General features: G+C 38.0%; 1 protein-coding gene across 1 annotated transcript; it reads left to right on the forward strand.

Annotated features, from left to right (window-relative positions):
* The first annotated feature begins 21,644 nt into the window (after positions 1-21,644).
* On the forward strand, positions 21,645-116,190 carry FRK (fyn related Src family tyrosine kinase). Its single transcript, XM_082633751.1, has 8 exons — positions 21,645-22,410; positions 77,123-77,244; positions 99,033-99,196; positions 100,886-101,054; positions 103,603-103,761; positions 112,494-112,675; positions 113,749-113,914; positions 114,300-116,190. Exons 1-8 carry the CDS (start codon positions 22,040-22,042, stop codon positions 114,506-114,508), a joined length of 1,542 nt encoding a protein of 513 aa, XP_082489877.1. The 5' UTR covers positions 21,645-22,039; the 3' UTR covers positions 114,509-116,190.
* Positions 116,191-144,179: the final 27,989 nt, after the last annotated feature.

Consider the following 144,179-nt stretch of genomic DNA (forward strand, 5'->3'; position numbering starts at 1 on the left):
GTGTAATATCAATATGCTGTGAAGTTTTAGGGTTTCTTTAGTACTCCTTGTACGTATACATTTTTTCTTATAATTAGGAAGTTATAAAATAATTTTGAAAAGCTCAGAAATAAGAAGTTATGATTTTTATTGCTGATTTTCTAGAATTGAATTTCATCATTATAACTGACCTATCTTTTGATAGGTTCCTATAATATAGGAACTTTAACCTTAGGTTTGGCTTTTACTTAATTTGTTATTTACCTAAATAATAACTTTGTGATCAGCTAGCTTAAGTTTTAGACACTAAAATAACTCACTAAGTGATATTTTGTGGATTTATAATACTGTATTTTAACATCTACCTTGTAAATGTTATTTACCAAACATTTGGGGTGGGGGGGAATGGCCTGATTCTTTAATCTTTCATTAGTTTAAAATGTGCTTTTCTAAATACCCCAAAGTAAACATAATGTTCAACCTTTTATACAATATAAGCCAATCTACACGTCTTCTTTGGGTCATATAATTTGTTTAAGGGGGAATAATAAAGACTATTTAGTACTTTGAAAAAATGATAAAATGTACAAATGCCTAAAAATTAATCTCTCTAAGCCATTTAGCTAAATAGAACCGAAAGCTGATTTATAATACTGGGCTGTGGCCTTAAGATGGCAGTAGTTCTGCGTTAGGAATATATTTCATTTAATTTCTTTAGTAACCTTACAATTTTTTAATAAGAAAATACATCATTTTCTACTCTCCATTTCTGCTCTTGCCACAAGAAGAGAAGCCTATTTAGAAATTTTAGTGTGAGGTTTTTTTGTGTCTATTTATTTTTGATGGTGGAGAGGGAAAATGTGATGGGATAAGGTCCTTTGGTAGAAAACTTCTTATAAAGGTGTGTGTGAATAAAAAACCAAAATGTTTAAAATGTGAAATGAGCTCCTCTTGGAGAGAGAGCTAAAATACCAAATGGCAAAATTGTGATTCAAAAAGATCTCAAACAATGTAGCAATGGATTGAAATTTAATTGGGACAAATGTTGAGTTTTGGGTTAGGGTCAAGTAATTAACTTTATCAGTATATTATGGAGCACCTTGATTTATCAGAAGTTAAGTCAGAAAAAAATATGGATAAATTCAAGATGAACTCAGCTAGTTATGATTTGAACTCATTTTCTCTTTAATTGGCTGTCACTTCACAATACTTCCCTTTGCCTTGGCTGTCCTTCTGGGGTGTGAAGGTTCTACATTGCAGAAGGGCTAACATGTTGTCAAGGAGTCTGGGAAGAGACTTTAGGTCCTTGGTTAATAGCATCCATACAACTGCTTTTCCTCAGCTAGACCATCCCTGTCAGTCTTTGGTTGCCTCTGGTCACATTGGCCACACCATCAGCAACCATCCCTGCTGCATAAACTCTGAAACACCTCTAGTTACAGTGCCATCAGGAAAATGTTTAGTTTCACCCAAACCATGAAACCATTCCACACTCAGCCAACATCTGTTCTTCTCTTGAGCAGTTCCAGGAAACTTTCACAGGAGACTTTTGATTCCATTATGGTGGAGTCTGGCTACCTCAGACCCTTTTTCTACCTAGTTGTGACCCACCATTCCTATTCTAGTGATTGTCCTGTACTGTCATAGGACATTCTGCAAAGCTTTTTTTCTCTTAGAATTTCAAATGAGAATTAAGACTCGATTCTCTCTTTGGGACTCTCAAGCTCATGTGGAAGGTTCTGTTGCCTTCCATACAGGGGATTTAACCTTGCAGTGGGACAGAATGTAGGGTCCCTTTCTCAGAGACCCATACAAATGGCTCGCTCCCATGCTCTCCATCCTGTGGACTCACATTTTCAGATAAAATACAGAATGCCTTTCAAGTACTTAGGTGAGTAAAAGTTTCGATTCTTCACAGGCATCCAAATATGAACATATCTCAGAAACCCCTTATGAAGTGTGGTCCAGTCAATGTGGAGTTCCCTCAGGCATGAATCCATAATTTCTTTGTCTCCAAACCTCTCAAGCAGGATGTTTACTTTCATGACAAATACTGAATGCATCTTATCTGTATATTTTCATTTTTGACCTTTTATCTCCTTCCAATCATGCATTTTTTATGATGTACAAAAAGTTTCATTAAATGAGTAACAACACCTCTCATAACTTAATATAGTTTGATTCTTTACTTTGCCCCAGTAGAATCAGGTATTTGAAAGTTTTTTTTAAATAATGGTATCTATTTATTATTTTTTTAAAAAAGGCCTTCAAAATTGATTATTTTATTGCTCATCCACCCTTCTCTATCAATGTTTTTTCGTAAACACCTCGTAACAAAAATATTCCACACCAACCCTTTTGAAAAGCAACATACAAATGAGTATCACGAGTCTTAGAAATGGTTTATATGTGTTGACATCTTTAATCCAATTCTAGACATCCATCCTAAGATCTCTATCCCAGAAAAACATCAGGTAACAGGGTAACTGGGTAATGGTACTGATATACTTTTCCATAATATGACCCACTCTTGTGTTTCAGCTAAACATTCCAACCACTATTCCTCTAAAATGGATTCTTAAAAAGCATTCAATTAATACAAAAGAAGGCAGACAAAGAGAAAAAAATGAAAGGAATGCTTAACAGTTGGGAGCAATAGAAAGCACGTAACAATATGGTAGATTTAAACACAGGCATAATGATAATTATATTAAATGTAAATTATCTAAAGACTGCAATTAAAAGTCAGAGGTTATCAGGTTTGTTCAAAAAGCAAGATCTGAGTACGGCATCTAAAGAAACCAACTTTACACATGAAGCTATAAATACCATTTGAAAATATTGGAGATGCACCATGAGGTATCTGCCATCATGAAAGACTTTAATATAGTAATCTGCTTTATTAGTTTTCTCTAACATATTTCTATATAAATTGACTTGTTATAAACAAAAATAAAAGATATAAACAAAGAAGGACTGTTGCTTAGATTTCTAAATTTCTGGATCTTAAAGCAAAATCAGTTTAGTAGTCAAAAGACTTGTTAGGCAGGAAGCAAAAAGTAAATCATGTATTATCTCCCCTATCTTTGTTTTTGAGTTGCTTTTAACCTCTTTTCTCTATTCTTCATACCTACCCACCCACAGAAACTAGTATTGGGATTTGTGGAAACACAATCACAAACATATCTGGTTGGCTAAGGTGGGTTTCCAGGCCACACCTGCCCCCTTCTCCATCACCACAATTCCCACTCACAAGTGGCTTACAGTCCTTTAAAAACGTGGCTGGGCTTGTCAGGATCGGGGATGGGAAGTACAATGAGCAATTCTGTGGTCGTTCTGTGGTTGTGCTTCTTAATCCTTTCACCATTTTTGTTAGCATAAAGAAAAGCTCCACTCATTTTGACCACATTAGCTAGTTCTGCCTCATAACAGGAGCACTAGTTAGAAATGGAGTTGAGTAATTGGAAATCCTCCCACTTCTGTAAGGTACACGTTCCCCATTACTGTTAAGTGCATTAAGTATGTTTTCTTTACGGTTGTTTTATTATTACTTGTTTTTGTGTCAGGCTTCTCTACCAGCTGTAAGTTATTTCAGACTGGGACCTGTGTCTTGTGCATCTTTGTATCTCAGTTCGTAGCACACAGCCTGGCACATAATGCCCATTGAATGAATGTGTGAATTTCCATTTCCTAATTTCCATCTTCATCCATTGTGAATTTTTGAATGGGTTCAAGGAAGCTTTTACCTGGAGGCAGGAGACACTATATTTCACTGACACTCTAAATCCATGTTCTCAGTAATCAATAAATCAGGATTTCACAGATTTACAATAAAGATTTTAATCTCTTGGAGCCACGGTTTCAGGCAGTGTTCTGACAACCATTAATTTTTAGTCCTGTCAAATACTAGTATAAGTGTCTCAGGCACTAATTTTTCATTTGACCTTTGGTGGACTCTTCACTGTCTACATAAGAGCTCTCATGCAGGCTGTATAAATTATCACAGGGTAAAAATAGCCTATGCTAACATTTTGGGAACCTAAGAATTAACTTCCCCAGTCACACTTACTTTTTAACGGTGCATCGTGTAGAAAAATACTCATTTTAAAAACTTTGGTTTATATATTTTATTGTGAGGTTCACAGAATTTTTCTAGTTTCTATTAATAGATGCTGCCTATATTAAGATAATACTACCTATTAAACTCTTCATTAGAACTGTTGACCCTTGGAAAATAGCATTTTTTTATACACTGTAATTTATTCTTGTTCTTAAAGCTGTATTTTAAAAATGTCATTTGGACATGCAAACAGTTCTTAATGAGAACGGTTGAATAAATTCTGCTTTTGGCTTGCAGTGGAAGTGTCAATATATGCATAATTTATTATTATTAGTTTATTCTGGAAATTAGCCAGGTAAGCAATATAAACAATATGCCCATTTTTTCATTTTTTTTTTTTTGCCCCCAAATATGACAGTACTCCAAGGAGAGTACACAAGTGCTACAGAGTCTCTGGGTGCACACATGACCTCTGTCCTCTCTCTCTCTCTGTGGTGTATGGGTGTGCACACACTCACACAACACACTTGCACGTGGGTAGGGGGGCTTGTCGATGAGTGGAGGAATAGCAAACAACACTGAGCTTCTTCCATGCTCCAGTCATTGTGTTAAGAACATTAAGTAATGACCTCACTTGATCATCACAACATAGAGGTAGGTAAGAGCGTACTCATTTTACAGATGAAATTCGAATCCAGATCTGTGTGACAAGAAGGCAGCCACTTCTTTTTTTAAAGCTCTACTTCACTATAGTTATTTATGCATAATACATGTGTGTTGTAAATAACAATGAAGCAAATAGAATGAAAGTGAAAATTGTCTTTCACCATTACTCAACAAGTTAGAATTTATCTTCCTAGAAATAACTGCTGTAAATTGAATAAATGTCCTTACAGACCTATTCCAACATACAAAAATGTAAATATTATATATTTTTAATGTTTAAATATATATATATATTTATCAACCTACCTCAGTCCCTGCCTTCATATTTCCCATTCCTGAAGATTTTAGTTCTTAGCTCATTGTAATTTTTTCCATCTCCACTTCTCTCTTAATTTTGAATGTTTCCAATACCCTAGCCTCTCAATTCCTTTAACTTCTCTTCTACAATGATCTTGTCACTCACACCACTTCAGTGGCCCACTCCCACCTTCTTTATAATCTCAAAAACAAGCATCCCACTCTCTTGCTACCCGCTTCTGTTTTCCAGCTCCAACAATACTTGAGTCCACTGATATCTACAATCCAATGATTCCCATCTCCTCTTCACTGTCCTTCACTGCCATTATGTCCTCGCTTCTTTTTGCCAAGCTGAATATTCGTGGAGAATCATTATAATCACTTAGTTGATACATCCTTAATTCCTATATTGTTTTTTCACCTCTTAAAAAAACATCACAACACTGGTTGTGGTAGATTTCAAAAACAACCATAATTCTTCTCTTCCTTGTATCTATGCCCCTTGCAATATGACTCTGCAAACCCTCCCACATGGAATAGGGTCTGCTTCTCTACTCCATGAATTTGGTCTAGGCCTGTGACTTGCTTCAGCCAACAGCATGCAGTGGAAGACATTTTTTCAGTTCTGTGCCTGAGTCACAAGAGGCCTTGAGGGATTCCATACTCTTTGGGAACCCTGCTACTGCCATTTCAATAAGTCTGGGCTACCCTGCTGGATGATGAGACATTATCTTAGTCACTCCAGCCATCCCAGCCTATAGTCAGTGAACTACAAGACAAGCGAGGAAGACCATCTCAGTAGGGGTTACATAAGTGTTATTTTCCAACAATTCATTAAACTGCAAGTTTAAGTTTTATGCACTTTTCTGTATGTTTGCTGTACATCACAGTTTTGGAAGTTTAACTAAATAGCGCATTTATTTCACATGGGGTGTTGTGTGTATTAAAATGCATAACACAGGGCATTCCCTGGTGGTCCAGTGGTTAGGGCTTCCACTGCAGTGGGCATGGGTTTGATCCCACAAGCCACGCGCATGGCTAAAAGAAAAAAAAGAGAAAGCAGGGGAGACTACAGCATATCAGACAAAATAAATTAAGGACCCAACCCAAACTAACTCAAGAGACAAAATACATTAAAAAAAAAAAAAAAAACCTAATACAAAGCCTGGAACCATAAAAATTCCTCACCAACATTTGTTTTTAGGAGTCTGTGTGTCCATCCCAAACTCTTTATGAGTCCTCCTGTATCTAATAACTGGATTCCAGCCTGGTTAGACTCATTTTTCCAGATTGGTCAAGAGGCATTAGAAGCAGAACCAGACTGTCCCTATGGGAGTGTTCTATTGTCTTTGACCTTGGGAATAAACAATAATGGTAGCCCACAAGTTAAATACCTCTGTGTAATAAACCCTTGGATGCCATGCTCATAACTGTTGGAAGATATTGAGGGTGTCCAGAAGATGTGATAATCTACTCCTGGGTCAAAAAGCCATCTCCTCCAGTTTTCATTCTCCAATGTACACTGTCTTGTAAGACATGTCAGTGTCCAGCTTTGTGCTGCTGTAAGAGCGTGAGTTGATCTGGCAGGGTCAGAACAAATGAAGGAATCTGGTCATAGGCAGGATTTGCATCAAGATCTATGACCAAGTGAAGGTGATTGTCCATCTTCTTTGAAAGAAAGAAGCACAGGCTTTCTCCAGTGCCAGCACAGTCCCTGGCATATAGGAAGCAGTCAAAAAATGTTTGTTTAATGAGTAAGGGTATGTAAAAATAAATACAATAATCAGGAAAGAAGTTAAGGGGTAATTACAGTTTAAATCAGAGGAGAGGAGACCATAACTTACAGAAAGATCATATTGAAATAGCACTGTGAACCTACTACAAGGATCAAATTACAAACCTGAATGAGGTAAGAGGTGAGAAGAAAAGCGTTACTAGCTTCATAATTCTAAAGCTTGGATTTAAATAATCAAAGAAGATAAATAATATTATTAACTATCTTTTATTGAGGGCTTACCTTGTGTCAAAAATTTTATAAGCATTTTACATCTATTATCTCATTTAATCTTCACAATGATCCATATGGTGTAGATACTATAATTATCCTCATTTTTACAGATGAGGAACTGGGCATCACAAGATTAAAAAAAAAAAAACCTCAAACTTGCTTATAGTCACATAGATAGTACGTAGCCATAGAAGCGACAAAAACCTCGTGACCTAGCAGTCTATTCCATCCATAGCAGAGAAATGAATGGATGATGATGTAAGAGCCGGTTTTTCTCCCAGAAGGAGAGAAGAGTTCAGCAAGCAGGTGGAAGAAGAGAAGCAGAGGGGCCTTGGTGAGAGCAGAGACCCCCGCGGGTGGTTGAAATGAGCCTAATCTCTGCGCCTCCCCTTCTGGCTGAGCACTCACGAGGGAGAGGATGATGGGGCACCCCACTGCAGTGAGTGTTCCTTGCTTCCTAGGCTGTAACCAGAGAAGACCTCACCTAGCAAGTCACGGCAGGGAGGAGCCACTGAAGATAAAACAGGGCAGCAGCTCAGATTCTCTTGTATCCTGGAGAAGAGTAGGAACTTTCCTTTGTCCCTGAATAGAGCTCTGAGGTAAGATTGCGGAGAGCTACAGATGAGAAGAGGCCTTGGGATGGGACAAGGGGACTTAGACCTCTCCAGTCTGACTCTTATACAAGGAAAGAATCTTTTTTTTTTTTTTTACGGTACGCAGGCCTCTCACTGTTGTGGCCTCTCCCGTTGCGGAGCACAGGCTCCGGATGCGCAGGCTCAGCAGCCATGGCTCACGGGCCCAGCCGCTCCGCGGCATATGGGATCTTCCCAGCCAGGGGGAAGGAACCCGTGTCCCCTGCATCGGCAGGCGGACTCTCAACCACTGCGCCACCAGGGAAGCCCAAGGAAAGAATCTTAAGACAAGTTTTTAATATGGCTTTTTATGCCTACTGATGGTCCCCATGGCAATTTGAATACTGTATATGAAGTTTTGCTATCTATGAAAATTTGACCATAATGCAATAAAAAAGTATTTTACAAAGTACTTAAAAATTTTTCCTCAAATTTAATTTTGCCCCTTATATATCTGATTACTTGCAGAAATAAAGCAACTGGTTAAATTCATTTCGTCACATAAAATAAGCAAAGAAGAACCAGCATATTTCATTACCGAGAGGTAAGCTCATTAACTATATGGATTTGCCTGAGACCTCCCCAGTTTTAACACAGATAGTATTTTGTGCCGGGAGATCCTCAGTCCTTGGTAAACCAGGACCGTTGGTCAGCAGCAGCTGCATACAAACCACATCTCCCTAACATTAAAGGAATTCAGATGAGTCAGTCCCAGTATGACTGGTTGTAGGTCTGCACAATATTCCTTCTTAAGCTCTAAGTAGACTTTCCTCATTCGGACTCATTGAGGATTTCTTGAGTCGTCAGCAGGCCTCTGAATTGTGGATTTAAAAAATTTTTAAATATTTTCTAGGGAGATGTGAGATACCTAACTCTATGAAACACTAAGAACTAGGCTAGAAGAAGCATCTGTGATAGCTTTGCTGACCAGGCAGGGGTAATGTGGGAGCAGGTGCTTTTGACTTCTGTGTCACTGGAAGATAGGAGTCAGGACAGGACAAGAAATTCTCTGACAGTCTTCTTTGCCCTAGCAACAGTCAGGATCCAGGATTCTGGACTTTGTTGTCAGCTCTTTTATTAATTCCCTCAGCAGTCCTTGGCATGTTGTCAGCTCTTTTATTAATTCCCTCAGCAGTCCTTGGCATCATAGCCAAACATCATTTTAAGCTCTCAGTCCGTCAACTCTGGATAATTCTTAGCTATCTCACAGTGTTGTTGTGGGAACTGATTAATATTTATGAACACATTTAAATGGAAAAGTACAGTAGAAATATTATTGAATGAATTGAAAAATTGTTTCCTATATAATATTATGCACAAAGGAAAATAAGCCATGGACTGTAGTGTCTTCTCGGAACAGTTTTAAAATAATGATCAGTTATCTGCCACTTTCCCTTTCATCTTTAATAAGCTTAGTGTTTTGTTATTTAATGTTCTCAGCTGTGATTTCTGCTAAATTTATTTTTATTATTATTGTATTGATACATTTTGTTTCCTGTTAAATTCAGTACATCTCTTTATTTCCAGTTAAGATTTTCTAAATCATTGACTTTGATTTTCCTCCACTGAAATTTGTCCAGTATACAAGGGACATTTGTCATTACTTAAGAATAACTATTGAAACCCACTGCTTAAAAGAATAGATATTTCTCTAGCCAAGATCATTGCGTCACATTTCTGTTACATGAATTCTTGCCCCATCCTTACATTCTTCTGAATAAAATTAAAAGTATATTTAACTGGAAGAAAATGGGATTTTCAGCATATAAAATTATACTTAAGGATTTGGTTAAGCTCATGAACTATGTAAAATAGAGAAATAATACCTTTCTCATAAAACACGTATTAGTAACAATTCTCAAAATATTTGTTTTGATAGTATTTTACAAATGGTAAAAAATAAATACATTAAATGTGAAAAGATAGTCCAGTTCAGAAAGATTATTTTTAAAAATTCTGCCTCACGTGTTGTGACAGCAGGGAAGTAGCAGTCATTTTAACAATTTAGCATTTAACAATTTAACTTCTGTATCATGTTTAAGACCAAAGTTATTATTGTAAATGTTTCTCTCATTTCTCATAACTTCAACCTACATAACTCTTTCCAGCCACAGCTGCTATTTAGTTAAGACACTGACAATGTTGTCTCCAATCACCAGATGTTGGATGTTACCAAGCAGATGAGAACTTCACTCTAATATGTCTTAGAATGGGAGCCTTTCTCATTCTTACCAAAATTCTATAATTATAACCAGTAACTAAAAGCAGAGTACATACAGTAGAGACATATTGAAATATTCTTTTTGTCTACTCTTCTCTTTCAATATTTCTTATTGGTAACATACACAGAAAATCCTTCATAATTACATAACGAATTTCCTCATGACAAACATATTACGTTTACTAGGATCTATTTCAAAGGGATACTTCCTTTTTCAGGGAGTACCCTAAGGCTTTTGCTGAGATTTGAGAATCGCTCTAATCTTATCAGCAGTTTATTTAATGTTCTTCTAGATGTCTTTCCACTGCCCAACCCCCAATCCCTGGCACTCTTTCTGCAGAAGTCTAACTTTTATCAGTCAGTTTAGCGTTAGGTTAAGCTCTATGACAAACAATACTTAAAAACTCTGAAGCCTAAAACAACCAAGGTTATTTCTTCATTAGTTTATATGTACCTGGCTGGTAGTGAGGCTCTGCTCCATGCTTTGCTCAGCCAGGGATGCAGGCTAATAAATCACCTTCCGTCTGGAACATTGTTGTCATGGTAGGGAAAGGAAATGTAGTTAATTGCACACTTCCTCTTAAGTGTGCAATTAACTACATTCTTCCTACTTGGAAGTGATACATACTAGTTCTAGTAACGTTTTGTTGGTCAAAGCAAGTCATATGGTCATGCTTATCATCAAGAGGATAGGAAAGTACAGTTTTACCGTGTGCTTGGAGGAGGAGGACTAGAAATGTCCTTGAACAGTAATAATAAATACCACATCTAGTTATTCTGATTAATATTTCCATTTTTAAGGAGTGCTGTTTTCTGACCTGGTTCTCAAATTAAGGGCTCAGTCACTCAACAAATACTTAAGTGTCAACTTTTTCAGTCTACTTTGCCAAGCTCTGTGGAAGATACAAAGATGAAACAAGTATAGATCTAAAGACTGGAATATAATAGAGTACAACAGTCTTTTTAATAGCACTTGGTACTTCTGCTTCATAGTCCTTAGCAAGTGGCGATTAATTGTTTCTATAGCTATTTGTGTAATGCTGTCTCCTCCACTAGATTATAAATTCTATATAGGATATGGGCTGTATCTCTTTTCCTGTCTATATTCTAAAGAGCAAGCACCACCATGCCTGATACCCAGTAGGTGATGTTTCAATGATTATGTACTGAATATATTATAAAAGAGGAAAATTCTTGTGGAAGTCAAAGAGGGAGACATTACTTCCAAACAAACTTAGTCCTTATGTAGATCTGTATCTCCCTTTGTACTGACAGTATTGATCTGGTCACATTTTTGATTTGCAATAACGTCCTTACACAGGACAGACTATGCTTTTTTTTAACTTAATGTTATAACCCCAAGCACTAGCCCAGTGCCTGACACATGATAGGAGCTCAGTAAATATTTGTTGACTCAGTGAAGCAAAGGAGCTAAGCCCTGAGGATGACTGAAATAAATAATTGCCAATACGCAAGCCACAGTTTTATAGCAGTCACTAGAGTGTACTTCCTTCAACCAGTCCATTAGTAACATATGGTTTAATCTTCTAAAGTGTGAGTGTTACACACAATTGCTTCTGATAATTTAGCAGATGAGTGTTTTTGTAATTGAGCAAAATTCTGATTGCATCGAACACTAACTGGGCAATGGAGCTTTAGCAGATGACCTCCAGTGGCTGGAGACAGACCCTCTGCTGGAGGCCAGAGTGAAGAGTGATAAGAGGGAGGTTTGTCACATTCTATACATTTGAGGCTAGGTTTGTAACATGGATTTGTCACTCAATTCATATGTACTCTTTTAAGTTTTGATATTCTGTAATTTCTCTTAACTGAGGAGATGTAAAAATGTGTACAGTCAACCATACTGTAATGAATACTTTCTGAAGATGAGCATAGCACACAGATTATAGGCTTTTCATGCTAACGTGAAACAAATGCATATATCACTCTGTACATGGGGGTCAAGATGTTACTTATGGTTTAAATTTAATTGAGGAAATGCAAACTACCTTCTCATAGGCTTTTATAATATGTTGAACATATTTACCTTGATGATTCTCCAAGGAGCATTAATCCTCTGAGCCCTGGTTACATTTCCAAGATGATCAACCATTTTTCAAGGTCCAGGACAACAATTACACCAAGTACAAGTCTGTAAATTGTTGTGCCATAAAAGCCTCTGCATATTACCTGGTTTAACAAGAGATTTTCAAAATAAATATTTCTCAAACATCATTATTATGAGCTTAGTTATTAAAATTCCAAGAGCTTGAAAAAAATCTAACCATCTAAAGTCTTTTATTATTTTTGAAAATTTATTAGAGATATTTATCTGGAGTCAACCAAAATATTTTTTTAACCTTGACTTTAAATAGTAGGAATTTATGAAGATAATAGGATTGGTTTTTCTTTTAAATCAAGGAACAAATGAAAAGAAATGCTTAAAAACATGAGACAATTAGACAATAACCGTTTATATGAGCAGTGGAAACCTGAATGTGCTTACTTAGGAATAGTTCAATATCAAAATAAAGAATGCCAAATATACTACTTACTTATCGAGACACAAAAAAAGGCCTAGCTGAACAGGAAATTCTTGAAGCTCTGCCCAATTACTTGGCATGGACATTGGAAAATTCTAAATCTGGGAAGTTTTGTATAATAATTTTTTTCTTTGTTTTTATATAAAATCATGTATGTATAAGTAAGAACCAGCACATTTGCTATTGTTGCTAATGACTAACAGAAATAAATCTATTACAATCGCTTTCAATTGGAGAATGCCTGTTAGACGTATGGCAATATTCTTTTCACCCCTCGGGTTAGGATTCTGTAAATACTCTTGGAATTTTGCAAATACTAAAAAATACTAAGAATGCTAAAAAACTTACTACTGGGATTTATTGTATCATAAATGCAGCATTATAAGAAAGGGAAGCCTGGGTTCAGGCTACATGATTCATGGACATCATAATTAGAAGGATACAAAATAAGCTGTCCAGACTGAAAATCAGGAGATAGGAGTCCTACCCCAAAGCTCACATAATCCTCTTCTGGGATCTTGGATAGGGTCACATCAAAATGATCCTTGGTCCTTTCATCTTCTACTCCTTAAGTCCTCTTTCCCCCAACTATGACAACCACAGATTGTATGGAATCCCCTTTTTTTTTTTTTGCGGTACACGGGCCTCTCACTGCTGCGGCCTCTCCCGCTGCGGAGCACAGGCTCCGGACGCACAGGCTCAGCGGCCATGGCTCACGGGCCCAGCCGCTCCGCGGCATGTGGGATTTTCCCGGACTGGGGCACGAACCCGTGTCCCCTGCATTGGCAGGTGGACTCTCAACCACTGCGCCACCAGGGAAGCCCTGGAATCCTCTTTTGACTGGACTTCTTGAAGAGGACTGCCGTGTGGTGGAGAGGAAGGATCCTCCGGGGCAGGAGTGCTGGGTATTCCTTTATCATCAATATAGTAGCTCAGTGACCTGAAGCAAGTCACTTCCTCATTTCTGAGCAATTTCCTTCATTCTAAAACGAGGTAATTGGACTAAATGGTCTTTAAAATCTCTTTCAGGATAGAAAGAGACTAGACGATAGCATTACTTTCAAAGGTAAATGATTGTCAGCTGAGCATTTGCTGATGTCCCACTCAGAGAAGCAAGCTGTCACTAAATTCTGCTACACAAACTGTGGTCTAGAAATCAGCAGCATGGGCATCCTCTGGGACTTCGTTGGAAATGCAGACTCCCAGGCCTCACCCCAGATCTATGGAATCAGAATTTACGTTTTTACACGATCCTCAGATGGTTCACAAGCACATTCAAGTTTGAGGAGCAGCTGGGCTAGATCAGGTTTGTGAATGTTGATGCCTGCTCAGCTCTGCTTTGTGTCAAAGGTGAGAGAGACAGAAGGTAGCCCAAAGCCCCAGCCAGTTTCCCTTAACCATCTGCAGGTCTCCCAGCCTGAATCCTTTCTTGTTTGCTGTGACAAATTAAGCAGAGTTGAGTCTGCTCTGTACCTGGATAAGACCTCCTGGAAATGTCAGGTGAGGGTGGCCTTTAGTTCTCAAAAGACACCAGCTCTTGTGTTTCCTCTGGATCTTTACACTTGCTTTCCCTCTACCTGGGGCACTTTCTTTCACTCCCCTTTTCACTTGGGTAACTCATATTCTTTCTTCTCAAGTCTCAGTTTAGATGTCATTTCTTATTTCTAACTGCCCTCTTTTCCAACATGCCTATCTGGGATAGATTTCTCTTCTGTATGTTCCAACCTATCTCATTAACAGAGAAGTTGGGGTGCCTGCGTGTATGCGTGCACACACACAAACACACAATCTATTTACCAATGACGCTGTTAACTTACATGGCTCATACAGACCTATTCTCAGACTTTTCAGAGGTCCTTCCATGCTGAAAGCAAGAGCAAGAAAGAGACTCCTCCACCCCATCCATGGGGCTAGGACATAATAGATTGAACAAAAGCATCCTAGTGTTCTATAACATTATTTTATCATTTAAAATTTTATAATAAATGTTGGTATTTTGGAATCTTTTAATGCCAAATCTTAACATAAAATATAAGATTGAAACATACTTTAGTTGATCTACTGGGGGCGATGCAGGTGTAATTTTATTTTATTTTATTTTATTTATTATTATTTTTTTTGGCTGTGTTGGGTCTTCACTGTTGCACGTGGGCTTTCTCTAGTTGTGGTCAGCAGGGGCTACTCTTCATTGCAGTGCGCAGGCCTCTCATTGCGGTGGCTTCTCTTGTTGCGGAGCACAGGCTCTAGGCGTGCAGGCTTCAATAGTTGCAGCACGCGGGCTCAGTAGTTGTGCCATGTGGGCCCTAGAGCGTGCAGGCTTCAGTAGTTGTGGCACGTGGGCTCAGTTGTTGTGGCTCGTGGGCTCTAGAACTCAGGTTCAGTAGTTGTGGCTAACGGGCTTAGCTGCTCCGTGGCACGTGGGATCTTCCCAGACCAGGGATCACACCCATGTCCCCTGCATTGGCAGGCAGATTCTCAACCACTGTGCCACCAGGGAAGTCCTGTAATTTTAATTTTAGTTCATACAAACTTATAAGTTGATATTTTCCTGAAAGAAATATGCAAATGAACGGATGATGAGAGATGGGGAGAGGGATACAGCTGCAGAGGGTGAGAACTAAGAAATGATGGGTGGGATAGCAGTCATATGGAGAGAATTTCTGGGGAAAACCAGAGATTTTAAAAGAGGTTTTAAAAGGATGTTTTCCCATGCAGTGTGACTGTCTCCTTCACATCCTCACAGATCCATAGTTTTAGCTATGTATGTAGCAGTGCTTTTGGAATTGGATATCTTGCCTGCATTTTGCTTTTGTTTGAAGTGGGAGTGAGCTGTGAATGTGATGATTTCCTACAACTGTTTTTAGTAGTACAAGGAGAGGGCACAGGTACCCCAGGGGTGGCCCAGTTACATATTTTCATAATAACGGCTAATATTTATTGGGCAGCTACCATGTCCTGGACCGTGGGCTAAATATTTTAATGCATTTTCTCATTTAGTTCTTATAACTCTACGAGGTAAATGTTAGTGTCTAGGAATTGTCAGCATTTTACAGATGAAGAAACTGAGGCTAGGCGATCAATAATTTATCCAAGACCACAGAGCCAAAGAGTGCCAAGGGAACAGGAATTCTCACCCCCAAGCCATGCTGCCTCCTTGTGATAGTGCCCCAGAGACCTCCACTCAAACGGCATCAGTTAAACAAGCTATGCTATTTGGGTTCATTTCTTCAGCCAGGTGTGATTCTATCTAACTTTCCTGTTATCTCATGTACATTAGAAAAGCCTTTTCCATAGCAATATTGAGTAAGGGTTAATCTTTTGAGAGGAGTCAAACCCCAGCAGAGTCATGGCTCTACTAATCTTATTTTGCACATGGAGTTTGGAATTAGCCAAGAAACTTAAAAGATTAACCCTAGGAATCATACTTTAACACTATATATGCTCATGCTCTGTCTACCCAGCCACAAATTTTCTATCGCAGGTTCGTCAAAATATCAGAAGGGCTTAAGGAAAACAAACAAACAAACAGACTTCTAGGTGTTTGCATTTTCTATCATTTGGGGGAATTGTGATGGTCTTTAACAGACTAGAGAGAGTCCTCAAGATTACTAAAATAATTTTGCTGCTGGATAGATGAGAACCTTGATTAATGAAGTATTTGTTTAACAGGCAAGGACAAACCACCTGGGTAAAACATGTTTACTTCTTTCCATTTTAGAAAAGGCTTATCAGCTGCTTCTAGGAGATTGTATACATGAGAATATTCAGTCCTTTTTGAAAGCAAGTGGGACTTCCCTGGTGGTCCAGTGGTTAAGACTGCGCTTCCACTGCAGTAGGCACAGGTTTGATCCCTGGTCGGGGAACTAAGACTCTGCATGACGTGCAGTGTGGCCCAAGATAAAAAATAATAAATAATAAAAAGAAAGCAAGTTCGGGCTTCCCTGGTGGCGCAGTGGTTGAGAGTCCGCCTGCCGATGCAGGGGACACGGGTTCGTGCCCCGGTCCGGGAAGATCCCACATGCCGTGGAGCGGCTGGGCCCGTGAGCCATGGCCGCTGAGCCTGCGCGTCCGGAGCCTGTGCTCTGCAACGGGAGAGGCCACAACAGTGAGAGGCCCGCATACCGCAAAAAAAAAAAAAAAAAAGAAAAGAAAGCAAGTTCTTTATCCCTTTACAGATATCTCTAGAATATTTTTTTCAGTATCATGCTGAAATCTAGACATACTATGCCTATTTCATGTCTTTGATAGCCAAAGAAAGAAGCAAAGAGCTTTAAAGAGGTTCTACCATTTTTGAATTAAAAACTTTTTAAATTTTTTCTTCCAAGCTGAACTGATTTACTTGCAAGCAAGAGAACTCCTATCAGTAAAGAAATTCACTGCATAGCTCACTGAGGGGAAATGTCATGGTTTCTGAAGTGTTAGAAATGGAGTTTCCTGGTTATACTCTTTAAGTATTGAAAACATACCCTTCGGCTAGGACAGAATGAGTCCCGTGTTGGCTGATGTTTAAAGTAGTCCATTGTCGTTGGTCAGGAGAAATACTTCAGTTACGTACAGTAAGGATCTAACGTGCAACGGCTCCTCCGAGTTCATATCCTTCAACAGTTTTAGCTTGTTCCAACTAATGCTGAACAGCATTTGGCTTTGATATTCCCTAAGTGCTGCTGTAAGTGAAAAATGTCCCCTTTATAATAGCAATTCCTATGATAAAAGAAAATTGAGGTTAATTTGGCATCTTTTTTTCTTTTTTCATTTTTGGGTCCATGTTGGCTTCTAATAATTAAGATGTCTGCTGGAGGTCCAGCCATCTCAACTGAGCTTCAGGCAAGAGGAAAAAGAAGAGAGGGAAGGGAAAGAGAGTAGATCCTCCAGCTGAGTCTGCCTTTTTTTTTTTTTTTTTTTTTTTTTTTTGCGGTACAGGGGCCTCTCACTGCTGTGGCCTCTCCCGTTGCGGAGCACAGGCTCCGGACGCGCAGGCTCAGCGGCCATGGCTCACGGGCCCAGACGCTCCGCGGCATGTGGGATCCTCCCGGACCGGGGTACGAACCCGCGTCCCCTGCATCGGCAGGTGGACTCGCAACCACTGCGCCACCAGGGAAGCCCTGAGTCTGCCTTTTTTAAGGGACTTTCCTGAAGCCCCACCCAATGACTTCTGCTTACTTTCTCCTTGGCCACTTCTAGTTGTAAGAAGTCTGCAGCCTTTCACTTCTATAAAAGTAAGGTTCTGTTAGTAGGAAGAACCAACTGGACATTGGATAGGCAAGTAGATGTTTTTGTCTCAGGGAGAGAAAGTGCAAGGATTTGCAGATGTAGATACATTTTTTGATGCAAGGAAAGGACATTGAATCGGTTAATATTGAACAGATTTGGAATTTCTGTGAGAAGTTCATCATTAGAGAAAAAGGATATCTGCAGAGAGTCTAAGAAGAATGGTGGACGATGTGGAAGAGTGCTAGTAGAAAATCAGGAGAACCGCATCTAAGTGGACTGGCATGTAAAGGAATGTTGAGCAGAGCTAAGGGCTTAGCAGGAGTTGAGATCATTAATTTGTCCCGGTATAAAACTGAGTAGCTGTGGGATTTTTTCTGTTGCAGTGCTCAGCAGATCAGATACAGGAGCATGGCTAAATTCATTTAACGCTGTGTGTATGTTGGATGTGGGGTTGCAGGAGCTAGTAAAACTCAAGGGAACGAAAAATTATTTTGGCAGAAATGGACAAGGAGGTTCTAAAGGAGGTATGGGATTTTTATTCAGACCTCAAAATGCAGGCAGAAGTCTGTTGGGAGGAGAAGGAATACCAAGAAAAAGCATGGCAAAGGAGACAGGATCAGAGGTGGGAATGAACAAGACCTATTGGAGACACAGTACACCTATTTGGCTGAGTGGGAGGGTTAACATAAGGCAGTAATGGAAGGAGGATGTTGAAAGGGTACGTCTGATAAAGATCGGATAAAGTACAAATTCTTTCGTCTTGAATTCCAAGCCGTATCTTCCAGGCAGTGAGGATCCCTTGAAGGTTATTGTGCAGGAGAGTGATTTAAGATTAATGTGGTGCCAGTGTGCGGTAAGGATGGGAAGGAGAGTGGCTGTAGGCAGGAAAACCAGTTTAGGAGGCTGGCAAAGGAATCTAACATTTGGGAAACAATGCGTGGAAAAAAGGGGACTAAGAGACAATAGACAGAAAGTCACTATCCTTTGTGGTCCCAGCTCTTTTCACGCTCTTTGCTCTCATTCGTGAATACTTGTAAATGTGTTTATCTTACCCCAGTGGCTCCTTCCCGTCCCTTCCTTCCCCTTCCTTCCTTCCATCCTTCCCTCCTTCAACAAATACTTATTGAGCATTTACTGCTTACATACTGGACATTGTACAAGGCACTTAAGATTCCAAGAAGGAAATTTTATTCTCCTGGGAAAAGCAAACAAGTAAGGGTATCAAGTGGAATTTAATAGGAGACCAAGTAGAAGTGTGTGTGCCAGGTTTTAGGGGCACACAGAGTAGAGGCCCCTAATCTATTATGGCAGAGAAGGTGCTACTTGAACCTGCCTGGAAAAATCACAAGGAAGTCACCAGGGGAGCAGGTAGAGAAAGGAGCAAAGGTGCAGCAGGAAAGAGGGCCTTGGGCTTCAGGGGCAGCTGGTGGCTTGGTGAGCCTGCATCACAGTGTGTAGATGTAGGAGTAAAGGGCCGTGAGGTTCGAGAAGTTACCAGAGCCTTGTGTGTCCTGATAAAGACAGCAGGTTCTATTCCAAACATGTTGGAGATCCCTGAAGGATTTTACACTGAAGAATATTAGCCTTTTTTTAGAGTCACTGAAACACAGGAGTTAAAATCTCAGACTCTGGAGGCAGACTGAGACCAGGGTGTTACTCATGGTTCAGCCACATGGGGGCTGTGTGACCTTGGGCAAGTTACTTAACCTCTCTGCTTCAGTTTCTTCTTCACTAAAATAAAAAAAAAAAATACTACCTTCCTCACAGGTATTGTTGTTTTTTATTTTCTGAGAGTTAAATGATGTATCATTTGTAACATTCTTAGCACAGTGCCTGGCACATAGAAAGCCCTCAAAACTGATAGCTACTTTTACTAGTACTCATATCACCTCTGGCATTGTTACTATTATAAGAACTGCTCTGGGAGTGGTGTGCAAGATGAGTCAGAAATACGAGATAAGCTGGAGGAAAGGGGATTAGTTACGAGCCCTCTGGAATAATCTAGGGAAGAATATTTGTTTTGTCCAACACCCTGCTGTCATTCAGAAGGAATAAAAAAAATGTAGAATAAATGAAGACAGACAAATGGAATTTAGTGATTGATTAGCTCAAAGAAACCAGGGAAAGAGTAAAAGATGACTGCAAGGCTTCAAGCTTGGGTGACTGTAGAATTCTGGTGCTATCGACACAAGGAAACCCTTTCTCTCCCCACCCCTTGCCTCAGGTTTCTCAGGCCATTGCTTACCTGATGTCTTTGGATGGCTGGTTTCTTTTTTCAATTTCATTCACTAGCTCAGTGACTGTGCTGTGCAGGTCTGCCACTCTGTCTTTTTCTGGAATGCCTTGTCATAACCATAATGGAGGCATATTTGAATTTCGAAACTTCAAATTTCTTAAGTCTTAAACTCCACTTACAAATTGGTTTTGAATACATCTCTCTAGTGGCTTCCAAATCTTATTTCATATTCTAGATCATGTAGTTATCTCTGGAAGGACTTTAGCATCTATACCTCTGTTTAGGGGCATTAATAGGATCCTACACTTTTTTACAATTAATATTGTGTTTGGAACAAAATATTCTTGTGGCTTCTCAATATTATATAATCATTATTTTCTCTTCTGTTTTATATTGGAATTCTATTTTTGGTCCCATATCACAAACAAACACACAAACAAACCTGGCTTGGCTTTTGGCTTTTCTCTTCCTGCCCAATTAGTACTTTCTACTCTGACTCTGAAGACAATTGGAGAAACCTAGAACATGAGATCTTGTTTTAACCAAATGATCTGTCCGCCATGAATGCCTGACTTTAGTACAAGGAAATAGCAGGAGGGGCTAAGGCCACGGTCCTCTGGTTGTCTTTCTTTTCTTCTTTTTTTCTTTTTCTTGAGTTCAGTTATTCTGATTACCAAAAGTGCCTTGCTATTTGACAAAGAACAGGAATTTTGAGTTTGTACTGGGGTTAGGTTAGCCAGGTTCAAGGCTCCAGCAACACTTAGAGAAATTGTTTTTAAGAGAGGAACTTGGTAATAAAGGCCTTATACAAAAAGAAGTGACACATCATAAACACGTCTGCAGTGTTCTCTACTAGTGAAAATGGCCTTGTGTTGACCCATCTAAACTTACTGCCTAGGTGTTCTTGGGATCCAGGGCACCCATTTGTGAGACAGCTGCCCTGAACTAGGGGAAGTAGAGCAAAACTCACTGCCTATCGCGATGGCTGCCCTGATGTCGGCTTCATTAGTCCCTGAGCTCCTGCCAGCGAAGTTAGCAAGAGCTAGTGCAGACCTGAAGTCAAAGTTGAATAGAAGGAGCTTCCACAGCAGCTCACATGCAGCCTTCCTACTCTTTCTCTCCGCTGGTCACCTAGTCTGTGTGTGTGTGTGTGTGTGTGTGTGTGTGTGTGTGTGTGATTCTGAAATAGTACATGAAGGATGGGAAATTACATGTCTTTGCGGGAAAATGCAGTGTTTCGGTTTCTCACCGTTTTAGTCAGCTGCTCTTACATTTTTCCAGACTGTAAATGTATTTTGAGGCTATTAAAATCTATTCACAGTGATTAAAAAAAAAAAAAAGGTAGGAACTCAATGGCTCTTTCCCAATTGCCCTTTTGTCCAGTAACAAATACCCAAACACTTTAATTTTCCATTTTATTCCCCTTAGTGGTGGCAAAACTATCCTACTCGTCCTTATGGAAGAAAAATATCTCTGCCTTTTAATTTCTGTGCTGGTAGCATAGCAGGACAAAATGCTCCCTGGGCTAGCCTGTCTGTCCAGGAGCATGGATTTTGACAGCTGCTTTTAAGAGTTTGGCTCCCTGGTGAGGGTGCTAGTCTCTCGGGTGTGGGAGAAGGGAGAGGTAGAGAGGACGGGAATCCCGTTTAGATCACAGGCACAAAAGAACCAGGAAGTAAGAAGAAATTATTACAGTCTGTTCCTAGCTCAGGATGTTAAAGGCAGAAGCCTGGGCCGGTTGGTTATTCATTGACCAAAAAAAAAAGAGCAGTGGGAGTCAGGACTGGTCAAACCACAGAGACAGACCTGATGCGGGAGAGAGCTGCTGGCAAAGGTAAGACGTGGAGATCTTACCTGGAGTTCACCTCTTTCGCTTGGTAACTTTTCCTTGGGACAAGAGGCAAGAGGACTCTTCTGTTCTCAGACGTTTGTCTAAATAAAGCCCTCTCAACCCAGCTCCCACCCGGTTTTGCTCTGGGGCAGCAGCTACGGCCACAGAAAGCAAGCCGGTGAGTCTCTCCAAGCAGGTCCGCGGGACTGCTGGGAACCAGGGCTTGGTACACGCTCCCCAAACCTGGAGGACTGGTGCTGATTTCAAAGTTTCCAGGTGGAGGAAGAGAAAGTGGATCTGCAGAGAGTAAGGGGAGAGGGAGAAGCCCCTCTCCCCCACTGCCCACGGGGGCGCCATGGGTAACATCTGCCTGAGGCTCCGGACGTACCTGGAGCCCTGTCTTCCCTGTTTGTCTCAGGAGGCAGACAAGTCGGTGGTGATTCAGAACCCATGGACTGTCTACCCCCCCGATCCTCCCCGGCCGCCGAGTCCGGAACCCGAGAGAAGCCAGGGCCAGTACTTTGTGGCTCTGTTTGATTACCAGGCTCGGACCCCAGAGGACCTGAGCTTCCACGCGGGCGACAAGCTCCAAGTCTTGGACACGTCCCACGAGGGTTGGTGGTTCGCCAGGCACTTGGAAAAAAGGGCAGACGGCTCCGGCCAGCCGCTGCAGGGCTATATTCCTTCTAACTATGTGGCTGAGGACAGGAGCCTCCAGGCAGAGCCGTGAGTAGTACACACATTTTATTTCTCAGCTCTCTGAGGGCGGGTAATGAGGTTTCCTTCTTACCTACCTGCAAACCCACTAATTTTCAAAGAGCTGCCAGGAAAGTATAAGGAAGTACTGGCAAGATTCTTCTAATTGAAACACACCTCCCCTGCTAGGTGAGAGTGAAACTGGAAGGTAACTGTTGAAATGACTTCTATTAACAGTTTGTATACCCACAGGCCCTGGGTGCGTTTTCATCAACATAAACGAATGGTGCATTTAATGCTCTGTCTTTTCTTTGGCTGTAAAATAAGTCATGCCTCACTTTAACACAGAACTGCATTTCATTTGCAGGTATATCATAGATCTTCCTTAAACTACACTTGCAAATCTAAAGTCCAGCTCTCTCTTGTTTTAAACTTTTGGAAGCATCAACTCCTGTTCTGATAGGCACACACAGGGGTAACTAATGTAGAAGGTCACATTTAGAAGATGCTACATTTTCCCAGTGAAATCATGACCGGATATTTTTCTTTGAGTCCCAGATATGGAGTTATGCTACCCAAATTATGATATCTTTTGGGTTTTATTATGATTAGAAACTAGCCAGCTACAGATGTTTAGGAAACTTTAACAAGAAAAATAATGACATTATTTCTCCAGAGAAGGAGATTAAGACTTTACCCTGATATTTGAATAAATCCTATGAGTTATAGTGGAACCAAGGAAACGTTAGGAAATGTCTTATTTTACACCTAGATAGAAATGAACTGAAATCTAGAATTTTGACAAATGGAATTGATCAGTTCTCAAATGAGAAAATCACCTGTATGAACATTTATTTCTGTGATAATCTATACGAAATATCCTTACTTATTCATTGAATGCTTAGTTATGTGCATTTATGATATGATTTTCACTACTACATGATTTCCATGTAAGGTATGGTATTATGTATGTTTTATATTCAGTGTAACATATACTATTAAATTAATGCTGTAATATTAATACTAGTGCATTGAATTCATAATCTACTAGTCTTGGATATTTTCAATTCATTTAACTGCTTAGGACCTCCGTTTCCTCATCTGTAAGGTCTCTGGGGTCTCCTAGCCCTCTCCTAGCCCTCTAGATTCCTTGATTATCTGGGAACATGACTTCTTATGTTTCAAGTGTAGTGGTTCAGCTACATTCATACCTGACAGAACAGCAAATGCTGAAGAGAGCAAGTAAATTGAAACAAGACAAGCAATTCAAAAGAGATAATGTTTTGGGTAACAGGATCAAGCACAACACCCTCACTTATTTGGATTCTTTTTGCCTATCAAAGACAAAATAAGACAACTAAAGTATTGTGGATATTTTTTCATTCTCAGGGGCTGTCTGTAGCCAAGAATACTCTTTTCCCTCTGTATATAACTCCTGACCTTTCCTCTTGGAATTTGTTCTCAGCAGTGTTCCCCTGTGTCACTACCATCTGGTGTCTCTGTGGTGGGCTTTTCTTGGGATCTTCGCATCCACTGGGATAAAAACTTGTTGCCCAGGTGCTGCTGTTATGCCTCCTGGTCAGCTTGAGCAACTTGTTTCCTTTTAAGTGTACACCATGGCTTTCACCTGTGAACCCAGGTTGCTAATGAGGGTTCTTGCCACCAAACGGCAAAATTGCTTCAATACTTTTAGTGCAGGTGGCTGTAGCCTCTAGAATTTCACCCCATTTCAAGTAGAAGCAATTTTAACTTAGTCTTCTAAGTGAGGGTGTCCAAGTGACCCACAGTGCCTTAATGCCCAGGGAATTATTAAAAAAAAAACTTCTTTTAATAACTTTCTTATATGAGTTTTCAAACTTGTACTTCATTTTTTTCCTTATGAATACTATGAAAGTTAACGTTTATTTTACGAGCTCAGTATACAGTATTAAGTAAAGATTATTGTTTATCTTCACATGTGTGAGATGAGAGGCAATGGGAAACCAATGAAAGTTGAGTCATCTAGTTCCTTATTAGACTAGTTTAGTGAATGCATTTTTGTGTTCATCTGTTAATGTCTTTATTCTTGACTTGCATTAATAAGAAGACTGTGCAAACACTTTTGGAGTTATTAGTGGCAGGGCAAATCAGGTAAGTTTCAGTGTTTGGTTTGTTTCTTTGTTTCTTTTAACACTAGGAAGTAAAGATGTTAAAAAAAAGAACTAGACTATTATTAAAAGATAAAGCAATTTTATAATTGACTATTAAATTCCACCTAGAAATTCTTTACCTTTTCTGAATATTTTACATTAAGTGATATAACAAACCCATTCTTTTTTTTTTTTTTTTTTGCGGTACGCGGGCTTCTCACTGTTGTGGCCTCTCCCGTTGCGGCGCACAGGCTCCGGACGCGCAGGCTCAGCGGCCATGGCTCACGGGCGCAGCCGCTCCGCGGCATGTGGGATCCTCCCAGACTGGGGCACGAACCCGTGTCCCCTGCATCGGCAGGCGGACTCTCAACCACTTGCGCCACCAGGGAAGCCCCAAACCCATTCTTAATGATTTATTTTGTTTCTAGGAAGAATCATTGTTTTATCTTATCTTCAATTTGAATTCCTAGATCCCTTCATAGGGAGTGTTTTCCTTCCACATCTTCAACATGGAATCCCTCAAAAATCTTGCTCTTAGGCTCTGATTACTCAGTACTCTCTGTATACTTTTAAAATTCATAGTGTTTTTAGAGATGTAGTTAAAGTTTACCCAAAAAATAATGGTATGGAAATTACATACGAATCATGGAGCCAAGAGCAATGGCTTTAAATTGCATTGTTTTTATTATTAAAAAAATTCAAGTAATGCAATATGTTGATGAAAAGCAAAATGATCAGCAACTGTATAATTTACACAAAGCGTCATTCATTTACAAAGAGTTTAAAAGTTGTCTGCCTAATTGTTTAAGTGTGCTTTATGCTAAATTGCTCTAGGCTCAGAATCACTTTGTGGAAAAATTTTCCTACTCCTCTTACTGCCTTGTAAAGGTAGATTATTTCCAATTCCTCTCCTATTCACCATTTTATGGGCTGCCTTGAAAAAGATCTCAAGAATAAATATTTGTTTAGGGAATATTTTCCTAATCATGGTCCTCTTTAATGTGTCAGACTAGAGTGCTGTCAAGATTTTATCTAATTTAAAGTCATTGCCATTGTCTGGATTGAAGAGAGTTGCATGGAGAAATAAAGTAGTATATGCTCACAAAAAGAATTCTCTTATACCACCATCTAAAAATACAATTGCAACTTTACTATTTGGTGATTTGAATACTGTTGAATTTAATAATTATCTAATACAAGTTGTACACAGTGTTCCTAGTCATCTTCAGTCTAGATGTCAGTGGATTTCTTTCTCTGCTGGGATATAAAGCCTGCTTTTGAATCTTAAAGATAGAGGAACAAGGTGGTTTAAAAATTAAAATTATTAATAATAAATAAATAAAGAAAAAGGCATCAGAATATTCACAAACCAGTCTGACATATCTACTTGAGTAGATATGAGTAGTTTAAATCACTAGAAAATAGTAGTTTAAATCACTAGAAAATCACCTATCAGCAAGCAGTCCCATAAATATTCTTTTTTTTTTTAAGATTTTTTTTGATGTGGACCATTTTTAAAGTCTTTATTGATTTGTTACAATATTGCTTCTGTTTTATGTTTTGGTTTTTTGGCTGCGAGGCATGTGGGATCTTAGCTCCCCGACCAGGAATCAAACCCGCACCCCCTGCATTGGAAGGCGAAGTCTTAACCACTGGACCCGGGAAGTCCCTCCTATAAATATTCTTAATCCAGATCATTTATTTCTTTTTCTTTGTGCTAGGTTTCAGGGAAGACTAAATGCATATATGTAGAAATTGAAAACAATACATTTTTAGTTTCTTTCCTCTAAGACAAAATATACTTAGATCTATAGTTTAAGAAACTAAAAAAGACGTTTATGTATATAAGTTAAATGCATTAAAAAAATACATATGGCTGTTTATCAAATTAAATGTTTTGGATAATCCCAAGATAAGAATTTTAAGACAAATAATTTAAATCAACGAAAGCATATTTATATGCCGAGATTGATTAGAAAACTCTATTATTAAATGACTGCATTATAGAATTACAGATGAATTATGAATTCATCTATAGAATTATGATGTAGTCTTCTTTCTTTATCCTTTGATATAAAATAACAATATGACAAATAGATTGCTAAAATAATTTGTAAAAAATTACATTTCAGGTATAATGTTATATGATTTTTTATATTAATATAACTGTATTACATTTATGTTTATATAACTGTTTATCTCAGTTATTTAATGCATTTTTATATACATTGTCACCATTTTTAAGAAAAATGATAATTAACTGCTAAATTATATGCATTTTATAAGAACTGGCAAAATCACAGAAGTGAGGGAAAGAGGAACAACTGAACTTCATTAAAGTCACAGTTAAAGTATAAGTGTAATTAATAACAGTTTAAAATAGTTGGTTAATAGAAGTAAAACTTGATCACATGCATTTCAAAATACCTTTGAGAAGCAATGAAGTGCCATAGTATGGAGTCATTAAAATAAGTCAGGAGTCATTCTTAATCTTTTCTAGGAAAATTGATAATACTCTGGAAGTTTCAACTGCAATATGCCCTTCAGAACCACACTCTCTTAATAAAAGCATTGATTATATTTTTCTTTTCAGGTTTTTAACAAATTACTAGTAGTGGAAAAAATTTTATGTGAGTGAAATAAACTCACATAAACTACTTTGCTTCAGTCCTAAAGATTAGAACCTAAATTCCAACTTGATTGAATTCATTCTTTGAAAAAAAAAAGAAAGATTCTATTGGTTTGTTTTTTCAAATTGGTTTGTTTTTGTTCAAGTGAATTTATTGAAATGTTTTGTTTGTCTCTGTAGATATATCCTAGTGTTACTTTTTCAAGCATTTCACCAAACTGACATCTAAGTAGACACAACCTTCTATATAGTAAAGTAGGACTGTTGTTAAGCAACTAGTATGTCCTGTGTACTAGGTCTTGAGGGTCCCCAAAGAAAAACAAACAAGACTTTGCCTCAGTTAACTGTCTGGTTTTCAGCTCAGAAAACTCTCTTTGTATTTTCCAACTGCCAATACCACAGTGAGAATCTATATGGTAAATAAAAATCAGATAAATTTTTGGGTTTTTCTGGTGGATATTTTAACTAGGTCCAAGCGTTAGTGGTACAGAGGTATAATGCTGGTCGCCCTTTTTGATCTGCCCTGTGGTGTGCTTAAAAACATAGGCTATGGGCCCCAAAGATCTGAATTTGAATCTGGCTCTGTCATAACTTAGCTGTGTGACCTTGAGCAATTTATATTAAATAGGAACAAAAATGACCCCTATCTCATAGGATCGATATGTGACATAAATGTGGTTATTTGTGCAGAAAGCATGTACCACAGAGAACCTGACCATAGTAAGGGTTTGAGAAATGTTATCTGTTATTTAGCTGGGCAGTTCTTCCTTCACCTCTGCCTAAATATATAATATTTTGCACACCTCCACTCCAGCCTCAGCTCACAATATTTTCTCCCTATAACAGCACTCACATGCAGAGTGTCTTTACATCTTTCTTCCATACTGTCCTTCACCTGCGGTCTTGGGCTTCTTATAAGAGTGGGCTCTTCTCCTGCTTGCCAACTCTCCCGCCTCTTCTTTTTCTGACCAACTCTCATTCATCCTTCAGGTCTTAGTGTTTATTCCTCTTTCCCTGAAGCCTTTCCTGACATTCTAGACTACATTAGGTCTTCCTGCTCAGAGCCTTTAGCATCATTTGTCATTATTCTCATTTATTTTCTGTAAGACTTGTAAGCTCTGGATGGGGAGGGGCGAAGAGGCGCTATTGCCTTGGGCTCTGGAGCTTAGTGTGGTGCCTGTGCCTAATAAACACTCATAAATGTTGGTTGAGTAAATGAATAATTAAATGATGATCGCTTATCTACCAATCTCAGGTCTTTTAAAAAGCAGCTGTCAGAGCCACCTCATTTCTTCAACTTTTCCTCTCTGAGTTGCTTTTTTACTTACCAGGAAAATCTACTGAGTTTCCTTGTTAAAGGCATTAGGCCATTTTGCATTCTTTTCTCAGTGAGTTGTTCATGCCTCAATTTCTGGTTGGACTCATAGTCATAATAGTATAATTTACAGGCTCCTAGAAATTAGTGGCTTTACTCTGTCCCTAGGGGAGAAATACTAAGGGTGTCACAGACTGATTTGTGTATTCTTTGAAGTGTAGAATGAATATCAAGCCAGGAACTGATTGTGAATCTCACTGAAGTGATATCTAAAAATGACATATATACACGGTAAACTATACTGTGGTTAAGTTAAAGTAAAGGAATCACTGGCCTGAGCTTTTCGTGGACAGAAAACCAAAACCCAGTTTGCAAAATTAATGTTGTGGGGCCAGAGTTGTAATTTCAGTTTTTATGGTGAACAGACATAATTTCAAACTATTATGTATATGAAATATTTTTCAGTTTGTGCATGCTGAAAGTTTGACTCTTTTACTGAATATTAGTAGATTTTCACTGTTACATTCTAAAACATTACCAAACAGAATAGTTACATGTTCTTTTCACTAGTTTTCTTACTGATCAGCTGCTAATTTCTCTGCAGCATTCTCTGACTCCCATTTTTAATGGGAGTTCTTAGCACTGGAAAGATTGGGCCAGTTTTTCTGGGGAAGGTAGTTATGCAGATTAATAGCAGCTTGAATAACATTTCAGACCTCCTGATGGCTATTTTCTTGGGACTGCAACTTTAGCAGTTAGTTTATGTGAATGTTTCTTTGAAGATTAACAGAAGAATTTTGCTAAAATGCATAGATGCAAACATAGAACATGTGATCTGTATTACCCAACTTCTTGCTTGTTTGGCTAATTCCAGGTACTGCACTTAGACTACCGCTTCTGTAATATCATTTTTTTCTACAAAGTTTTTCAGTTAGATTTTTTTTCCTATTTAAAAATTGAATTGATTTTAGTGTTAGCTTCTTTAATTGTTTTATTCATGCTTTCTTTTTTATTGATAGGACATCTTTTATACTGCCTTTAAATCCAGACTAAATTTCTCAATTAGAGGTTTTTTCCCATTAATTTTGTGCCTTCTTAAGGGTAAAATGAGAATGCAATTCAAGAAATAGTATTACTGAGAACTTCTGAACTTTTTATTAGGTTGCTAATTTGAAAGGCATTTAGAATCTTATTTCAAAATAAATATTGCCACGAACACAAATGTTTCATAGCACATTGGCAGCATGATTTGGATGATTCAGAAGAATCCTATATAGTTCCAATGAAAGGCCAGTAATTCAATAGATTTAAGTCACTCTAATGCTGTTCCAATATCACATATACTTTTAGCCGTTTCTGAAAATCAGTTGTGACATACCAAGATTCCCATTACAGGAAGGACATTATTGCAATCCCCAGAATTGTGCTGCTTGCAAAGTCACTGCCAGGAAGTCATCTTGGAAGGGTGCCTGTGTCATTTCTGTGAAGTAGGACTCAGGACACTTTCTCTAAAATCTTTTCAGCATTTGTAGTCATTGAAGAAGATACAGTCTATGGGATCCATTCCATAAACTTTTTGTGTATATTTGCTATGTTAAAGGCACTGTTTTTGAGCAATAGGAGACCTCAAATGAATAAGACAATTCTTTTCCTCCAGAGAATTTTGTAATTTCTGGAGGTAAGACTATTAAACCAAGAATGTATGTCAATGCCTATTAGACAAAGACCACCACAAACACACCTGTAGTAGTTTACTGTTCATTTCAGGGGAGGAGAACACACACCACGGACAACAGTGGAGCATCTCAGTAAGAGTGTGTTAGAAAGGACACATTACAGGATTTGGGGTTGTGACTCTGGGGAGAGTTTAAGGAAGCAAGACTTTGCTCTGGATTGATTGCTGTCAGGAAGTGAGGGTAACTGTATGATTGTGTATTTTAATTAATCTTACTGAGAAAGAAGGAAGACTAGATCAAGATTAAAGCTATAATTGGTAAAGAAACAGCAGTCACTTATACTAGTCAAGATAGGTGGATGCTTGGTTATTTTTGCTGTTGGACAATGTCCAGGCTTTTGTGAGTGTTCAGATATGATTAAGAGTGATCCGATCTTGATCGACCTTCAAGATGGCAGAGGAGTAAGACGTGGAGATCACCTTCCTCCCCACAAATACATCAAAAATACATCTACATGTGGAACAACTCCTACAGAACACTTACAGAACGCTGGCAGAAGACCTCAGACCTCCCAAAAGGCAAGAAACTCCCCCACGTACCTGGGTAGGGGAAAACAAAAAAAGGAAAAACAGAGACAAAGAATAGGGATGGGACCTGCACCAGTGGGAGGGAGCTGTGAAGGAGGAAAGGTTTCCACACACTAGAAGCCCCTTCACTGGCAGAGACGGGGGGGTGGGGGGGGGAGAAGCTTCGGAGTCACGGAGGAGAGCACAGCAACAGGGGTGCAGAGGGCAAAGCGGAGAGATTCCCGCACAGAGGATCGGTGCTGACCGGCACTCACCAGCCCGAGAGGCTTATCTGCTCACCCGCCGGGGCGGGCGGGGGCTGGGAGCTGAGGCTCGGGCTTCGGAGGTTGGATCCCAGGGAGAGGACTGGGGTTGGCTGCGTGAACACAGTCTGAAGGGGCTAGTGCACCACAGCTAGCTGGGAGGGAGTCCGGGGAAAAGGTCTGGAGCTGCCAAAGAGGCAAGAGACCATTGATTCAGGGTGTGCGAGGAGAGGAGATTAAGACCACCTAAACGAGCTTCAGAGAGCAGCGCAAGCCTCGGCTATCAGGGCAGACACCAGAGACGGGCATGAGACGCTAAGGCTGCTGCTGCAGCCACCAAGAAGCCTGTGTGCAAGCACAGGTCACTATCCACACCTCCTCTCCTGGGAGCCTGTGCAGCCTGCCACTGCCAGTGTCCTGAGATCCAGGGACAACTTCCCCAGGAGAACACACGGGGTGCCTCAGGCTGGTGCAATGTCACACTGGCCTCTGCCGCCGCAGGCTTGCCTCGCAGCCGTACCCCTCCCTCCCCCCGGCCTGAGTGAGCCAGAGTCCCCGAATCAGCTGCTCCTTTAACCCCGTCCTGTCTGAGCAAAGAACAGATGCCCTCAGGTGACGTACACGCAGAAGGGGTGCCAAATCCAAAGCTGAACCCCGGGAGATGTGCAAACAAAGAAGAGAAAGGGAAATTTCTCCCAGCAGCCTCAGGAGCAGCGGATTAAATCTCCACAATCAACTTGATGTACCCTGCATCTGTGGAATACCTGAATAGACAACGAATCATCCCAAAATTGAGGCGGTGGACTTTGGGAGCAACTGTAGACTTGGGGTTTGCTGTATGTGACTAACTAGTTTCTGATTTTTATGTTTACCTTAGTATAGTTTTTAGTGCTTCTTATCGTTGGTGGATTTGTTTATTGGTTTGGTTGCTCTCTTTTTTTTCCTTTAAAATTTTTTTTATTTTAACAATTAAAAATTTTTTTTATTTTAATAACTTTATTTTATTTATTTTATTATTTTTTCTTAGTTTCTTTTTTTTCTCCCTTTTCTTCTGAGCCATGTGGCTGACAGGGTCTTGGTGCTCTGGTTGGTTGTCAGGCTTGAGCCTCTGAGGTGGGAAAGCTGAGTTCAGGACATTGGTCCACCAGAGACCTCCTGGCCCCACGTAATATCAGTTGGCGAGAGCTCTCCCAGAGATCTCTGTCTCAGTGCTAAGACCCAGCTCCACTCAACGACCGGCAAGCTCCGGTGCTGGACGCCCCATGCCAAACAGCTAGCAAGATAGGAGCACAACACAACCCATTAGCAGAGAGGCTGCCTAAAATCATACTAAGTTCACAAACACCCCAAAACACACCACCGGATGCAGCCCTGCCCACAAGAAAGACAAGATCCAGCCCCACCCACCAGAACACAGGCACCAGTCCCCTCCACCAGGAAACCTACATAAGCCACTGAACCAACCTTACCCACTGGCAGCAGACACCAAAAACAATGGGAACTACGAACCTGCCTGTGAAAAGGAGACCCCAAACACAGTAAGTTAAGCAAAATGAGAAGACAGAGAAATACACAGCATATGAAGGAGCAAAGTAAAAACCCACAGACCAAACAAATGAAGAGGAAATAGGCAGTCTACCTGAAAAAGAATTCAGAGTAATGATAGTAAAGATGATCCAAAATTTAGGAAAAAGAATGGAGAAAATACAAGAAATGTTTAATAAGGACCTAGAAGAACTAAAGAACAAATAAACAATGATGAACAACATAATAAATGAAATTAAAAATTCTCTAGAAGGAATCAATAAAAGAATAACTGAGGCAGAAGAACAGATAACTGACCTGGAAGATAAGATAGTGGAAATAACTACTGCAGAGCAGACTAAAGAAAAAAGAATGAAAACAATTGAGGACAGTCTCAGAGACCATTGGGATAACATTAAACACACCAACATTCTAATTATAGGGGTCCCAGAAGAAGAAGAGATAAAGAAAGTGACTGAGAAAATATTTGAGGAGATTATAGTGGTAAACTTCCCTAATATGGGAAAGAAAATAGTCAATCAAGTCCAGGAAGCACAGAGAGTCCCATACAGGATAAATCCAAGGAGAGACACGCCAAGACACATATTAATCAAACTATCAAAAGTTAAATACAAAGAAAAAATATTAAAAGCAGCAAGGAAAAAGCAACAAATAACATACAAGGGAATCCCTATAAGGTTAACAGCTGATCTTTCAGGAGAAACTCAGCAAGCCAGAAGGGAGTGGCAGGACATGTTTAAAGTGATGAAAGGGAAAAACCTGCAACCAACATTACTCTACCCAGCAAGGATCTCATTCAGATTCAACAGAGAAATTAAAACCTTTACAGACAAGCAAAAGCTAAGAGAATTCAGTACCACCAAACCAGGTTTACAACAAATGCTAAAGGAACTTCTCTAGGCAGGAAACACAAGAGAAGGAAAAGACCTAAAAACAAACCCAAAACAATTAAGAAAATGGTAATAAAAATATACATATCGATAACTACCTTCAATGTAAATGGATTAAATGATCGAACCAAAAGACATAGACTGGGTAAATGGATACAAAAACAAGACCCATACATATGCTGTCTACAAGAGACCCAGTTCAGACCTAGGGACGCATACAGACTGAAAGTGAGGGGATGGAAAAAGATATCGCATACAAATGGAAATTAAAAGAAAGCTGGAGTAGCAAATCTCATATCAGACAAAATCAACTTTAAAATAAAGACTATTACAAGAGACAAAAAGAGACACAGCATAATGATCAAGGGATCAATCCAAGAAGAAGATACAACAATTGTAAATACTTATGCACCCAACCTAGGAGTACCTGAATACATAAGGCAAATGATAACAGCCATAAAAGGGAAATCAACAATAACTTAATAATAGTAGGGGACTTTAACACCCCACTTTCACCAATGGACAGATCATCTAAACTGAAAATAAATAAGGAAACACAAGCTTTAAATGACACATTAAACTAGATGGACTTAATTGATATTTATAGGACATTCCATCCAAAAACAACAGAATACACATTCTTCCTAAGTGACCATGGAACATTCTCCAGAATAGATCATATCTTGCGTCACAAATCAAGCCTTGGCAAATTTAAGAAAATTAAAATTGTATCAAGGATTTTTTCGACCACAGTGCTATGAGACCAGATATCAATTACAGGAAAAAAACTGTAAAAAATACAAACACATGGGGGCTAAACAATATGCTACTAAATAACCAAGAGATCACTGAAGAAATCAAACAGGAAATCAAAAAATACCTAGAAACAAATGACATTGAAAACACAGCAACCCAAAACCTATGGGATACAGCAAAAGCAGTTCTAAGAGGGAAGTTTATAGCAATACAATCCTACCTCAAGAAACAAGAAAAAATCTGAAATAAACAACCTAACCTCACACCTAAAGCATTTAGAGAAAGAAGACCAAAAAAAAAAAAAATTTGGAAGTTACCAGAAGGAAAGAAATCATAAAGATCAGATCAGAAATAAATGAAAAAGAAATGAAGGAAATGATAGCAAAGATCAATAAAACTAAAAGCTGGTTCTCTGAGAAGATAAACAAAATTAATAAACCATTAGCCAGACTCATCAAGAAAAAAAGGGAGAAGACTCAAATCAATAGAATTAGAAATGAAAAAGGAGAAGTAACAACTGACACTGCAGAAATACAAAGGATCATGAGAGATAACTACAAGCAAATATATGCCAATAAGATGGACAACCTGGAAGAAATGGACAAATTCTTAGAAAAGCACACTTCTGAGACTGAACCAGGAAGAAATGGAAAATATAAACAGACCAATCACAAGCACTGAAATTGAAACTGTGATTAAAAATCTTCCAACAAACAAAAGCCCAGGACCAGATGGCTTCACAGGCTAATTCTATCAAACATTGAAAGAAGAGCTAACACCTATCCTTCTCAAACTCTTCCAAAATGTTGCAGAGGGAGGAACACACCCAAACTCATTCTATGAGGCCACCATCACCCTGATAACGAAACCAGACAAAGGTGTCACAAAAAAAAAAGAAAACTACAGGCCAATATCACTGATGAACATACATGCAAAAATCCTCAACAAAATACTAGCAAACAGAATCCAACAGCACATTAAAAGGATCATACACCATGATCAAGTGGGCTTTATCCCAGGAATGCAAGGATTCTTCTATATACGCAAATCAATCAATGTGATACACCATACTAACAAATTGAAGGATAAAAACCATATGATAATCTCAATAGATGCAGAAAAAGCTTTCGACAAAATTCAACACACATTTGTAAGAAAAAAACCTCCTGAAAGTAGGCATAGAGGGAACTTTCCTCAACATAATAAAGGCCATATATGACAAACCTATAGCCAACATCATTCTCAATGGTGAAAAACTGAAACCATTTCCACTAAGATCAGGAACAAGACAAGGTTGCCCACTCTCACTGCTATTATTCAACATAGTTTTGGAAGTTTTAGCCACAGCAATCAGAGAAGAAAAAGAAATAAAAGGAATCCAAATCAGAAAAGAAGAAGTAAAACTGTCTCTGTTTGCAGATGACATTATACTATACATAGGGAATCCTAAAGATGCTACCAGAAAACTACTAGAGCTAATCAATGAATTTGGTAAAGTATCAGGATAAAAAATTAATGCACAGAAATCTCTTCCATTCCTATATACTAACAATGAAAAATCTGAAAGAGAAATTAAGGAAACACTCCCGTTTACCATTGCAACAAAAAGAATAAAATACCTAGGAATAAACCTACCCAAGGAAACAAAAGACCTGTATGCAGAAAACTATAAGACACAGATGAAAGCAATTAAAGATGATACCAACAGATGGAGAGATATACCATGTTCTTGGATTGGAAGAATCAATATTGTGAAAATGACTATACTACCCAAAGCATCTACAGGTTCAATGCAATCCCTATCAAACTACCAATGACATTTTTCACAGAATAGAACAAAAAATTTCACAATTTCTATGGAAACACAAAAGACCTCGAATAGCCAAAGCAATCTTGAGAAAGAAAAATGGAGCTGGTGGAATCAGGCTCCCTGACCTCAGACTATACTATAAAGCTACAGTAATCAAGACAGTATGGTACTGGCACAAAAACAGAAATATAGGTTAAAGGAACAGGATAGACAGCCCAGAGATAAACCCACACACATATGGTCATCTTATCTTTGATAAAGGAGGCAAGGATATACAATGGAGAAAAGACAGTCTCTTCAGTAAGTGGTGCAGGGAAAACTGGACAGCTACATGTAAAAGAACGAAATTAGAACACTGCCTAACACCATACACAGAAATAAACTCAAAATAGATTAAAGACCTAAATGTAAGGCAAGACGCTATAAAACTCTTAGAGGAAAACATAGGCACAAAACTCTTGACATAAATCACAGCAAGATCCTTTTTGACCCACCTCCTAGAGAAATGGAAATAAAAACAAAAATAAACAAATGGGACCTAAGGAAACTTAAAAGCTTTTGCACAACAAAGGAAAACATAAAGAAGATGAAAAGAGAACCCTCAGAATGGGAGAAAATATTTGCAAATGAAGCAACTGACAAAGGATTAACCTCCAAAATTTACAAGCAGCTCTTGCAAGTCAATATCAAAATAAACAACCCAATCCAAAAATGGGCAGAAGACCTAAATAGACATTTCTCCAAAGAAGATATACAGATTGCCAACAAACACATGAAAGGATGCTCAACATCACTAACCATTAGAGAAATGCAAATCAAAAGTACAGTGAGACATCACCTCACACCAGTCAGAATGGCCATCATCAAAAAATCTACAAACAATAAATGCTCGAGAGTGTGGAGAAAAGGGAACCCTCTTGCACTGTTGGTGGGAATGTAAAATGATACAGCCACTATGGAGAACAGTATGGAGTTTCCTTAAAAAACTAAAAATAGAACTAGCATACTACCCAGCAATCCCACTACTGGGCATATACCCTGAGAAAACCATAATTCAAAAAGAGTCATGTACCAGAATGTTCATTGCAGCTCTATTTACAATAGCCAGGACATGGAAGCAACCTAAGTGTCCATCAACAGATGAATGGATAAAGAAGATGTGGCACATATATACAATGGAATATACTCAGCCATAAAAAGAAACGAAATTGAGTTATTTGTAGTGAGGTGGATGGACCTAGAGTCTGTCATACAGAGTGAAATAAGTCAGAAAGAGTAAAACAAATAACATATCCTAACACATATATATGGAATCTAAAAAAAAAAAAAGGTTCTGAAGAACCTAGGGTCAGGACAGGAATAAAGAGGCAGATGTAGAGAGTGGACTTGAGGACACAGGGAGCGGGAAAGGTAAGCTGGGATGAAGTGAGAGAGTGACATTGACATATATACACTACCAAATGTAAAATAGATAGCTAGTGGGAAGCCGCCGCATAGCACAGGGAGATCAGCTCCGTGCTTTGTGACCACCTAGAGGGGTGGGATAGGGAGGGTGGGAGGGAGACACAAGAGGGAGGGGATATGGGGATACATGTATATGTATAGCTGATTCACTTTGTTATACAGCAGAAACTAACATAACATTGTAAAGCAATTATACTCCAGTAAAGATGTTAAAAAAAAAAAAAAAGAGAGAATCCGATCTTGTTTTTGTCCTGATCCGTCATGGTCACAGAGTGGCCTTTTCTGATGTTGGTATTCTGTGACATTTTTTGTGTTCAAGAGGAGAACACCCAGGCCTAGTCATAAGTGCCAGGCAAACTCCTGGACGCTAGGGTCTGATTTCTCTTTTTCAGCCAGCATAATACAGATGCTGCTAAATGCTGTAGAGTCACACAACTGTCTGTCATATAGCATGCACTTAAAAATAATATCTTAATGGATGAATGAGGAAACAAATACATGGCTGAATGTATGCAGACATAGAAGAGACAAGTCCTGGTTTGGGGGAGAATCACACCTTTCTTTCAGGGTTCAGCTCTCATGACCCCCTTCTAAGAAGCTTTTTCTAACCTTCATAAAAAGAATTCATATTTTTCCCCCATGATTTTATATATCTTGTTAGTAGAGCAGTAATAAATAATAACTGATGTTTATTGAGAGTTTACAATTATGCTACTGATCACACAAAATAACTGCACTTGTAGTACCTTATATGTTACAACCTGCTGAGGTAGATACTTTTATTACCTGCATTTACAGATGAGGAGACTGACGCTGAAAGAGCTTTAAGTAAAGTGCTCGAAGATTTGCCTGCTTCCAGCCTGCCTCTGGAGCTTGTACTTTTATCGTATAATGGCTAGTTGTACAACTTCTCTCTTTCATATAAGACTGTGAAGTCTTTGAGGGCAGGATACTTGTGTTTCCTGTATCATGCCTGGAAAACTATTTAAGACAGTGCTTGTGCTCCAGCGAATTTATAATCTCAGGAGGTGAGACTCTCTATCTCCTCTTGAAGTTGTAGATTCTGTGTAGTAGAAGCACTGTCCCATTCAGTTTTACTCAATGCTTATTGACGGGACAGTTCAGTACAAATTGTTGAACATGGCAGAAGGGAAATAAAAAAGTATATTCAGGGGGCTTCCCTGGTGGCGCAGTGGTTGAGAGTCCGCCTGCCGATGCAGGGGACACGGGTTCGTGCCCCGGTGCGGGAAGATCCCACATGCCTCAGAGTGGCTGGGCCCGTGAGCCATGGCTGCTGAGCCTGCGCGTCCGGAGCCTGCGCGTCCAGAGCCTGTGCTCCGCAACGGGAGAGGCCACAACAGTGAGAGGCCCACGTACCGCAAAAAAAAAAAAAAAAAAAAAAAAAGTATATTCAGGGAATGGGAAGTTGTACAGTTTGGTTGCAGCGTTTATGGAGAGAGCAATGAGAAATCTGGAAAAAGAGGTTGGGGCGAGGTTTTGGAAAAGACCATGTGTACCACATTAAAGAGTTTGAGTTTTGTCTGATAGGAAATAGATGGAAATCAGAACTTTGAAAAGGCAGTGATGATGTGAGAATGGAATGGAGAAGAGAGAGGCTAGGCAGGAGTAGGGAAGTTGTACCAAATGTCTCCAGCATGAGGTTGTCAGGGTTTAATTTCTAATTGTGGTACGGTTAAAAAAAAAAGAAGAGTAGGAATATGAACAATCTCAGGAATGAAAAATTGAGAGGACTTAGGGGAAGGGAAATAATTAGCATTTTTAAGTACCTTTGATGTGCTGAGCACACAAAACCATATATATGAGCTAATTTAATCTTTATAATAGCCTTGCAAGGCAGGTTTTCTTATCACTGTTTTTAGGATGAGAAAATTGAAACTCAAATTTAAATAAATCCAAGAGCATTCTTATCTGGTAAATAGTAGAGGCAAAACTACAAATTAGATGTAGAAGAGAAAGAGAGAGAATTAAAAATGTTATTTGGGACCACGTGAAATAGTAAGAGAAATATACATTTCATAAAGTACTTCTCATTAGGGGGTGTGGTTGAAACAAAAGCTGACAACACATTCGCTTTTAGGTATGTTGAATATGAAGTACTAATAAGTCATCTCAATGACAGTATCCAGGAGAAATGTAGCAATACAAAACTTTGGGCAAAAAGAAATGTCTATTTTGTGAAGATAGATTTTTGAAGGCATTCACACTGAGGTGTTATAGATATTACAGGAATATAAGAACTGCAGGGCATTGTAGGCTTTGCAAGGATTATGAGAACCATAGTGTGAGACTCTAAGACACAGGAGAAGGGGCCAAAGATTAACTCTATAGAAATGCCCGTAATTTATGTGAGTAGATGCAGTGAGTAGATTGTAGTAACGGCCCTGTGTTTTATACCTCCTTACTACACACTCTCGGGTAGTCTCCTCCCACACAAAATCTTCGTTGACCACGGAACGTGCTTTGGCCAATGGGACGATAGTAAACGTGACAAAAAGAGAGATTGAAAAGGGCTTGCATGTTGGGGCTTGCTTCCTTATTGCTCTTGGAGTTCTGTAACTACTATGAAAAAACTCAAGTAAACCTCCTGGAGGAGGGAAGACCATGTGAAGAGAAGCCCTATTTTGTCCCAGCTGACTTACCAGCTGAGTGGAGACTCATGAACCCAGCTAAGGTCAGTGGAGCCCATCCCAAATTGCTCACCTTTAGATTCCTGAGTTAACCAAACACAGTCAGCTCTTCATATCTATAGGTTTTGTATCTGTGTATTCAGCTAAATGTGATAAAAACTAGTTGGAAAAAAAAATCCAGAAAGTTCCAAAAAATGAAACTTGAATTTGCCACATGTTGGCAACGGTTTACATAGCATTTATGTTGTATTAGGTATTATAAGTAATCCAGAGATGATTTAAAGTATCTTTAAGGGATGTACGTAGGTTATATGCAAATAGTACACCATTTTATATAGGGGCCTTGAACCTCCACAGATATCAGTATCCTGGAACCAATCCCCCTCAGATAAGGAGGGAAGACTGTAGTTGTTATGAAGCAAAACCTAACTCATACAGGGAAGAAGAGCCCCTGAAGGAAACAATGAGCATCTTACTCAAAATAAGAAGATAAAATGTCAAGAAGGAGGTTTTGGGTCAAATGCTAAACAAAGGTCAGAGTGATGAGGAAGAGGTAAAGACCATTAGATTTGCTGGAAGATTACTGGTGACACTAAAAAGCAGTTTTATAATGTAAATACAGATGATGTCATTCAGTAAAGAGAGTGAGCGAGTTATAACAAGGAACTTCATGCTCTGTCTGGGACCCTGCATTGGGAGGTTTTGGCTGGGTTGAGCCATAGAAAAAGTATTGTATGATAGGGCTCTACACGTGGGACTTGGGTCCATCCTGAGAACCTGAGCCGAGGAAAAGCAAAATTAAAAGAGGCAGTGGAACTTAGCTGCCTCTGTCTCTGAGCAGAGTATGCAGGGTCCTAAGGACTATGTCTGTTTGGTTGGGATTTACCAAAAAATTTACCTTCTCTAGGGCATCAAAGTTGTAGCTTTTAAACATCCTCTGGTAAGTTTAGATATTTAGATTTAGAAGTTGGTGCAGAGTGAGGATAAGTCAAAGTTTACCTTTAGTGCAGTTTGGCCTTCCCAAAATTGTTGGCAAAGTTAAAGAATTTTTCTCTTGAGTGCTATTCTCCGAGTTTTGGGGTCATGTGGAAAGACTGAGCTTAGTTCAAGGTCTTAAAGTACAGGCAGCAAATATATGTAACTTTTAAAGAAGTTTGTCTGTGAAGGTAAGCCCTGTTGTCTTCTATGACATACTATAGTTGTAAGATATTCCTCGGTTTAACTTCAGGCTATTATCATGCAGAGAATACAATGATGTTTCAGATAAAAACAATAGAAAAGTGACTCAGTATCTTGTATCTGTGTTAGGCAGTAGTTTATAGGAATCAGGCACATATTGAGGTTGATGCTGAATCACTCTGAACTCTGTACTACCTCTTATTAAAAGCCTCACTTTAAAAAGCAGTAGTTTAGGAAAATGGAAAGTCATGCCATTAATTTCGCAGGTCCTGGTAAAATGGTAGAAAGCAAAATAGTTACATGATAATTAATGGAGATCAAAGGATCCCAATAGGTGATTTTTCTCTTATGATAATTTTGGTGCTTACTGAAACCCCTGATATCTTTTAAAGCATAATTGTCCATTTTCTGAAAATGTTAATATTAGAAAATATTCTAGTTTACTGATGGTTTTTAAAAAAACAACAACTTTATTTTTTTAAAAAAACATGTTTGATAAATAGAAAATAATATGTGCAACTTTAAGGTAAGATTTAAAGCATGATGATTAATGAACATCCATTTAACCAGCTAGCCTATGACCTAGACTATTACTAACAATGAGTCTATGAGTTCTTCCCCTCCCCCATCTCTATAGTAAAACCTTTTCCTAGGCAATGTTGATAGCAACTCAATTTCTAATAGTGAAAGACTGGAATCAATCCAAATGTCCATTAATAGGAGAGGGATAAATTGTGGTTTATTTATTCAATGAAATATTATACAATAGTGAAAACGATGAAGTGAGTGGCATGCAACAGGTTGGGTATGTTTTTTTTTGTTTTTTTGTTTTTGTTTTTTTGTGGTACGCGGGCGTCTCACCGTTGTGGCCTCTCCCGCTGGGGAGCAGAGGCTCCGGACGTGCAGGCCCAGCGGCCATGGCTCACGGGCCCAGCCGCTCTGCAGCATGTGGGATCCTCCCGGACCGGGGCACGCACTCGTGTCCCCTGCATCGGCAGGCGGACTCTCAACCACTGTGCCACCAGGGAAGCCCCATAGGTATGCTTTTGAAATATGTTGAGTGGAAAGTAAATTTCAAGAGATGGCATATAATATGATTCTAGTTTATGAAGTCTGCAAATAAAACCAAATCATATATTGTTTGGGCATGTATATTAGTAAACTATAAAATAAAGTAGGGGAATGATAAACAGCTATTTGATTTACTTATCTGAGTATTGTAGATTCTATGCTTCTGTTGAACATTTAAAGAAACGATTAAAAGAATGATTTTCATGATTCAATCATGAAAAGTAAAGGTAACAAATATTCTGGCCAAAAGTTCAAATGTAGATATTGTGATTGATCAGATATTGTTTATGACTCTGCCCTCCTCACAATACTATTTTCACTGAATTATCCTTTAATATTACCCTCCTAATATAAGAAAGGCATAAAAAGTTATAGCTTTGGGGACTTCCCTGGTGGTGCATTGGTTAAGAATCCACCTGCCAATGCAGGGGACATGAGTTCGAGCCCTGGTCCGGGAAGATCCCACATGCCGCAGAGCAACTAAGCCCGTGAGCAACTACTGAGCCTGCGCTCTAGAGCCCGTGCTTTGCAACGAGAAGCCACGGCAATGAGAAGCCCGCACACCTCAAAGAAGAGCAGCCCCCAGCTCGCCACAACTAGAAAAAAGCCCGTGCACAGCAACAAAGACCCAACGCAGCCAAAAATAAATTAAAAAATAAATTTATTAAAAAAAAAAAACTTATAGCTTTTGCAATTACTGTTGTCATTATCCACTCTGACTTTTAAGATACTCCTTCCCCGAATTCCAGTGACAAGAATTCTTAACCTTAGACCATGGACTCCTAAAGTTTCCAGAGAGGGGCTTGAGACAGTCTATGAACCCTCTGAAATTGCATATAAAATTTGTGTGATGTATATTTGTGCATTTTTTAGGATAAGGGGTTATAGGTTTTATGATATTCTAAAAGGAATGGTGTTTAAAAAGTGTAAGAACCTGTTGTAAAGTTAGCACAGGCAAAGTTTTGTTTGTTTCTCTTGAAAAATTTATTTACTTCTTTATAGCAAATAATAAATTCTTAATTTATTATACATCACATTTTTATTCTTAGCTACGAGGAAGCTCAGAATCCAGTTAAATGCTTGTTCACAATAACTGTATTTGACCTTAATTCTGGCTTATTTTCTTCCTTCTCTTTCTTTTTTTGAATTCTTTTTTATTTCTACTTTCTAGAACATAATATTGAGTTTTGTAGGGGTCTGTTGTTATAACCTACTTTAATACGTAAATACTGATGATCAGTCTAGACATGTTTTATGTTTTAGGATCTTAAATTATAAATAAAAATAATTTTATATCTTTATATACTAATTAAAGAGTACTTTAAAAAATTGTCTTTCTGAGCTTTGTTGAGCGGCTGGTTCTAAGCCAAACTGACAGGTAGTTTGATAGAATACAATTAAAGACTGCTGGCCAAAAACCTACTTCGCTACTCCCTTACTTTGCTCCCACTTTGCTTTTCTGGCTCTAACACTGGTTGGTGCTGTCTCCCCTGCCTCTTACTTGTTTGTTTCATTGCTTTTCAATTTCAACCAAGGGCACACATCTTTGTCTGCTGGAGAATTTGATACAGCCTCCCCACCATTTCTCCTTGTTTCCTGGATTGCAGTCAGCTTGTGTTTGTGCACATGTGTAGGATTCATTCTGGTTATCTCTTGATCTGCAGAGTGAGGCAGAAAAGTGCCCTCACTAGAGGCTTCAGCCCTGTGTAAGACCCACATGCATTAGAGGAGAAACACACAAGGAGCCAAGAAAAAAAAAATAGAGACAACGGGAAGGAAGGGACATAGTAGTTTAAAATGTCGGTAAAAAAGGCAGATGAATTTTTAATAAACATCAGAAAAGGAGATGTAAGGAACAAACCAAAGATCCCATAAGCTAAAATAAAATAAAATAAAATAAAATAAAATAAAATAAAATAAAATAAAATAAAATGAAGCTAATGTTTAAGGAATACAAAGTGAGAGTATGTGAGAAGTTAGAATAGGAAAGAGGATTGAGGAGCAGACAGACAATATGGCTTGGTTTGTAGTTGAGGGAAGACTAGGTAAGGATACTTAGCATTTCCATGCTAAGAATGGAAGTATGTCAGACAAATGTGTTCTGTAGGGAAGTTCATGATTCTAGGCTTATCGTATTTAACTGTATTAAAATAAATATTCCTGGAGCTTTTGCTTTTGTGTTACATAAACGTTTATACTAAGGAGACTATAGGCAACGTAACTTTTCAAAGGCAGGCTTTCTGTTGGGTCCATAGTGAAGAAAATAAAATGCTAATCATTGTCACTGAAAGTGAGTTAAACCCTTTTCTTCCCTCATTCTATGCCCTCTTTCTACCACCCAAAAGATCTGTTATATTTTAGGGTTCATCATCTTTCACAATGTAAAAAGAAAAGAACCCACAAAAATATGCGTATTCATCATACAGAGAATGAAACCAAGTGACTTCAGGGACCTAACAATGAATTGGCCTCCTGCCTGGACTGTGGGCAATTTGGATTAAAGCAAATTGATAGTGATATAAGAAGTCTTTTACATTCACTAATGGAAAATTGGCTGTATAGGCAAAGCGGTAAAACAGAAGACTTCTGTAGGGAATTAGAGGAAATTAACAGCCTTGCTTGCTCCCACTGGTTGAGAAGGTCTCACAAAGAAAGTACTCCATTAGGGCAAACAAGGATTTATTATTTGCTGATTTAATTGTTAGGGAAATACTATGTTCATAATAGTAAAACCAACTTTTGTTCTGCTGACATGTTCACATGTAGACTATGAAATCTCTTTTTGAGGAAATAAAAGAATAGATAGCTGAACATTTATCAGGGAAGGTTTACATAAGCTTCTGCACAGTTCCAATGATGACTTTTCCTAGGACAGAGGTCACTTACTTTGCTTACCTTATCTATACATTTACATTTGCAGTTAAGAAGACTAATATTTTTCTTGTAAAGCTATTTCATTTATTTAATGCACAAAATACTATTTTTTTCCTTTTCAAAGGAACATTTTCAGTTTGACTTTGAAATTAACTTAATAGAAGCTAATCTTCAAATGCAAAGAAAGAACATCTCCCAGGAATCTTTGCTTAACAGTTCTAGGAAGATAAAATATTGCAAAAAGCGTTTCGTTTTAACATTCTAACTGCATTGTTGCAGCTGACAGAGATCACTGAACATGCTTAGTGTTTTAGTTTTGTACAGGGGTTGTTATGAGAAAAATGATCCCAACTTGTTTTTCAAACCTATGTTCTTATCCATTCGACATATTTTAGTAACTTTTGGTTATTATAATTTTGTGCCATTGTAAAGAAATAGGAGTATAAATAATATACAGTTTAGTTTGATCCAGCAGAAAGTAAGTATATTTGCTAAGGGTAACCCAAGTAATTGGCAAGGTTACTGCATTCCTGGAGCTTAACCCATCTGATGGATCTCAGTCCCTGCTGAAAGAGGGGAGCAAACTATCCTTATCACTGGAGGTTTTGTCATGGAGAGAGGCTTTGTCCAAGCAAAGAAGGTAACTTTGTCATTTCTTCTTAAATTGCTTTTCTATTTTTAGAAACCAAGTATTTGGTCTGACAAACTTATTAAAAAAGAGCAGACAGGGCTTCCCTGATGGCGCAGTGGTTGAGAGTCCGCCTGCCGATGCAGGGGACACAGGTTTGTGCCCCGGTCCGAGAAGATCCCACATGCCGCGGAGCGGCTGGGCCCGTGAGCCATGGCCACTGAGCCTGCGCGTCCGGAGCCTGTGCTCCGCAACGGGAGAGGCCACAACAGTGAGAGGCCCGCATACCTCAAAAAAAAAAAAAAAAAAAAGAGCAGACAGATCTACTGCATGTCCTTCTTCTGTCCAGACACTTTTCCTAAAATGGAAAATTGAAATGAAATCATGTTTAATGGAACTTAGAGGTAATGGTCATTGAGAAAGCCAGATGAAGAGAAAGAAAATAGATGGAATGAAGACAAGACAGAGGAGATGAAGGAGAGCATAAGGAAGGAGAAGGCAATTTCTATTACAAAGGAAAGTAGCAAGTGTCAAACAATCACTGAGCATGTTCTTCTGTACTGTTAATAGAAACCACAGAAACAGACATTCACCCTGCTCACTATTTATTTGTGAGAATTTGTTGCAACACAAAAATTCATCACCTGTTAGCTTAGCCACTAACATTGAAAAAAGAAAATCAGTACAGTGGAGTATTAAGTAAAACCTTTAATAATAGCTCGATTAAGAGGTCAATGAGTTGGAAAGCTTGATTTTAACGAGTGGCTACACAATTTATATGACAGTTTCTCTTCTACCTTTTTTGATTCAGTCATTTTGTTACATTTAGTTCAAATGTATTGACTATAATGCACAATACTTTGCTAATCAAATATGTTAGCAGATTATAACTTTGAAACAGAATTTTTCAATCAATGTTATTAGGTGAAAAGTTTCTGGTAGTATGTTTTTGGTGGGTGCATAGGAGTGAATAACGGCTGAGGGGGCATATTGAAAAAGAATTAGCAAGTTTAGAATGGGCCTGAACCTTAAGCGTTCTGTAGCTTCAACTGAAATTGAATCTATGGATATTCATTTCTTATAAAAATTCTTGACCTCTCTTAAGGTCACCACTATAATTTAAATTCCAGTTAGTAAAGAATTAAATTATTTTTCAGAACTCATTTCCTCTTGGAAAGCTATGCAGCAGCAAGCAAATAAAATCAACAGTCTTAACTCTTAAAAACAACCCTTAACTCCTCTCCCCCTCTGGCTATTGCACATAATCTCTTCTCTACAGCAAACCTTTGAAAAAGTTGCCTTTACTTGGGGTCTTTTTCATTTTTTTTTCCTCTATCTCTCTCTCAACCACACTCCTTCCTTAAATGTTTTTACTATATAAATTTTCGAACATTTACAAAACTGTAGAAAACAGTACCCCGTGTCTCTTCACTCAACTTCAACAAATATCCTTATACTCCTTTTTCCCACCTCTACTCCCACCCCACCATGGGTTAGTTTGAAGCAAATCCTAGACATCATATAATTCTATCTGTAAATTCATTTGTAAGTATCTCTAAAATACATGAAATACTCTTAAACAAACAAACAAACAAACATAATTAGAGTATAATGATCACTCCTAAAAATATAAAATAACCCTAATATCATCAAATATCTGGTCAGTGTGAAACTTCCCATAGTTTTATAAACCTTTTCTTAATATTTGGTTTGAGTCTAAATTTTTGTGGATTTATTTTGTGATTTGTTTGTGAATCCAAATAAAGCCCATACATTACAATTGGTTTATTTGTACCTTTTAATCTCTCTTAACTTGGATTCCTCTTCTATGTTCATTCTTGGTTCATTCCTTGAAATGTATTTCCTTTGCTTCCCAAGCTGGATTTTGCTGACTGATTCTCTCTTGAATTGACTGTAATTAGACTTTATCACTCCAGGAAGCTGCTCTTATTAAAGCTCACCAAGAAACTCCACATTGCAAAATCCATTGCTCAGTTCTTAGTCTTCATCTTAGTTATCTTACCAATACTATAATATTTAACACACTTGATAACTCCACCATCCTTAATACACTTCTTTTAATTGATCTCCAGGATACCCAGTCACCTGGTTTTCTCCTGCATAACTGACTGAGACATTTGGGCTGGCACCCTCTCTTCTCGCAGACCATTAAATATCGGAGTGCCCAGTCCTCTGACCTTGATCCTCTTCTCTATCTGGCCTCATTTTCTTGGTCATCTCGTTCAACTTGAGACATGTATACTTGACATCACTATATCCTAATGGAAGTTTCCAAATTCCAGTCATTTCCAACACTTCCAAAACTGAGCTCCTACATTCCTCCTATGAACCTGTCCCACTGTCTTCCCCAGCTCTGTCAATAGCAACTATGTGTCCATTTGCTCAGGCCAAATATCTTGGAATCACCAACTGCCATTTCCCTTTCAGACCTCACTTCTCATCAGTCAGAACATCATTTTGCCTCTATCCTCAATAAATATCCACAAATCAGTACCTTACCAGCCCCTGCCATTGTCTGGTCCAACTCATCTTGATCTTTCAATCTGGCTTAGTGTGATAGCATCCTAACTGGCCTCTCTGATTTGACTGTTGCCTTAAAATATAATCTATGCCCAACCCAGCAGGCAGAGTGACCCTTAAAATGCCAAAAAATTAAAATTACTTCTCTGCTTGAAACTCTCCAGCAGCTTCCTGTCTCACTCAGAGCTAACTCCCAAGTCTCCTTGCAGTGACCCACCACCCCATTTCTACCATTACCTCTCTGACTTCACTCCTCATTTCTTTCCCTCTGGCTTCTACCTCTGCCACATGACTTTTTTGGGGGGAGGGGGAGTGTGGATCTAGCTGAAAATGATTTTGTAAAATTTTGTTTAGAGTCTGGAATTTGAATTTTTATTGCTCATTAAACTTGTAAGACATAGGGAGAAATAAAGAACTTTCTAGGTGTTCTCGTAGATGCAATAACTTGCTCTACCCTGAACCATTGATATACAAGGTGTGGCCAAATTACTCCTAAATCATTAATTTTGATATTAAGGAGAGGAAGTCTTTCTTGGTCCATGAATATGTATATTCATCCTAAGAATATTGGAGAACATAACCAGTTTCAGGTCTATTGATCAGGTACGAAAGACTATTATTTTCACTTAGATTTTGGAATTGAAGAGTGGCCTTTTAATTAGCTTGTGCTGATGTTTCATCTGTGTTTGGCATTTCAAACTGATTTTCTTTAATAAGGGACAGCCTATGTGCCATTGTGTAGTTTTGAGAACACAGTCTTTCTTGCTCATTGATGCTGAGGGCAAAAGGGGAAAATCTGGGAGTTGAACAAATTGGCCTCTTGTACTAACATCAGCAAAAGGCTGTGTTATTACTAAACAGGTATTTAGATTTCAGTCCCAGGCATTTTAAGATCCTTGACATTGCATTTGCTTTTCTCTTATTTATGTCTTTATAGGAGTATTTTTCTTAATGAATTCAATGCAATGTATGCACATCTAAAAATAGCTACAAAAATTATGAGTAATTATGTGTTGTCATCATGTAAAATTACCTTCTGCATCTCAAATATGTTTCTCCTTCCCCTAAGAAATTAAACACAAACATGAAAATATAAATAAATACGTTCTTGCTGTAATGCTACTTGACATTTTAGCTGTAATTAAAAGGACTTCGAATATTAACAACATTAATTAACAATGTAAAGTGCCTTAAGCATGAAGTGTAATAACAATGCTGAGTAGACTAGGCACATTCATCAATACACTTCATGCTTATTAAAGATTTGTTTTTGAATGCTGCATTATTAAACAGGTTTATTATGCCTACTATATGAATCTTGAGTTTCTGCTGTATTTGTTCTGTAGATATTACTCCTTCCTGAGGCTGTTGTGGTGTTGAGGACAGGTTCCATGGTCTGAGTATACAGGGTGAGAGGCTGATTGGAGGTGTGGTTCTGGGAGAAGCAAAGCTGACTTCTGTTTTTGATTTTGGTTATGCTAGTATTTTATTTTTCTTAAGTCCCAAAGTGCACCGGGGAGTTGAGGGGGGAAGCAGAAAGGAGGGAGAATAATACCTCAGGAGTCCCACAAAATGCTATTTCTTTTGGTGTGGTATGCCTGGCACTCTATGATATTGCTAACTTACTTCCAATGAATCCAAGAACTCAGCAAAAAAGCATTCCCCAGGTGGTGCTATTTGTGGATTCTGTTCACTTATAATGTCTATGCCGGTAGTTTTCATTCAAGCAGCTTGTGGCTAGAATGGCTTTGTGCCTTAGCTGCTCATCCTCTCATGACATTATGTTGCACAGTCCCCACCTTGGACATTTTTTATGAATATTATAATGATTTTCAGTTTTCCTTTCTTGTAGATACTGGCTGGCTTCTCCCTCGACCCCTGATCCTACCTCTGAATAGTTCTTTTTGACCAGTGTCTCTAACTACCCTGACCTACTCCTGTACATTAGCATTAAACGAAAAAAAAAAACCCTTAAAAGTTCTTGTTTCACTTTGAAGTTTTCTTCTAATTTTAAGAAATCTTAATCTTTTTAATCATATTTTTTCTTCTTTAAGCCATTAACATTTTTTTGTTTACTGAATCTGTTGTAGACCTATAATACTGGATTAAAAATCTTCTGTTTTCCCTTTTAATTGCAAGTACTTCTTGCTTTATGTTATTTTGATTTATACTATTTTATATATATTAGCATATTTTAATTTTTAATTATGATTATCAATTACAGTGACCTTTTTATTCTGATGCTTTAAAAAACCTCCAAAGTCTACTTCTTCTAAATTAATATTGTTTTTTCAAGATTAAAAAAATTAAGTGGATAAGCATCTATCTAACATTCTGCTGTTATTATTTCTGTATCTTTTTACCTTTGGTGCCCCAAATAGTAAAACATGCAGTTATATTTGGTCTTTTAAACCAGTCTTAAATTCTATGACTTGATGGACCATTTAGGCTGCTTATATCCATTATTCATTATATAATATTCATTTGCTTACATAATATTTATTGTTATAAGTATTGTCATTTATCATCCTATTTGACACTTTAAAAATTATAGCTCCTTGTCTCTTTTCTATCGAGGGTCTTTCTTTGGGACTGTTTTTATTTTGCTCTACTAATATGACAGATAGAAGTTATTTCATCTTAAAGAGTAGAAGTGTTTAAACACTGCTAGATGATTTAAATATGTTTTCTCATTAGTCCTTTCATCATGTAATTAGTAATTATTATCTTCGACACATCAGTCAGTTTAGGGTGGTCCATGGCCAACTCTTTAAGGCCTGATCCTAACCCTGTGGGAGCACATCACTCTGCATAAAGCAAACATGATGGCCGTGTCCAATACTTTTTGAGATTTATTATGAACTCCTTATCATCTCTTCCCTACTCCATACCCTTATTTCTTGCCCCATATTGACACCTTTCTCTGTTTCTCCAGGTCCCAAGTCATGGCATCCTTTACTTACAGGCTGCATTTTCCTTCTTCTGGTAAATCATTTGTGAGGATTATCTCTTTAATAACTCACCTTTTGTCTTCTCAAGATGTTTCCTTTTCTGATTATTCTTGTGGGAAGAGTAGCCAGTTTTCTCTAACTTGAATCCCTAAGAACTTGGCTCCTTGAAGGACCCATTATTCACATACCTTACACTTTTACATCAGTGAAACAAATCTTTATCTATCTATCTATCATTGGTTATTTTCTTATGGTAACTGATGTTTGATCTACTCTGGCCCCTTTATTGTCCCTATTATGCTTTGGCCATGAATATGGGAACTACTTAAACGACAACAGCAGCAACATCAAATTTCTGGTCACTGTTACTCAAGAATTACTCTAGGTGCATCTCTTCTTCAGTCACTTAGAATTTCCTTACTTATCAGTATATCTTGTTTGTCATCTCACTGACTTCAAACATTTTACTGGAAAACTGGGGCACAGGAATTGGTGCCCTGTGGGTTTTTCTATGTCATCTTTCTAGAAATGGATGTTTATCTCCTCCTTGTTCTTTTTCTTTACCTTTTTTTTTTTTTTTACTTTATCAATATATGTTATTTTAGCTTGCTGTTCAAATTTGGTTCCTTGAAAAGTGTAGCAACTCAATTTCAACTAATAATTTGGATACCTTTAAATATATCACACAGTTGATATTTTGACATCTTGTGCCACAGTAATTTATAATTGCTACAACCATTAATGCCTGCAGCATATATAAAATAAACCTCAGTTTCTTCTTTCTAGGTCTTTTATTTATTAAACAAGAAGGCATATTAAATTATAAGCAAGTGGGATAACTGATTCCACTCTGAGCTTTAAGAGACTGGGCAATTTGTAAACATCAGTTTTATTTATTTATTGTATTTTATTTTATTTTTTAACATCTTTATTGGAGTATAATTGCTTTACAGTGGTGTGTTAGTTTCTGCTTTATAACAAAGTGAATCAGTTATACATATACATAAGTTCCCATATCTCTTCCCTCTTGCGTCTCCCTCCCTCCCACCCTCCCTATCCCACCCCTCTAGGTGGTCACAAAGCACCAAGCTGATCTCCCTGTGCTATGCAGCTGCTTCCCACTAGCTATCTATTTTACGTTTGGTAGTGTATAATCAGTTTTATTTTAATTGAAGTAGAGTTGATTTACAATGCTGTGCCAATCTCTGCTGTACAGCAAAGTGACTCAGTTATACACACAGAGACATTTTTTAAAAATATTCTTTTCCATTATGGTTTCTCCCAGAAGATTGTATGTAGTTCCCTGTGCCGTATAGTAGGACCTTGTTGTTTATCCATTGTAAATGTAATAGTTGTAAACATCAGTTTTTTAAGTTAAACATTTTATTTTAAGATAATGGTAGGTTCACATGGAGTTGACAGAAATAATACAGAGAGATTCAGTATATCTTTTCCCCTCTTTTCCCTAATGGTAACATCCTTGAAAACTATACTGCAATATCAGAACCAAAATATTGATGTCGCTGTAGTCAAGATTCAGGCAGTTCCATCACCACAAGAATCCCTCTTCTTACTCTTTCATAGTCAGCCACTTCCCTGCTTCTCACCACCCCAGTCCTGGTCCCTCCAGCCCCTGGCCCCGTCCCCTGAAAACTACTAATCTCCATTTCTTTAGTTTTATTTCAAGAATGTTACATACATGGAATTATACATTTTGAGATTGAATTTTTTTCCCACCCAGTGTAGTGCCCTGGCAATTCATGTAGGTTGTTGTGGGTATCAGTAGTTTGTTCCTTTTCATTGCTGAATAGTATTCCATGATGTGGATGCACACAGTTTGTTTAACCATTCACCCACTGAAGGGCATTTGAGTTATTTACATGTTTTGGGTATTATAAGTAAAGCTTCTATAAACATTCTTACTCAGGTTTTTGTGTGAACATAAGTTTTCATTCCTCTAGGATGAATGCCCAAGAGTACAATTGCTAAGCATATGGTAGTTGCATTTCAGTTTTATAAAAATTAGCCAAACTGTTATCCAGAGTGGCCGCAGCATTTTATATTCCCGCCAGCAATGTATGAGTGATCCAGCTGCTCTGCATCCTTACCAACATTTAGTATTGTCATTTTTTATTTTAGCCATTCTGATAAGTGGTAATGATATCTTTTGATTTTAATTTGCATTTCCCTAGTGGCTAATGATGTTGAAGATCTTTTTATGTGTTTATTTGCCCTTTGTATATCCTCTTCCATGAAGTGTCTCTTTATGTCTTTTGCTCATTTTTTTAAAGGATTTTTTTTCTACTGTTGAGTTTTAAGAATTCTTTATATATTCTAGACACTAACCCTTTGTCATATATGTGGTTTGCATATAATATACATATTTTCTTTCAGTCTGTAGGTTGTCTTTTTATCTCCTTAATGGGATCTTTCCCAGAGCAAAAGTTTTTAATTTTGCTGAGGTTCATTTTATCATGTTTGCCTATTATGTATCATACTTTTGGTGAAAAGTTTAAGATCTCTTTGCATAGCCCTAGATTCTGAAGATTTTTTTTAAAATTTTACATTAGTGCATTTTAATTGGAGACTTACTTGCTGCACTCCTCTGAAGTGAAATCAGTAGTCTTGATTCCAAAGTCAAAAACTATGTAAATGAATAAATGTATGAATTAGCCATAGTCTATGTCGCTGGAGTCTTTAAAAAATATTTTTGATGGTTTTAGCATTGTGAAGAAACACAAAGTGCCTCTACTGTAGGTACTGTCATGAAGGAAGAAGATCATGGATTGATAGGACTCCTGCTCTCTGTGCCTTATAGAGTTATTGGTAGATTACCAGAATAAGAGGCATCCAATAGAAATGTCGAGAAGGAAGCTGAGGTCAGAGGTCATGCAGCATGTAAAACATATTCATTTCCAGAGAGTAAATGGCAGACTTTGGACTCAAGCATAAACTGAGAACTTTTAGCTTGTTCTCCTAAGTGTGTTTACTGTCCTGTATTACAGAATCACAGAATCAATGTAACATGACTCCTAACAACAAAGGATTATAACCCATGAAAGGTTAGTAATAGGTAAGAACATTGCTGAAAAATAGACTATCAGAGAAAGATATAATCACATACCTTGGGTGTTTGGGCCTTCTAATAAGCCTGGTCTTTTAAAAAGGTCAAAATTATAAAGGTGTGGCTTCAAGCTTTATTATTTCTGAAAAGGGCTTGATTACTTTGAAAATATGTTCAAGGTTCAGGCATAAGTTCACAATGCCTTCATCAGTAGTGGTAATTTCCTTTTAGAACTGAAAATTAAAATAATTTTTTACAGTTAAATAAGCATAGAGTTCATATATAGATTTTAAGATGAAGTTTATAGTCATTTTTCAAATAAAAGTGAAAGCAAACAATGTATTTTTGTTTACTTCTTGGTCTTAATATTTCCTTTCTAAAAAAACTAGCTAACCAGAAGCATAGCTTTGTATGACATATTGAAGATTAGATATTTACTTTCTTGACTTCAGGCTTTGAGCACCAGTTAGTCTCCTGAAAATGTGAATATGTCTATACTGTCATAATCAAAGAAGCAGTGGCAGCCTATGTGGTATCATTTGACAGATGTTATGAGGCTGCACTAATCCCAGCTTCTCCTTTTCATGGAGCCTGGAATTTTTGCTGTCCTTTGAGTTAAAGCCTTCTATGCAGAAGATCTTTATTAAAAAGGTAAATATCTTACCAGGGAAGTAGATATTAATATCCTCAAGAGACTCACATTTCCATACCCATCCCTTACCTGAGAATAGAATCCTAAAGAAGCAGAGCCAGGACAGTTATATTCATATGGGGCATCTAAAAAGGGTGGACATTTGTAGGTGCACAAGGCAGCACAGATACATTTTATTAAAGGGAGATTTCTGAGGAGGTCAAACTTTCCAAGTGAATCTTTTTTGCAAATGCCAGCCTACTTATTTTCAAGTATAACTAAGGAAATATTGGCATTATAAAAACTACATAGTATGGTTTTTTTTTAAAAGTAAGTTTTATGAAGTACAGGTTACACACAGCAAAATGCATGGATCCTAAACTTACATTTCAAAGAAGTTTGATAAATGTATACATACGCCCATATAAACAACACAACAATTAAGATGTAGAACATTCCCATTACCTCAGAAAGTTCCCTCATAGTCCTTTCCCAGACACTCCCTCTTCCCTTGCCCCTAGACAAACACTATTGTGATTTCTTAGTTTTGCCTATTCTGGCACTTCACATAAGTGCAGTTCTACATTTATTTTTTTGTGTCTTGCTTCTTTTGCTCAGTATAATGGTTTTGGGACTCAACCATGTTGTTGTATTACCATTAGTTTGATTTTTAGTGTTAAGTCCTAGTTCATTGTATGCTGTACCACAATTTGCCTTTTCATTTTCTCTTTGATGGATATTTGGGCTGTTTCCCATTTTTGCCCATCATGAGTAAACCTGCTATCAGTATTTTGTGCAAGTCTATTTGTGGACATGATTTCATTTTTCTTAAGTAAATACCCAAGAGTGGAATGGCTGCATCATAGGGTCAATGTATGTGTAACTTTATAAGATATTGCCAAATAGTTCTTCAAAGTGTTGTACTATTTTACACTCTTACAACAACATATGAGGGATGCTTTGTATCCTGCCAGTGTTTGATATTCTTGGTCTTTTTAATATTAGCCCTTCTACTGGGTATAAATATCTCACTGTGGTTTAAATTTGCACTTCCTTAATGACTAATGATGTTGAACACTGTCTCCTTTGGATGTTGGCCAGTCTTATACCTCCTTTTGTGAAGTGCCTGTCCAAGTCTTTTGCCCATTTTTAAACCCAATATCTGGGCCTACTTGGAGTTAATTTCTATTGACTGCATTTTTTTCTTGAGTGTGGATCACACTTTCCTGTTTCTTTGCAATACTGCTAATTTTTGGTTGAATACAGGACATTCTTGCAGCTACTCTAGATTCTGTCACATTCTTCTGAGAATTAGTGGCATTCTATCTTAGTAGATAGTTAAACTTACTGGGCTTTAGCTGCACACTTTGCCTCTTACAAGGTATATAACTACTTGTATCTCTATCCTGTTCTTATTTCACCATTGACTGTGATGTTAGGTTAGGTTATGTAGTTTTTATTTTTAGTCCATTAACATGGTCAGTTACATTGAATTTTAAATATAAATCAACTGTCTTTATCCCCGAGTGGGGATAAGCCCCACTTGATTTGTTATATATATATATATATATATATATATATATATATATATATATATATATTTGGATCTAATTTACTAATATATTTTAAAGGTTTTGCATCTGGGCTAATGAGAAATATTTATCTGTAGTTTTCTTTTCTTAAAATGTCTGACTTTGATATCACAGTAATTCTGGCCTTATAAAATAAATTGGAAAATATCCTTTCTTCTTGTATTTTCTGAAATGGTTTGTATGTAAGATTGATATTATTTCTTCCTTAAATTTTGGTAAAATTCACCTGTAAAGCCTTGGGGACATGGAGTTTCCTTTGTGGGAAGATTTTAAATTATGAATACAATTTCTTTAATGAATGTAAGGTTATTAAAAGTTTATATTTCTCCTTGTGTTATTGGGTAAGATGTATTTATCAAGGGACATGTCTATTTCATCCAAGTTGTCAAATTTATTGACATATAGTTGTTAACAATATTCCTTTATTGTTATTTTAATGTCTGTGGGAATCTGTGATGGTCCCTTCTTTAACTGCAGATATTGATAATTTGTTTTTTCCTTGAACAATATTGCTAGAGGTTTATACCTTTTATTAATCTTTGAAAAAAATCAATTTTTGTCTTGTGGATTTTTTCTATTTTTTGTTTTTTCCACTGTTGTTTTTATTATTTCTTTCCATCTGTCTCTTAGGTTCAATTTGTTCTTCTTTTTTCTATTATGTTTAAAGGGGCTCTCTGGTACGGTTTTGAAAAAGCACTAGGAAGATATGTATACGTTTGCTTAGAAAATTTATGTTAAACAGTTTTGCAATCTTATTTTTGTTATCAGGGATTTCTTTTCAAGTGATATGTTTACTGCTGTAATTTAATTTCAGTTAATTACATACAATGGACATGAAGATTGTAGGCAGCATAGAGAAATTATAAGGCAGAAAAATCCTTGTTGTTTATTTGTCAAATCAAACTCCTAAAAATAGCACTTTAATTTGAATGTAGAAGTATAGTTATATATTTCAGGCAATATACAGCATTAGTCTTTTTTTTTTATAGTCTCTGCCTTATCTGCCACTATATGTGAAATTTTTTCTGCACCATTGACATATTGATCATACATGTCAATTATGAAACACTTCACAATACATTTCTTTTAAAATGTATTTCTCCAATTATCTGACATCAAAATGATGTATGATATGGTTAGGTAGTGTAAATGTTTTGACTTTTTTTTCTTTTTTTTCCTGATCTACATGTATGTTTTTCCAATTATAATGTAAATTTGTAAAAGCAAGCATAGTCTCAGAGTAGGCCTCAGTAAATATTTATTTTAACGTTTTTCCTTTTAGATATTTCTCAGCATTTAAAACATTTTAAAATTTATTTTTTTAGTTTCTAAAGAATATGAAGAATCTGATTTTAAAAGTTAGTTGATCATAAAATATCATTTTTAAAAACAACGTAAAACCATTGAAATTTTTGTAGTTCTTTTTTTTTTACTCCAATTTTCCCACCAAATATTAGAAACCCTGTGTTGAGTAAGTCTATTTGTGCCATTTTTCCAACAGCATTTGCTCACTTCGTGTCTCTGTGTCACATTTTTGTAATTCATGCTACATTTCAAACTTTATTGTTATTAATACATTTATTACAGTGATATGTGATCAGTGCTCTTTGATGTTACTATTGTAATTGTTGGGGGCTCCATGTACCACATATAAAACAGAGAACTTGATAAACGTTGTGTGTGTTCTGACTGCTCCACCAACCAGCTGTTCCCTCATTTCTCTCCCTCTCCTCCAGCAGGCATCCCTATTCCTTGAGACACAACTATATTGAAGTTAGGCTAGTTAATAACCCTATAATAACCTCTATGTGTTCAAGTGAAAGGAAGAGTTGCATGTCTCTTGCTTTAAATAAAAAGTTAGAAATGATTAAGCTCAGTGAGGAAGGCATGTTGAAAGTCAAGATAGTCTGAAAGCTGGGCCTCTTGTGCCAAACACCCAAATTGTGAACGGAGAGGAAAAGTTCTTGAAGGGAATTAAAAGTACTGCTTCAGTGAGCACACAAATGATAAGAAAGCAAAACAGCCTTATTGTTCATATGGAGAAAGTTTTAGTGGTCTAGACAGAGATCAAACCAGCCACAACATTTCCTTAAACCAAAGTCTAATCCAGAGCAAAGTTCTAACTCTCTTCAGTTCTACGAAGACTGAGAGAGGTGAGGAAGCTTCAGAAGAAAACTTTGAAGCTAGCACAGGTTGATTCATGAGGCTTAAAGAAAGAAGCCATCTCCATAACCTAAAAATGCAAGGGGAAGCAGCAAGTGCTGATGTAGAAGCTGTAGCAAGTTGTCCAGAAGATGTAGCTAAGATAATTAATGAAGGTGGCTGCACTAAACAAGAAATTTTCAATGAAGATGAAGTAGCCTTAGGTGGGAAGAAGATGCCATCTAGGACTTTCATAGCTAGATAGGAGAATTGGTTTGAAAGGATGGGCTGTCTCTCTTGTTAGGTAGGGGCTAATGTAGCTGGTAACTTTAAGTTGAAGCCAGCACTCATTTTCCATTCCAAATATCCTAGGGCCCTTAAGAATTATGCTAAGTCTACTCTGCCTGTGCTTTATAAGTGGAATAACAAAGCTTGGACGACAGCACATCTGTTTACAACATGGTTTACAGAATATTTAAAGCTCACTTTAGAGACCTGCTGCTCAGAAAAAAAGATTGTTTTCAAAATACTACTGCTCATTGACAATGCACCTGGTCACCCAAGAGCTCTGATGGAGATGTACAATGAGATTCATTTTGTTTTCATGTCTGCTAACACAACATCAATTCTGCAGCCCATGGATCAAGGAGTAATTTCTACTTTCAAGTCTTATTATTTAAGAACTACATTTCATAAGACAATAGCTGCCATAGATAGTGGTTCCTCTGATGGATCTGGGCACAGTAAACTGAAAACCTTCTGGAAAGGATTCACCATTTTAGATGCCATCAAGAACATTTGTGATTCATGGGAATAGATCAAGATATCAACATTAAAGGAGTTGGAAAGAAGTTGATTCCAACCCTCATAGCTGACTTTGAGGGGTTCAAGGCTTCAATGGAGGAAGGAACTGCAGATGTGGTAGAAATAACAAGAGAACCAGAATTAGAAGTGGGGCCTGAAGATGTGATTTAATTGCTGCAATCTCATGATAAAACATTAATGGATGAGGAATTGCTTCCTAAGGATGAGCAAAGAAAGTGGAATCTACTTCTGGTGAAGATGCTATGAAGATTGTTGAAATGACAACAAAAGATTTAGAGTATTACATAAACCTAGTTGATAAAGCAGCAGCAGAGTTTGAGAGGGTTGACTCCAAATTTGAAAGCAATTCTGTGGGTAAAATGCTATCAAACAGCATTGCATGCTACAGAGAAATTATTCATGAAAGGAAGAGTCCATTGATGCGGCAAACTTCACTGTTGTCTTATTTTAAGAAATTGCTACAACTGCCCCAGCCTTCAGTAACCACCACCCTGATCAGTCAGCAGCAATTAACATGGGGGCAAGACTCTCCCCCAGCAAAAAGATTACAACTCACTGAAGGCTCAGATGATGGTTAGCATTTTAAAGCAATAAAGTATTTTTTAATTAAGGTATTACATTGTTTTTGTACACATAATGCTATCGCATACTTAATAGGCTACAATGTGTAAACATAACTTTTATATGTACTGGGAAACCAACAAATTCATGTGACTCGCTTTATTATTGTGATATTCACTTTATTTCAGTGGTCTGGAACCAAACCCTCAATATCTCCAAGGTATGCCTGTGCTACAAGAAATAAGATTTTTAAAATGTTGATAATTATTAAAGTTGGCTATTGGATAAAAGTGGGTCATTAAACTATTCTCTGCACTTTGGACTGTCTTTGAAAATTACTATAATGCAAAGTTTAAAAATGTTATGAGTATGTACATGGAAACTAAAGGAGTTGGGAAACTTGTGTCTTGACATTGAGATTTTCTGTCTAAGAAAATATTTCTGAACATGGGTGGATCTAGGTTTCATGGGCCTATAGCTTATATAGTCTGGAGGGGGAGGTTCTCTTTTAAAAAAAGAATTCAAAATTATGTAGACAAAATTTGGTAAGAAGGGGAATATTTATCAAGAGCAGAAGGTGAAATCACTACAAATTATTTAATGAAGCTGACAAATAATAAACATTATAACTATAGTAAGATATTAATGAACTACATTCTCTATAAAGTTTTCCCCTGCTTTTTTTGACTTCATTTTCTTTGATTGGCTCTTCATGTGAAAATGATTTTGTAATATCATTTTCTATAGAAAGAATAAGTGATAATTTTGTTTTATTTTTGAGATGTTTAATCAATTTTTTGGTTGATAGTATAGAAAAGCTGCTTTAAGCTTCATAATTCATTATTTGCAATATCATCTATAATTTTAGGATTGTTTTACTTATTTAAATATGTATTTGAATCTTATTTTGCTTTCCATTTTCAAGTTTTGATCCTTATGTAACCAAGCCTACCTCTGAACAACAAACAGGAATTAGTGTTTAACTTTAAAAAAGTATACTCTGTTATTCTGTGGGAACATTTTTTTTAAAGATTTTTTTGATGTGGACCATTTTTAAAGTCTTTCATTGAATTTGTTACAATATTTTTTCTGTTTTCTGTTTTAGTTTTTTGGCCGCGAGGCATGTGGGATCTTAGTTTCCTGACCAGGGATCGAACCTGCACACCCTGCATTGGAAGGCAAAGTCTCAATCACTAGACCACCAGGGAAGTCCCTGTGGGAACATTTTTAATAAGTTAGCTCTTAGTAAGTCAAAACTATTGAAAGTGAACAATGCTTTGTGTTGTATATAATATTTTTTTAGGCAGAATGTCAAAGAAAATGAAGGGTAAATATCCTCATGTGATTTTCTTTTTTCTTTTTTTGGTGGGAAATCAGTGAAGTTGAAGGGAAATTTAAAAAATAAAAAATGAAAGTATATGATTTGTTACAATAGTCCAAAGCAATGGTTCACTCTGTTTAGCATTCTCTCTGGGAGATAGCTAAAAGAGAACTTATCTATTCACAATGAAAGGGATGTGTCCCCAAACATCCTGTTTTCTACTAAGACCACATTGTGGGGCAGTTTTCTAAGAATTTAGGTAACATTTTAAAAATGTCTTTTTATAATAGTTTCAACCTGATGCTCCTCTTTATGCAATCGTTTCTTTATATTTCTGACCCATTCTGTAGAGTAAAATTTTGATTTGAGGACAAGTCCACATTTCCTACTCCACATTCTGCACAGTTTTAGAGAGGTCATACCTAACTGCTTTGGACATCTACCAACACACTGGCACTGGTTGCTCTCTGCATGACTTGATCAGGTTATGCCATTTCTCCCGGCTCTAGTTTCCTCCTCCACAAAATGGGGATATTGAAGCGCCTGCTCTGACTCCCCCAAGATTTGCCATGAGAATGAGTGCCATGATGTAGGTGATGACACTGTGAATTGTAAAGTGAAATCCAAATGTTATCCTATGGTGATTGTTGTTATTGTCACCTTTTTTATAGGACTGTGATCATCTGATTGGCTATGAGGATATTCATGACTGATAAAATCTGACTTATTCTTTTGCTCTCTGTTCCAAACCTTCAGACAATTCTCTCTATAAGAATGATCTATTTTTTGAAGTTATTTGGTCAGCTTTAACTTCGTAAGCCTCACTTTAACTTGGTAAGACTCACATCCCCAAATAATAATTTGTTAATTCATTCATGGTATTTATTGAGAGTATATTTAATACCAGGTGTTGTGCTAGGCTCTGAGCATTGCAGTGATGAGCAGAAAGATAGGGGTTTGCTCTCTTGGCACTTAACAAGTATTGTACGGAGACAAGGATTTCCTAGCCCAAGAGGCTTGAGCTGCAATCCAAAGGAGGAGTAGGAGTTGAATGGGAAGGAGGTGTCACATATAATAAACCTACCATCACTCAGCCTCGCCAAAACCTGCCCCTCATTCTTATTGAGGGCCCCAGTCCTGAAGCTCTAGGGTATTCCTGTCCTGTGCTCTCATTCCAACAGCAATTCTTTTCAAATGTGTAAGATTTAAAAATCTCTTTTCTGGGACACAACTGACAGGTCAGAGTTTAGTGTACTCTGTATTTCACTGAGTTCTTCAATTAATCCCAGGCCAAGATGTTAGCATAGTGTTTTAGTGGCTGGAAAAGTCTTTGTATCACCAAAATTATGAAATGAAACCTTATTGAATTGCAAGTGGCTAATGAGTAAGGTGGCCATCCATGCAGGGCATGTTTCAGCTTCTTAGAACACAGACTTGTGTACAAATAGCTTATGTGCTATTTATAAGTAATATTTACATTGTGTATCATTGGAGTTTGTCCCCTTATGAAGACACTTTGAGAGAGCAAATATTTTAACCTAATTCAAGAAATTCATTATTTTAATAAAGTTGCATTATTTAAAGCATAAATTGTAACTGGACGAAACTTTGCCCCTTCACCCTTATGCTTGGGTGTGTCCTTGTCCTTGTCAGCAAGAGAATGCGTAACTACATCGCCGCCCTCTGATATGGGCTATGGTGTGAGAGGTGCTCTGCCTAAGGATTTGATGTGCTGAAAAAAATTCTATTTTCAAAACTCTGACTGTTGGTGCTGATGAGAATCAAGGCCTGGAGTGGATGGGCCTTTATTGGACAGAATAATTTAATGTCTATTGGAGTATCCAGAAGGAGCCCCAGAACCAAATTGCTCTGCATACAAAAGCAGAGGGTATTTTGTTGTAAAAGCAGGTGGCCCTGGACCTGAGGGAAAAGAGGTGATGGGAAATTTTCTCCTCAGGGGAGAGGATATAAATTTCTAAGAACAGAGATTTCTGATACATGTTTGAACTTGTTTTCTATTCTAGATTGTACTTAATTAAATCTTTGCTCTTCACAAATTTTGCATAAAGTTTGGACTGAATTTATAACTTGTTGGATGGGTTGATAATGAGAGAGTGAAGTCCAGTGTGGGGCATAGTAGACCCGAGGGAACAAAGGTTTGGGGTCGATGATACAGACATAAGAGAAAGGCTTTCCACTCAGAAAACAGGGCTGTACTTCTCAGACCATGGTACCTGGTTCCAAGCCTCTGAATTGTGTGCTGCGCTTGGGAACCTGCAGCATCCCGAGCTCCACCTCAGGCCTGGGGGCATTTGCCTTGTACACATTCTTCCTGGCATTCTTAGGCAAGCTGGGGTTGGAAACTCAGGCCCTGGAGGAAGTTAAGTGGCCCTGGTGTGTGTGCGGCAGGTGAGGGACAGTTTTGCTTTTCTCAGCAGCCTTTCCTCATAACAGTTCCCAGGAATGAAGCTTTAATATACTTGTGCAACTGTCTTTTCCTCTAACTCTAAGCAAAAACAAGCAGAAAACCAATTTTCAGGTTCAGAAAAATCCTCCAGGGCTGGCAAAACCTTCCTTTTGTTTCCTGACAAATAGCTTGTTGACACTGAAAACAAAAGGTGTATTTTCTGGCACTGCTTCTGGCTTTCCTTTTGACAAGAACCAGCTGCTTTGTGGACGTGTTCAGCTTCTACCATTTCAAAGTCCAGTGGGTGGCATTTACATAGGTTATAAACTTCGGTTATTTATGCTAGCATTATTATTGGTAATTATTAATGATATCATCTTTAGTGGGTAGCTGGGTGCACAGGGTCAAATTATTAGAAAAGAAAAAAACTGTTTTTTCTGACCTTTAGTGAACTCCTTGTCTCACTCTTTGTCTGCCTGGGAACACCTGCTTCATTTAAACCCCTAAAAAAGCAGTGAAATTAGTGCACATCTGTGATGGTGGCTGCAGGCATACACACACACACTTATACTTCCACATCCACATATATGTGTGTGTCTCTGTGCCATATAGGGATAAAGATTAGCCAGTAGAGATTTTGTTTTTCATTGTATGTTTGCCAAATGTGAAAGACAATTTCATTTAAACATTTTGATTTTTATATGGATTTAAGAGATATCTATGAACAAATCCTACATTATTTATTCTATTAGAATCAAAAATATTATTTCTATTCTGTGTATAGTTATTTTTCATAAAATGGTGCTCTTCCCTTTAAACAGATTGCTTACTTTTCTTTGGCTAACGAGCCCTTGCTTCCAAGAAGACCCTTGGAGGATACTCATAGCTCCTGGTGTTTTGCATTTCCATAAACATCAGTGATAGAAATGAGTGGAGTTGATGGACACTGTTTATTCCTTAATTAGAAAAAAAAACTGCTGATAGATCTTGGCCAAACTGCAGTTGAAAAACCTGGATATTGACTGCAATCCTAGAGTGGATTATGATCCTCACTCATTTACTTCTCTCAAAGATTCAATTCAGTTTTTCTCCATAGCTCTATTTATTCTGATTACTTTGACTTTAGGAACACACAGGAAAACCCTCTGGAATTACTGCTGCCTACTAAGAGTGGTTTTAAAAATGCACTCTCCCTCTTCCTTCTTTTGCTTCTTTTTTCTTTCTCCTTTGCACTTATCACCTTCGAACTCACTATATAATTACTCATTTATTTTGTTTGTTGCTGTCTTTCCGCATTAGTACGTGAGCTCCACAGAGGCGGCATTTCTTGTTTCTTTTATTGACTGCTGTAATTCTACCAACTAGAACTGTGCCTGGTGCAGTGTAGGTGCTTGAATGAATGGTTGTAATTGTTGAATGAAAAATGAATGAGTGAATGAATTTTATGGTGGTAGACTCTGGTTATAGCTTTGTCACCAGCTCTTGTGTGAACCTGGAAAAAACACTTAGTCTTACTGAGGAAGATGAGTATTTTCTGTCACAGGCATCACTGAGAATTTAATGAAATGATGGATTCTTTTCCCAGAAAAATGCATGTACTCTTTAAAACACATTTACAGTGAGTTTCAAAGAGTTATGGGCCCAGATAAAAATTTCTTTCCAGCTCTAACCTTCTGATCAACTCTCCTGTGTTCCTCCCACAGGAGAATTCTTCCTTGTTCCCACCCTCCATACTGTCATCTCTTAAATTTATTGTTTAAATAAGTTTTAAAGAACAAGTCAAAGTTTTCTACCATTTTTGCTGGTGTGCCCCAAACTTAATATTCTCTACCATGCTAAATCTTAAATGCAATGTCTTATCCTCCTAATGAACTTTTTGAATTTTGCTGAAGATCTACTTCTTCCATGGAGTTAGTAGTTTCCACATGGAATTACCTATAAACATCAAAGAAATGGTTTTCTTGTTTCTTCCTTTAATGGACCCTTCTCCCCCACTGTTGCCCACCAAACCAATCTGCTCACAGACACCTTGCTGGTTCTTTACTTGTGCACATGCCCTTGCCCTTCATTTCTTTGGATTTCTCATCTTTTCCAAATCCGTATTCACTTAAGAAAATACACTTAAAGTGTATTTTCTTTAAGAAGCCTTCCATCGTTGACTCACTGTTAGTTGTTCATATCTCTGGCGGTACACTCTTGGTGATTAAATGTTCTTTTTGTTTTATCACTTTCTTTTTGAGTTATTACTCAGATAAAAAGGTCTTTTATCCCTCCCTCGATACTCTAAGATTCTCAAAGGAAAGGAAATACACCCTTCTTTTCCTCTTTTGCTTTTTCACCTGTTCTCCATATAGGTATTATGAAGTAAATATTACTGATATATTTCAGCTTATAAAGCACATAGAAAATTATATCAATATTACCCTGTAGGGTAATAAGAAGGTTAAGATATTTTAAAGATGTTTACTATCTTTTATTTGGATAAAGGATTTAATGAAAGTAAGGGATGACACAGTGCATCCTTTAGTGTTAAAATGATAAGTACCATGGCTGAAATGTGGACGCGAACCTCTGGTTTTGCTGGTGTCTGTTCTAATAGTGGGCACCTGTGCTGTATCAGTCATAAAATACTTTGAATATCACCTCCGATACTGGCAAAAAAGAAGACAGATACCCCTCATTTTTTCTTTTTGTATGAGAAACCTGTATCCAGTAAATGCAGACTGGGCTGCAAGTCCAAAGCATAGCATTATTAACCCATCCAGAGCAGATGCACACAGGGACTGCCAGCTGATTAGAGTGAAATGTTTGGTCTTGTTTATTCCATGAAAGTAGTTCCCAAAGAACAAGTTATTTTGTAGCTTGTTAAAGGATACTCAGTGGCTTAAATAAAGTGGGATGAGATAATATCATTCATGACACCAGAAATTAAAATTCTTTAAAGTTAAGTGAATTTAAAAGTTCCTTTTATTTTTGTCTTGGAGTGAGAAAGGAAATGATTCATGAAAGTAGATAACTATGTTTTTGGTAGGAAACTAAGTGGGGCTGTCACTCTGAAATTAGTGACCCATATAACTATTAAAAAGAAACGCTACTACCCCAAAGCTTATTGATATAAGGAATCCGAATGAACATTTGTGGTGTTTGTGAAGTAAAGCATTTCCCCAGGAATTATAAAATCAACTGCATATACTTTCTTTGGATGGGACAAAGGTAGAAACTATTTAATGGTTAATGCTTTCAACTCTAATCCATATTCCTCTAGTTTCTGGGACAAACATTATCACAAATGTTGTACAAAAACAAAGCAGACAGATTAAAATTTACGCTTTTATCTCAGGCTTGATGATGGGAAATACCATAATGTATGTGCACATCTTGTTTTTTATTTTAAAAGAGACATCAATATTAGCTTTTATTTCCTTTTACACAGTCGGGAATTGTTGTGAAGCAAAAACACTGCCTTGAGATTAAATGCCCATCTGAACTTTGCTGTATTCTTTGTAAATCTTTTGTGAGGAATTGCATACTTTTGATGACTAGACTCAGGGAAGTGGATTCAGGTTACAATCAGATTCTTTCATAAACACACAGTACACACCTTCCTCAAGTGGGGAAAGTACCAATTAGTTCACCCTACTTCCTCCCTAAGAAAATTCCTTCAAAAGTTCCCTTTTGTGATGACTATAAAGGTAAATAATAGCAACAAAAAAGCTTTATCAAATGACCCATGCAAGGAATTTCCTGTTTTCTCTGTGACTGCAAGACGTACTTCAGATATTGGATGTGACATTGTCAGTTTATCATGCACGGTTTTCACGTGTGCAGCCCTGACATGCTTGTGTTTTGGAGAACAGAAGAGTCAGCCTCATTTTTGGTCTCTACATTCATGTGGAAGTGTTTTTCCCCTTTGGGAGAAGAGAGTGGTCAGATTGGAATCTGTGGTCTGAGGCCAATTAACATTCGAATCTGTACTGCAACTGGCCCAGAGCAGATAAGGCTTCTCTGGTAAGTGCTTTACCCTCCACGCACTGTGGCAAGCACAGATGAAAGGTTACATGAAAACACAGGTGTTATCTAAAGTCCAACATTCAGTATAAACCAAAAGACTATATAAGATGCCCACATTGAGGTACAACGTGTTAACTGTTCATCAACAAGTATTTATTTAACTGCTCCAAAAGGCATATGTGGTGTTATCAGACTCAGTCTCTGTGCCAAGAAAGTCTGCAGCCTCAGGTGAACACAGGGAATAATCTAAAAATAAAAAGTAAAACTGTGCAGCACTAGCTTTTGTGTGCTCCATTCCAAACCAGAGGGGTAGAGGCTGAGAACTGTGGGAATTGTGAGTAGGCAGTTTTAAGTAATGCTACCACCAACAGCGGTGAGAAGATGTGTTTAGCTGGAGCACAGTTGATGTAGGGAAGATAAGATGGAAGAAATGGCTGGCATCTAGATGGAGGTGGGCTTGGAATTCCAGGTTAATAAGGGTTTTCGTCCATAAGCAGAGGGAACCCTTAAAACTTTTTAAATGTGTATGTACCAGTGAGATGTAGCAGGTCATATTTTCAGATGATTAATCTAGTGGTGGTGGTGTAAGCAAGGGGGAGAGAGACTGAGGTGATGCACATACAACTTGTAGCAACAGTGCCTGGCTCCTTGTGTGTGATCTGGAAGTGGAAGCTATTAAGATTAAAGATAAGAGATAGTAAAATATTACCAGAGTCCAAATAGTGATGATGCATTGGACAAAGTTTGCGGTGGGGGAAATGGAAAGGAAGGAAAGAATAAGAAAATACACGGAGCAGTATTATTATTATTATTTTGTCCTTATCACAGTAGGGGAGTGGGGAAAAGTGACAGGGTTCATTTACTGCAAGCCAAGAGGGATGCTGAGCCTAAGGAGATTTTTAGAGAGGGGAAGGGACATGATTACCTGGACCATGAGGAACTTCGATAGAGACTTTCCTGTCAATGTTGCTGAAACACAGATCAATGTAGGCGAGCCATATAGAACTTCCATAGCTCAAGGGGTCATGATTCCAAGCCTTACATTTAGGTACCATAAATGGCTAAATGTGATTTTGAGTGTACCCGGCAAACTGTAGTTATTTTGCAAAAATGTTAGTGTCACTGATCCTCCCAAACCACACTGGTGAGGACAATAGGTGGGTTTATCCCTGATAACGTGTGTACCTGTGATGACAACAATAAAAACACCCCTAGCCTGCATTCCACCAGGGGAGGCGCCCAGGGTACCTTCCCCGTGGTGGCTATGTGTCAAGTTGATCTACCCACTTTCCCTTTTGCCGTTTCTGGGAAGATCCATGTGTTTTTCTGGGACTCGTTTTAGGAGTTTATTTTTTGAGGGTCTGTCTACTGTGGTTTAAGGCCAGCTGTCTTGGATTTTAGGGAGACATTGGGGAAAGAAATTGTTTGTTAAATTTTGTAAACCTTAGCCAGCAGTTACTAAGGATGGGTTTTCCCTTTTTAAAAATGTAGGAGGAAATTACCTCCATCTGATTGGAATTATGAGTGTCCTACTTCATGCCAGTCAGTGAGGCAGCAGCGTGGATAGAATAAGACTCCAGTAAATGAAATGAGGAAACATTCATGGAGATACCACACTGATTAACAGGTTGAGCTCCCTCAATGTTGATTGATGTCTATCTATATTATTTAAATGTTTTTTTCTTTAGGAAAAATGTAATACATACACACAATCAAAAAATAAACTGTACAAAACAGTGTTGGGTAACCTTCCACAAATATTTTATAAATATTCAAGAGTGTGTATAAACACATCCTGCTTTTCTTTTCTTTACTTAATTTATTTATTGTTTTATACAGCAGGTTCTTATTAGTCATCCATTTTATACACGTGTTACTGTCGATTTCCTCTTATAGCCGTTAGCAGTTGCCTTATGTATTGAGGTGCTCCTATGTTGGGTGCATATATATATATATAATTGTTATATCTTCTTCTTGGATTGATCTCTTGATCATTATGTAGTGTCCTTCCTTGTCTCTTGTAATATTCTTTATTTTAAAGTCTACTTTATCTAATATGAGTATTGCTACTCCAGCTTTCTTTTGATTTCCATTTGCATGGAATATCTTTTTCCGTCCCCTCGCTTTCAGTCTGTGTGGTTCCCTAGGTCTGAAGTGGGTCTCTTGTAGACAACATATATATGAGTCTTGTTTTTGTATCCATTCAGCAAGCCTGTGTCTTTTGGTTGGAGCATTTAATCCATTCACGTTTAAGGTAATTATCAATATGTATGTTTCTATTACCATTTTCTTAATTGTTTTGGGTTTGTTTTTGTAGGTCCTTCTCTTCTTTTGTGTTTCTCATTTAGAGAAGTTCCTTTAGCATTTGTCGTAGAGCTGGTTTGGTGGTGCTCAATTCTCTTAGCTTTTGCTTTTCTGTAAAGCTTTTGATTTCTCCATCAAATCTGAATGAGATCCTTGCCAGGTAGAGTAATCTTTGTTGTAGGTTCTTCCCTTTCATCACTTTAAGTATATCATGCCACTCCCTTCTGGCTTTTAGAGTTTCTGCTGAGAAATCAGCTGTTAACCTTATGGGAGTTCCCTTGTATATTATTTATCATTTTTCCCTTGCTGCTTTCAATAATTTTTCTTTGTCTTTAACTTTTGCCAATTTGATTACTTTGTGTATCGGCATGTTTCTCCTTGGGTTCATCCTGTATGGGACTCTCTGCACTTCCTGGACTTGGGTGGCTATCTCCTTTCCCATGTTAGGGAAGTTTTCAACTATAATCCCTACAAATATTTTCTCGGGTCCTTTCTCTCTCTCTTCTCCTTCTGGAACCCCTATAATGTGAATGTTATTGCGTTTAATGTTGTCCCAGAGGTCTCTTAGGCTGTCTTTATTTCTTTTCATACTTTTTTCTTTATTCTGTTCTGCAGCAGTGAATTCTACCATTCTGTCTTCCAGGTCACTTATCCATTCTTCTGCCTCAGTTATTCTGCTATTGATTCCTTCTAGTGTAGTTTTCATTTCAGTTATTATATTGTTCATCTCTGTTTGTTCTTTAATTCTCCTAGATCTTTGTTAAACATTTCTTGCATCTTCTCGATCTTTGCCTACATTCTTTTTCCGAGGTCCTGGATCATCTTCACTATCATTATTCTGAATTCTTTTTCTGGAAGGTTGCCTATGTCCACCTCATTTACTTCTTTTGGGGGGTTTTATCTTGTTCCTTCATCTGGTACATAGCCCTCTGCCTTTTCATCTTGTCTATCTTTCTGTGAATGTGGTTTTTGTGCCACAGGCTGCAGGATTATAGTTCTTCTTGCTTCCGCTGTTTGCCCTCTGGTGGATATATATTATTTAAATGTTGATATTCAGTAACACTGCATAAATTTTGAATTTTTGTTTTTAAAAGGCGCATTGTGCCTTTTTTTGTAAAATAACGTCCAGTTAATCACCATATAGCTTTCGTTAGCCTTTTTGGTTTAATAAAATGGTATACTGCCACCTGGTGGCAGCATGACCTAGTCAAGACTGGGCAGGCAGAACAGCAAAGTTAGTACAAATACAGTTAGAGAAGTGAGATCATGTTCAATATTCACTCATGTTCTATCTTTACCTCAAATCCATCGTGTCTAAAACCAAATATACAATTTCTCCCTTAAATCAGTTCTCTTAAAATAGGTGCTATTTATTAAGTGTGAATGTGGCCAGGCATCAAGCACTTTACACACATTATTTTTCTTCATCTCAAAACAAGCCTACAGGGTAATGATTATTAGTCCCACTTACAAATGAGAAAATCCAGGCATAACTTTCCCAGTGAGATGCTGTAGCTATTACCTGTTATTACACTCAGGCTTCTGATGTGCTGCTGAGTACATTGTCCTCTAGTCATGCAGATTTGAAACCCTGGTGTAATGTTTGATCTTCCACCTGTTTCACTGCTCATCTATAATCACCCATCCCATATTCCTTTGAGATTTTTCTTTTAACTATCAATTCTAACTGCCAAAATCTCTAGTCCAGATCTTTATGACATGTAGGTTTTTGTAGCATATACCTGATTGGCTTCTTTCATTTTTTTTGTATAAATAAATTGTGAAATGATATAACTACATCTTATCGTAAACATCCAATTATAGAGAAGAATGCAGAGTAAAAAGTGAAAGTCTTTTGTCATCTATTTTGTCATCTCTCCCTAATCTCTGGAGAAGTAAGCACATATAATTTTTGGTTTGTTGGTTTTTAAAATATAAATAAGACTATAATATTCCTAGTACTCTGCAATTTACCCTTTTTCATTCAGCAGTATATCTTGCAGATCTTTCTGTGTCCATGCTACAGAATTTACACACAATAGACACTCAAATGTTTGCAGAATGAATCTTAGATTTCAATTACATACTCCTTTCATCTAAAACAGGCAGTGTACTTTTTGCTCCATTTTCACCTAACTGAAGCATTTTTCTCCAAGGTTATAGGTTATTATGGATCTCCTCTTCTTTTTGGTTATTCTTAATCAAGATCTCTTTCATGGCAGGTATGGCATAGTAATAAAGATTATTTTCATTAAATATCAATAAAATATGTATGTGTGAGTGTGTGTAGTATCATTTTATTGGATAATTTTTACATGTAAGTGCCAAATCTAACTTATTTTTGGATGTCTTGTGTAAATTTCCAACTTCTTTACTATTTCTGTACCTCAGTAGTTCTCAGTCTTTGGTGTGCATAAGATTTACTGGGGGACTTAGTAATTATTAAAACCCAGATTTCCGGGCCCCACCTTCAGAGTTTCTGATTCAGTTGGTATGACGTGAAGCCTGCAAATTTCCAGCAAGTTTCTGTGTGATGCTGATGCTGATCCACATTTCGAGGATCACGATCTATAAGACTCTCCCCTGATGCTTTCTACCTCCTAGGATATCCTGATCTCTTCTCAGCACTCACTGTTTACTGCACATAAGAACTACAGCTTAAAGAGAGCGTTGAAAATGGCTGTGGTGGACAACGAGGCCTGGGGTATACGTGCCCTTCCAGAGTGGGACCAGCAGGGGCTCTAAAGGCAGAACTGAGGAGAATGACAGTTCTGCCCATGGCTCAGGCCACAAATTAAGGAACGGTTTTCACCTGTGCAGAGGGTGGCCCGAACTATCGGTTGCCCATTAGTCTGTACAGCAGCACATGCTCTAGCAATCACAATCTATAGCAGACGCATCATCTTTGAGTATGAAAGATGGCATTATAATGCCAGTACATCCAGAAAACAATTATTTATTTTCTTCACTTCTTGATGGTAGCTCAGCCAAGTAAAATTCCAGGTATTAAGTGAGCTGATGCATCCAGTCAAATAGTTACATGTATTTCATTGTTATTATCAATTCATTACTGGTGTGATTTGCCTTGTAAAGTGATTGTACAAGAATCCAGAATTCAGGGTGGTGGGGGTGGTGGTGTGATGAATTGGGCAATTGGGATTGACATGTATACAGTGATGTGTATAAAATGGATGACTAATAAGAACCTGCTATATAAAAAAATAAATTAAATTAAATTAAAAAATTAAAAAAAAAGAATCCAGAATTGGTGAGACAGAAAAGAATTAAAAAAAAATTCATCACACAGTTCCTCTCTAAAAATGTAGTAAAATTATTATATCTTTAAACATTTGATTTACAAAACCTGCTTGCTTATACATATATTAGGCAGAGAAAAGACATCATTTTATAAACTTGATTATCCAAAATACAAATGTAATGTATATATGTAAAGCTTACATAATGGAGTATTTATTCTTTAGAATTATGAGATATATGAGATATAATTGTACTTCTAAGAATTTAATCTGTTAGATAAATTGTAATTCTTGTAAAGGTTTACATATTTATATTTGGACCAAACATTTTAATGATGCTGTATAATTAATGCACTAGAAATCAGGAAAATGCATGGAGTTGATAAGTATATTTGATCCATGTTGCTTCTTTGCTTGAAATATTTGTGTGAAGAAATTTTTCCATTGCTGGAAATGAAGTCTAAAAAAAAATTGCCTGAGTATTTTAACTATTAGCTTTCACTAAGCATGCTATCCATAAAAATATCTAATGTTTTTAATGTGTTTGTTTAAACTGTATATAAATAGTATTATAAAGGTATGTATCATTCTTCAACTTCCTTTTGTCCCTCAATAATTTATTTGTTTTAACTTCCATATAGTATTCCATTTTATATCCATAATTAAGTTTATTTATTTCCCTATGATGGCATTTAGGTTGTTTCCAATTTTCCATGCTAGAATTCTTCAGTGAATGTGCTTGTGGTATATTTCCTTGAGAACATAGAGTATACAGTCTAGAAGTGAAATTAAGTAGCATACAAATATTCAGCTTTACTAGATATTGCCAAATGTTCTCTGAATTAGTTGTACCAAATTACATTGCCACTAGTATTATATAAAGGTTCTTGTTTCACGGTTTTCCCAGTGCCTGAATGTGAGAGTTTTAAATTTTGTCCAGCCTGAAAAGTGTGAAAGTGCATTTCATTTTTTTATATTTAATATTCTTAATATTCCTGATTACTGGCAATAGACAGAGACTGTACTTCTTTCCTTATTTTTTTTTTTTTTTTTTTTTTTGCGGTACGCGGGCCTCTCACTGCTGTGGCCTCTTCCGTTGCGGAGCACAGGCTCCGGACGCGCAGGCTCAGCGGCCATGGCTCACGGGCCCAGCCGCTCTGCGGCATGTGGGATCCTCCCGGACCGGGGCACAAACCCGTGTCCCCTGCATCGGCAGGCGGACTCCCAACCACTGCGCCACCAGGGAAGCCCCTCTTTCCTTATTTTTATTAGTTATTGGGTTTTTCTTTTCTGTGATCTATCCAGTTATATACTGTGTCAGTTTTTCTACTGTGTTGTTTTTTTTTTTAGTGATTATAGGTCTCTATATAACCTGAATACTAATCTTATTCTTGTTTATATGCTCTGCAAATACCTCCTCCAGGTCTGTGGCTTATAGTTTACTTTTATTTCATGGTAATCTTGGTGTTGCAAGTTTTTAATTGTGGTGTAATAAATATTATTAATCTTTTCCCTTAAGGCTTGTATGTCTTCTTTTTCTTTTTGTCTTGTGGAAGAAAACTTCCTTAGTCTTATAGTCTCAGAAAGTTTTAGAATGTGCCTTTTACATTACGTTTTTAATCTATGTAAAATTGTTGTGTATGCTATAGGTAGCAGCAATTAATTTTTTTTATGGATTATGATTGGTACCAGCATCGTTTATTGACTAATCCATCCTTTCATCACTAATTTGTATGTTTGGGTCTGTTTGAGTTTTTTATTATGTTCCATTATTCTATTGATATTTATTTATTTCTGCAATAGTGGAAAACATATGTTTCTATTTTTCTGTGAATTCATTCCATGGCCACCTTGGAATGTTTCCAAGCCTTTTAAAATTTCATTTGGACAAACAATAGCCTATGGACATTAATTTGGTTCCTGATATCGAATCAATATGGTAGTCATTAGTGTAGTCTACCAAATGTTTCCAGTTTTCTGCCTTCAGGGAAATAGTAGGATTGCATTTTCTACTCTCTTTGAATTTAGTATGAACATACAACTTATTTCTCAGTGGGCTCATTCTTGAGCAGAAGCTTTAAATAGAAGCTCCAGGAACCAGCCTGTGTTTTGCCACATTTTCCAATCCAGCCTGCCTAGTCAATCTTGGAAGCATGGAGATGGAAATTCTTTGGTGGACATAGAGATGGACATGGTACAGATGACCTTCAGTGGATGTGCAGTTGAGTGAAAAACAAATCTTTGTTGTCTTAAACCACTGAGACTTTTGGAGTTGTTCATTGTTCCAACATAATCTGGCATTTCCTGGCTAATAAAGTTAATATTGTGTAATTTGCAATTTCATGATTGGGAAAATGGTAAACAAACATCTTACTTTTGTTAGAAGGTAATTATATTTTAATGTCTCTCTTTTTTTTCAATTTCTTCCCCTCTTCCTTTCAATTGTGTCACCCTTAATGCACTCGTATTCCCCAATACCCATGACCTGTCAAACCAATTGGAACCAATTTTTGAGGTCCTCTCCCAACCTGCAATTTCTCACCTGGTCTGTATTTCTTCCTTCAAGCCTACATTTCTTCTCTTTGAGTGTTTAAATTTTTAAAGATGATGCCTAGAAAGATAAATGTTTTACCTGAAGTCTGTTATGATAAAGATCGACATTATGACCCTATAGGGAAAGGTCATTAACGCAAAGCTGGCTGTCTCAGTTTCCTCTTATTATCACATTAGTGTCTGCTGACTTGATATATGTTTTAAACTGGTTCTGATATTAAAATCTGTAATGCTTTGTTGGGGTTGATCACATTCACATTTACTGACTCTTGTAGTTCTGGAATGTTAGGGATGAGAGTGTAAAGATGAGAAGTGGAGGGGACACTAAGAAGACACATCCCAGGCAGAAGTATCTTTTTCACATAATCTCTCCACCGATGAAAATTTCCTTTTAAACATGCAAAACCATCTTATGCTATGGGGGGCGGGGGGGTTGGGCAGTTATGGAGGGGAGAAAGATGTGAATTAAAACCCAGAGAACTACATTTTTACTGTTCACACTTTGATGTGAAATATATGAATCCCTGGATTGGAATGTTTGCCTCCTAACACCTAGAAGGTGTTAGGAGAGGCAGTGGACAGTCTGATGGTGATGTGAATAGTTTTAGAGCGTGGAACACGGCAAACTTACTGAGTGGTGGGCCCGCCCTAGAAGCTTTGGATTTGACAGGAGAACACAGGGTTTCTCAGACAGAATGCAGGTGTGAGAAGACATGTGGTAGCAGAGGCATCAGCCAAATTCCTATTTTGTAATATATTAAAGACTCCTGGTGAGTGTTGCAGACATCCAGAAAAATCATGTCAAGTAGCAAAAACTGCCGTTTATACCTGTTATAGTTTCACTAAAGAGTATAAGCCCTTCTGATATTGGAACTTTCTTGCCAAACTTCTTGCTCCTTAAAAAAAATGAATGTCGGGGCTTCCCTGGTGGCGCAGTGGTTGAGAGTCCGCCTGCCGATGCAGGGGACACGGGTTCGTGCCCTGGTCCGGGAAGATCCCACATGCCACTCAGGCTGAGCCTGCGCATCCGGCTCCGCAACGGGAGAGGCCACAACAGTGAGGCGTACCGCAAAAAACAAACAAACAAACAAAAAAGAATGTTGACTGGTTAATTAATGTTTATATCTCTCTCTTTTTAGGTGGTTCTTTGGAGCAATCAAGAGGGCAGATGCTGAAAAACAACTATTATATTCAGAAAATCAGACAGGTGCTTTTCTAATCAGAGAAAGTGAAAGTCAGAAAGGCAACTTCTCCCTTTCAGGTATGGGCATTGTCCTGTGTGATTTAAATGTGGACTTGAGAGTCTGTAGTCATGAACCTTCTGTGTGAACATGGACATGTTAATTTTAAATTTGACTTATCTGTTATCTTCACAGTAGTACCAAAATTAAATCTATTGAACTACTCAAGAGTAATATAAAAATTAGCAAAACAATTTCTGTCTGTGGTTAGATGTGACTATAAATGTTTCAAATACACACACTCTAGGTATGAGATGAAAAATATATAGATCTGCCTGTGTTTTCTCACTTTTGCATTATCTAGGAGCCTATCCGTTTAGGGAAATGATAAGCAAGAAGCAAAATCCAAACTGTTGTCAAAATTGATCTTGCCATAATACCTTTTTTTTTTCTTTTTGCATTTCATTTGTCTTTGCCTGGTAAATAGAAAATGAATTGAAATGCTGAATGCAAATGTGCTTAATTAACCAATGGCATGTAACATTCGGTCAAATGTAGTTTTCCAGCTGAGAGTCAAGTGCATGTTTACTTTACAATACCCTAGGAAAGAAAAAGCACAGGAGACCTGAGAATTATCTTTAAGTGTTACAGGTGCTTATATATTAGGTAGTCATTAGTTAGCCAAAAGCTAGATTAAATGTTTTAGATTCTAGCATTAAAAATATAGAAGTAGAATATTTCCATGAGGAAAACAAAGAAAAAGTAGAATTAACTGAGTCATATCTTTGAATAATTCCCAAGCTACAGTGACTATTCTGAACACTTACTTAGTAGAATATTATGGAGCAAAACAGCTTTACAGGCTTAGGACAAAATTACAAGGATATTGGCTGTCATGTGCTGAGAATACTGTGATGCTTGCTTATGGGTTTAGGAAGCTTTGTAGGCCCTACTTGGAGACTAGCGTAACATTATAGATTCCTTTTCAATGAAGTCAAACCATTTAGAGTCTTTCAAACAAATTATCTGATGGCTGTGTATTCACTAGGGGACAAAGTAAATGCAGACCATTATGTCTACTGAAAGGATAATTTTCTTATTAGCCAGAAGGAGGGCTATACAGGAGAAAGATGGAAAGAAAAGGGTCTTCGATATAATCTACATTAAAACGAACAAACAAGTGAACAACCCAATTGCTGACTGTTGATTACCACTAAGGATCTTCAGGTATACCAGTCATAGATTTATTTCTCAGGGCAGTTGTCTCCTAATCAGTCTGAATTGATGGTCTTCAATTTTGCTGACAGTTATGCTGCTAAAGGAAGGCAAATAATATCCCTTTTCTATCTCTGTCTTTCCCACATGAGTTTTCCTTAGAAGTATTGTCTTTATTCCTCAGGCGACAATGGCTCGCAGCTGTCAGAGAAATGCTTCATGAGGGGGCATGATTTATTGATGCTGCGGCAGGCTGCTGAGAAACAGCAGCCCAAGGTTGGGGTGGGTGCTAATTGGCTTGTTGTGATCCTTGCATGGCTGTCAGCTCTTGTGAGGTCTGAGTAGAGAGCTGGGGAGAGAGTTAGGGCTATGACACCTCTCATAACGGCAAGACACTAATTAGCTGTGAATTACAGCAGTGCTTTTGGATATTACGTATTATACGTGGTAGCCAGAGAATCCGCCTTCATTAGATGCATGACAGATAGTTTTAGGGGCCTTACTGTTATTTGTCATTGGTAGAGAATTGTTTTTCTGATGAAAAATATAAAATTCTGACTGCATGTCAACTGGTTTGACTATTTCTTGACTTCAATCGTTTACTTTAAAGGAAATTATTATTGTTATTGCCATTAATATAAATTTGATGTTTGGCATTCCACGAGCATTTATATTATTGCTTAAAGTACACTTTCGGAAAAATACACCTTGAGGGATAAAACTGAATTTCAGGCGAGTTTTTTCAGAAAGGATTTTGCATTGCACATTGTAATTTTACTTTAGGCAGCTCTGCATAGGAAAATCTCTAGAGTAGTAGAGGGAATTCCAGATTCATCCTCAGCGAAAGCTTTTTAAGAGCGAATGATAATTGATTGAAGATAGTTGAAAAATGACAGAGGACATGAGGCAAAAAAGCTCATCAGCAGTGTTCAGGGTGATGCATCTAGTAGCTGATATCATTTATTTATACACTGTCTATTTTTTTTTTTTTTTTTTTTTTTTTTTTTTTTCTGTACGCGGGCCTCTCACTGTTGTGGCCTCTCCCGTTGCGGAGCACAGGCTCCGGACGCACAGGCTCAGCGGCCATGGCTCACGGGCCCAGCCGCTCCGCGGCATATGGGATCCTCCCAGACCGGGGCACGAACCCGTATCCCCTGCATCGGCAGGCGGACTCTCAACCACTGCGCCACCAGGGAGGCCCCACTGTCTATTTCTTGAACAAATATTTGAGTGCCTAGTCTGTGCCAGGCTTTTGCTAGGTCTAAGGGCAGCAAGGAATGTGAGGCACAGTCCCTGGCCCAGTCTCCAGGAAGGTGATAACACAGCTGTCTGGTGAGACAAGAGGCGGCAGGGGCCAAGTCTCAGAGAGAGTTAGGAAGGTTTCACAGAGGAGGCGGCACTTGTGTTCAGTTTGAGTCACAAGGTAGCCGCATGGGAAGGATTATTCCCGGCAAGGCAAATGCACAGAGTGGAGGGTAGGGAGTGGGGAGGCCAGTGCAGGTGTGTGTGTGTGTAGATGGGGAGCAGAGGTGGAGGAGAGGAGGAATGGCCAAAAATGAGCCTGGAAAGGAAAGTTGGAACTAGACTGTTCAGGGCCTTGTATACCATGCTGAGGAATTTGGAGCTTTTTCTACAGGTCCAAATATAGAGGGAAATTTTAGGCAGAAAGTGACTTGGTCTGACCTTTGATGACAGAGTGGAGAACAGAACGGATGAAAGATTTATAGATAATAGTCTGGGGAGGAGTGACGGGGCAAACAGAGAGGCATCACTTGCTGCTGTCTGAAATCACAGGTGTGAGACAGAAGAGTCAGTTAGCATTCCGCGGAGTAGGGCCAGGGAACCTACACTCAGCTGGCTGCACTAATGCTCCTCTGTCCGCAGATGCCTCATGGCCCCTCTGTTGCTCTCCTTTTTTTATGGGGCAAGTGTGGGAATGGCCTTAGGACTCTCAATAGCAGTCTTTGCTTTGGTGCTAAAAAGTGAGTTTGGACATCAACTATTTGCAGGGTGGTTTGAAAAGCCCAGCACCTCTGGACTTTGGCACCATGCGAAATTGCAGCTTCTCTTTTGTAGAAAAGGAAACCATAGGGCCTGTTGGAAGTTGAATTCAGCTGCAGTCCTTCTTGCTGGCCATAGGGGGTGATGGTGGGACAGGCCCAGTGGACCCATTACCATGCCATCTAGAAGGAGCTCCTGGGGCTCTTTGCTAGAGAGTCTTGTTTATCTCCACAGGTGATGGCTTGATCCAGGGCAGTTTTGGCAAATAGAGGGTAGGGCATGGAGGTGTGAAATATTTAGAAGATAGAGCCAACAGGAATTGGTAGTTGATCAGAAATGGGGTAAAATAAGGGAGAATGCAGAATCTAGGATGACTTGCAGATCTCTGACTTGAGTGATGGGGGGATAGTGGTCAATTGAGCCAAGATGAGGTCCATGGGAGGAGATACTTACAGGAAGAGAGAAGAGGGGACCAAAGGAATTAAGTTCAGAGGTGTTTGAAGTAATTGCAGGAGGACATACAAGGGGCCATTATCTCTTTTTTGACTTGTGTCTGCTGATTTTGAGCTGAGAACTCACTGTGATACATCTCCATTACAGTGAACATGTAGGTCCCATGGAACGTGCAGGACTTTTATAATAGTACTTTGTGATTGCTATGAAGTCCGTTCTTGAGAATATAGGTAGGTCTCTGTAGCAACATAATTTAATTTTAAAATAAATATACTAGAAATTTTAGAACCAAATAAATGTTTTATACTTCAAAGGAATAGACTGCTGTTATTCTAAGTATTGCACAAATGGTAGAACTCCCTTTACAGAAAGGATATCACCTTATGTTAAAGGCCTTAGCTGGGCAATTATATGTTCATTAAGTGCAACTTTGATACTTGGAAGTGGCCAGAATTATCTGAAGCCACATTCTGAATAATATGGATGATTAACCCGAGCGAAATCATGGACTTGTAACTTTGTAAATATTTCTGCATGCCTTACAGGTTAATTCTGAAGGCAATTCAAAAAGTAATGAGAATAACAGCAGCTTCATTAGGGAAGATGTGTATCTGTTCATGTTGACCTTGTGTGTATCCTTCATGTTGAACTTACATATTCAAAGAGTCTTTTATATTTATGAGTAACTCTTTCACTGTAGGTAAAAATATGCTTCTCAAACTAGGTTATACAGTCCTTGAGCCGAAGCAACATACTTTTATTTCTTCTGTTTCATGCTTCTTTTCTATCTCCATAGTTTCTAGTACAGTTTGTAAAGACAGTAGATGCTCAAACACCTCTTTACCCTGTCATCTACCAAGAGCAAAGATAAGCAAGGCCATTGTCATATTCTTAAACCTCTGAAGTCTGGACCACATAAGATCACAAATAATCCTCTTCCTTGCTGTGTTTCAGATTTATTTTAGAAAGACAATTTCTCACCTTAACACGTTAGTTGTTTCCCAGTAACAAGACTTTTGTAGAGGAGACAAAATTGGAAAAGGATGTCACTTGCATTGTGACCCTGTCTCTCTCCGCCTGGCACAGGGTTCAGACCCAAACTCACTTTCCAGCAGCCACTGAGATACCATTATTTCTCCCAAACTTTTTTAAGACCTGCTGATTCATTCTAATCTGATGCTGACCAATGGCAAAAGGCTGTGTGTTTCATTGTCAGTCCTCTGAGCCTCCATTTATTCTTCATTTAAAATTAATGTGGACATAGTGGCCATAAGAGTGTGTCAGGAATTCTATTACTATTAACCATGGATGTAAATACAATTGTATATCCCAAGGAGGGGCAAGTATTAAATGGTTGGAAAAAATTGCTCCTTGAATTTATTATGCAATGAAATGTCTATGGATTCTGGGAGCATTTTGATATTGGTTAGAGATGATGTTTTGCTTTTTAAAAAATACACAAGATGCAGAAAGAAATTTTTGTTAATAACTCCAGTACCTCATATAAAATGTATTGAATTTTAAACATGTTGGTGCCATCTTAGAAAATGCCTTTTAATTAAAGTCATAATTTAGTTGTGTTCAACTTAATTGCAAATATCATTGCCTATAATAGCAAGTGGCTTTTTGGGTCAGTTATCGTATATGCTGCCTTTTCTTAATGTTACTACTGATAAATTATATCTCAGATGTTTTAAATACTCTATAAAGTTAAATTAACGTTTTATTATATAGTACATATACCTGTGTTTGTGTGTGTACACAAACATACACACACACATGCACAGGCAAAGAACTTTTTTCTCTAGGGCACTGCTCATGGAGAAATCTTTTATTTTATTGAAAATCCATGGCTAGCATTTCTAGAAGTTGCAGTATTATTTAGGGTGCTTGCATTTTTTTTTCTTTTGCTTCTCTGTGAACACCACATGTTGACTCATCTAAGTTTTCTCTTCTCTTCTGCTTACCTTATTTTGTTTATTAAAAATATCTTTTCTGTATGAGTAGTTTGAGCTATTTGGAGGCAAGCACAACAAAGAACTGATGCATATTATTGCCCTTTGAATGTAACTTTATAGTAATCAATTCCAGATATTAAATAAATGAGAAGTTGATAAGTCATGTGGAGGTTGGTGAAATTGCTACCTTTTCATACTTCATGACATATTCCATTCTCTTATTTTTTTTTTCATTTTATTGGCTGACAAATTAAATTGATCCTTTATTTACATTTTGTCCAATGTTGTACTTCAAATGAAGATAGCGGCTAGCTAACAATCATTTAAGTTAGCATCCCCTACATTCTATTCAAGAATATACATAAGAGATACAGAATCAGAGCAGCCCTGTAAACTGAGTCTATCAATCAATGATTTGTTAGACTCTAGGTAAATATTCTCCTAACTTCAGTGTGAATACAGGTGAACTGACATATAGGAGTAGACTTTGACTTTTGCATCGGTCAGGGCTAGTCATAAAGAAGGTGCGAGGCTGCTTTGACCCCTACTCAGTATGTGCCCCTATCTTAGAGAGGCAGGACAGGCAGATACCAGGAAACCAGGCAGCCACTGTTTTGGAACCGACTTAGTGATTTTGGTCTTCCCTGGGCATCTGTGCATAGCCCCCCCACCACCTTTCTACATCCAGTAAATGTTATAAGGGCAGAAGATGACAGATGATGACTGTGTGTTGCAAATTAGGTGAAGTTAACCTTAAAGAAAGAAAGAAATAAGAACTCTGCTCTCCTGTGATTGTGTTTTTCATACAATCTTCTGGTTAAACAAACAACTCAGCATTGCTGCCTTAGTTTGGACTGCTATAACAAAATATCACAGACTGGGTGGCTTAAACAACAAATATTTATTTCTCACAGTTCTGGAGTCTGCAAGTCCTAGATCAAGGTGCCAGCAGATTTGATATCGGTGAGGGCTCTCTTCCTGATCTGCCTTCTTGTTGTATCCTCACATGGCAGAGAGAGAGAGAGCGCGCTCTGGTCTCTTTCTCTTCTTATAAGGGCACTAATCCCATGTGAGGATTTCACCCTCATGACCTCATCTTAATTACCTCCCAAAGACCCACCTCTTAATGCCATCACATTGGGGATTAGGGCTTCAACATATGAATTTGAAGGGAAAACAAACATTCAGTCCATAGGAATTACAAAGGAATGGATTCTATTTCTTATGGCAGGCATGCCAAGTGAGTAGGAGAATATCCACCCTTCCTCCAGCAAAGCCACAGGAGCTGAACATTTGCTAGACATCGGAAGTATGTTTAGAGGCTTGGTGTGTTAGCAGCCCTGCTGTGCATGTGCTAAGGGAAGGAAATGTACACTCATCTAAGTGGATGGAGAGGAGGACCGGTTGCATATGTTTTTTTCCTGAGCATCAAATTTCTTTGCATTCAAGGATGAGTATAATAAAAACAAAAGTCATGAGATTCTGGATGCTCAATAACAAAATTTTCCAACTTATGTTCTAGAACAGGAATTCTTTGGTAAGTCAAAAGCATTCCATGGGACAGAGGGTTCAGGAGTTAAATACATTTGAAGAACACCTCATATTATATCCTCTCTGCCCTGACCCAACAAAAGCACATTAAAGTCTCAGAAGTCCTACAGCCAAGAAAGTTAGCTTTTCAACCCAGAGTTTTCCAAATTACTTGATCATAGAACCATTTCTTTTTCTCTCAAACATGATTTGGGAAAAAATAATTGTGTAACAGATGATAAACAATAACCTGAAGATGTAGAGAAAACTCATTTTTTGAGACATATTCACTAAAAGAAACAGAAGAAAAAATTGAAAGCATTTGATTTGAAACTATAAAATACAAGAAAACACAAACTATGAAATTAGGCATCAAAAGGAGCATGAAAAGGCAATAGATGGGAGATAGGAAGGAGAGAAATTGTCACTTTAGGGATGTAAAGAGCAGACTTGAGGTGCTCTCTGGAGAGAGGAGAGAAATCAATGAAAATATGTAAGGGTAGATCATGCACAAACAGAAATTTCTTTGACATGTAGTAGAATAATTAAATGGAAGCAACAGCTAAATATGTAGTAGAAGAAAACTTTCCTGAGTTAAAAAAAAATCTGTGCTTGTAGATTAAAAGTACTCCTACTTGTTCTAAGTAGCATAAATGAGAAGATACATACCTAGGGTATCTTTTCAAAGTACTTTAATATCAGGCATAAAGGAAAAATTCTCTGAGCGTCCAGGAAAAAAAAAAAAACACTGCAAAACAACTCCACACCACTAAATACCAAAACTCAATATAAACATATAGAGTCTTTGTTTCTCCCTAACTTTATTGATAAAGTTGAAAAGATAACTATGTCCTTTCACCTAAATTCATCAATTGTTAACACATGGTGACATTTACTTTTCATCATTCACATATCTATATATGTCTCATATATGTAACATATATGTAAGTTGCAGGTATTATGTCACTTCACCTTTAAAAGCTTTAGTATTAGTATGTATGTCCCAGGAATAAGGACCCTCTCTTACATTATTATAACCCCATTATTAACCCCCCAAATTTTCACACTAATGCAATAATATTATCTACCATAGAGTACATACTCAAATGTCTCCAAATGTCCTTGCTAGCCCTTTGTTTATTTATTTGCTTTTTGATGCAATAAAGGATTATGCATTGCATTTGGTTCTGTATATAAAAACTCAATTTTCAAAAATATTGGCAAGAATATTTTGAATTATTTTTTAACCATTCATGTATTCATTGATTCATTCATTCACCCGTTCATCATAGAACTTTCATTTGTGTTTGCTATATGGCATAATTGTGTAAACAACTAAGCAGTTCACTATAACATTCACTTGATTATTATGCATATAAAGCACTAATATGCAAAGTGCTTTAAGAATTCTGAAAAGAGAACTGTTATTTTCTGAAAGGGATTAAAAAAGGAGGGCCTTACAGGGACATGAGACAACAGTCAACACTATACCAAATCATGAGTAAGAGTAAATGGACAATAGCATGCATAAAACTTATTTTTCTCTTTAGATAATGTTCATTCTTAAGAATCTTTCTTCCTTTGAAAAATCAGGTGATGCTCCTTAGATTAAAAATAAATCATTTTCTGTGATGCACTTTTGAACCCTTTAAAAAATAAAATGGAGATCTGTAAATTGTTCATCCATTGCCATCAGCATGCTTTAATAACTAACAAGGTGCTAGATTGTATGTATTATAAATGCGATCATGATAAATTCAATATGGGTTATATTTTTGGATAGCAAGACATTACCAGACCTGAGATGCCCGACCAGTTCTCTCTGGATCTTGGGCTTTGATAATATATAAATTTAATGATCTCAAACTGGGAAAAGGGGGAAGGATTAAAAGCAGAGTTGAGCAGTGGAATACAAAAGGAGGTATAGATAAGGAAGAACATTTGAGGCATGGTGCTGAACTTTGGGTTGAACAGAAAGTCAGAGACCAGCAGGCCTTCCAATTACTCCTCCTTACCGCCAGGCTTGAGCAATTTAGTCCATTTTATACTTCAGTGAAATAATAGCTAAATAGACGTTTACATTTCAAGGTTACCTGATTCTTAAAGTATCTAAGCAATTTCTTTTTGTTACTCTAAGTGGCAAATATGTGTAATTGAAAAAAAATTGTAAAATTAAACTTAACCAGAATATTTCACATGGTGTTTATACAAACAGGGACATTGTCTGCAATGCTGAATGCTATATGTATACCTTTATTTTAAAACCAAAACACCATACTGGCTTCTGCTTTCTGCTCCCCACTCTTTACAACTGCAGCTACTGAGGGCTTTCAGTCAAAATGTGCCCCCTCTTGTGGCATGTCAAGAAATTGCATGCCATCATGGAAACAGTAGTTTAGATTGTTTTCATGACCCATTAATTTATAGGAAAGGGAAGAATATCTGATTTTAGTTGAAAAGAAGTTTATAATTTTAAAATACCTCTAGCAACTTGTACTATAAATATTAAAAACACCCAACTGGCAGTAATCTTCCTTTATTAATGTCAAAAAATTGACCAGGGTTTACATTTTTCTTAATGATTCAGGTATCTAGTTTCTTTGTAATGAAAGTTACATAAGATGTGTTCATAATGTAAAAAGTGAATGAAATAAATACAGTCCAATTTAATAAAAGAGAGGCTCTAATTTTAAACAGTGTATTAAAATGATATATGTATATTAGCTACTTTCTATTTGTCAGCATTGCATCTATCATGAAGTCATTTCTAATGCATTTTAGAAACGTGCTTTGCATTAAGCTATTAGGCGCTTTGGCACAGGGATTACAATTTAAGAAAGTATTCTGTTGTCTTAAAAGCCTATGCATGACAGAGACTAAATTTATTTCCTTATTTGTTTCACCAGGGCAGGGACTTTCCTTAAATCCTCTCTCTTAGCTATCTCCCTTTCACCTGCAGATGCTTTTAAAAATGTTTTGCTAGAAATAAAATATGCAGGAAGCAAAAACATAAAAGAAGCAAAAATTATTTTCCTATTTTCATATAATTTTAGTAAGCATCATTTTCTGTATATCTCTTATGTGTATAATCCTGAACAAAATGATGATCCAGGCCTTAAAGAACTTGGGATTCATTCATTCATTCATTCATCAGATACTTATTTAATGCATACTATGTGCAGTTGGTATTCAGAAGGCTGGGCTACGGTGGTAAACAAGACCATCCCTGACCTCATGAAGTGTATATTCTAGTTGGCAGTGGAGGGGAGATGCCAACTAAATAGAAAAGACACACTCGTTTAGGAAAGATATCTACTTGTTTGTTGTGTTACTCTGGTTTTTACAAGACTAAGCAAATAGTGGAAATCAAGGAAAGCATTTTGATTTTCTTTCTTTTTTAAAAATTTTTGTTTATTTTTTGGCTGCATTGGGTCTTTGTTGCTGCGCACGGGCTTTCTCTACTTGCGACGAGTGGGGGCTACTCTTTGTTGAGGTGCACAGGCTTCTCATTTTGGTGGCTTCTCTTGTTGCGGAGCACGGGCTCTAGGTGTACGGGCTTCAGTAGTTGTGGCGCACAGGCTTAGTTGCTCTGTGACATGTGGGATCTTCCTGGGCCAGGGATTGAACCTGTGTCCCCTACATTGGCAGGCAGATTCTTACCCACTGCGTGACCAGAGAAGTCCCACACTTTAATTTTCTATACAGACTAATGATGGGTTGGAGTAGAAATGAGGATTGCTTTCCTACATTGGAAATTTGAGAGAAATCTGGAAGCAGAATATTATGCTAAGATTATCTTGGTTGGGAAGATGAGGTCATCAGAGTGTCAGCTGGATTCTCCCATTAAACAGTAATAAACTCTGCAGCCTGGGTATGGCACTCTCCTTTGAAGGGCAAGGGGGGAAGGGGAGGACATACTGTTCAGATTCTTTAAAGCTTCTGTTAGGATGTGCCATATATTGTGTTTGCCCGCATTCCAAAGCAAGTCACAAAGCTGCATCCTAAGTTAATGTGATGGGGAATGATGCTCCACCTATTGCAAGCCATTGCAAAGACCAAGAGAGAATGATTCACTGACCTCATGTCTCATATAAGTAAATGCAGTCAAAGGGCTCAAAATCCAGTAGGAGAGGTACAGTATAAATTACAGGAGCAATACTGTGAATGAATTCAATAGCAGAAGTCGATGTGCAGTGGGATATGAAGGGCCAAGTGAGCTGCTCTGCTTGCTTGAGTCCAGGGGCTTAATCGAGGAGGAGACGCCTGAAATGGGCCTTGAAAAATGAACTTGTCTATAGCACGTAAATAGAGTGACATCGTAGTTGGAGTAAATAGTCTGTGCAAATGCACAGAAACAGAAAACACCATGGTGTATTCAGGAAACTACAGATAAGTGTCTAAACCTTGAGGGTAGGGTGCAGGAGAGAATTCCGTTAAGGCGTGTGAACTTTAGGCAATGGGGTGCACTTGAAGAGCTTTAGAAAGGAGAATAACAAATTCAGATTGTGTTTTAGAAGATGACTCTGGAGACTGTGGAATCTGGACAGTGATGCAGGACACAGGGAAAACAGTATATGAGCTTACTGCAGTGGTCCAGAAGAGAGACTTTAAGGGGCACGCCACAAGGTGATGGCAGTGGAGAGTACTGACAGGCTGACAGGACATAATGCTCGGTCAGAGATGAGAAATCAGGGAGACAGAGGAATTCTCTCTCATGCTCATCAGAGAGAGGCATGACCCTCAAATCTCTAGCTTTACTGTCTGGGTTTCAGGATGGCAGTGCCATTCACTGAGATAGAATATTCAAGCTGGGGAGGAAACTTAGGGAATAAGATAATGTGAATTAAAATTTTGACTTGGTACATTTGAGGTGCTGGCAAGGAAGTTGAGTGAGCAGCTTAGCAGAGAGAGACTGGGGAGTCATTACACATTCAGTACAGTCATCAGAAGCCAAATGTCTGCAGTATTACTAAGAATGGTTGTGAGAGCTGATATGGTGGCCCAGGTGAGAACCAATATAGAAGAAGATGGAGGCAGAGAAGCCTGAGAACCAGTAAGAATAAAAGTAGAATCACTGTGTTAGATGGAGGAATGTTCAACCTGTGTTTCCCTTTAAAGGTGTCAGTTGCAGAAATAGACCTTCTCAGCAGCATTATCCTCATCTCAAGATTAAATAGTACCAATAAGCCTCCTTGCTCCCGGAGCTGTGAGCAGTGTCTTGTGAGAGTTGCCTAAAAATACTTGCTGTTTGGCAATAGAAGGAGACAGTTGGTGGAGGGATTAAGAGTGTGGTGTGGGGGCTTCCCTGGTGGTGCAGTGGTTGAGAGTCCGCCTGCCGATGCAGGGGACATGGGTTCGTGCCCCGGTCCAAGAAGATCCCACATGCCGCGGAGCGGCTGGGCCCGTGAGCCATGGCCGCTGAGCCTGCGCGTCCGGAGCCTGTGCTCCGCAACGGGAGAGGCCACAACAGTGAGAGGCCCGCGTACCGCAAAAAAAAAAAAAAAAAAAAAAGAGTGTGGTGTGGGATTCAGAGTCTTGTTCCCTGGTTTTGACTCACAGAATGAATATTTACCTGCTTTGTATCCAGGGGAAAAGTACTTAATCTCCCTCGACTTTAGTTTCTCCTCTGTAAAATGATGAAAATAATATCCATATCCCTTAGGGTTGGTATGAGAATTAAATAAAATTCTTCATGAAAAAGCACTTAGCACAGTGCTTGCTTAAGGCAGGTGCTCAATAAAAATCCAATTGCTTTTATGTTTATGCGTCAAGAGTACTACCTTTTGCACAGAAAGATGGAGGTGTTGGCCCACCTTGCATTGGAACGTGTACTTTGAACTGTTTTTCTGGGGTAGTGGTGAATCATCCTGAGTACCCACGGTTGTTTACCTGGTTCACCCCTGAACTAATGAGAGTCATTAGGAAGATGGTTGGCCAGCCTTCAAAGTGTAGCCTGTAACTAGGGGATGGTTTGTCTTTATATGAAGTGTTACCTGAACATGACCTGCCTGAACTGTGCTGGCCGGAAGTTATGACAAATGAAACCAAATCTAAACAGACTTGTGTAAACTTTGCCTAATACTTGTCTGAAATAAATAGCAGGAATGTATCTTATATCAAGGGTCCTCATTTAATATGAAGCAATTTCCAAGAATGAGAGCTCTCTGCTTTTGGAAACGCGAAGGAATAATGAGCAAGTTACCAAAAGTTGTCTTGCATATGTAAAAGCAATGAAAAAATGGAAGGAGACAGTATTCTGCTGTGAAAATCAATTAGCTAATACACAGGAAGGTCCTTTGTATTTTCACAAGAAGATAAAAATTGATTTCAAGGTATTTCAATTATCATCCATTACATATCTCCAGGACTTTCATGTTCACTCTGTTTAGCATGTCTCCTCATTACCGAAATGGGGTTCAGAGAAGAAGAGAGATTCAGGGACTGAGTTCTCCTTCATAATAGAAAAGGCTTCCCAAGAGTTTGGGGAGAGTTTGAAAGATGGCATTCTAAAAGTCCTAAAACATTCTCCTGAGAAATTAGTAAATTATTACTTGAAAAAATAGAAAACAACTAAACAAAACAGGAAACAAGAAATAAACAGTTAAAGGTTTCTACTATTTCTACTGTCATTCACAGGACACCCTAGATGACTAGACTTGGATTCCAACCCTGCGAACAAATAGTAGTTTACTTTGAAACTCTAGGCTCATCAGTAAAAGAGGAATTTAGACTAAATCATCTTTAAAATTTCTTGTCATTCATATATCATATTCTCCTTTCGTTGATAGAATAGTAGGATTTGCAAAAACTGTCTAGTCTCATATTGCCCTTTCTGAGATCTCTTATAATTTGAAACTTCTAAGGGGAGCATCAAACCTCCCATGAACAGAAACCCCAGAGAACCAGCCTATTCTGGTGTTGGACAGTTCATTTCATGAGAAATTCTTTCTTATGTTTAGTAGATGTGCCATTTTATTTGATTATTTATCACTTCATTTGTGAATGTGTTTGTTTACTTCTACGAAAGGATTTAAGTTGGCTTACATTGCTGAAACACCGTGCAAAATACAGCTAAACATAAAAAAGGCAAATCAATGAAAAAGAACAGAGAAATAGATCTTGCTGAGCCTCAAATGGGAGATAAGTATCACAGTTTAGAAATCAGTTTAGCTGGGAGTTCTCTGGCAGTTAAGGCAGAAAGGGAACCATATTGTGCTTCTCACTGGGTTACGTAAGAAGAGATGCATTATATCTTTTTTTGTTTGTTTGTTTGTTTGTTTTTACTTGTTGACAGTTTGCTTTATTTATTTATTTATTTTTGGCTGTGTTGGGTCTTCGTTTCTGTGCGAGGGCTTTCTCTAGTTGTGGAGAGCGGGGGCCACTCTTCATCGCGGTGCGCGGGCCTCTCACTATCGTGGCCTCTCTTGTGGAGCGCAGGCTCAGTAATTTTGGCTCACGGGCCCAGTTGCTTCGCGGCATGTGGGATCTTCCCAGACCGGGGCACGAACCCGTGTCCCCTGCATCGGCAGGCAGACTCTCAACCACTGCGCCACCAGGGAAGCCCCGAGATGCATTATATCTTAAGCGTTAAGTTCAAAGAGAAATGAGTTCATGGGGGTCTTTATATAAAGAATATCAAGGGGCTTCCCTGGTGGCGCAGTGTTTGAGAGTCCTCCTGCCGATGCAGGGGACACAGCTTTGTGCCCCGGTCCGGGAGGGTCCCACATGCCGCGGAGCGGCTGGGCCCGTGAGCCATGGCCGCTGGGCCTGTGCGTGTGGAGCCCGGGGCTGTTCACTACTGTTCATCAGCCAAAACAGGGAAAGCAATATGTATAAGAATGTTCACTGCAGCATTTTTACAGCATTAAATGACTGGAAAATTGCAGCAAATCTGAAAATTAAGAGTTAATATTATAATCATAAAAATTATGTAGTAACAAGAAAAAAATAGATAATGTGTTAAGTGAAATAAAATGTGTTAAGTGAAATAACTGGGATACAAAATTAAGAGAATAGTATTATTTTAAACATGAGGATACATCTGGCTGCTCACACATCCTGGAGCCTTTTCCTGCTGAAGGAACCCAGCTGAGGTTCCTTGTGAAAACCATAATCGCATGAGGCCCAAGATGATTCAATTTGCCAACATGGTAACACCTGAGTTAGATTGGCAGATTTGTGAGTATTTTACTCACTCTGTTTTTCCAAACCAACTGTAATGAAGGTATAGTGAATTTAAAATAAAAATATATACATAATGCTTCCCACTTTTTTAGAGAGGCCACATAAGATTTAACTTCCTAAGACAATGTCCGCATATACTTCTCAAGACACTGACTATAATGATACTTAATATTCTTTTTTTTTTTTTTTTTTTTTTTTGCGGTACGCGGGCCTCTCACTGTTGTGGCCTCTCCCGTTGCGGAGCACTGGCTCAGGATGTGCAGGTTCAGTGGCCATGGCTCACGGGCCCAGCCGCTCCGCGGCATGTGGGATCTTCCCAGACCGGGGCATGAACCCGTGTCCCCTGCATCGGCAGGCAGACTCTCAACCACTGCGCCACCAGGGAAGCCCTACTATTAAGAATCTTGATGATGATATTGCTCATTACATTTTTCTCTCTGTGTGTGTGTGTGTGTGTGTGTGTGTGTGTGTGTTTTATGAAGACCTATGTGAAAAGTTTCTCATTTCAGTACCAGCAATAGTGTTTTGGGCTTTTTTTTTTTTTGAGTAACAGTTTATTAATATTTTATTCAGGGAATCAGGTAACTGAATGAGTTTCTCTCATGGTTTTGAGCTGTCAAAAATTGGCCCACATCTAGCAAACATGGACGGAAATCTAAAGAATACCTTACATAAAGCATACCAGCCTTGTTCCTGGAGTCATTGTCCTTTCCTTTCCTTTTTGTCCACTTATCTTAAATTTCATTTTATTTTGATAATTTATGCAAGCCTTTGGATCTTTCTGGAGCAAAGCAAATATATAACTAAATGAATGCATGCAAATACTTGGATTATTTCCTTAGGGTAAGTTTTGAAAAGTAGAAGCACTGGCTTTCATGTCACATTAAATCTTAATCCAGTGGAAGACTTTCTGTAGGAAACTGAGATAATATAATCCACGGATGTAAATTCCTGATGATTTATAGCAGATATAATGCTGAATGAGAAGTTAAGAGTCCCAAGAGGAATAAAGAGTCAAGTTGTTTTCCAGAGACTTTCTGTGCAATATTAATTGCTGCAAATGCTATTTTCATGTAAAACTGTGGTAGATGCTTTTTAATTAAATTATATGACAAAATATTGAATGTTATAATTGTGTATTAATTAAAGTGATGCTCATCTTCATAAGATATCATATGTATAAACAGCAAAACTGACATTTTGTTCTGAAAATTTAAGAGCCAGCTTTGATTGGGGATTGGCCTGTTTTAATAAGGAGTTAGACCATAGGGTTCTTGAGGATAAGACCAACAGTTTTCTCAAAAATATCCTAAGTATTTGGACAGATATGTGGTTCAGGCTCATGGATTTCCATGCTATATAATATGGAAGAGATAGTTGATTTTTGCACGTAAGGGTAGTTGATTATGTTGTCTTTGACTATAAAAGTACCTCAGCTGGTCTATTGGACCAGTAACAATGCTGAAGCCCTCAGGACATGAGAGCTATCAGATATATCTTCAAATAGGTTTTTTAAGTTTTTTGAGTCACCTAATGTAGACATTCTCTTAATGAGTCTTCACTTAACCTAGCAGTTTAGTAGTCAAACTTACTGACTGATGTCCACAGAACACTGAATATGCCTGGCTGGGAGACAGGTGACCTTGGGGACCCAGTAGTTGAGTTTTATGCATGAAGAGAGTCAAATCTGTTTGTTCCTTTTGGTTTAGTGGATTTTTTTTCCATCAGAAAAGAACAAGTCTTCTACATGATACCACTTTAATATTTTGAGACAGGTGTAATTTCTTCTTTCAAAACTACTCATACAGGAATTCTATTCTGTTTGCTGTAGAACAAAACACAGTGTAAAATGGGTGTGTGTGTTAGATTCTGTTTTAATGGGGGATACACTGTACTAACTCAATTTAACGCTATTTACTTACTGGTGTAGAACTATCTTCACATGATTTCTAAAGCAATGGTATAGGAGGTGTTATCATGATTATAATAGTTTTGAAAAGTACAAACCACCCTTCCAAAGAGAAATCAAATAAACAGGAGTTTACATGTGTAGGAGTTCTCTCACACAGAATTAATGGCAGTTTCTTCACTTAATATGTTTGGTAGCCACTATGTTATGTAGCCTTTATTGTGCAAAGAGTGGAAACTTTTACTTTGGAAGTGGCTCTCTTGTTGACAGTGCTATTTGATAATACTGATATTCTAATACAGTACTCACACATTGCACATTTAGAAATGTCTATCATCCTTTGTGAATAAAGACACTCAAACTACCCCGTGAGAGTATATAGATAAGATCATTATTTTCATTTTCTAGATAAGGAAACTGAAATGAAATTCCTTGCCAAAGGTCAAAGAACAAATCACTGGGAGAATTAGATTAGGGCAGTGAGTTCTTGATTTTCAATCCTTTGCTTAATCATCTAAGTCATATTGTTTTACCCAGTATGGGAACAGATTATTTTCAGTCAGTAAGAATAAGGCTGTGCCCAGATGATGCCAGAAGACTAGCTGAAAAATGAAAATCTGCTCAATCATTTGTTTATCTGTAAAATGCCAAACTACTTGTTATACTGATATTTTTCACTAAGCCTAATAGGTTGTCTCACGTTTTGCAGACATAGCCTCTAACTTAATGTTTATATTGTACTAAAATTAACTTTAGTTAATTTCTGGGGGTTCTGTCTTTTAAAAACTTAATTTTGGAATATTATAATTATGTAATATGTTCTGAATAATGTGTTAGTCATGTGGTAAATTGAGGATAAAAACTCTTTGAAAGTGTTTTTTGATGAAAGCTCACACCTTTGTGCAGTAGTTTCTATCATCAGAGACTATACGATAAGATCTCACCATTAGGAGAAAGCTGGGCTTCTGTGTCTGCCACCAACTCCTTCTAAATTCATTTGGGCCTGGCATTTAGGACTGAAATCATAAGACTGCATCTATATCACATGCGTTCCTGCAGAATCAGTTACCCTGGATGTGAAGGTGGCCAAATAATCAGGTGACCAGTGCCATGGTCCTTATAGAAGGTCATGGGCAGAAATAGCTGAGTTCTTTCAATGTTCAACAAACCTTTATTGTACTCCTCATACATACTTACCTGCATCTCTGCAATATATCCTAATTCTTGGACATGTTCTGGTAGATTAAGCAGTTGACAGGTGAAACATTTTCCCCTAGGTCAAACAGCATAAATGAGAGTCAAGATGTAAACTCAGGATGCCTGGCTTTTAGTACCTCAATTCATTCAATTGTGATGCTACTGAGTTTGTTGATGGATGATTCCGTTATATTTTATATAATGTTTACATGTTTTGCAGTTAAACTACTAAAATGCTTAACCTGAACTCATAGTAATTCACAATAAGAATGGCACAAGCATTATCATTCACTTATAGCCTGTAGAATTTGGAATAGGTTTGGTTCAATAATAAAGATCAAAGCAAACCAGAAAAGGAATAGAAAATTCATTTCTCCTTAGTTCTGAGACCTTCTGAATTCAATCTTTATTAAGAATGACAGTTTGCAAATGTGTGGACTCACTACTAACAAATTAAAATCACTTAAAAAACCCACTTATTTTGGATTTGATTACTCAGGAATACAATATTAAAAGTGCCTTCATCCTGACTACGGTGTATTGAATTTCTCTGATGTAGCTTCTGTGATCTAATTTTAAAATTATATGTATATATATATATATATATATATATATATATATATATTTCAGACTGGGCTAGTCTGAAAACTTAAATGAACTGCATATAAGTAATCTATGATGCTGGTCAGAGATGGAGTACTTATTCCTGTGTTATGTTGCAATGCTCAAATAATTAGATATAAACATGAATGACTGTCCTCTAATAGTATTTATATGCTGGGACTAAGTTTGTTTTCCTCTATTTAAAAATAAAATTCCAGGGAAGACTTGACTTAAAAGTATTTGTATAATTACCTGTTTAATTTTGCAGCAGACATTGCAGAAGCTTACATTTCTCTTCAAATCCAAGAGTTAGTGACATCTAGCAGATGTTTATGTTAGTTGTTACTCTGTGTCAGGCTCTGAGTAGGTATTAGTTCAAGACACAGAGTCCCTGCCCTTCATGGAGCTGCCTCCACTGAGATAAATCCACCATCACAATTAAACTGGGTAATGTGATAGAAAGGAGCTGGGAGGAGTACATGCAACAGGGTGATGGGGAAGGCTGGTTCTGAGGATTTAAATTGAGACCTGAAGAGGGGCTGGCTACTAGAAAATTCATAGAAAAAGCATTCAAGTGGTGTTCAAGGCTCCAAGGTGAGAATTACTTTTTTTTTGGTAATGTGTAGTTTTCACAATTTGTAGTTTTCTGAAAGCACTACAGAAATAAATGAGAATTCAGAGAGAGAAAGCAACAGCCATTAGAAATGTTGGAATATTAGAGTGGAAACATTTGGAAATTTGGAGTTTTCTTAAAGCCCGCTCTTTTAATGATGAAGAAATGGAGGCCCAGTGACATTGCCATGTTTTGGTCACATACTAGTTAAATTGTAACCTGGGTCTCCCATCTTCCTGTCTATAGCTTTTTTCTATTAAACAAAATTACCTTTATTGTGCTTGACAACTCTAGATGTACTGAAAGTATTGGTTTTTACAGTTGAGACTTTAAACCTTTATCTACAAATAGTTGGCAAACATTTATTTAGGCTTTCTTTATGATCAATGGCAATTGCCAAAGCCATATCAATCACTGGGATTTGCATCCCTTATTAAGAAAATCACAAAGAGTATTTCAACCCTTCAGTCGTCTATTGACTTTAGTTTCTAGCTTAGAAATCATGAAGTCTTTTGTGATGCATTAAAAGGGAATTCCTGAGTTTAATTTCCATGTAGTCCACTTCAGTTTGGAACCAGATATGGTCCATATTGATTAAAAAAGGAGAATTTTTTTATTGCTTCCCATCATTTCCAATTATAGATCTGTTGGCTTGCTAGACATCTCAGTCATACTTTATGCACTTTTCTTTTTGATAAATGGCAAACGAGTTTTCAGGCCAACAATTTATATAACTTGCAGGTATAATTTATACTTAGCTACTTTTCTACTTCTAATATTTTTATTACTTTGTGGAGAAATGAATTGGGGCTAATATTGTTTACATCTCTCTTTGATTTTTTTGTTAGCCTTTTAATCCATAAACGGAATCTGTAATGAGCTTAGCTCTGTATCCTAATAAAGCCCCTCCGTTTGGTGATGATTATATAAGGCAATTAACATTGCCCCAAGAGTTATAGTCAGTGGGAATGGTAATTTGACAGATCAGAGTGTACAAGGATGTGTTCCAGACACTTAAAAAATTGTAATTTAAGAACCTTATATTACTTTTGGAGGAGCTAAATGTTTGCCTGTTCTCTGCATTTTATTATAAAGAACTGAAAATAAAATATTCTCCTGTATGCAGATGAAATGCTTTTTTTCAGTTTTATTGAGGTATAATTGACAAATAAAATAAAAAGGTATCTAAAATGTACAACATGATGATTTGAAATATATATACATTGTGAAAGGATTCCCCCTCCCCACATCGAGTTAATTAACATATCTATCACCTCACATATTTCTCTCTGTTTTTGGTGAGACCATGTAAGTTTTACTCTCTTAGCAAATTTCAACTATATCATACAGTGTTATCAACTTTAGTCACCATGTTATATACTAGATGCTTAGAACATACTCATCTTATAGCTGAAGTTTTACCCTTTTACCAACTTCTCCCTAATCCTGCTCTCCCCAACCCCACTCCCAGGCAACAATTTTTCTACTCTGTTTCTATGAGTTTAATTTTTTTTAAAAAAAGATTCCACATATAAGTGATACTACACAGTATTTGTCTTCCTCTGTCTTATCTCACTTAGCACAATAGCCTCAAGGTTCATCCATGTTGTTGCAAATGATAGGATTTCCTTCTTTTTTTAAGGCTCAATAATATCTCTCTCTCCCTTCCTCCCTCTCTCCCTCTTTCCATCTCTACCTGTAGTTATATCTATATCTACACATAGATTTTGCTTTCTGAGAACACTGTTTATTTTATTAATGTCCATGTTATAGAATTTCATGGGAGGAAATTCTCCTTTGTCTCTGTACCAGAAAGAACTGTTTCTAAACATCTTTTGTGATTTTATCTTATGAACACTGTGGTTTCTGAAACTCTTTCCTTCTTAATATTGCTAGAATGATAGAGTCCATTTTATAGCTTGTTTTAAACAAGTATACTAGGCCTCAAATCACAGTTTATTTTTGGTGCTAACTGTACTCTTTTATTTTTATATTTCCTTTAAAATATGATTCCACATTCTTTTTTCCTTTTTAGTCTGCTGTATGTCCTTTATAAGCTTCCTGAAGTCTTTTCTGAAACAAAGTTGAGAAATAAATAGAATTTGTTAAAATTTTATTCCATGCATTGAAACTATCATCACAAAACAAGCAAATCTCCTTTGCTTTGGCAAGAAGTTTATTAAAAGGACTTATTTTGGGTTCCAGTTTTAGACGAAGGGGTTGTGAAACACTACAGAATCAGAAGACTGGATGAAGGGGGCTTTTTCCTCACCCGGAAAAGAACCTTCTCAACACTGAATGAATTTGTGAGTCACTACACCAAGACCAGCGATGGCCTGTGTGTCCAGCTGGAAAAACCATGCTTAAAGGTGAAATGCTTTCAAACTGTGTTCCTTTATTTTTGAAGTTAATTTTTTTCCTTCAGGTGTTGGAGGTATTTGTCATGTGATATGTCAGCTCAGAAAAAGAAGGTCATTGAATACCCAAGTCATGGATAGGCAAACTGTGGCCCCTGAGCCAATATGGCCCCACACTTATTTTTATAAATAAGCTTTATTGGAGCATAGACATGCTCATTCATTTACAGATTGTCGTTGCTTTTTTGCTATAATGGCAGAGTTTAATAGTTGAAACAGAGACTATATGGCTTACAAAGCCTAAAATATTTACCGTCTCAGTCTTTTCAGAAGAAGTTTGCCAAGTCCTGACCTCAAGCAACCACTGAACACAGAAAATATTCATTCTTTGCACTAAGAAACTAATCTGGTATCTTGTTATTGCAGCATTTAATGATATGGCTGGAGGGGAAAAAAGTTATGGAATACAATTCTTACTTAGATGATCTGTATTCAAGATTATTAACATGAAATGACTAGGTTCATTATCTGGTTGTCTGCATATAGATATCATTTAACTGTTCTAACAGTTTGATTGTTTGGCCTGGCTGTTTGGTGGGAGGAGGTAACATTTATAGAATTAATCTACATCTGTCATTAAATTCCGTTGTTTGCATGTTTTACCTAAATGTGTTTAAAGCTAAGTAGTGGTCATACACCTCAGTGGGGCAAGCCCTCAGCTCCGCATCAGAGTTCAGGTCTCATGTACTGTCAGTGGTATAGCCAACCCTGTGGTTTATACCTGGATGACCGGTGAAAGCTTCCTTGTGATGCCTGATTAGAATTCTACAGACAAGTAGAAGCTGAAGAATTCTGTCCCATATGCAGGAAATTTATGAGTTAAATCCTGAGACGTGAATAGGCAATTTTGGTATAAGTATGTACATCTTAGATGGAATAGGAATGACCTCACAAGAGTATCTAAGCTTATGCTAAGAAATAGTTCAACTGATACAAAGATATGACTTAAGAATTTTTAGTTTAACCAATATTGTTGAATTCTGGTAGGGAAAAGGGTTTACAAAGCATAGGTGACCTTCTGTGCACTCAAGATGCTGATGACTTAGTGGAGGAGATAAGATACATTTCTAAAGGCAGATGACAAACTAGACTGCACTCTAGGAGAGCAGAGACCTTGCCTATTTTGTTTACAGAATGGAACCTAGTTGGTGCTTGAAAAATATTTATTTATTAAATAAATGAGTAAATGAGTGAACAAATAAGTAAATGAATTTGAAAAAAGATGAAATTAATTATGAGAAATTTTGTGATACATATGGTAAATGCTATAGGCCAAAGAGTTGGGGAGATAATTATGGATGAGATGGAACTTCAGTTTAGCCTTGAAACTTGATTTATGTAGGCAAGGAGGCAAAGAGAACTCCCACCACATAGGTGAGAGGGAGGTATTTGGGTGTCATGTGGGACAGATGGACAGCAAGGTGCCTGACTTAGCAGGATTTGGGAGATCAGCTGGAAGAGGCAAAGATACAGATTCTACCACAATTGCTTTCCATTTAAAAGTAATTAGAATAAAATTTACAATATTTTGTTTTTAAAAATGATGTCTCTTTTTAAAAGTACCTAGACTGTTATTTTCAACCAAAAAATTGTTGAATATAACTTTTTTCTTACCAGTATTCTAATTATTCTGTGAAGCAGATACAAGTCCCAGCTCCCTTTGATTTGTCATATAAAACCGTGGACCAGTGGGAGATTGACCGCAGCTCCATACTACTTATGAAGAGATTAGGATCTGGTCAGTTCGGCGATGTGTGGGAGGGCCTATGGAACAATACCACTCCAGTAGCAGTAAAAACATTAAAACCAGGTACGAGAACAAGAATGGCAAAGGTTAAATGGCATATGTTGATACTTATAAGCTCAACTTGCCACTGTAAATGTCCAAGAGGTCATGGGACAGCCAGTGTGGGCACCAAGCAAATGTTATAATCACTTTCTATAGTGACCACAATGATCTATCCCAGCACCTGAGATTTTCAGAATTACTGCAGGTATGATTATGATTTTGCATCCTAATCTTATTAACAACTGAGACTAAACTTTATTGTCCAATCTGATCATTTTTTTTCCAAAAAAGAAGCAGCTAGCTATCCATCCTAACACTGCTCTCTAAGGAAGGCCTTTTGGAGGTCAAAAGAGAACAAAAAATCAGATTTCTTATATTAAAAAATAGCGCCATGATAGTTTTCTCTCCAAGAGGAATAATTATTATTGATTTACAGTGTAATAGCAGCAAACAGCTTTGGTGATTGCTTAAATGTCTTCACTTCACTGGGGCCATTAATCAATCTTCTCAGCTATTTATTGCTTAGCAGACTACCACGCAATAAAGACAAGCCTGAAATCAACTCCCACAGTAGCTTTGACAGGCAAAAATTAATATTTAATGTTGCATTACTAGCTGAGTTGAGATTGGGTCTCTTTTGCTATGCAGCTGTCAGCTGTAACCAGCATAGCCAAGGAGTGCTCTGAGCAGGCTTCCCCTGCAGAGACTCCTGACGTACATGGTTTCAGCTCTAGCGGATGGTTGTGATTTGGCAATGATTCAAGTGTCCTGCATTCCATGAATCTGATGGCCACCCAAAGCATCAACATAGAAACATATTGTAAATAAATCATCTGAATGGAGATCATAATTGCTGCTATCACTGGAAACTTCATCAATCAGATTGTTTAGGGGTGGGGGAATGATCCTACTATATCCGTAACTAACCATAGGCCAAACTATTTATAATAACCAAAAGCAGTCCTTTATTATGGTTTGGATGCCTCTTTTATTCTTAGCTCCATTTTGCCACAATGATTCAAGACTTTAATCCTATTTGATTATGTGGAGCAGAACAGTGGTAGAGATGGAAGTGAGGGAGCTCAGCAAAAATTAATGGAGAACAGAATAGGCCATTTCCCCCTATTCTCCCTCTGTAAGTCCTTGCCTCTTTCCCTCAGCCTGTGAAGAAATGCTTACAGTTGATCTGTCTGGTTTTCCTAAGAATATGCCTATTATTAATAATAATACAAATATAGTCAACACTCATTGAACACATATGTACCAGACAATGCTATTATCCTGACAATGATTTTATGTCAGTAGGATTATTAGCCATGTTTTAGAGATGAAGAAACTGAAGTTCAGAGACATTTGGTAACTTGTTCAAGATCACACAGTGAGCTAGCATTTGATCGAGCCTGGGTAGTGAACTTCTAGACTCTCAAAAGGCATACCAAAGGATAGATTGCCTAAATGCTTTATGTGAAATGATCTGCAGGTCACATGTAACTCTTTCTAACTGCATATTAATAAACAGTCAGAGTGTTAGCTTGGAATGTCAAAGCTTATCCATGCCTGGGGTTCAAATATTAGCTGCGAAGTCTTCTATATGAGAGAATGAGGAACGAAACAGACTCTTTAAGCATCAGTGAAAATGATATTTGCACTATCCATAGTGAATACTGAGATGTGAAACAACAGTATTCCTTCAGTTACAACAATGGCTCTGAAACATCATATCCTAAAAGAAATAAAAGATTTTTAAATGACTAATGAAAGGTAACTCCAGGTATTCTTCTTTCTCTTAGGTTTTATTTGATGTTAACTGTTGATACTTGGCACTTTGCATGGTGAGTCAGAGTTGAGCCATTTAAGTGCAATTTAATTGTAGATGAGTCTTCAAAATAGGCTCCAATATCTCCCTTAACATTTGGTCAGGCTATTAAAACCAACTGTGGAGATATTAATACAGGAGAAAATGTTGAATATCAGCTTCAAGAGGAGGAAAAAAACACTAAGTTTTGGGAGTGGCCCTTGAATGTTTTCTACTTGGCCTATACTATGGATATATGTCCTTGCAGAATTAAAGACATAAATATGGTAGAATATCATTGCTTTTTAGAAAAGTTATCCAGCTCTTCCCACAGTGGGTACCAAGGACAGGGCAACTATTAGTCTTCTCTGCATCCTGGACAGAAAAACTCGCTGCAGTAATTAAACATTCAGTGTCTTCCAGTGTTCATGTTAATAGAATGTCTTCTCTTTGTGTTCCTAAGATGCCTGCCTTGTTTTGTCAGTTAGACCATCAGTGTTTCCTTTTTCCTTCATTTTTCACATGGACCTGAATCAACCTCTCTTCACCTACAGGTCATAATACATAAGCTGCACAGCCCTGATGCACCAACACATCAGTTATTAGGTTGCCCTGGTTGAACTGATTCTCTTCCTTGATAAATCTGAAGATTTGTGACACTGATGCTCTTATTTTACTGAGAGGCAGGAAGCAATCTTGGTGATCCCCACCAGGCTTCTGTGAGGGTAGGAATGCCTCAGTAACATAAAGTGATTTCCCCTCTTCTTGTTTCAGGTTCAATGGATCCAAATGACTTCCTGAGGGAGGCACAGATAATGAAGAACCTAAGACATCCAAAGCTTATCCAGCTTTATGCTGTTTGCACTTTAGAAGAGCCTATTTATATTATTACAGAGTTGATGAGACATGGAAGTCTGCAAGAATATCTCCAAAGTAAGCTAAAGACTTAATAAAAGGAAAAAAGAGGAATTTAGTTTAGCTAGTCCTATAAATGTCAATTTAGCAAGGCTTCTATAACCCAAAGGATATCTACTATGGTATATCTGTGACAATGAATGTCTTACCATTGAATTGCTCAACTACTCTTTAATAGGATATATACTGTGTACTCAAAGGGAGGAAAAATATTTATGTAGTGGAAGAACAAATTGTTCCCCATAGACATATCAGAGTACTTAAATGTCATGTGGAAAATTGAAGAAGAGATGTTTTTCACGATGCTTTGTTTCCTACAATAACTAATTGCACATTATCAGTCATGGACCAGTATTTTCTATGGCCCAGAATTAGGGGACATGGAATGCTTTCGGGGGAAGGGAGGGAAAGGTACCCTCATTTTTCTCTTTGCCAGTTTTGCACAACATTGTGCTTGTTGGAATTTAAAATACTTCCAACCGCTAGGCAACATTAGAATATTCAGACTAAAAAGCAGAAATATACTATTACTTTATTTTTACATCTGCTTCCTGTAGTCTGAGAAGACTTAAGGGCACTGTAGACTTTTGATGTTTATTACAAATTAATAATTTAATAAGCACAATATTATAAGCATTAAAATGAGATGTTCAAAGAAGTGGAGATGAAGTACTGAGAGAATAATGCATGCTTTAAAAAGAGGCATTTTCTATACTTTCTTGGAATGTCAGAGTGGGACTGATAGAATGTCTAGAGGTAAAGGGAGGTGAGAATAATGGAGCAAACATATCGGAAAGATAGGAGTATTCTCTCATTTCAGGGTGACTTGTGAAGCTGATGATATTAAATTGCAAGACTAGATAGGAACAAAGAACATAAGACTTGCTAACTGCTGTTAAAAACAAAAATAAACCTAGCTCCCTTGCAGAAAGATATCAAATTTAACAGTATTAGATTGTGTTACCCACCATAGAGAGACTAACCTCAGCCATTGACTCCTTTTGCCTTATTCCCAGGGACAAAAGTACAGGAGCCATTTCAGGTCATCTCTAACGAAAATGCTTTGTCAAATTATAAACATTTGCGCTGTTAAATCTCACAGTCAATTCTCAATCCTCAGGTCTATCAACAGTATTCAATTCAAAGGACACTGTCTCCTTCTGGTAACACTACCTTCTGGAAACACTACCTTCATTTGGCTTCTGGGACACTTCATCCAATGTCCTTTTATCTTCCTTTCTTGCCAGTTCTTCTCAATCTATATGATTTCTCTCATCTCCTACACTTCTGAATATCTTGGAATTTTCCAAGACTCTTTTGCAACATCACCAGATTCCTTGCTAATCTCAACCAGTCTTATTGTTTAATAACATTTATGTATTACCAGTTGCCTAAATTATATCCCTCCATTACTTCAGAATCATATATCCAACTGCCTTCTTAACTTCTCCACGTGAGCACTGTATCAGTCTGGATAATATGGGTATGATGCAGTAACAAACGCCTCCAAATCTCAGAGTCTTAACACAGGTGTTTATTCTTGCTCATGCTACATGTGAGATATAGATTGGCCGGTGGCTCAGGTCTTTTGATCACCTTGGCAGCAGCAGGGGATATGACTATTCTCATTCTGGCTCTTAAAGCTTCTGACCAGGAGTGACAGAGGTAATTTCTGTGCCCTTTTCATTTGGTTAAATCAAGTCAAAGGGAGTAGGGGAGTACAGCCCTCTAAAGTGCTTAAAAGCAGGAAAAAACAAAAGTTTGCAAACAGCCCTCATTTCTACTACATATTTCTATTAGACATCTCAAAATAATTTGTCCTCAAACCGATCTCTGATATTACCCTCCGTAATCTGCACCTCTTGTGCTCTCTCCTTCTCTGACAATGTCAACACACAGGTCTAACATCTTGGAGTCACCTCTACTTCTCACATCCTCTATCTGACCAACCAGCAAATCCCACTGGCTTGCTTTCCAAATATATCCAGAATTTTACCACTTCTCAACACTCCTACTCCAGTCCGAGTCATCATCAACTCTCTCCTGGATTCTGCAGTAGCCTTCTAATTTGTCTCCCTCTTTTGGTTCTTGGCCCCTTCAGTCTCATCTCAACACAGTAGCTGGAGAGATCCTGTTAAAATGTAAGTCAGGTCACGTCCCTCCTGAGCCCCAAACCTTCAGTCACTCCTTGGTTCTCTCTGTGTAACCCATAAAGTCCTGCCTGACCCGGCTCTGCATTAGCTCTCCGACCCCCTCTCCCACAGCTTTGCCCTGGTTCACTCTGTCAACTACACTGCCCTTCTTTGCTGCTCTTTGTATCTTCCACATGTGCTCTGCTGCAGGCCCAGCGCACTTGCCGTTTCCTCTACCTGAAAATTTTTCCCATTACTTATCCGCACAGGTCATTTCCTCACTTTCTAAAGTCTTTACTCAGGTATTCCCATTACAGCGAGTCCTTCCTGGGTCACCCTCTAAATTCTAAGATTTAATCTCCCTTTGCTGACTCTTCGTATTCCTCTTTCCTGCTTTTTGTTTTCTCTTCCTAGCTGTTAGTCGTCATATAATGCATGACACATTTATGTAGCTTATTTTAGTGTCTTCTAAAATACAACTTGGAGAGGACAGAGATTTTTCCTTGTTTTAGTGCTAGAACGGTGTCAGGCACACAGAAGGTGTGCACTAATTGTGTGTTGACTAAGTGAATGAATAAATTAATGGATAGATTAAGTCAGGGCTATCCTGAACCTAATACAGTTGGGACTTGTTTTGTTGCGCTTGGTATCAGCTTGCAAAGATACGCTTAGTATATTGCAAACTCCTTTGACATTGAGGATTTCTGTGGTTTGTTGATGTGTTTTACTCGGGGTTGAGCACAAACTCTGTCGTCTTCTGGGTTGAACTATCAGGGTCAAGTTTACAGAGGCCTTCATTTGCCTGGATACTTAGCAGCCAGGGGGAGTAATGAAGGCATGCTCATTACAGATAATCCCTTCCCAATCAAGAGGATTTGATTTCAACAAAGTGATCTTAAAATGTATCTGCCACTCTTAAACATCCCATAATGATAAATATTATTAAGCTGAAATGCTCTTGAGTAATGGAACATAACTGAAAATATTTCCTTGCTGCAGATGCAAATTGTCACAGGTCTATGAATGTTTATATCAGTTTTGACATCTGGCTGCTGTATTAGAAATGTGCTCTGAGGTTGTATGCAGTTCCTAGGCCACTGTACTTTTCAGGGCAGGAAATAGGTTACTACTCAGTTTCCTTCACTATTGTGCCTGTCAGTGAAAACCTTTTTATATCCATTGTAATAGGATTAGATGTTGTATTTGATAGCTGAAATAACACACATTTTTCTATAGAACCATCTTTGTAGACCCTAAGCTTGGCTGAATATTTTTTTGTAATACATTTCTCCAAAATGGAAAAGGCTTGTCAAAAAACTTTAGCACTAAGGGTAATTGATGCCTGGTACTTCTTACTGAAGTTTAAAGAGGATAAATATCTGCAATTTTTTTACTTTAGCTGGGCTTGTTTTCTTTCCAATAAATACTTCTAGAGCATCTAGTATATGTCAGTATATTTTCTTTGTTTTACAAATCAAGTCCTAGCATGTTGTTCATCGTTCTCACAGACAGTTCAGTTAAGCGGATTGAAGGAGACAGGAATGCTTTCACTGAGATACCCTTTAACTGAACACAACTCCATAACTATTTGCTGTCTGCATGAATGGAAGTCTCTTCATAGCCCCTGACTTTGGGTGCTCAGGAGTGTAAGGTGGATTTTAGGGAGGCAGTACAGAATGAATTTATGACGCATGAGATTTCAGCCTCCAACATATCCTGGATTTGAATCTCTACTCTATAAATTATTACCTGTTCCTCTGAGTGGTAGGACACCGATCAAACAGGGCAAAATACTTCCTATAGTTGTTCTGAGTATTAAATGAGGTGATTTACTGGAAAATCAACCATATGGGATAGTGGTAGGAGAGGAGCGTATATATTTTAATTTTTTTTTCCTCTAAAAAACACTATATAGCACTTACTGTGTGCCAGGAATTTTTCTAAGTCCTATACAAGTATTATTTTAGTTCATTCTTCTAACAACCTCATGAACTAAGTATTATTATTATTATCATCCCTATTTTGCAGTTGAAGAAGCTGAGGTATGGAGAGATTAAGTAACTTATTCAAGGTGGTTGAACAAGAATTCAAACCCAGGAAATCTGGCTCCATAGTCCATGCTTTTAACCATATACATAGCACTGATATTATTCTCCTAATATCCAACTATTATTTATTGTTGCACGACAAATTACCCCAAAACTTAGTGGCTTACAGTGGCAAACATTTATTATCTCAGTTTCTGTGGTCAGGAATCCAGGTGCAGCTGAGCCGGGTCTTCTGGGTCAGGGTTTCTCACAAGGCTGCAGTCACGGTGTCAGACGGGGTTCCAATCATCTTTATCCATTCATTTGTTGACGGACACTTAGGTTGCTTCCATATCATGGTTATTGTAAACAATGCTGCTATGAACTTTGAGGTGCATGTATCTTTCAAATTAGTGTTTTTATTTTCTTCAGGTAATACTCAGGAATAGAATTGGTGGATCATGTGGCAGTTTTATTTTTAATTTTTTGAGGAATCTTTATACTGTTTTCCATAGTGGCTGCACTAATTTAAATTCCCACCAACAAAGCACTAGGGTTCCCTTTTATCCACATCCTTGCCAACACTGGTTATTTCTTGTCTTTTTTGTTTTGTTTTGTTTTTGGCTGCGTTGGGTCTTTGTTGCTGTGCACGGGCTTTCTCTAGTTGCGGCGAGTGGGGGGGCTATTCTTTGTTGTGATGCGTGGGCTTCTTATTGCGGTGGCTTCTCTTGTTGAGGAGCACAGGCTCCAGGCGCTAGGCTTCAGGAGTTATGGCTCGTGGTCTCAGTGGTTGTGGCTCACGGGCTCTGGAGCGCAGGCTCAGTAATTGTGGCGCACGGGCTTAGTTGCTCCATGGCATATGGGATCTTCCCGGACCAGGGCTCGAACCCGTGTCCCCTGCATTGGCAGGCGGATTCCCAACCACTGTGCCACCAGGGAAACCCCTATTTCTTGTCTTTTTGACAATAGCCATTCTTACAGGTGTGAGGTAATATCTCATGGTTTTGATTTGCATTTCTCTGACGATTAGTGATTTGAGCATCTTTTCATGTGCCTGTTGGCCATCTGTATGTCCTGTTTGGAAAAATGCCTATTCACATCCTCTGCCCATTTTTTGATCAGATTGTTTATCTGTTTTTGATGTTGAGTTGTATGAGTTCTTTATGTATTTTGGATATTAACCCCTTATTGGATATATCATTTGCAAATATCTTCTCCCTTTCAGTAGACGGTCTTTCCATTTTATTGATGGTTTCCTTCATTATGCAAAAGCCTTTTAGTTTGATTTGGTCCCATTTGTTTATTTTTGCTTTTGTTGCCCTTGCCTGAGGAGACAGGTCCAAAAAAATATTGCTAAGACCAGTGTCAAAGAGATTACTGCCTGTGTTTTCTTCTAGGAGTTTTGTGGTTTCAGGTCTTACATTTAAGTGTCTAACCCATTTTGAATTTATTTTTGTATATGAGAAAATGGTCTAGTTTCATTCTTTTACATGTAGTTGTCCAGTTTTCCCAATGCTACTTATTGAAGAGACTTTCTTTTCCCCGTTATATATTCTTCGTTGTAGATAATTGACCATGTGAGCGTGAGTTTATTTATGGGCTCTTTATTCTGCTCCATTGAGCTATGTGTTTGTTTTTATGCCAGTACCATACTGCTTTGATCACTATAGCTTTGTCTGAAGTCAGGAAGTGTGATACCTCCAGTTTTATTTTTCTTTCTCAAGATTGCTTTGGCTATTCAGGGTCCTTTGTGGTTCCATACACATTTTAGGATTATTTGTTCTAGCTCTGTCGGTATTTTGTGAGTATTTTGATAGGGATTGCATTGAATGTGTAGATTGCTTTGGGTAGTTAAAATGGACATTTTAACAATATTAGTTCTTCCAATCCATGAACACATAACATCTTTCCATTCATTTGTATTCATTTGTATCATCTTCAATTTTTTTCATCAATGTTTTTTAGTTTTACAGGTCTTTTACCTCCTCGGTTAAATTTATTTCTAGGTATTTTATTCTTTTTATTTGCTTGTATATGGGATTGTTTTATTGTTTTCTCTTTCTGATAGTTCATTATTAGTATATAGAAATACAACAGATTTCTGTATATTAATTTTGTATCCTAAAATTTTACTGAATTCATTTATTAGTTCTAATAATAAATGAATCTTACTTATTATTGGGATTTTCTGTATATGGTATCATGTCATCTGCCAATAGTAAAAGTTTGACTTCTTCTCTTCCAATCTGAATGCCTTTTATTTCTTTCTCTTGTTGGTTGCTGTGGCTAGTACTTCCAATATTATGTTAAATAGAAGTGGTGAGAGTGGGCATCCTGGCCTTATTCTGGATCTTAGAGGAAAAGCTTTCAGCTTTTCACTATTGAGTATGATGTTACCTGCAAGTTTGTCATAAATGGCCTTTATTACTCAGAGCCTATTTAAATATGCTGCTTGCATTAAAAAAACACACACACTCACACACAAACTGTGCTTAGGTGTTTCCCATTTGAAAACTTCCCTTGACTCCATTTATTTCATTTTTTTAATTGTAAAAGATGACATACATGTAGAAGGGACATGCACAATTTACGTCCTTTCTACATATATATTTATCATGTAATTATAAAGTGAGCAAGTAAACAACTGTGTAGCCACTATGCAAATCAAGAATGAGAACATAGCCAGCAGCCCAGAAACTCCTCTACTACCTTATCAATGACAATCCCTCACTATCAGGAACTTCATGATAATTGCTTTCCCTTCCTTGACTTACATTTTTCTCTGCTAGCTTCTTCTTGTCTTCCCTTCTTGACTAGGATTTTGGAAATTGACATCTCCTCTTACTACCTCCACATCCTCAGCTCCCCTTCAGCCCTTAACCCTTTATACTCCATCTCCAGTGAGACTCTCTTTCTGCAACCAATGTTTCCAGTGACTTCTTAATTATTATATTTTAGAAATGCTTTTTAGTTCTTATCTTGCTGGACTTATTTGACAATAGTGGTGATTTTCTCTTCTCAAACCTTTGACTGTTATGATGTTCTCTTCTGGTTCTTCTCTCATTCTTTAGGCTGATTCCTCTCAGTTTTCTTGCAGGTTTATTTTTATATGCCCACTGTAAATGTTGGCATTTCTCATGATTCTATCACTTTCTAGCAATCTCACCCACTTTTAATGTTTAACTCTTGCTCCTAAACAATGACTGTTAAATCCATATTTCTAGCTGCATGCTTTCCTCTGAGCTTCAGAACCATATGCTTGTCTTCTTTTAGATATTCCCTCTTGGGTAATCCATATGCATCTCTAGCTTAACAAATCTTAAACTGTTTAATTCTGATCAGGCAGCAGCAATGATAGATAATAAGAACAGGTAGGCTTTACTAAGTTCTTCCTAGGTGCCAGGTACTGTTTTAAGTGCTTTACATGTATTAACTCATTTTAATTCTCATTTTAACAAATAATACCACAAGGTTATGATAATTATTGCTATATATATGGAGAAACTGAGACACAGGAGTATTAAGCAGCTCACCCAAAGTCAGGAAGAAATGTAAGGCAGAGCCTTGATTCAAATTGTGGCACTCTAGCTTCAAACCAATCTTCCTCACTCCTGTACTGTAGTTGCTCAAGTCAGGAATTGTGTCTGGGACTCTTGACCATAAATTCAATGCATTTTTGGTAATATTTGGCTTATTCAGATAGGGATAATGATAATTTGGATTTATATGAGACTTTTTCAGTTCTCCAGAAATTTGAAGAGCTCTACTAACAGTATGGCAGCTAAACACTTATCCAGGGATGGCTGACCCCATTTCACAAAGTCACCACAAAATAACACTAATCTCTCTAGTAATGATCAAACTGACTCTACTACATAAATTTCCTATACTTAGTTATATAGAATCAGCAGGAGGAGAAACTATGTCTACGAAAGGTATATCATGCCTATACCTTCTCTTCATAGAGAGATAAGCAACCTATTCTAAGAATAACAGGCTAAGAAAGGAAAATTTAATGCATGCATCAAGCTTAATGGAGTACAAATGTAATATACACAGTTTATAACTATGTAACATATATAGAGCCTTCATTATTTTGTGAGCTAGTTTTTAAGAACAATATGATGGAAGAATGAGAGCTTTTCATTGGTTCAGCCATGCAAATTAGTATTATTTTTAGGTTTAAAGACTAAAACAACTATGAAATGTTTCAAAGAAATCCAGAGGCAACCAAGTAACAATTTCCATGAAGAGATGAGTCAGTGACGTGTGGTATTAAAAATGGCAATACCTGGACTCTTTCGGATATCTATACCTGTGTTTGGATCATGTGGTACTGTTGCTCCTTTCTCCCAAAAATGCTCATTTAGGGAAGGGAGGGCCTCAGCTTTGAAATGTGTTTGAGCTCTGAAAATTGTTGCCTCATTAACCCTTCACAGGAAATGGAACGGTTTGTACTTGTTATATTTATTTTCTCTCAGTTCTATGGCACTTAATCCCACTGATAGCTCATTCATCAAAATTCTTAGAATTTGCTTCAATAGTTCAAATGTTCTCCAAAGTGAATCTCTTATTTTCTCTTTTTACGTAGATGATGCTGGATCAAAAATCCATCTGATGCAGCAGGTAGACATGGCAGCCCAGATTGCTTCTGGAATGGCCTATCTGGAGTCCCAGAACTACATCCATAGAGATCTGGCTGCCAGAAATGTCCTTGTTGGTGAACATAGTATCTACAAAGTGGCAGATTTTGGACTTGCAAGAGTTTTTAAGGTAGATTTGGCTTTGTTTTAATTAGTTAGTAATGGGTCAAAAGGCTAGACCAGTATACTAATAGATTTACTGTTATTTTTCAACATATTTCTCCAAGTTCTATTGGTCCATAGACCATTTCAGGATCCCAGGGATCTACAGACAAACTACTCCCTATTTCTATTTCTTCACCAAAGAGAAAGAAACAGAAAAAACGATGATCAACCAGATGGGAAAGTACATAATTAAGTTTTCAGTTGAATAAATGATCAGTTTTTCAGTACCAGTAGCCTCTGTTTGTCTGCCTCTATTTCCCTTAAAAAAGGCAGCACTCTTTGTACAGAGTTACCCTATCCATTGTTGCTCACTTTATGCCAGACTAATATGCATGCTGCCAGGCATGCTGCCAAAATTCTTCAGCAAACCTTGGCTTTTAAAATCCTGCCACCCCCGCTCCCATTTTATGACATTAGGCCAAAAGACACTAATATAGGAGATATAATAGTAGGTGTTTTTTTCTGAATTTAATTTTTTATTTCTACATTGTATCATAAAAATATGAGTGTGGGGCATGAAACACAAGTAAATGATTCTCTTTTGATCTTTATGAATTTATCATCTTTTCTCTTTGTAAATTAATTAAATCCCCAGTGAGTTGATATATTAATTTAAATCATTTGGACCCTACTTTTCAGTATTAGAAAATGGCTACATGGTAATTATCAACATCAGTGGCTCTTCAATACCAGCAGTAAATCAGAAAACAGGCTTTGCTTTCACTTTCTATATTTGCTAAAGACCAGGTGTAAAGCCAGTGTCATCAGAGATGAATTTCCCATATGTATTACAGTGCTCCTTCCAGTGCTACTTTTAGCATATAGTAGGCTCTCAAATAATATTTCATTAATGAATTCCCACAGATTATTCAGTCTTGTGTGTCAGATTTGGAATTTGCTACTGTAATTATCATTTGAACTAAACTCATTTTGAATCTTGTCCCTCTAAATTTTAATGCAAAGCAAGTTACAGACGAATGAGGGTGACCAAAAAAAAACCCCACTTTAACTTAGCTTGATTCCTTAATGCATTAACAGGTAGATAATGAAGACATCTATGAATCTAAACACGAAATAAAGCTGCCGGTGAAGTGGACTGCGCCTGAAGCCATTCGTACTAATAAATTCAGCATTAAGTCTGATGTGTGGTCATTTGGAATCCTTCTTTATGAAATCATTACTTATGGCAAAATGCCTTATAGTGGTGAGTAATTAATTCTGAAGTGGGCCTTTCTGCTGCAGGTCACTTACTTAGGTGTGACTTTAACTGCTTTGCCCAGACTTAGAGGGCAGAGTTATGAGGCTGACCACACCATGTGCCTGTGGGAGCATAACAGATAAAATTTGATGATGATGATTTGCATTAATGAGGGGGTTTATTGCCTCCTTCTTTGCTCTTGAATTGCAGTCTTATAGACATTACTTGCTGTAGGATTTAGTTTAGTCTCTGCAGTCTGGGAAGGGGATGGTAGACTTCATAGTTTCTCCAGGGAAGTCAATTTGCTTTGTCCTCTAGAGTGTCAGTATCTATTAATTTAAGACTCTGATTTCCAACTTGTTTTTTGTTGGTTCCATTTTATATTTTTTAGGTATGACAGGTGCTCAGGTAATCCAGATGTTGGGTCAAAACTATAGACTCCCTCAACCATCTAACTGTCCATTGCAATTCTACAACATCATGTTGGAGTGCTGGAATGCAGAGCCTAAGGACCGGCCAACATTTGAGAAACTGCATTGGAAATTTGAGGATTATTTTGAAACAGACTCTTCAGATTCAGATACAAATAACTTTGCATGATGAACACTGAAGAACACAAAATAATGGAGTTGCAATAGAGTTCAGTAATCAGTTCAGAAATACAATCATATTAACCAACTGTAAAAATGAATTTATCTTGACATATTCAAGTGATAAGGTAAGTTTGGCCATATAATACAAAAAAGATTATATGCACATTTTATCAACTGGGCAATACTGCAGGACAGTCTAAGATGAAATATCATCTCCCCAATGCCTGGCAAAATCAAATGCACTAAACAAAGTTATTTTCCTTCTTAAAAGACACATTTCTATTTATTGTTTGAAATGCCATTCAAGAGGATCAACAGATGATAGCGAATTTTTACTCAGTGACTGTTGTAGCATTTTCCTGTTTACTGATTAAGGTGGTTATTCATTATTCCTTGGATTGCTGAATCCCATCAGGCTGTTATTATGAAGAAATCTGATTGCTTTGCTGCACAGCAGGACCTGTGCTTTGAGATTTTTTTTCTCTTTTAAAATATCCTGTTAACTACAATGAAGGCAAAGACATGTTAAATGACTTGATTGTACTTGGAGTAATTGCACATATTTTTTTTCCTATGCATAAAAAAATGAAGCAGCTGTTGAGAAAAAGAATTAAAATCTCTCTCATTTTGTAGAAGGAAATGATGGAATTTTTCTCTACCTCGGTATGTGTCATCTGAGATTCATCTACATTAGTTTTAATCTCTTAATGCTAAGAATCAGCTTGCAAAGCTGATGAGTTATTATCTTGGAAATATGCAAGAAACATCTAATAGCCTGCCAGATCTGAGAAATAAGTATCAAAATAGTTTAGGAAAATGAGAGGAGAGCAGTAGGATTGCTAAGGCCTGGGATTTCTGAATAATTTTAAAAATGTACCTTTGCTATATAGGCTACAAAACAGGCCAAACTCTCTTTCAGATCTAGAGAGTAGGAATAAGGAATAATAAGGTTTCATAACATTGGTTATGAAACTGTATTTTTTGTGTGATAGGACAAGAGGGTTTTTTACTCATCTTAAGTTTTCATTAACCTTTGTAAGAATGTTATTTCTTCTTAAGCAATGGGTGTATCAAGTTCTGTGCCTCATTAGATGATTAGGGAGAGCTCTCAAAGGGGCTTTCAAAATCAAATATATATTCAAAGATCTTCTAATGTAAAGCAATATGAATGAAAAAATTCATAAGACAATTTTGAGTATATTGAGAATATTTTGAGTATCTTCTTTTATCTTTCTTTAAAGGGGAAGAAGAGCATTTTTAAGTGGTTACAGAAACCCCAACACAAAGTAGATTAAGCACTAAGTAAATCTGTATACTCTGTAACTGGAAGACAGAAGTTGTTAAGAAGGAGACAACAGGCCCCAGATGGAGTCGCCTGTGCTAAGCCCCATATCAGCAAACCAAGACTTAATACTTAAACTAATTGCAGTTTCAGCATTTCCCAGAAATGTAATCTTTAACCAGTCAACCTGGAATTACCTGGCCAGCATGATAGACCCCTTCCATCCCGCTTAGGAGGGCAGGAGGGCGACCTTGTCAGAAACAATGCATTCTTTGCTAATGATGTTCTTTTCCCACCCCATTTCTGCTTTTAAAAACCCTTGCTTTTCTACAGCGTGGCCGTGCTCCTTTCTATTTGTTAAATGAGATGCTGCCCAATTCACGAATCACTGAATAAAGCCAATTTGATCTTTAAATTTACTCAGTTGAATTTTTGTTATTTAACAAGATAGAGAGGACTCCATGCACAATACCATTAACAATTCAATGATGTTAACAAAGACCCAAGTCCTTTCCCAACCTTCCCTCTGCCATCAGCATTGTCCTCATTCCTATGGCCATAGATGGCTCTCAGAACCAACTGGGGTTCCCTCTTCTCTTCACCCAGCAGGAGAAAATGGGAAGCCTCTCTCTTTGCATTTTCAGCTTACATAAAAATCATTTTTTCTGTTCAGGCAAACTGGGGTCATGTGCCTAACCCTAGACCAATAATAGACTCTTATGTGCTGACTGAGAATAAATTCTGCCACACTGAAGCTGGGAATATGGTAACCTTTTCTGGAGACTGGTTGGGAGATTGGCTTATCTGAATAAAATTAGAGAAGATTGGATCCTGGGTAGGTGTCCATTAAGGAGAAAGTCCCCTGAGATGAAGTATCTATACTATACATATAAAATAGGTGTATGTATGTGTATATACACTTAAACTTTTTTGAAACTAAAATGGGTCATATGGAGCTAACAATTATAGAGCCCCTTGATTCCTTTATGAACAGCAAATATTTGTAAGGGAAGGTCAACACTAATCTTTCTAATTAGTTGACTATGTATAGGACAAATTCAATTATTTATTTAAAGTCATAGAATCTAATGCAAAGAGCAAATTATAAATAACCAGTTATTAAAAATAAAAAGAAAATAGCTCATTTTCTTTGAGTTTATTTCTTGGAGTTCAATCCTGCTTGAACATATACAGAAATGAATTAAAATATTCCCATTTCATTGTGAAAATTCAACTACTGTATAATTTACTTTTTTTGTAGCAGCTAATAACAATAAATTTTTTAGTAAGATCTGATTTTGAAATGTAAAAAGAAAGTTATCCTTTCTTGTTTTTATACTACCTGAACCCATTTGACTTACCACATTTGATTCTTGGAGACGTTTATGTTCAAGTTGCTGTCAAAGCAATCTATTATTCTTGTTTTTACCTGATGGATCACAGAGCAAAATAATGGATTCAGTTACGAGAAGCAGGAATAGATTTTTTTTTTTAACTGACATAAATTTCTTTCCCTGTATAGAATAAAAGGATCAGGAAAAGGTAAGTTGAATTTTCCTACAACGAGCCAGCTCTTGTTAAATTTACGTCCCCTAAATTGTAGCTAAGCACTTTCTATGTAATGTTTTATTTATGTAATTCAGTTATTTGGAGGTGGTGGTGAGGGATGTGAGTACATCATTTCCTGTGGTATTTCAAATCTCTTTTGACAAAAACCTAAGAATTTTCACAATAGAAAGAAATTCAAAATTCCATTAAGGCTCTTTTAAGAAGGTTATGAAGGAAATAGCTTTACATTGTCTAAGGTCAAAAGAGACACAGAGTACAACTTCTAATAGTTTTGAAAACTGAATATTATGTCATTAAAAACAAAGATAAAGTCTAAGTGACCAACAGTCTGCAAAATGGGCTGTGGCAATGGGTCGTCTTAAAGGACACCAAAGAACAAGACATTGGGAAATATCAGGCTGGGCACATTCACTTACACATTTTGCTCACAATGTGTGTCTGCATGGTGACTCCATGGATGACTGAACTATAGGGGGCCCAAACTCTATCCATTCTCTCATGGCCCAATGGGAACCACTGCCCCTGGAAGGATGCCGACTGTCACCCAGCTGGTGTTTCCTGGAGGAAGCAGGGCTCAGCTGGTGATCCAAGGCTTTGCCAAGCATCTGCCCTATCTGAAATTCTGTTTTTTGTGGTGTACTTGAGCATATGGTTTCTGGTCCAAATGGCCTGGTTGGTAGTGTGTTTTGTGCTGACTTTTCAGGACTCTTTGCAAAGATATATTATGTGAATCACAATGGTGATACTTTGGATACTTATTCAGATTGTGTGAAAGGCCACTTTAAAAAAAGTAAATGAGGCTTTTATACATGGGTATTGGAATTGCCAGTGGGTTATCTGGAAATGTTCAGTCCTTGTATTTCCTGGCATCATTACAGAGAAGTTTTGATCTATAATCTTCAACGTGATCCCAAAATTCCATGGAGTATGCTAAAAAAAAAGAAAAAAAAAGCTGGAAAGTTTGATGGAGAATACTTCAAATCTTTTAAATCCATGACCCTTGAAATATTTTGATTTTCACAGTGTCATCTTTTCACTGCCTACATTGCCCCATTAAACTCCTTCAGATTTTCCTTTTTTATATTAAGGGACTGATAGTAAAACTCTTTAATTATTTATTATATTTAGAAATGAACTGGAGAATAAAAATAGTGTACAACCCTGAATCTCAGAGCCTTTAACAAGTTTAGCTTCAATCTGCACTCAGATGTCACTATCTACATAGGAGTTATAAGATTAAGTTATAAGGAAAGAGACACCCAATTATTTCCATTTACACTTCTTGCTTGGGTAGTTAATCTATTAGTCATCTAAAGCAACTGACTGCAATGTAACATCTTTTTCATCCTCATAGAAAATAATCAGCTCTTCCAGAAAAGGGTAACAAATCTCGAACATGCCTTAAGTATCTAGTTAAATGTATTGCTGTACAGGAGATTCAAATCATATAATATAATAACCATGGACTCATATGTTAGGGGAAAATGGTTAAAAGCAACTAAAGCTGCTTGGTTTGGAAGAAGCTAAATATTGTCTTATAATAATTTCTTGAAATTTTAGAATAGAGGCTTTAATTGTACTGTTTGTGAAGGATAAAAATTGCTTGATATTAGCCAAATTATGTTTAATTTTTATGGCCTACACAATTTCAGGATAAAAGATATGATAGCTTTTAATCATTTTTCTAAATCTACATTTAATTATAGATTCAGAAAGTGGGAAACAAAGCAGATTAGCCAGATTAATATATTTTAAAGATACCTCAGTGAGATTTTTGTCTCTAAAAAATGTGTATTTCTATATTGTACTCTTTAATAATATTTACATGTGAATGTATTACACGTGCTTAATTTATATGTGTAACAAAAGGGATAAAAAAGACCTCTTTTAATTGTACCACTTGTTATACTGCTATTACTTACTTTGGTTCAAATGCAAGTATTTAATTTTTTAAAAAATTTTTATTTCTGTGTTCCTTAAAATACTAAGGTAAAGGCTTTTCTTGAAAATATATTTTACCCTAAGTGTTCTCTTTTCATTCACACTGGGTTTGTTTATTATGCTAGTTATTTCAAACTGATTATTTTTAACTTGACTTTTAAAAGTTGACTTTATTGTTTCAGAGGTCACGTTAGTTGTGAATCCACTACATAAATTTAATGTATTTCATAGCAAGTAAAATGTTTCCTCAGTTGACTATATTAAAAGAATTTACATTTGTATGATGGGGAAAGTCTGTGAATCCTAGGAATATGGTCTTGCTTATGTCACATATTCACTAAAGCTTGGCTGCTTTATATCACCTTTCTCAGAAACCCAAGCAAAGGGAGAAACGACCAGCTCTTAAGTTGTTGGTTGCTCTGGCAGTGGGAATGAGAGTGCTGGTGGGTCTCATGTCGGCAATTAAATCCTTGGGCTTACAACTCATTGGCCACAATCACAGGGCTTCACCCGGACACAAGGAGTGCTGGATGTGCAATCCTACCATGTACCCAGATATAGGGCACCAGAGATTCTCAGTAAATAGCACTAACACTGTCATACTGCATTAAAACATCAAGTAAGTTTTAAGGGGTATTGTGTGGTGGAAGGTCATGTATACTCATTTATCCATTTCTTTTCTTTAATTATTTTATTCATTTGTTCATCAAACATATATTGATTACCTATAAGTAGCAGACATTGGGCTAGATGCTTAGATAAAATTGTGAACACGAGAGAAATAGACCCTGCTTTCCTAAGTTTACAATCTGTCAAGAGAGGCAGATTGGGGTATGTGAATCTCAACTCATAAACCTATGAGCACAATTTTACTTTCTCATTTTCTTCCTAAGAATTAACTTATTGTCTGCAAGCTGCTACGCAGTATCCATTCTCTCCTTGCTCCTTAATAGCAGAACCTGTTTTCTTGGATCCCAGCTAAAAGATCACATTTCTTAGCCTCTTTTGCAGCTAGGGGTGCCTAGGAGATGTAAGAGAAAGTTGTTTGGCAAGACTTCTAGGAGTGTGTGAAGTGAGGGGGAAAGGCACAAATTAGGGCTAGCCAGGCAGGTCCTGCCCCAATCATGGGGGGCTGTGTAGCCCTGGTTAGTAATCTTAATCTTCCTGGACAGACATTGATAGCCTTTAAATTGGTAGCATAATCGAATTTGAACTTTAAAAATATTATTTTCATAATGTATGGAGAATGAATATGGGGAGACAATCTAGGAAGACTGATTGGGGGAGCGATGATAGTGGGTCAGGTGAGTGGATGGCAGGAGATAGAGAAAACAATGAACACACGTGAGACACTGGAGGTAGAACCAGCAGCACTTGATAACTGTTTGGTTATGTGGATGAGGAATAGTTAGGTATCAAGGATGACCTCACATATCCTCTAGGGGAAACTAGAATATGACATAACAGAAAAGAAGCAGGTAAGGGAGACGATGATCATTGGAGCTAATTAGCTGATCAGTTGTCATGACATCCAACTTGAGATGTTAAGGAGTTGAGTATTTGTACATGGAGCCTAGAAGTGAAGTACGAAGCCAACTGTAAATTTGGGAGGAGTTGGCATAAGAAAATCACGTAAGGGAAGGGGACCACTGAAGGAGAGAATGGAGAATGAGGAACAAGAAGCGTTCAGCATTAGTCCCTGAGGAGATGGGACATTTAAATTTAGGTGGAGAAGAAGAAGCCAGAGAAGTGGGTGAAAAATCAGGAGTGTTTTCACAGAAGCTAAGTATTAAGGAACAGACAATTGTATTGCGTGTTAATGAGAGGTCAAAGACCTTGGAAAGTGAAGGTTTTCCATTAGCTTTTACCAACGTGGTGGTCCTGAGGAAGTGCATTTTCACTGGAGAAATGGGATCAAAAGTGAGACTGTAGTAGGCTGAGGCAGCAGCGAGAGATGAGTGGGGACAACGCCTATGCAGTCTTGCCCCATGTGTGGTCGTGAATGTAAGAGAGAGGCGGCAGCTCACCGTAAATATGGGATTCGGGAGGCGGGAGTGTGTGTTTCTAAGAATCAGGGAGATGACACCTTGTTTGCATGCCGTTAGGATGGTTGTTGGAATTTATTTTAGCAGGAGTAGAGTACATAGTGTAGGAACATTTTCCAATTCAAAGAAATCTGAAAGAACAACTGCTGTCTTGCTCACTGAATTTGTACGAATTTTATAATATGAATATTTCGTTGTTAAACGAAATATCTTTGCCATAGGGGAACTAAGGCCTGGAACCTACAAAAACATGTTTTGAACGAATACGTCTCTGTTCCAGGACCATTTATTTTAATGAAAATTTCATGGTGAAGTTTTCTTACCTGTTTCTTCAAGATTGATCTAGTTTCCTAATATTCTGTGAGTAGATAGGTGGCTTTTCTTTGGAAATGTAAGTTTTATCTGGATTAGAGAAACAGGGCAAAAAAAAAAAAGAATTCAAGTAATTCCAACTAAAGTGTCTATTCATTTTCCTTCAATATGGATGTCAGGTCTAATTGTTCAAAATGAAACAATATGGCTTATTGCAGATGAAGTATGAAATCCATTTAAGAGCATGTTAAAATAGTGTCAAAGAGGTGATAAGAAAGCTGGAGTTTTAATATTTCAGGGAGAAGACATATGAACCACCCCAAAGAATATAATTATAAGAAAGAATAAAAGGGAAAAAGAAAGGAGAATAAAGCAAAGAAAGGCAAAGCTATTTTAAGAAAACATATCATCAAAGTCTTAGGAGAAATTGTTCTTCCTTTATTTGGTTAATCAGCTTATGAATAATGCAGAAACGTTCTTATTTGGCTTTAAAATATCCTTAGTTCAAACTCTAAGTTTTAGGACCTGAGTCAGACAGAAGTGATTTTGTAGTAAAATCTTTCCTGGGCATTATCAGCATCAATATATTTTCATAGAACTGCAGAATGTTAGAGCTGGTAGAAACCTTGGAGATCATTTGTCAGTCTCTCAGGAGTTCTTCTCCAACTTTTGGAATAAAAACTCGGAAGCAAAAATAATAAAAAGAGATATTTAGTCATTTGAGAGAGATTTCCCTTCAAATAAAACTGCTTCATAGACTCCTTAAATCCTTGCAGAATTATTTGCAAATCTTCAGGAAAAGACTTGGCATAAATAAAATTGTTTCAAGTTAATTGTCTCTTCCCTGTATTTTGGAGAAACTTATGGCACTTAATTTAGAGAACAGCACAGAGGAACTTCAAGAGTTGATTTTATGGCTGCACATTAAAAATATTTTAAAGCATGCAAGTTGTGCTATGTTGTGCAAATGGGAATGGGTGCCAATCTTAAGTAACAGCCAAAAGTCAAAGCAGCAGGATAAATTAATTCCATAAGTTCTCAAGCTGACCAGCAGGTGGGGGCCCAGATTGCTGCCAAAGAGCTTTTGATTGGAAGAAAAAAAGAAAAGGGACCTTAAAATAATCTAAAATTCTCATATAATATTCAGTCCATGTGAAAAAAAGTACTGGAAGTAAGCTCACTTGATCGTAGGTAACTATGCTCAGACCTGCAATGAAGACATTGATTACAGATTATAACACAGTGCTCCCAGTTTTGGAGAAATGCAGAATTACATAGTTCACTTCTCACCAAACTGTAATTATCAAAGTAACTGAGTGATCCTCACCAAAGTAGAGTTACTGGTACATAGCCCTCATGAATGTTTCTTTTTCTATATATAGGTTCTAATATTTCAGCTCTTATTTTTATATGTATTTTTATGACGCACTCAATATCTTCCCACATGCCCAATTATATTTCAAAAGCACTGAAATCTTTTTTATATATCTTTGCTTGCTTTCTTTGCTTATTCACTCTTTTAACAAAGAAGTATGAATAGACTTCTGTAAAATTAATTTTAAAAAATTACTGGCATTTGGATTTTGTTATTAATACAAAAAGTAAAACAGTTTCAGTACCAACTTGCAAAACTGACAACTAATCATAGTTCATTTTTTCAACCATAGGAGAGTTAAATTATTATTATACCAGTGAAAAACTGTGCAATTTTTCCTACTGTGGTTTAGAACTTTTAGTTCACAAAACAGTGAAAATGATATATTGTTTGTAGCATTAACTCTACTTCATTTGGAACCTTAGAATAATTTTATTTTCTTCCATTAAATCTTTAATGCATTTTCAGCATAAAATTTAAATGTATTAATATGTCAAATATTGATTCTGTGTTAACCTTTTAAGGCTATCTAAATTACATACATACTTTTTGGTGGATCCGAAAACCAGTTGATCTGTACTTTATTATCTACTCAATATTATGATTTTAAGTTAATTTGTTGACTAAAGAATTACATCCTTCAGGTTCATTCTATTATGATAATAAAATTTTTAATACTGTGTAAAAGACTTAGGAAGATTCACGTACTTTTTCTGAATAAGTGATACAATTGTATTTTCTTTCTCATTTTTGACATTACATGGTTAAATTCTGGCAGTCTCTTCCATGGTGAGAATGTTTTAAGAAAGGGAGGCACTACTTGATTAATGCTGGAAAAATGCCAGTGGAAGGTTGACTTTACATCTTGTTGGTCTTATTGTTTCTTGGGTAAGACGGATGAGAAAACCTAGAATGTTAGAACCCCAGTCTGGTTCTGACAGAATGCTGTGCTAAGAGAAAATTTGCCTCTGGGCGCATTTAAGAGAACATTTGATTTACCTGTGGAACAATCTTTCAGTAATACCTTTATAACTACCAAGTGGTTTCAGGAAAAGACAAAGCTTCCTGAAAGGGCAAGGGTGGATGCTTTCTGAGGAATTCAGGGATTTTTTTCTTTATGGATCCCCCAGGGGTTGTCCTATTTTCCCTACAACATACTTCCTGTGTTTGGCAAAGGGTAGGAATGAGATAAGAGGGAAAAGGAGAAAAAGGGAACTAGGAAGAAGAAAAAATGTAGTTAGCAGCAAGATGGTGAGCTGGTGAGAGAAAACTAGTTCTTCCCTCTTGAGACTTAGTAGTCAGATTTATAGTATCTATTTCAGTCTCAGCCAGAGATTTACTGACAGATCTTTGCCAAATCAAATCACTTAATTCTATAAGCCTTTTTTTTTTTGCTCTTGGTAAAATATTATTGTTAGTATTCATGAATTGCAGTGAGGATTTCATAAATATAAAGCCATGAATATTTCATGACGATCTTGAGACATTTGGATCTAAGTATGTGTTATCAAATACAGCCAACTCTCAAATATCACTTAGTGGGTAATGCGTGGAGAACTTAGTTCGGGTCTGATATCCCCTTGCCACGTAATATATTTCTGAGCTGTCGCCCTTCACAAGTTAGTCAGTGTGTAGTTAAGGAAAGCAATCTAATTTAATTTTAGTCTGGGCAGTAAATCTCCTGCACTGAAGGTTGAGATATAAGGAGGTTGGGGAGTGGTGGAGGAGGAACTGATCTGGGCTTTCATTCAATCATCAGTCCAACATGTAATGAACATCTGCTCCACGCGAGGGACTCGGTTAGTGTTTGGGAGTAAAAGTATGAACAATAGAGGAAGCCTGGTGTGGTTATGCGCTAAGGCTTTGGAGCTAGATTTATAGAATTCTCGATTTGGGTTACTAGTCCTTAGCCTTGAGCATGGTACTGAATCTCTTTTACCTGTTATCTGTAAAATGAAGATAGTACCTAGGTCAGAGAGTTGTTTTGAAAATTAAGTGAGAAAAGCACTTGTAGTGAGTGGTATCTGGCACATGCCTATGCACTCAGTACATGTTAGCTGTCAGGATCAGGTCTCTGTCCTCCAAGATAGTCATCTATGGGGAATTTGGGTAACTGATGACTATAACATAGTGTGGTAAGTGGTGTCACCCAGACATGCATGGGCTATTAGGAAGGCTCAGGAGACACACTGAAATCAGACTAGAGGGTTAATACAAGTTGGAAGAGGATGTCAACAACAGGTTTTGAAGGGAATTGCATGCTAAGCTAAGGACCTATATTCTAGTCTGAAAAAAATATGGTATAAAATTTTCAAGCTTCTAGTCTGAGTTTCAAGCTCGGGTGATATTTGAAAACTGACTAGAATTTCAACCTGTGACCTCTCTCTTAAGACATGAGAGAACATACTTTTACATCTTTGGCTTTTGACCCTTGTAGTCCATCAAATATTTCATTTAATTTTTAGGGATCCCTTTATCTGATCAAAAATTTAAAAATTAATTTTATGTTTCACCTATTTTTATCTACCTTTATTAGCCAATTTATTCTTTACATTTTATTCCTATTTTTAAAATGTAATCTCTTTCTTTAGAGGATTTTGGAATTTCTTGGCCCTCATAAAATATGATTATTTGCCTCACATTTTCCTTCCACTCTGGAATATATTGTGGAAGAGGAAACACTGATTTAGGACAGGTGGCTCCAGGGTAGCAATGCAGCATGTAATGAGGTTTGGTAGAGAGAATTCAGTATATGCAGGAGAAGGCCTGTTCCCTAACTCTGTGACCTTGAGCTGACTAATTAATCACTCTCAGTCCCATTTTTAAAACTCTTAAAAAATATGTGTATCACATGTAATAATGAATATGAAAATGGCCAGCCCACCAAAGATACTGAACAATCTAAGTTGCATCTAGTTCGTGTTCATGAATAGAACCCCACCTTGCACTTTACAATTATTTTCTTGTCCTAGAGGAAGCTGGCCTCACACTACAGATGACCAAATCTTAGCACAGCACTGGCACACGGTAGGCAACCAATATATAATATATGCACGAATAAATTAAAAAGTGAGACAGCCAAAATCTCCACAACTAAAGCACAGCTTCTGTCTTCTCAGCAGGTTGCAGGTATACCCCAAGAGCATATTGGAGATGGTGTGGTTTGCTTACACCTAGATCAGCTGGTGCCTGGTGGTCAAGTGGTGAAACTTTCTGCTTCCAGTTAAGATATCATGCAGTTGGTACCATAGAGTAAATGTGAATAATGGAGCCTAAAAGCTCCATGTCAAAAGACATTTTCCAGTATTCACCTACTCACAATTCTGTTTCTACAAAAAAATAAAGTGGTAATAAATCTTTTCTTCAAAGATTTCTACAGAGAGTCACAGGATAGGGTTCCTGATACATTTATTGGAACACCTGCTTCCAGGATAAATAGAAACAAATGGATTAAATTCATTTTCATCCCGGGCTAAATTTTACAAGGATTCTTTATCTCCATTCCCTTCTCTCAAACAAGTTACCTGTGGTTGGGATCAATAGAATCCAAATTTAGTATAAAGATGGATCATCTCACTTACATAAAATAGGTAAAAGAAGTACTTTTGTTGTTTCTATTTTCATCCATGCTAAGAATGAAAACTAAGTACACATGGAACCTGCTGTGGGTGATATCTGTTTGTCAGGTTTGTGACTTAATAATCTGAAGCGACTTGAAAGTCAGGATAGGAAATGATCTATCAAATCTTAGACTGAGAAGTTTCCACACTATGGGCTGGTTCTTAAAAAGAGCCTCCTGGGGGCCTCCCTGGTGGCGCAGTGGTTGAGAGTCCGCCTGCCGATGCAGGGGATGCGGGTTCGTGCCCCGGTCTGGGAAGATCCCATATGCCGCGGAGCGGCTGGGCCCGTGAGCCATGGCCGCTGAGCCTGCGCATCCGGAGCCTGTGCTCCGCAACGGGAGAGGCCACAACAGTGAGAGGCCCGCATACCGCAAAAAAAAAAAAAAAAAAAAAAAAAAAAAAAAAAAAAGAGCCTCCTGAATGATAAAGGAAAATTTCAGGTGAAACGAATTTATCATTATAATCTGGTTCAGGTACACACTCAGGCTAAGTCTTTACTCGAGTTCCCAGGGTGAGTCACTATTGGTGCTTTTCTCCATTCTGAAGATACATGGTTTAGATCAGGTTACAGTGACCATTCTTTCATTCATTTTCATCCAGCAACTATTTATTGAATGTTTAATATGTGCCAGGTATTTTCTAGGGATAATGGGGCAAATAAAACAGAGCAAGTCTCTGCCCCATATTCTAAGGATGATTTCATGCTTAACCTTACTATGACCCAGTATTCCTGCCTGAATCCTTCAGTTTACATAATCGGTAGGGCAGTATTATGGGTATATAAGGGTGAAATGGAGCTAAAATGCTTCTGATTATGTAGCTAATCTTCACAGTTCTAAAAGACTCTAATTATCTACTCACACTGCCATATATGTTTGAGTTTTCCCCCAAACCAAATTCCAAGGCCTTGGTGATTGAAATTGGTCTCAACTGCCCTATGCTTGGAAAACAGAGAATTGACCATCCCATCTCCTGGTTAAATAAAGATTATCAGATTTTTTTTTTTTTTTTTTTTTTGCGGTACGCGGGCCTCTCCCTGTTGTGGCCTCTCCCGTTGTGGAGCACAGGCTCCGGACGCGCAGGCTCAGCGGCCATGGCTCACGGGCCTAGCCGCTCCGCAGCATGTGGGATCTTCCCAGACCGGGGCACGAACCCGTGTCCCCTGCATCGGCAGGCGGACTGTCAACCACTGCGCCACCAGGGAAGCCCAAATATGGGCATTTCGTAAGATTTGCTCCTGGATTTTCTTTTCATTTCTAAATATACTTCTGCTAGAATTCTGGTCTACACTTTTGGCTTTAACTGTCATCTCTACGTAGATTGAGCAACTACTAGGTCTCACGGGACACTGTGCTGGTTATTCTCTGCTTGCCCTTGAGTTCTTCTCTGCCCTGCTTTGTTCCATGAGAGGCTGATTGCCATAGACTGCATTACCCTAGCTCCTTGCCCTGCACTCTGGTTGTATGTAGACAATGGAAGGATGGGAGGAAAGTGAATTAGGGTTATTATTTATCTTCCCTCCTCACTGCTGAACCTCGATTCTCGCTTCAGCTCTTGTTGGCTGGCCCCTTCTCTACCACCAGCTCTCAGTGGGCTCAGTGTAACATCATTTCCTCCGCTTTCTCCTTTGTACCTGGAGTTAAGGGCAGTTTCCTTCTGTTGCTGGTTTATGTGACTATCTCTTTTGAGTCCCTTAATCCTGCCACACTTTGTATCCTGACAGAGGCAGCCTCTCACTGGGTACCTGGAATCATGGTAAGTGGTTAACAAAACAGGTACTGTTTTTGTCTTTGTGGAATTTAACGTCCTAGTCTGTGGGCATAGTCGATAAACTAGCAAACTAAAAGTAAAAACAACAACTACCGTTTATAGTAAAATTTATGGAAGGGGCTTCCCTGGTGGCGCAGTGGTTGAGAGTGCGCCTGCCGATGCAGGGGACACGGGTTCGTGCCCCGGTCCGGGAAAGATCCCACATGCCGCGGAGCAGCTGGGCCTGTGAGCCATGGCTGCTGAGCCTGCGTGTCCGGAGCCTGTGCTCCGCGACGGGAGAGGCCACAACAGTGAGAGGCCCGCATACCGCAAAAAAAAAAAAAAAAATTATGGTAAGAACAAAGTGGTGTAAAAAACAGACAGATGTGGGGATTTGGAGGGTGAGCTAATTTAGACATGGAAATATGTTCCCGTGGGGCTAACACATGAGGTAAGACATCAGTGATTAGAGGTAAGCTAGCCATTTGAAGGGCAGGAGAAACAGATCAGCAAATACAAAGAGCCTGAGGCAGAAAAGAGGTTAGTGTTACTTTAATCAATATCTAAGTAGAGGACCTCATATTTAAAATCTCTTCTTACATCTTAAGCTGTTTATATATGTATATTTCTATACTAAACAAAGACTTAGATTGTAATTGCCAAGTGCCAGACACTGTTCTAAGTGCTTTATATTATCTCATTTAATCTTCATTAATATCTTAAAAACAGATGCTATTTCCGTGGAAACTGTAACACAGAGAAGATATGTCCTATTGTCTCTCAGATTTGGCAGATCCAGGACCAATTTTATTTCTGATTTTTTCAGACTTATTTATATCAATGGAATTCTCATTATTTCAATCCCATGGGGTACAAACTTTGATACTGGACTTCTTTTTTTTTTTTTTTCCATTCCTCTCATTCCCTTTATCAGGCATGAGCCCTTGTCAATTATTCCTTCAACACATCTCTTACATGTGTCACTGTCTTTCCATTATCACCAGCAATGCCCTAATGCAAGCCCACTTCCCCCCTAGATCACTGGATTACAGTAGCATTCTCTGATTGTCCCCCCACCTCAGAAGGGGAGGGTCTGAAGAAGCTACCAGATTATTTCTTCCTAGAAAAATCAATTCATCATGTTAGTCCCCTTTTAAAAAAAACCCGCTAAAGTCCTCCCAATTCCAAGCAAAAGGACCCATCATTAGGGCGTTTGGCAATCTAACTTGGTTCTCTTTATCCTTAATCCCCTGTTCTTTCATCGTGGGTCTTCTGTACCTACTTTTCTGATTTCTCTACTCTTTTCTGAACATGAAGGAAACAGAAATTCCATGTGTACCGCTGTCTTCAAGCATAAATCAGGTGAACATGTTAGTTGTAGGGGAAAACGTGTTAATCTAGGAATCTATTAATATTTGGAAGATTCAATTAATATATATTACAAAAAGATTACACACATGTGACTGAGAACACATTTATAAATATGAGAAATGACTCCCTCTTCCTGCATCCACCATGCTGATTAAATAACAAGGTAGTGTGTTTTGTTTTTGTGTGTGTGCATGTGATTATCACAATTTCATTTTCTTTAGTCAGCAGTGCTTTTGCTAACTTGAATGTTGTATTTAGCTATGAGGAATGTATTTAAGGAAATTAAATCCATTCATTTACTATAGTATATTTACTGAGCCATTATTATGTGAAAATTCTGTTTTAGGAGCCATAGGGAATAGGAGAATAGGATATGCTTTTCCCCGCTAAAGGACCTTAGAGACCACCAGAGTTCAAAATGAAGCTTATACAAGTTCACCTGGAGGGTTACTGGCAAATAGTGGAAGGAGCTATTAGAGGAACCCAGGCACCAGGTAGGTAGAAAGCACTCATTAATTGACACGGTACTTGGATTCACCACTTTGTAACGGAGTTTGAATTTCTTTTCCTTTAGCCCAAAGCTGCTCTCTGGTTCAGTGCTTAATCTTCACTTATACCTTTTAGCATTAAGAAACTGCCAATATTTGTCTGAAATTAAGAACTGAGAAATCAATTTTTTTTAAAAGTCCATAATAACCAATCTCCTAGGGTATTTACTCACTTTCAGAATCACGTCTATTTCAATCAATGCAAAAGCTCTGGATTTATTATCCTGCCTAAAGAGCTAGTCCCTTTTCCCCAACATGATATGTTCTTGTGTCTGCATAACTCGATCTAGAATAATGCCCCAGGAGTTCCGGTCTGTGGTGGCTTTTGTCATTCTCTGTACCTCAGGGTAGTTAGGGGACAGGAGAAGGAGTCTCAGTATTTCAAATCCTTTAGAACTCTTTGGGGTGACCATGTGCACCCCTATTTCAGTTCTCCTTTGAAATCTCCCCATTAATATAAGTGGTATATAGGCCTCTTAGTTTTTCTCATTGTCTAAAACAATAACTATAGGAACATACACACATTGTCACTCCCAAAGACAAACATTAGCTCTCACAGACAATACAGCTTAAACTAGGGGGTTCTAAATTCAACTGTGTGCTGAGGCCAGCCAGGAAAACCAGGTGAAAGTGGGGACACAGTGTCACAGGGAGAGATGGGGACTGTGACAACCTCTGCTTGCGTCCATCTTTTTGTTACTACACGGGATTGAGAGTCTTCAGTGTTGCCATACAATTTGAATTATGTCAAGAAGAGCTAGAAATCCATATTTTTAAAATAAAAAGACATAAATTTTTAAGTACTGTGATGATAAATTTTATGTGTCCACTTGACTGGGTGCCCAGGGATTTAGTCAAACATTATTCTGGATGTGTCTGTGAGGGTGTTTTTGGATGAGATGAACACTTAAATAAGTAGTCTGAGTAAAGCAAATTGCCCTCCCTAATATGGGTAGGCCTCATCCCATCAATTAAAGACCTGAAGAGAACAAAAATACTGAGTAAGAAGGAATTCTTCCTGCCTGACGGGTTGAGTTGGGACACTGATATTTTCTAGCCTTTGGATTCAAACTGAAAAATTGGCTCTTCTTGGGTCTCAAGCCTGCTGGATTTAAAATTGGAACTCACACCATCACCATCAGCATTCCTGGTTGTCAGGCCTTTAAACTTAGATTGGAACTACACCACTGGCTCTTCTGGGTCTTCAGCTTGTCTCCATAATTTTGTAAGCAGCCAATTTCAACCTCTCTCCCCCCGCCATCTCTCTCTCTCTCCATATATATACATATGTGCACACTCATACATACAAACATATAGTGCCTATTGGTTTTGTTTCAAATAAAATAAAACAATGGCATGAAGTCCTTCATGACATGCCTGAAAGCCAGTGCCATCATTTCAGACTTTATATTAAATCTGTAAGAGAACAGGTAAACATTTCTTAGCTGCTCCACACTTTTCAAAGTTCATTGCATCTCACAAGGAAGATATGATATCAAGTTAGTATGTAGAACAGTGCTAGTGATTTTATTAATCTTCCTTTTCCCTTTTAATGATCTTTTTTTAGATCTTTCTAAGGCCTTCTAGGAATAAGAACCACCCCGTTTATGGGCCACACACTTGTAAGTGACTGTTCTCTTAGTGACACAAAACCCATGCCAAAGCTTACTGGGACTAGTAAATTCTTAGATCAGAGACCTTATCCTCCTTAGTCCCCATTACAGGAGGTATTAGAGAAGCAGGGGATGGAGTTTCATTATTCCAGTTAGGTAAGTAAAGAGACTTCACTTTTAAGCAAACCAAGCCATATACATCAAAAGGGCTGTTGATCTTTAAGGTAGTCTCCTTAAAAACTATACTTTTTAAATAAAGATTCTGCCATTTGTTCAAATAATATTTTTATTCCTCTTTCAGAATTGCGTTTTAAAACAATTTCACAAGGAAATTTTCTACAATTAAATTAGTTACTCTTTGTGTTTGACTAAAAACATGAACAGCCAAATTAAAAAATTCACCTTTTCAAATAACTTTTGGTTAAAAGGTGAATTTAAATATACCCTCCAGAAAAAAAAAAAAGATTTGCTACCCCTAAAACTACATAAAAGAATGCACCATAGACAGGTGGGTAAAATATTTTAAGCAATGGCCATATCACTGGAATAAATGCATATTATGCAAAGATGGCTGCTCTGAAGGGGTCCCATGGAAGGGCTTTGGTGCATTTTATTAGAACTCAGTCTTGTTACTCAAAGCGAGGGTTGCAAACTCATTGAGTGACTTGGGTTGGGAATAAGACAGCAGGAAATGTGGTGAGTTTAGGGACAAGGCTCTGGCAAGAGCAGGCAGCTGCTCTGCGGCAACACCAGATGTGGTCAGGGAGGCTTTGAGCCATGTGTTCTCAAACTGCTGGTATTTCAACATCTGTGGAGAATGCAGAGGAGTCTGGTGACATGGGGCTGACTGGTACCATTGTGGGCATGTTTCAGTCATGTGGTGGCCAGAACAAGAGCGGGGAGAAGTAGAAACCCTGAGTGCAGGTTGTGCATTTGCATTTACCTGTGAAAGGAAGACAATAAATTAGGATATTAGCAAGGTCCAGTGGATTTTCATTAAGGTGGATGTAAGTGGGAAGGAAGGATTCTGAGCGTAGGATATGAGTAATGTGAGTGGAAAGGGAAGAGTGAAAATGTTGTGGAGAGCAGGACTGAGGAACATGGAACCAGGGAACTTGAAAAGGATTAAGCCAAGGGTCCAGGATGAAGGGAAGGTTATGGGAATGCAGAAGGAGATCTCATCCTCTGAAAAAGAGATTTATTGTGGTAGAGTGAGATGATCAATTACTTGGATAAAAATAGAAAACACACTTAGCAAATCTGTGCATACTACCAATCTGTGAGGAATAGCTAATGTGATTGATAATAGAGTTAAGATTCAAGAAGTCAAGTTGGAATGTGGGAATGATGAATTGAAACAAAATTAAGTTTAGTGATGATAAATGCAAAATTTTGTACTTTATACTATATAGTTTATACTGAAATAAATCATTTAAAGTACAGAAAGGAGAATAAATGACTTTATACCATTTCACATGGAAAAGATTAGCATTTTACCTGATAAAAAGCTTACGTATTAGTAATACCAGAAGGGTAACATAATTGCTTCAAAGCTAATGCAAACCTAAGTTTAATGAATTGGGAGAGTATACGGTTCACCTCAGGAGAGTCTATAATTATGATATGTGAAATGTCTAAAATCGGGGCAGAAGGAGCAGTCTATAACTGGGGCACTAATTAAACAAACTATGATAGATCCTTATAATGGAGTACTCTGTAGTTATGAAAAAGAATAAGGAGGCTCTCTGTACTAATTAGGAAAGATTTTCAGAATATATTGTTAAGTAAAAGATGAGGGTGCATGATAGTACATATAGCTGCTACTTCTTGTCTATGAAATGGAGAAAATGAGAATATGTAATCATATTTTTAAAGTTTACATAACAAAATCCCAAAATAATAAAAAAGGAATTAAAAAATGTGGTTAGGGCCTCCCTGGTGGCGCAGTGGTTGAGAGTCCGCCTGCCGATGCAGGGGATACGGGTTCGTGCCCCGGTCTGGGAGGATCCCATATGCCGCGGAGCGGCTGGGCCCGTGAGCCATGGCCGCTGGGCCTGCGCGTCCGGAGCCTGTGCTCCGCAATGGGGGAGGCCACAACAGTGAGAGGCCCGCATACCGCAAAAAAAAAAAAAAAAAAAAAAAAAAATGTGGTTACACATAGCAGGCTGAGTGGGAATACAGTAGATGATGACAGGGTAGGAACCGTCACTGTCCAAATTGGATAGGGACCCTATTCAAAATTATATTCTTCCTAATGAGGGGGTTTGCACTACATTTATCTGTTCTTCTTCTGTAGTGTCTTCAATAATATTTGTCAGGTAGAAGGCTATCAACTAAATATTTGCCAATCAAATGAACAAATGAATGAGTACATGAATGATACGACATGAGATGACAACTCTCCTCAAATGTACAAATGACTTGTGTCAAATAAGAATTAGCCCTGTTTTTAGTTCTATGTGATCAAACTAGAACGAATGAATGAGAGTTATGGGAAGAGAAAAAAAAACAGTTTGTTCTTTCAATAACCATTTTTGAGAGACTATTTTGTAGTGGGTACTAGAATTATCAAGCAGAATAAGACATGGTTTAAGCTTTCAAGAGGGTCGCAGTTTCGAATCAGAATGTCAGGCTCAGAGATAAGTACATTATAACAAAACAGACACAGTGCTAGAAGCAGGCATAGAAAGTGTGGAGAGTGCTGAATAAACCTGGGATGAAGGGGTATGTGTGAGTTTGGGGTGGTCATAATTAGCTTCCTGGAGAATGGCATGGCTGAGCTCGATCTTAAAATAAAGAAGGGGAGGGAAAGGAAAGGGGAAAGAAGGGATAATCCAGGGAGAGGGAAGGCAAGGGCAGAGACTCAGGGCAGAGGAGAGTGGAGTGTGTTGTGAGGAACATCAACCAGTTCATCTTGGTGGGAGCATAGAGATCAGAGCAGGGATGGCAGGAGATGTGACAAGAAAGGGACGCAAACAAACTTGAACTCGGTATATTAAAGAGATTGCTAGCAGGCTGCGTCATCTAAAAGCGGGAAATGGTCCTCAGTGGAGGTTTTCATGTTCAAGCCCAGGCAGGCTACATGACCTCTTGCTAGTGCTGTAGAAAATAAAAGAGCATGGGCTCAGAATTTAAAGTAGACTTTTGTCTTTTAAAAGAACTGCATTGCAGGAAGAAAGGAGGGTGGGGATGATTACATTTGAGTTCCCTGACACATCAGAATTGCAGGTTTTCTTTTACACAAGTGCTACTTGCGATCACATCTACCACTGCCTGCTGGTTAGCAGGAGAGGAGGGTGTCATGACACTCAGGGAAAGGAGAGAAGACCTCATGATACTAAGCAGTGGGGAGAAGGTGGATCTTGAAGTGAGTAAACTCGAAAAAGGTTGTTTGCAAAGGGTGTTGATAACATGCATTTGAAAAAACCTTGTAATCAGTAAAGCATTAAGCAGCTATCATTTTGTTGAGGCTTAACTTTCTCTAAGGACTCTCATATAGAGCGGTCTTATTATGGAGAAGCTGATTTTTTTTCTTCAGAAAAGACAGTAAAGAGAAGAAATCTAAGCATAGTGTAAGGGGTTGGACTAGATCATCATTTATGATACTTTACAGTCCTGAGTTCAGAATGTGAAAGATTGCTGTTAAAACCTGCCTTAGGACTGTCTGCCCTCATATCATTCTGAGAAAAAGTCTTTTTGAGAGGAAGGAAGGTTTTTTGTTTGCCTTTGCTTCCCACGACTTACTACAGAAGCTTGCTATCTAGTAGGGACATGTGCTAAGTAGCTTCTATAAATCTTTTCATACACACACAAACACACACGCACACCTTTTACAGATGCAAAAGCTGGGGAACAGCAATGTTAGGTAACCTGCCTGACATCACACAACTAGTCAATGATGGAACACACAAGGTTTTCTAACTCCCAAACTCATGGTCAGAGACTACTCTACTGGCAGATTTATTTGGCTTCTTCTATTATTCATTCTTTTTCTATGTATTTTAGATTTTATTTTTTTAATTTTAAAAAAATTTTATTTACTTATTTATTTTATACAGCAGGTTCTTATCAGTTATCTATTTTGTACTTATTAGTGTATACATGTCAATCCCAATCTCCCAGTTCATCCCACTACCACCCCCTCCCCCGCTTTCCCCCCTTGGTGTCCATACTTCTGTTCTCTACATCTGTGTCTCTATTTCTGCCTTGCAAACCAGTTCATCTACCATTTTTCTAGATTCCACATATATGTGTTAATATATGATATTTGTTTTCCTCTTTCTGACTTACTTCACTCTGTATGACAGTCTCTAGGTCCATCCATGTCTCTACAAATAAACCAATTTCATTCCTCTTTATGGCTGAGTAATATTCCATTGTATATATGTACCACATCTTCTTTATCCATTCGTCTGTCGATGGGCATTTAGGTTGCTTCCATGTCCTGGCTATTGTAAATAGTGCTGCAGTGAATATTGGGGTGCATGTGTCTTTTTGAATTATGGTTTTCGCTGGGTATATGCCCAGTAGTGGGATTGCTAGATCATATGGTAACTCTATTTTTAGTTTTTTAAGGAACCTCCATACTGTTCTCCATAGGGGCTGTATCAATTTACAATCCCACCAACAGTGCAAGAGGGTTCCCTTTTCTCCACACCCTCTCCAGCATTTGTTGTTTGTAGATTTTCTGATGATGCCCATTCTGACTAGTGTGAGGTGATACTTCATTGTGGTTTTGATTTGCATTTCTCTAATAATTAGTGATGTTGAGGAGCTTTTCATGTGCTGCTTGGCCATCTGTATGTCTTCTTTGCAGAAATGTCTATTTAGGTCTTCTGCACATTTTTGGATTCGGTTGTTTGTTTTTTTTAATATTGAGCTGCATGGGCTGTTTATATATTTTGGAGATTAATCCTTTGTCTGTTGATTCATTTGCAAATGTTTTGTCCCATTCTGAGGGTTGTCTTTTCATCTTGTTTATAGTTTCCTTAGATTTTAAATAATTTTCAAAAGCTACACAAAGGAAACAGGGTGGGATTCTTTCCCCTTAAATTAAACCACAAGGTCCTGGTGCTTGTTAAGAAGGAATCCCAGGGTAGCAGCCTGCATCCCACGGGGAGCCCGTGTCTGCTTTAGAGATTTGTCTTGTAATTTGGAGAATGGTCGAAGCTGACAGTGTAGTGAAAAGGGTACAGTCAGCTTCCTGACATGGGAAGAAAGCCTGCTAAGAGGTAGTCTCCCTGGAGCCCCTGGGTGCCAAGTGTGGGACAGAGCTAACAACTTCCAGAGGGATTTGGGGCAGCCCTTCCTCTCCAGATGGCTCATTGCAGGATGGAGGGCCCCACAGTGGGGGTCTGTGGAAGGGGCTGTCCTGCAGGCAGGAGCAAGCGATAACAATGAGGAACCCTTCCGATACCAACTGGGGCACGCTATCCCTGAAAGAGAAGGATCTGAACTACAGTCACCTCACAGCAGGAAGCTGCCTCTCACACTGCTCAGCTGGACTCACCCAGGCACTCCTTTTGATGTGAATAATTATAAAAGCACTAGATACAATCTTGCATATGTTTCATTCTTTGGCAAAAGTGTTTATACTAATTACTAGCATTTTGAGGGTGTGTCACTGTAGCCAGACACCTGAGGTGAATGCGTTTTTTTTAACCTCATAAGAGAAGCTACAACACCCTACACGTGTGGTCCTGTATTAATGAGTTACCGAGAATATAATTTAACTAATTTTGGCTGTTTTCCTCTTCTGTATGTTATTTCCTTCCTACTTCCCTGAGCGATTGGGCTTGCAAAGTCTGCAGCAAATGGAACCCTGTAGCCATCATTTCTCTAACAAGAAGAAAAATCAAATGTAAAACCCACAAAGTTGGTTTCCCTTCACATAGCTATGATTTTCTGTTTTCTACCTTCCTCCTACAAATAAAATCTAAGAGAAACATAATACTTTCCAAGAGCTTTTTTAGTTTTTCTAAGATTGTAATTATAACATTCAGCTTTACCTTCTGTTGTACGTCTAACCTCAAAGACCTTCTACGCTTGCTAAGACATTAAATTTAGCACACCTGGAAACCATTGTTTTACTCCTTGTTTCACTGTTGGCTCGTTAGGCAAACTGCTGTTAACACTACACGTTTTTTGCTACTGGGCGGGGCCATCCCGCCCCACCGCCCACCCCGGGGCCAGCCCGCCCCCCCCCGCCCACCCCTTCCCCACCCTCCCCGTGGCGGACCTGGCGTCTCAGGCCGGAAGACCCCCGCGAGCGGGCCTCTTGCAGACGCGGGGCGAGCGCGGCCGTGTGGCCCGCCCTCCTGCCACAGACACGGTGACCCTTGTCCAGCTTCCCGACTCTAAGCCCTAACGCCACCACACAGCCGGCGCCCGCCGGGCTTGCGCCCACCTTGCTCCTTACGCCTCAAGACCCGCGGAGGAAGAAACTACCCTCCCTTTTTGCAAGTGGAAACCCAGGGACCGGACAGGTCACATGACTAGCCAAGGTCACACTGAACGGGGACAAGGGCTGCAGGGACAGGCCGGGCTGGCCGCCTCCGAAGCCAGGCTGTTCGTCGAGGCCCACCCGGCAGCCCGCCTCCCCGCAGAGGCCGCACGGGGCGCATTGGGGCCGCGCTGGGCCGCACGCGGGCGAGAGCTCCCAGCTGCCGACCTCTGAGTTGCAGGGTGACGACTCAACGCCAAGGCCAACCGAGAGCAGGCAGCGGAGGCGTCAGGTAGGTGAATCCGAACGAGGGACTCGGAAGCGACACCTCTCACCTCCACAGCAATGTCCTTCCAGACTGAGGGAGAAACGGACCGATAGTGTATACTTTTAAAGAGCTTTTAAGACATACGTTATGTGCTCATTAAAATAATTAGTCCTGGGCTTTTCTGGTGGCGCAGTGGTTGAGAGTCCGCCTGCCGACGCAGGGGACACGGGTTCGTGCCCCGGTCTGGGAGGATCCCACATGCCGCGGAGCGGCTGGGCCCATGAGTCATGGCCGCTGAGCCTGCGCGTCCGGAGCCTGTGCTTCGCAACGGGAGAGGCCACAACAGTGAGAGGCCCGCGTACCGAAAAAAAAAAAAAAATTAGTCCTATTTTGTTAAGAAGTTGAGTGACTTGCAGGTTGGCAGATGGTAGGTGGAAGCTGGTCTCTGATTTGTAATTTAGGGCTTTGATCATTGCGTTTTCTTGCTTTTCTGAGAGAGAAAATTTATCTCAGCTGCTAGGAACCCTTAGGCCATTTTCCTCGCAATTTATGGCTGCTTCATGTACAGCTATTTAATACAAGGGGAAGAAGCGGAGGGTGGAATTAGACGAGTATCTCTGGAAGGGTTGGTCCTTGACTGATTTCTTCTGCCTCCCAGGAATATTGCTCTGGTCACTGTTGTTCAGTTGGAAGCACCATTTCTCTCAGAGTTGGTTTTTTTGGGTTACTCCAGAAGAAATAAAAAGGATCAGGAGAAACTGAAAGATCAAACAACCCACCTCCTAAAAGAAGTGGGAAATGTGACAAGAAGACATCACTCAATCCTCCAGAATTTCCTGGGTCTCTTCTGCCATCTTCTCTTCTACATCTTCTCTCATCTCTTTCCTAATTCTCTTTCCCCTTTCCTTTGGTGTTGATATCCATTTCCCACCTTCATCGGTTCTGTGAATCTCTTGCCCTTTCCCTTTCCTTTTCAGTGTTTCTGTGGTATCTGGAGAGGGTATGACATTGGCTCTAGGTAGAACAAAGGATCTCGGTCTGTTTAACAAATAGTTAAAGAATCAAGAACTTAGTGGCCACAGTGTCACGTCATGCTTGTCTGTGTCAAACTCTAATGAACGGTAGTACCTCTTCCTTTTACCAACAGCTTGTTTAGCTAGAGTGGGCAGTGTAGTCAGGATATAGCTCTCTATCTCCATCTCTATTTGCCTCTGCATCTCCACCTCTCCTCTATTTCTGTATCTTCATCTATGTATCTATGTATCCATGGCTTTCTCTCTTTCACTCACTCACTTGCTTTCTCTCTCCTTCCTCCAAAATGAAAAGGAGAAAACTATCAGTTATATTTTGGTTTTACACATCTACGTAAAAATTTATTTTCTTATTTGTCCCAAGGATTTGTAAAATAAGAGTAATGATACCTATAACCAGTATGTTGATATAAATAAGTAACATTTAATAAGAAAATTAGAAAGTGTTACAGTTTGGCTGGGGATGCTGAGAGATGTCTGATTCCTACTAGACAAAATTCATCTGAGGAGATTCTTAACTCTAAGGGTCCAGATATCTAGGAGTCACTGAACTTGAGACTTTGCCCCCTTTTAACAAATATTATGCTGAAATTTATGGAAAATTTCCATACTACATAGTGATATTTGTTGTTAAAAGTCAGTTATCAATTTAGTAGAAAGTAATATGACAGCTTTTCCTATGTTTTTTTAATTAAAGGAAAATATCAAACATCTGTGGTAGTCAAGCAATTAGGAAAGACTGGGAGCAAAATGCTGAGAGTGGAGAAAACTTCAACAAGTAAACTGGCTATATAAGTGGGAAAAATGACTATTTACGTTCTTTGTGTGAAAGTTTAAGGCAATAACTGGAGGGAAAACCCCTAAGTACTTAATACTAAAATATATACTATTAGTTTAAGACTCTCAGAGAGACAGGAGGTCTAAGATTAATTACAACTTTATATTAAAACTATTGTGACAGAATTGTTAGTTGCCTACCCAATATCAACTTGCCCTTTTCTTTATGCACTAAAAGAAAATTTATATCAATGGGTGGCTATCTACCTAGCTAAAAACCATTTCTCAGCCTCCCTTTAGATATAGGTGTTAATGAGCTATAAGCAGGAATCTTTACCAAGGGTACTTGCCCAGCGACAAGTGCCTTTTTTGTGCCTCTTTATCTTTACTTTTACCTGTGTGTAGACATGATAGATGGAGAACAGTGGCTATCTTGTGACCACAAGGTGACCTTCAGAACTGGGGCCATGGGACTGGAAGGCTGATAGAAGAGCCTAGGGTATCAGTTATACCTTGGAGCTTCCATACTAGCTTTAGTCTGCAGTACATCAGAAAAATTATCCCCTTTATACCTATGTGTGTATGTATAGTTTGTGTATTTCATGTGTGTATATATACACACATATATCATAATTAAGCTGGTTGATTCCCTCAGTGTTTCTTCTCCAACTTCCAGCAGTCTCAGTCACATTACACTGTTCTACCTTTTCTTTTTTTCTGTGCGCTTATCACTTTTTCACTGCTCTACAGTTTCTTTTGTATTATGTGTGTTGTCTGTCTCTCTTTGATAAAATATCAGCTCTACTAAGGCAGGGATCACTGTCTGTTTTGCTCACTGAAGTATCCAGAGTGCTTAGAACAAGGTCTGGCACATGGTAGGTGCTTAGGAAATATTTACTGGATGAATGGATGTGCTGCTAAATACAAATAATATCAGTGAAATACTTGGCAACATCGAAGAATAAATTGTAAATAGTAGAGAACGTAATCTTCCATGCATATGTGGGATATTTGTCTCTGGATTTTGTGTGTAATGTTGGTTATTAAAACTTGAGAAAGCATAAGGGGATTGGGGAAGGACTACAAAAGGACAGCTAGAGAGGGCTGGATATGAAGGTGGACTTTAAAAGATTAAGATTGCTTAGTTTGGTCAGCCAAGCTGAAAGGAAAGTTAACCAAAGTTCAAAAATTCTGTATGGAAGTTTCTTCCACTGTGAAGTACCTTGTTCATCCCTACCCTGCCCTCCCCCTCCCCCTCCACCAGTCAGAGTTAGAGGCCCCTCCTCTGTCCTTCTCCTCTCTACTTTCATGAGATCTCCTGCCTTATAGAACTTCTGAATGCTTCACTTTCTAAGGCGTTCCCTGTGAAGCTGGTGTATTACTAGGTGTTATGCAAGGAAAAATCATGTAAATAACTTTACATAGAGTCCAAGTAAATAATTTTGGATTCTTAGTAAGTAATTTAAAAGAGCTAAGGCTACTTGGAGTATACAGATGACTTTTTGGAAGTTAATATCTATGGAATAATCCCACCTCCCTTGAACCTATTTTGGGGTCATTCTCAGAAAAGCGTACTAAAATGGAGAAGCTATGAATCTGATTGAGTTTATCAATTTATGTTTTTAATTAATGAGTTAAACTACAAAAGAGAAAATAAAAAATTTCCCTATAGAACGTTGGTTTTTAGTATCATAACCATTACTAACCCACTTATTTGTAATCTTTCTCCTTTGGCTTACTTTTCATATGTGCATAAGGAGAGAATTTGAAAAATCACATTGCTCTGTGCCCATTTTAATGCCAGTATGGCAAAACATTTATCTGTAAAATTATTTCACCACGTCTTGAAGTTTGTTTCTATAAATGCCCTGATTTTGCATTTTTATAGGCAGTATTCTAAAGGGAGATATTGTGGCATTAATTAACCTTTTTTGAGAAAGTATAACACGGTTGGGTTTGTATATATGTGCAAAGATTATTTATATAGAAATGGGCTTAGGGAATAGTGAATTCATACTCAGAGCATTGTGGTATATTTATCACAACAAATATGCTATTATTAAAGATGGGGACTTTTTGGATCCTCATTGGCTGCAACCAAGGAATGATTCTGGTTTCTAGGGGCGATTCTGGTTTCGACAGGTGGTTCTTTGCCAGTATTCTTCATGATGGCCTTCACGCAAGGAAGTTGGGCCCTACCTATAAGGCAGTACTCTGAAAAATCATTATTAGAAAAAGGAATAGCCCTTTTGCCAGCTAAGGAAACTAATACTTTTTATCCTTTATTCCCCTCTAGTCACGATGGATAAACACATTAATTCACTGTGTACAAAGGGCATGCAGCTCCATTATTTACTAGAGGCATAAATTAAATGCTGAGCATAGTTCAGGAGGCAGAGAGCATCTTTCTTTCTTGAAAAAGTAAAAGGAGAGAGAACAGCTTTAGATGCTTCTAATCTTGTCTATTCATATTATAGGGAACACATCAGGTTTAATCCATTTCACTGTTGGGCTTTAAATTTTCATCTTTTCTCTCTGTTTTTCAGTAGAAGCTGGCGTGCAGACCAGCCATAGTGCTTGTTTGTTTTTATCAGAACAAATGTCTCCATTCCCACCAAAGGGCTTGTGTATTCTTCACCCTTTCTCTTCCAAACGACCTGTCAAAACTCAGAGATGCCATGTTAATGTTTTATGGACAGACTATCCCAGCTGCTTCGGGACCCGGCAGCATCCCTTCAATAACTTACATGGCGTTTCTGCTCTACTTCTTGTGTCTGTGAAGCTTCAGCAGTGAAAAAGCAGACAGCAGTAGGGCTTCTAGGTAGCGTATCTATCTCTAGAGCTTTGTCCACTTCTAGTCCTACTTTTTCCTTCTTAAATAAAAAAGTCAAACAATTTCCATTTTCCAGGCCAGTAGGAACCATCAGTCCATTCTCACACAGGGGCTGTGTTTCAAGTTCATTTTGTGGTTCAAGTTTCACACTTGTGTTTACCTGTTGGATTTATTAACTGTACTTTGTAATTAACAACTTATTTTACATTAACTTGTTCATTACGGGTTCCATCCATAAATATCTTGGTTCCTTATCTTGAAGAAAATGTCCTGGCTAAGAAGGGAGTGCATACTTCCTCTGTGCCAATTTGATTTATTCATCTAAACTCTGGCACATTAGACTCAAGTATTTTTCAAGTGTAAAAAATATTATCATGAACAAAGTTTGCTTTTGGTTTAAATATGGTGTGGTGGAAAGAGCAAAGGCTTTGCAGCCAGGAGGCCTCGAATCAAATTCTAGTTTTGCCCCTAACCTAACCTTTTTGGATCATAGTCAAGGATCTCTGTTTCTTCATCTGTGAGGTGAGAATTCTAATACTTGTCTGACATCTCACAGGACCTGTGTGAGGACAAAATGAGATGCTGTATTTATAATGTTTCATAAATAGAGGATCTTTAATCAGATCCTTTCACTCTGTGAGTCTGGAGCTCTCACACACATTGACCTTTGTATCAACCTTTCCAGGCCTTGGTGCTCTGAGTCAACACAAGTCCAAGTGGGCAGGGCTTAGTAGAAGCAACATAACCTCGTGGCTTCTGGAAGTGTGAAAACGCCCCCCAAACAAGAAAGCTGTAGCAGGGCGAGTGCAGTTTGGTGCAGTCTTGTGTCAGAGAGTGTGAAATGTGTTAGATGAGAGAAAACCATTTCTGCTAATTTCCTTCCAATAAAAGGATGCCCTACA

This window comes from Mesoplodon mirus (genome assembly GCF_964341445.2).
Source record: "Mesoplodon mirus genome assembly, chromosome: 10".
NCBI lineage: Eukaryota > Metazoa > Chordata > Mammalia > Artiodactyla > Ziphiidae > Mesoplodon > Mesoplodon mirus.

Coding starts and splice junctions, on each gene's coding strand:
- FRK (XM_082633751.1), top strand. CDS start 22,040: ATGGGTAACATCTGCCTGAGGCTCCGGACGTACCTGGAGCCCTGTCTT. Junction 101,055..103,602: donor AGTAAAAACATTAAAACCAG/GTACGAGAACAA, acceptor TTCTTGTTTCAG/GTTCAATGGATCCAAATGAC. Junction 112,676..113,748: donor GACTTGCAAGAGTTTTTAAG/GTAGATTTGGCT, acceptor ATGCATTAACAG/GTAGATAATGAAGACATCTA.